Below are 119,235 nucleotides of genomic sequence, written 5' to 3' on the forward strand. Positions count from 1 at the left end.
TGTTCCGAGTTCCACCCTAATGCCTTTCTGACCCTCCGTCCCTCTTTCCTGCCTTCCTTTCAGGGTCTATCTCCCCACCCACCCACTCATTTCTCTTGAGATAGTGTCTTTTGTAGCTCAGACTGGCCTTTTCTTCTCATGGTGTGGTTGAGGCTGACCTTGTATGACCTCTACCACCTCAGTGCTAGGATTACAGGCATGAGCCATCATGCCCACTCTATACAGTGCTGGGCTGGAACCCAAGGCTTTCCGTATAACAGGCAGGCAAACACTCTGAATCACGTTCCCAGCCTCTATCCTGTTTCTTAAAACGGAATTTGAAGAACAGGACAGTGAACCAAGGGTTTTTCATTGCGATGTTCGTGTCAATTGCTCTCTAGGATCTCCAGTCCTGCAGGTCCCTGCCCCAGCGAGCTCCAGGCTTCCTTCTCTGGGTCCATGTCAGCTCTCAGGGCCATGTCTTACAAGTGAAAGCATGTCACCGTGTTGCTCTGAGATCCTGTAATGGCTAGATGCACATTCCCAGGTGCTCATTTGCTCCTGACTAACATCATGAGTCCCCAGGGAGGGCCTGTGTGCAGCCCCTTGCAGATCTGGTATCCAGATTTTTTAGGTGTCTTACCCAGAGATACCTAAACCCAGTCTTATCTGTGCCCAACATGCTTTTGAAATAGCAGAATTTGTTTACATTTCTAAAGCCAAATACAGCCATGGATTCTGCCTTTGGCATCTGCTGAGAAAAAAAATCCCTCTGCATCAAAGTCCTGTGTGTGTTTTGTCCCATTGTCCTCCCACATGGAATTAGGCTACCTCACCCCCTGAGACCAGGTGATGAAACCTCTTCCGAGTAGTTGGAATTTTATCTTACCCCAGGCCAAAGTCAGAATCTCACTTGTACAGACTGGACAAGCCTGGCTTACCTGCCTCCCCTTTGATCTTGCCTTAGGATGTATGTGTGAGGCCTCTAGGTAATTCTCACCTGAACGAACAGAGGAGCCTCCTGCTGATCAACAACGCGGCCTGAGCCAGAGGCACAGAGGACTCAGTATCCCAGGCCAGCATGAGGCTGGGGTTGTATAATTCTCCACAGTCATGGCAGCAAGTACTGACCTCCCCAGAAAGAGGCTTTTTCCTCATGAGCTCAGGTTGTGCCAGGTGCTACAGGCAGGTCACACCTCAGGTCTCAGACAAGGAACTGGGAGTCTAAAGAGCACACAGAGAAGCAGGGACCCAGTCCAGAGTGCAGAGGGTGACATGCTCCTTCTGCTTCCGGGACAGAACTGTCCCCTGGGGTCAGTGACACCTAGCTGCAGCTGTCAGGTTGAAGGAGTCCTATGGAACCTTGCAAGGCGATGGGGAAGACTGTTGAGGTTGGGGACAGGAATCAGCACTCCAGAGGTGAGGACAGCCCAAAGGGAGGGGTACTTGAGTTGATGCCCCACTGCTCACCTGGGGATTGGGGTGATGGTGCAGGAGACAGGTGTTTGATAGAGCCACATGTAAGGCCCTACCCCAAAGTCTGTAGAGAGGACAGCCTAGCCAGCCAGCACAGCTCTCTAAAGCCCTCACTTATGCTTAGCCCTGTCTGTCAGGATGGGCATGGTTGTGATATAGACAGGCAGACAGGACAGGACAGAACGTGACAGGTGTTTCCGAGAATGGACTTTGTATAGAGATCTAAAGGATTCAAGTGCCTAGCCAGGCAGAGGGTCCAGCAAGAAGAGTCCTGGCTAGGAGCCTAGGGCGCGCAAAGGTCCCTAGGCAAGGTTGGCTCAAAGGCCGAAGCCTGTGCCAGTGTGGGTGGAGCCTGAGGAGGGCACTAGAGGACCCTGCCAGTGTTCCAGCTGCCAGGATGGTGACACATGAGCTGGCTTCCAGAGCAGGAGTCTTATGAGGCTCAGAGTCACTCAGTCAATCATGAGAGGGTACACAAGAAAAGCCCATCTTCTCTGCTTCTACTGCCAAAGCTACCACAGGGGCCATTCCCTAGAGATGCTGGCCTGAATGGTGTGTCCATTAAAAAAATTTACTGTTGCCAGGTGTGTGGGGGGGGGGGGGGCGGCTGGCCTTTAATCTCAGCACTGGGACAGAGGCAGGCAGATCTCTGAGTTTAAGACCAGCCTGGTCTACAGAGCGAATTCCAGGTCAGCCAAGGCTATGCAGAGAAAACCACAAACAAATGCACTGTTATTGTTAAGGAGGAGGGTGCACATGCATGCCATGGTGTACACGTGGAGCTATCTCTGCTTCTACCTTCACATGGATTCCCGGACTCAAACACGTATTTCCAGACCTGCACAAGCTGACCAATCTCCCCAGACCCCAAGCGTGTCCATTTTAAGACCCAGTGATTGTGACATGTCTTGCTTGTCCCCATTAGCGAGACTATCCTGCATGGGTATTCAGGCAATTCCTGGGTGGCTGTGTTGTGGGAGGACCCACACTTGCCTCACTAGCGCCTCCTGCTGGTGTTGCCTTCGCTGCTGCAAACAGGCAGTGAGTGCCCCATCAGAGACCACGCACATCAAGCTTCTGACGCATCTGACAGGAGAGGAAGAGAGAGAAGACCAGTTCAGAGGGTTTATATCTGTAATTCTAGAACTCAGGAGGCTGCAGCAACAGAGTCTCTCTGAATTGGAGGCCAGCCTTGTCTACAATATGGAACCCTGTCTCAAAAAAAAAAAAAAAATTAAAAAAAAAAAAAGCCCCATTGATTCACAAGTCTTGATGTGAGGGTCCCTGAGACAGAAGTGGGTTAAATGGCTCCTGCCTTTTCCGCTTGAGTAGTACCAGAATGCACCGGGGCCCTGGCCAACTCCCATTCCTCTTACAGCCCTGGCAATCACTAGCAGTCCTGGCAAAATGCAGCGCTGCCCCCGCCGCAACTCTTGGAGGCGCATCTAACTGCAAGCCTCCTTGGCCACCCTCAGCCATTCTCTCTAGACCCCAGATGTCTGCACCCACCTGGAAATGGCCCCTCACCTGGTCTTCTCCTGACTGGGGCTCTCTCCTATGCCTCTGGCTGATTCAAGGTGTTTTTTTTACACAGCCTTGGGCATCTGGTTGGAAACATCTGGAGTCTTGAGCACCGAGAGCTCTAAAGAAAGTGAAGTCTGTGACCTTCAATGTCTGTGCCGGGGCATGTGTCTGCAGGGAAGCATCTAGAGTGCAGATCCCAACTCACCCGCTGTCTGTCATATGCGGTCCTGTTTCAGGTCCAGCCCCAAGGAGGGCAGTTGAGTGGTACTCAGCCCTACCCCAGAGACTGTTAAAGGACAGGACATCTGCATCCCTAGGTGGTAGATAGCACATGACATTGCCAGTTCAGTCTCTGCCATGCCACAGGCTGTGGGGGCATCAGCCCTACCAGAGAATGTAGCAGGCAAGCATATCTAGCCTTGAGAGAGTTACAGAGAAGGTAAGAAGCAGGTCTACTTCTGTGCATCCCAGACAGCCAGGGATGTGATGTCAGACAGGATGGAAGCAACAAGACAAGAGACAGAATGATGGTGCTGGGGAACCAGAAGATTGTTTAGCCAGAAGGTGGCAGAAGTCTTGAAGGGGAGGTTAGGAAGGAGGCTATAGTCAGAGCAACGGTACTGGGGGAGTGAGTCTGGTGTGATTAAGAAGCAGAGGGGGGGCTAGTGTGACCTTGGGCAGCCAAAGGACAGTCAGAAAAGAGCAAACATTGGACTTTGTGGGCTCCAGGGAGGATGTGACTCTAGGTGAGCCGAGACTTCTGGGTAATGACGTAGTCCAGCCCAGGTCTCCTGAAAATCTCTCAAGCTGACTCACCAGGAGAAGAACGTGGAGGAGGTGGGTAGATCCAAGAGGCCGGAGGCGGGGGTGTCTGTCATGTGCTAAGGACATTTGGGGGACGGCGGCCTCAAGGTGGCTCCTCACCAGGGTCCTTAGCAGATCATTGCTCTGCTCTGAGTGCGTGAGGAACATCAAGTCACATAGCCCGGTAAAGGACTGTTTTAATCTATTACAGAAATCACACAGAATGGTTAATGAACTCATCCTAAGCCACACAGATAGAAGACCATAGAGTCAAGATTTGAACCCATGTTGTTGGAAACCAGAACCAGGGCTCTTAAAAGGAAGATCACAATGCCTCCCCTCTAAGAAACTATTTATAACGGCAATAAAACCCTGGGCCTCTATCAGGAAGGTGAGCCTCTGGAAGGCGGATGGAGGTTAGTCTGACTGTGAGCTGCCCCATCGATCCGCCAGGGAAGAATTAGTTCGAGTTGGCCTGGAAAGTCTTCCCCCCATCTCCATTTTATCTTCTGGGAATGTGGGGAAGGGAGGATTAGCCACCCAACGAAACAGTGGCTTGGGGAACCTGGAAGAATGAGCAAGGCAGCTCTGAAAATGGAGCGGTCACAGGCAGGACAGGTCAGTGGAGGGGACCTTGGAGAAGGGACATGGAGCTGTGTTACAGGTTCCTAAGGCACTGGGCATTTCGGGTGCAGGGCAATTTAGGAACGTGCCTCCATTCACGCTGACTGGTCCTATAAGAAGGGACCCTGATCAAGGTCATGGTGCTGAGACCTGACAAGCTCAGCTAGGACGAAAATCTACCATGGTGGGTAACAGGTCCATCACTTGGACCACTGAAACCATGTCAAGAGCCCCACAGTGACTGACCAGAGAGAGCCACGCTCCTTTGCTTGCTCTGTGAAAACCCACCGGTCTCTCTCCATCCCTTCGTCCAGGTCAGAGATGTCCCTGCTGACTGGAGGCCCCTGCTCTTGCAGGACCCTGTCTCCCAGGCTTGCCTGACCATTCATTCAAAACAACCCCCAGCCCATCCCTCCCCCATAGGCGGCAGCTTCTCTGCAGGCCCCAGTCTGGCCTGGCCTGCTGCCACTAGCCCACACTGGCCCTGGGCCTCCCTCCGTGAGAAAGTCCCTCCGGGAGGATTTGCCATCTTTTGTTCTCGGCTGCACTTGCTGTCGTGAGCTGAGTGCTGAAGCAGTCTTTTCCAGTGCAGACCGAGGCAAAGCCAGCCTGCTCAGTCTGGGGACCCATGGGGTCAGGAGACGGCGGGCTGCAGCGCTGCCCTTGGGGACTGAGGTGTCCCTAACCCCCTCGAGGACCCCCTCACACAGCTGACAATAGTGGCTGCACAACTGCTTTGCTGAGGTCACCAGGATGCCTGTGTTCTGGAGTCTGGAGTCCCCTATCTAATTCTGAGCCCTGACCATGAGGTCCCGGGACTGTTGCTCCACAGTGAGTTCCCCCAAACATTTGAGAAGCCCTTGCTTTGCTCCTGGCCCAGATGGAAGTGTTTCCTTGCTGGTAACCTCTGGGGTGGACCAATTCCACATGGGCATGACTCAGGTACGAGCAGGCCATAGCACAAAGGTGCTTCAGGCCAGTGCTATTATGTCCCTGTCACTCTGTCACTGTGTCCTCCTTGTCCAGCCAAGTTTCCAGAGGTGTAAACCCATCAGAGTGTCCACCTTTCAGGCAACCAAATGGCCAGTGAAGATGAGTTCGGTGTCCAGCTAAGTGTCCAGATGTCAGGACACTTGGAGAGGTGAGGCTTACTCATTCTTTGCTATATTACATCAACTGCTTGTGGACCACTGGACTGCACTCCCAGCCTGAGATTATACAAGTATTGAAGTACATAAGAACACGCTGGCCTCTTCCAGTGCAGGGAAGACCCAGCCATTGGTGTTTCCCCTGGGTCTACAGTAGCTGGTGTGCAGATGGCCATCCTAGCCACGTTCACTGCTTAGCAAACATTCCAGAGCCCAGCAGCTGTAACAGTGGCAACATCGGCTGTGTTCCCAGATCTCCTGCCAGCTAGGGTTTGTTTGAGGGGGAGCTACTCATGACACATAGCATCATCGGGGATGATGGGAAGGATGGAGGCTGGAGCTAGCTGAGAGATTGCTTTCACCTCCTTCTCTGTGCATCAGTGCTGATTCCCAGTGAGCTGAGCTCTTAGCTGCGACACCCACACATGGGCCCTCTATGCAGCAGCGACACCTCCCACTTTCTGGAGGCTGTTTCCTAAGCAGCCCAGGAGAGCACTGGGAAGAGGCGGTGTCAGCTTTTATGATCCAGTCTTGACAATCAGGCCTCATCCTATTGATCCAGACAGCGTGGAGACCCACCCATGATCAAGGGACCAGAAACAAGCAGTCCCTGTGTCCTGACACAGAGCAGCAAGATCCCAGGAAAGCATATGAGTGGATATACTGCTTTGGCTAGTTTATTCTTTTACGTGCACACGCACGCATATAGGCCAGACACTGACACTAAGTGTCTTCCTCAATAATTCTCCAAATAACAATAATAATTGCTATTATTGTTTTGTCATTATTGGTTCTTTTTGTTTTGTTTTGTTTTGAGATGGAGTTTCTCTGTGTAACAGCTCTGGATACTAGGAACTCACTCTGCCTCACCAGTGCTGGGATTAAAGGCGTGCAACACTACTGCCCAGCTCAACTTTTTTTTTTTTTTGAGACAGAATTTCTCACTGAACCTGGTTCAGTGGATCAGCTATGCTGGCCAGCCAGCAGACTGCAAGAACCCAGCTGTCTTCGCTGTCTTCACCTCCCCATTGCCTGGCTTATGTGGGTGCTGAAGAGCCAGACCCAGCACTTTACACTGGCACAGCAAACACTGCAGCAACTGAGCCATCTCTGTCCCATGTTGAAGGAGCTGTGGGCTGCATTCCTGCCACCCAGCTCCCGGCCGCCTGGCTAGCTCATGCCCCAAAATAACAACACACAAACTATATTCTTTTAAATACTGCCTGGCCCATTATATCTAGCCTCTTCTAGGCTAATTCTTAAGTATTAATTTTGCCCATTTCTAATAATCTGCGTAGCACCACTAGGTGCGCCTACTGGGAAAGATTCAGCATGTCTGACCTGGCGGCTGGCTGCATAGCGTCTGGCTCTGAGAGGAGCTGCCCTGCATCTGAGCTCACTTCCTCTTCCTCCCAGCATTCTGTTCTGTTTACTCCACCCACCTATGTTCTAACCTATGAGGCCAAGCAGTTTCTTTATTAATTAACCAATGACCTTCCTCCATCAGTCCCAGAAGGCAGACTTTTAAATAGATGATTGTGTGTCAATTGAGTATCTAGATAGAGAGGACAGAAAATTAAATTCCCACCCTGATGTGTGCAAAGCTGCTTTCCGGGTGGGGTAGGACAAACGCATGAAGGATGCATCTGCAAAGGTTCAGGGTAATGAAGGCGCCTGACAAAGAACAGATATCCACAAGGCATGGACTGCAGATGACAGGAGCAGACAGAGGAAGGCATGCATGTGACATGTCTCAGAAGAAAGCTGAGAGCCACCCAGCACTTGAGGAGATATCAGTCCCTCACTGTCCATGGTGGTAAGCAAGTTAAAGCCACATTAAAGCCGTGGTGTCCAGGGTGACACACAGCAGCGTCAGAGGCACAAGGGAGGCAGAGGCAGGAGGAGCAGGGTCTCAAGACCACCCTCAGCTATGTAATAAATTCCAGGCTAGCCTGGGCTAAACGAGACACTGTCTCAAAGAACTCATACCAAAGTATGATTCTACTTAAGTCTAGCTCTGTGAACCAACGGGTTTATTTGGTTTATTTACAAGAGCATGGGTGAGGGGTTTATACCAGGAGTATTGGTGACTACCCCAAACAGCTGCATCATGGGAAAGTCCCATTTCAGCGTGGGTGAGGACTTCCCAACCACTGTCTACATGGAGTCCCCGCATCAGTTAACCTTCCGCCTCCATGCACTCAGTCTACCCAGCGGCCCAGATACCGTGAGCATCAGGTGACGTGCGACAACCTCCCCACTATCTCTTTTTATAGGGAAAGTCAACAGGCCCAATACTGAGGGCCTCTTGCCCGCAGCCACAGCTGCTCCGAAGATGGTAACTGCTATCGTGCTTGGAGGACTGTGTTCCAGAGCAGCAAGGAAAGGCCTCGAAGGAAACTTAATTCACCCGCTGGGGAGTGGAGTCGGCACAATGGCTTGGGAAAGCAGTGTGACATGATCTAGTGACATAAACTCATGTCCATGCCATGAGCAGCCACTGCCGCAGTGAGCATGCGCGAGCAGCAGCTTTCCATGCATCGAGACGTGTGCTGCTTGTGAGAGGGAAAGTGACACAGAATAAACGTTCTCAGTAAAATGGACAAATACCCCATGCTGGCTCTCTACAGGGGAGGCTCCCAGCAGCAATGGAGCCACCCAAGCCACATGCTCCCGACGTGGCTGTGGTTCACAATGTAGTTCATGCCAGAAAACAAAGTGGCCCCAGAATGGTAAAGGATCCAGGGGTTAAGCTGAGCCTTGGGTGAAACTAAACAAGGTACTGGTGAGGAATAGTCAGTACCCCTGTGGCTGTCATGTGGGATACAGGGCTCTTATTTTTCTGTAGTGCTCAGAGGGAACCCAAGAGAGTGCTCCGCCACTGAGGCACACTCTAGCCGAAGCTAAGACATGAAAATCATTTTGAGTCTTAACCAACGTACTTGTTCTTTAAAATAATAATAGTAATAATTGCTGGTCCAGTGGGTGGGAGTACTAGCCATGAGTGTGAGGACCTTAATTATGTCCAGTACCCGTGGTAAAAGCTGGTGTGTGGCTGCCTGCTTTTGTAAGCCCTGCATTCTCAGGGTTGGAGACAGGAGTGTCATTGGGGCTCATTAGCCATCAGCCCAGCTCCAGGTTCAGTAGAAGACCCCGTGTCAAGGCAAAGAGTGAGAGAAAAGCACACCCACTGAGCCTCTGTCCTTGAGTGCACAGGCATACACGTGCACATATACCACACACAAATAAGTTCCTATCCTTCGAAATGCATTCTATAAATTTGGATATTTCATAGTAAAAAACGGGGGAGAACCTTGAAAAAAAGTGGCAAGGGAATGTTTAATTTCAAGAAAAGCAAAAGGAACTTTTCCAAGGACATTCCAGAAAGCACCATGGCTGCTGAGGCGGTCAAGGCTGCACTCCACGTCCTGTGTGGGCAGGGCTGACCAGAAGAGCTTTGCCCTTGCCTCCAGAGGCAGGAGCTAAACCAGCTAACCTCAGGAACCAAGTCTAAGTACCCTCCTTTGCAAAATGAGGAAATACTCCAACCAAAAGAAAGAGCTTTGTGGCTCACACCCGGTATCACAGCTAACAGGAAGCTGAAACAGGAGGATGGCTGTGAGTTTGAGGCCAGCCTGAGCTCCAGGATGTGGAGAGGACAGTGTTCTAGAAGCCACAAGAGACTAAGCTCAGAGACAGAACAGTCACCTCACAGAAAAATGGCAGTGAGAAAGCCACCTGCGGGATTGTGTCTACCCTCTGCTCAGGAGTGGGTTCTCAGAGGCTCGGGGAGCAGAAGTGGCAGCTGGTGAGGCGGGTTGGCCACTGTACCACAATCACTTCTGCGTCACTGATACTTTTTACACCGTTACACAAAACCCAGCCCTCCCCTCATAGGAAGTAGTTTATTCTGGAGCCAAACATGAGTGATGTGGCCATGGCCCAGGAATCCAGACTCAGGCTCCCCAAGCATCACACTCCAGTGCAGCAAGAGTCTCATGGAGTTTATAGTAACAGAACAGAGAAAGGCGTAAGTCAAGGCACTTTTCAGATGCTTTGGTGGTAGAAACACTAGGTAGATAAGTTAAAGCCAAGGACTGCTCTGGGACCCAGAGGCTGAATGATGATGTTCTTAGCTTTTGGGTCATAGGAAGCTAGCAAGGTTTGTTAATATATCCAAAAATATTTGACATGTTAGTCACGAAGATGTTAGGTTAGGAAGTGGGCAAGGAATGATTGATTATTAAGGAGCATAAAGACAGCCCTAGATAATTTGGCTCTGGACTTGCAATGTTCTAACCTTCCATATCTATGCAATTCTAGACAGCCAGTTGGCCTCGTAGGATCGTCACCTAGAGATGTCTGAGTGTAAGTGTGAGCCTGGATGGGATTAGAATAAGCTGGGTTCTGCTGCTGCCACGAGTGTTTGGGCTGGAGTGGTGCTGGCTTCTGAGTTTAGAATTCCCTGAAAGTTTCGAATCAGGCAGGGTTGAAGAGGGTAGTGGGGGGGCGGGGGGGGGATGGGAGGGGGGTAGCTCTGAGGCTCCCAACCTTGCCACATCTCTGCAGATTTTCACAGCTAACCAAAGAAGGTTCAGTCTGGACACTGGCCTGGGAACTTTGCTACTGGCCCCACCTGAACTTCCCCCAGGGACTTGAGCATGAGCAGAGCAAGGTCAATGCACGCTGTTTGCATGGTCTCCCCTGACGTGGGTCTCCAGTTTCAGTCTCTGCAACTTGTTTACAAGTCTGCGTCACTGGGAAACCTTTCACCTGGTGGGTACAAAAGGTTCCTTTTTTTTGTAACTCCTTTTGGGGCAGGGATTTACACATGCCAGGGCCCAGGACTCTAGTTATCACAGGGCGACACCTAGTGGTGGGTGTAGACATTGCTCCATCTGTAGGTGTATTCTGAACCGTCATTCTGCACACCAACATGTATGCCACACCTCCCCACACAAAATGCCACAGCTCTATCCACACAAGATAGATCCACCCACAGAGCCACCTACCCATCTTTCCATATTTGGTTGATCCCTCCACCTACCTACTAGTATGTAACTCTTCATGCCCACTCATCCCTCTGCCTCTCATGTTGAAAGACCTGGATAACCCCGGGTATCCCCAAAGAAAGCCCTGAATAAATCCAGGTCCCCCCTCCCCCAGCAGGAAGAAAATAGCCAAAAATCCAAGCAGAAAAAGTCTAGGATTTAGCTAAAGATAAAGTTAGATTGTGATCTTGAGAAACGGAGTTTCCCCCTTGTGATTGTCATTGTGTTTTAGGAACTAGCTGATTATGACCTTGGGAGTGGTCCTGAGAGGCAGGGAGTTGCCCCCTGTGATCTTCACCGGTATTTTCAGAATTTTCTGTGACACACTCCCTGCCAATTCCGGATCACTGGGCTGTGGTTTCTTCCCTTAAAAATCGGTTCTCCCGGTCACTCGGGGTCGAACTCTTCCCCTGCGTGGGTTGTGAGTCTCGGCCCCAGGGCACTGGTTCCCGTCTCATCTCATCTCATCATTAAAGCCTCGTGTGATTGCAGCAAGGACGGTCTCTCATGAGTTACTGGGGGGGGAGGGGTCGTGTTATCCCGAGACTTGAGTGAGAGTCTCTCCAGCACTGGGGGTCTTTCATTTGGGGGCTTGGAGATGAGACATTGTCTGTATGTCTTTGTCTATGTGCCGGCAGGTCCATTATGTTTTTGTGCCAGATTGTGCCAGTTGAATTCAGGTTCAGGTTTGTACATTCGAGTTTACAGTCGTGCCTTTGTGTTTCCGTGCGGTTGAATCCAGGTTCAGGTTCATGTTCTGTACATTCGGGTTTACAGTCATGACTTATTTTGTGTTTCCGTGCCGGTTGAATTCAGGTTCAGGTTCTGTACTTTGAGGTTACAGCCGTGTCTGTGTCTTTGTGTTTCTGTGCGAGCTGAGTTCAGGTTCTGTATTTTCGGTTTTGCAGTCGCTCGTGTCTCGGGAGGAGACAAAGAAGTGATCAGCAGATATGCTAGATCACTGACTGCTTCCCTGGGAGACGTCCTGGGAGGTAAGAAGGGACCCAGGGACGCCTGGGAGATTCCCGTCTGGGTGCTGGTGAGGGTACAGAAGTTCTCCTGGCTTGGAAGAACTATGTCCTCTCAGCCGTCTGTATTTCTGTATTTCTGGAATGGTTTTGTCTGTCTCGGTGGAGACAGACATTTGTTTGCGTGTCTTGCGTGTCTTGAGTCTTTAGTTTTCTTGCTTGTGAGGTTGACCCTGGATCAGTGGTTTTGTATTTTTAAGTTTTGTTAGCCTTTGTCTGTATGTCTTTGGTCTCTGTTTTATCTTACACGCAGGTAGCGTGTTCAGTTCTCTAGTGAGATACGCTGGTGGCGTTTCTCAGTTCTGTGGTATGACACATGAGTGGCATGGTCAGTTCTCAGTAGAGACATGTATGGATAACAGTCTCATTTGGAAAGCGGGGCTGGTCAAACCCGTGAAGCAGCTTGAAGCTGTGTCTTTGGTTTGTTTGGCGCCTTTGTCCTGTATGTCTGTATAATGTGTGTTGTGCTTTTGTCTTGACTTAGACTGACGCTGATGTGCTCAAATCATGACTTCTTTGCCTACAAGACTTTAGAGATAGGGCCATAAGCATAGGGGTATATTTCATTAAAAAAGTCAGCCTTGGGCTGCGGGGCAGTATGCTTGTATGGATGGCTGGGCTATTCAGCCTTCCTGTTACAAGGTATGGAGGCTGCCAGGTATCGAGGCTGCCAGACACAGTTGTAGAAGGTGGATGTACCCCAATAGGATTTCAAACACTAAACAAAAAATCTGAGAGTAATCGCTATGGCCTAAAGAGGTTAACAATCTTTTTTCCCCAGTGCTGTGTACCACCCTGCCCCCCCCCCCCCATGCTGATGGACAAGTTCCCTCTGCCTGCCCTGGGAGCTGCACACCTCAAACCTTTGGTAAAAGCTGACCAAGGCTTGGCTCCGCAGGTGAAGAACTCTTACAGATTCTATGGATTATAAGTATCTGTCATCATTTATAGGGGCCAGTCAAATGTTTCACACTGGTACAGGATTTTATATGCTGTTCTTGTTTTATAAATTATTGTTGGTTAATGTTAAAAAAAAAACCTATTCCTGGTCTCAAATGTTTCATATTGTCCTCATGAGAATCACCACAGAGGCCCTCGTGGAGGGTAACCGCTGCTTTGGGCTTACACCAAGAAAGTATCAGCCTGGAATAAGGGGTCAGAGATGGCCAGACTGATCACTGATGTCTTAGGCTCGGAAGGAGCAAGGACGGAGGGCTTGGTGGGCTTGGACAAATCCTCACACTGAGTAGGTTCAAAGCCAGAGTGTGATTGGGCTGAGGGTAGACAACCCAAACCCTTGAGACTTCCTCAGTCACTACTTGGGACTTAGGCATCCCTGGGCAATAGGTCACTGAGGAACTGTTGCTACTTCCTTATTTTATGACAGAATGTATTTCTACAGCTTCACTGTAAGAAAAAATTGGGGAAATAATGGCTATGATCCCACCATGCGAGAATACTGTTTTGGGGTATGTACATGGGCAGGATGATTCTTCCCACTCGCCCAAGGCAGAGACTGTGCTATGCTACTCTGGGCCACTGTTGGGGTGAGCCTCGAACAAGAACCCTGGCCCTGGGCTTACATATCTGTCTCTTTATTCAACCAATAAAAGCAACACACAAATAGAAGAACCTCCTACACCAAGAGAAGTCACAAGATAAGGAGTGAAGGGACCGGGCTGGCTCTTCTTCCCCTACCCACTTGACCTAGCAGGTCACCAGCAGGCAGGGAGGCTGAGGAAATGTCTGGTAGATGGAGGCAGATAAGAATGGGCCAGAGCAAGGTATGGGCCTCTATCACCTGCTAGGAGGGTCAGTTCAAGTGTGAGCCAAGGGAAACTCCCAAGTGGCTCCTGAGAAACAGGTAGGAACTTGCCACCAGAATAAAGGAGATTCCCCAACCACACCTCATCATCCCGTAGGAAGTTGCCAAGTCATGCAAAATCAGAAATGTCTGCTGTGACAAAACCAGAACCATAGAGATGATGTAAAAATCTGCCCCCCTTGGAGGTGTCTGCCATCTTGGTAGATCTGTGACACCTTTCCCATGTGGAGATGTCCTGCGTCCCCTCCTTCCTCAAGACAAACCTCCTATCATGGAAGCCAGAGACTTTGGGGGAAGGGACAAGGTGCTGGCATACATAAAACACTGAGCCACCTGTAGGTCAGTGGTGGCCCTGACAGAATACATTTGGGCTCTCTCCTGATTCCCTCATTCAATGCCTAGTGCCCTGGCCCTCTTGGGGCAAGGTCTGGGAGTTCCCCATGCCTTGTGACTGTTTCTCGGCCATTCCTCTTGCTTGTCTGTCTTCAAGACCCTGGATTGGTCTGCTTTTCAAGGAGGGAAATAGGTCAGTTCCTCTTTAGGAAGACTGCTAGCTTTTCTGAAAACGTTTTACTGTGAGCCATTTTCAAGCCTTAGACAGACATAGTTTTGAAAAGAACTTTGTAGGGGCGTCCAGACCCCCACACTGAGGGCTCTGTGAGGACAGCTGAAGAGGGATGGCCGCAGAGGCCGCCTCGCACACCTGCCCAGCCCTCCATCACTCCCTTGGCCCATCTAATTTTTGAAATAAGCCTTTTGTCAGCCAATGATGTTAGGCTAAGATTAAACATTCCAAATCAGGTATGGAGAGCTATCTCAGCAGGCAGAGACACTTGTCACGAAGACTGCTGACCTGAGTTTGAGCCCAGGAACCCATGGGGTAGAAGGACAAACCGGGTTCCCATAAGTTGTTCTCTGTCCTCTACATGTGTGCCTAACTAAAAACAAAAATTTGTTTTAAATTTTCATATCAGGCTACATCTTCTAGGTGATTTTCTTTCTAGCCTAAATAGCCAAGAGCCACAGCAGAGAACTTCTTACCAAGCTTGCTCTCGGGCTTCCAGGAGCTCAAGTACACATAGTTGTTTTAAATAACGCATAAGATCACAAGAGGAGCTGGTGGGAGTTAGGGTGTGTCTTGTTAACTGCTCTCACCGGTGTTGATAGGAAACCGGCTTGGTCTCACAGGGAGAAAGAATTTACTAGGTAGCCAAATGAGTACCCACCCCCACCTCCACCCTGCCCCGGAACACAGACTCAGGTTACAGCCAAGGGGGCGGGGCTCTGCTGTAGGCCTCAGATCCTCTCAGAAGGAATTTAGGGATCAGAACATTCCAAAGAGAGTTACTTAACAATCACAGGAATGTTCCATCAATCACAAATGTGATCAATAAATGGCTGTTTCCCAGGCTGATGGGGGTGCATGCCTTTAATCCCCGCAGAGGCAGGCTGATCTCTGTGAGTTCCGGGCTAGCCAGGTCTACAAAGCGAGTTCCAAGACAGACAGCCGGAACTGTTACACAGAGAAACCCTGTTTTGAAAAACAAACAAAAGACAAAACAAAAGTCTGTTTCAAGGGCTAGTATTGCCTACGATAATTTGTTTCTAGCCCTGCAGCAATCCAGCTCTGGCTTGTAGAATGTTTAACACAGGCGTGGCTTCTAGGGATTTAGATTCACACCGGTTCGGTGTGGGTTCCCGGGAGGCTCAGGACAAGCCTGCCGACACCAGGACTGGTAGCACCCTCGTTTGTTTCCTTCTCTTTGGATGGCTTATTTTTCTAGATTCCTAAAAGTCCTTTGGTATAAAAGACAAACCATTCCTGAAATATTTGTTTGAATGACTGAATTAATAAGCACATCTCAATTTGCTGACCCTCAAATCTGGTGCAGTGTTTTTTTTTTTTTTTTTTTTTTGGTTTGTCCAGCTATTCAGAGTGAAAGAAAGCTGAGGCCAGATTGTTGGAGATTCTAGAGCACAGTGCAAGGGCCTCCAGGTCCAGGGTGCTGGGAGCAATTGTTTCTAAGGGGTATTTAACACCAGCTGCACACACACACACACACACACACACACACACACACACACACCAAAAAAAAAAAAAACACGTAGGGGGCAAACCACATGCAGGGCCCACAATACTTTCTGCTTGGTCCTCCCTTGGCTAGACTACCCTGCAGAATACTACTGTCCCATCTGGTGTTTCAAGGATCCCCCACCTACCCAACTCCAGAGCAGCCTCCACAATCCCACCCCTGGCCTTCCTGCCTAGTATCTATCTTTCTACCCAACGGGTGGCATCAGTGACCTTCAGTAGAGCCAGAAGCTAAGAGGGATTATCTTTAACACATTCCTGGCCTGTAGACTGTTCTGGAGAACGACTCTAGACTCCCGCCCCAACTCCGAAGACCCCTAAACATTCCCTGAGGAGCCAGGCTGCTGGGTGTACCCCAGCTGCAGCAAACTCCTGAAGGGTGGGCAGGAGAATCGCAGGGAGGGTGGGCGGACACTGCCGCGTCGGTTGTTGCCCGGGCTGCAACAACCCAAACTTGGCTTCACTCCTGGTGGCTGTCTCTTCCCTGTCTCGGTTTTTAGCTCTTTAGCGGCTACATTCCTGCACAGGACTCTGCACCCGCCTGCCTTGGGTGCCCGGGGCCGCCTCCGGGGCTTTGTGACATCACAGCTCTTGTGAGAGTGGTTGCCTTGGCATTTTAAACGCAGTTCAGGATTAGAAGACTTGAGAACTCACTCTGCAGACTGAGACTTCGGAGCGAGCCGGGTGTGCGCGCGGCTGGTGGGTGTGCGCAGGGCCTGACTGGGGACTCCAGGCGGGGTGGTCATGGGGTGCCGGCCCGAAATCCAGCACCCTTTGCAAGACTCTGGGCCCCTTTTTGCTCTTTTCCACGTCCTTTCTGGAAGGCCTAATTTAAGCACCCTTCCCTTGCTGCATTCTTGTCCCAGGGCATGGCGTGGCAGAAGGAGCTCAGGGTGTTAGGAGGCTGGATTCCGGCCGCTAATTCCTCTTCTAAAGGGACTGAGGCAGGGAGGGAATAGCTCAAACTGCAAGTAACCCTGGGCTCCATCCCCAGCCCTTCCTGGGGATGGTTAGGAACTCTGGCTGAGCCTCTGCAGACAGGAAAACTTGTTTCTATTTGAAGAATGCCCAGGACACGGTCAGGGACTCGGACTGGTGGGATACAGGCCTCGTTTTCATGCGGCTTGCATTCTGGGAGAAATGGGCAATAAAAGCCTTTAAGTGGTAACCACTTGAACCCATAAAGAAGAAAATGTAAGGTCATTACATGCACTGGTGCAGGAAAGTCTCCCAGAGTGACGTCTGAGCCTGAATTTAAAGAGCGAAGCCTCCACCCCACCCCCACCCCACCCCTAACCTCAGGTGAGAGGCTGCACAGAGCTGCACAGAGCTGACCAAAGCTCGTGGGTTCTAAGAACAGGAAGATCCTGGCAGCTGAGCTGTGCCTAGGCCGGGGACAGTGGATCCTACCAAACCTCGATACAGGGTTGTGTTAGGATAGGCAGTGGTAGGCCACATAGCAGAAATGCCAACTGCTGTCAGCCACTCAGGGTCAAGGTGGACTGTGGGTTTGGAGACCACCCACTCACATACAGTGTCTCTCCCCAGGCGAGAATCTCCTTCAGCTAAGGCCAAGTTTTGCTCACGGGTTGGTCCTGAGCCATGGCATCCGAAGCACATTCCTCTGTGCTCCCTCTGAAAGTGGTCAATGACAGTAAGTACTGAGCTGGGTGGGGGCTCCCAGAGGTCGAAAGGAACCCTGGAGCTCAGGACAGTGAGGTGTGAACTCACTCAAGGGCTCTAAATCAACACCATGCATGAGTTTCTTAAGGCTGCTGTGATGCAGACCCTCCAGGGACTGCATGGTTTAAACAGTAAAAGCCTGTTGCCCAGCTTCTGTGGCCGTGAGTGACAGGAAGATGGGCAGGGCTGGTGCCTTCTGATGTTTGGGAAAGACTCTGATCCAGGCCTCTCTGCCCTTGGCTTTAAGGGTACCACCCATTCCTGCCTCCACACTCCCATAGTGTTCCTCCTGTGTGGTCTGTGCCCCAGTGTCCCTTTTATTAGCACAGAGGACTTGGGCTTATGTCAGAATGTCCTCGACTTTGCAAACACATCTGCAATGACTTTATTTACAAGCAAGGTCACATCCTAAGGTGCTGTGGAGATACAGACTTGAGCTTGAGGATTTGAAGGAAGACATTGCAGACAGTTGTGGGTCAGGAGAGAAAACCAGAACAGAAGCAGTCTCTCCACTTTATTCTGCTGTGGTTGAGCCTGGAGGAGGTCCCAGTATGGGTGAAATGTCCTTTCTCAGGCCAAATGACATGCACACTATAGGTGCTCACTCGGGGTGGCACCTAGGGAGGCTGTCAGAGGTGGACAGTGCCATCGTCCCTGTGTTCTCTGCTTCCTTCAGCTTTTAAATCCCAACTTAATGTGTTTTTTGGGCAAGTCCTCCATGGTTCAAGTTTCAAAAGTGTATTTTCGCTCCCCCACACAGCTATTTGAAAGCCTACCTCCAACATCTCCCCAGGACGCTGTGGTGATGCTCAGACACCCCTCCAAGCAAGCTCTGTGCACATCCAAGCAGAAACTTGTGCCCACAGTGTGTCCTTTCAAGCGCACAGTAAAAATGCCTTTCTGCACTCTGCTTTTCCCATGAGCCCACACACTGAGCATTCTCAGGAGGGGTGGTGCATATCTCTAATTCCAGCACTGGGGCAAATCAGGCAAGAGGATCAGGAGTTTGAGGCCAGCCTGGGCTACATACTGAGACCCTGATAAAAAAAGCTATCAAAACAAAAAACCAAAAAAACTGGAGACATTTCATACTTTCCAGCAGATTCAAAATCCCACAGCGTGAGCAGAATGTGCTTCATCACCAGCTGCTGACAATGGACACTTTGTGTATTTTCATTATGCATATTTGCTCCCACAAGGATACTTAGAGTCTCCCACCCCCATATTCACTATCTCTCTCTCCTCCTCTCTCTTGTCTGAAAGTATTTAAAAATAAAGGCTGAAATAGATGTCACCTCTCAACACAAAACAGTACAGGAAAACTCCACGACCACAAGAAGATGCCACCCTCCCGTAGAGGGACCTGGGGCGGGGTTGTTAAGTTGGAGGCAATCCTGTAGTGCTGAGGCTTGAAAGACTTGAGGGTTGGGGCGTGTGTAGAAAACCAGGCCACCCAGGATTGGCTTGCCTAAGTCAGCTGGGAGGTCAGAGGGAGTCCAGAGCTGACCACACCTTCCTGTAGAGGCTGGAACTGAAGGACCAGCCTACTGCCTGAGCAGCTAGCTAGTACAGGCCCCATTCCGGGATACGTGGTTGAGAATATCTAGCTCAGAACCTGACCCTCAAGATAGAGGGTTTTGACTAAATGGCCAGAGTCGTTTTCCTGGAAGCCAGGTTGTGGTGCAGGCCCCTATCTCTGTAAAGAGCCTCACTCATGGCCACCAGGTAGGGTCAGATGGGCAGACCTCCTCTGGTGGGCAGGGCTGGGAGCAGCAGCTTCATGAGGCAGTTCAGAGGAACCTGGCTTTCAGAGAGAACATTGCATCTTGGGAGTTGCAACCTGGCTGTCTCAGAAGGTTTACTGCTGTGATAAGCGCCATGACCAAAAGCAAGCTGGGGAAGCAAGGGTTTGTTCCTCTTACACTTCCAGGTACAGTCCATCGCGGAGGAATGTGAAGGCAGGAACTTGGAGGCAGGAATTGATGCAGAGGCGTGGAGAAGTACTACTTACTGGCTTGCCCTTTGTGACTTTCTCAGCCTGCTTTCTTAGAGCACCCAGAACCACCCGCAATGGGCTGGGCCCTCTCACATCAATAACTAATTCAGAAAATGCCATCCGGGTTGTAAGCTAGATCTTATGGAAGCAATTTCTCAATTAAGGTTCCCTCTTCTCAGATGACGCCAGCTTGTGTCAAGTTGACATAAACCTAGTCAAGTCAGCTCACTAACCATCCAAAGTCAGCCTGTCACCACCGATGGACAAAGCTGGTCATCCAATTGTGGCTCACTCCTGTCCACATATCCTGTGCGTCGGGGGTAACTGTGAGACCACAGCTGTTCCACACATCTGTCTGTACCAGGCCCCTGCGGGTGTCAGCCACTGTGCTGGTGAACGAGGGGAGACGAGACATAGGAGGTGCTTCTGAGTTTTGGGGAGGCAGCATCAGCAGCTCTCCCTCTTTGGGGGTACTATTCCTCTACTCTGCTCCTTAAATAGGACAAGAAACCATTCTCCCAGTGTCTGGGCACTGATGGCTCTTGGCTAGTGTTTTTAAAAATAAAATATAAAGTCAGGTGGTGGTGGCACATGCCTTTGATTGCAGTTCTTGGAAGGCAACGGCAGGTGGATCTCTGAGTTTGAGGCCAACCTGGTCTACAGGGCAAGTTCTAGGACATCCAGGGCAACACAGAGAAACCCTGTGTGTGTATGTGTGTGTGTGTGTGTGTCATACATACATACACACGCACACACACACACACACATATATATTTTCCTTTCCTTCCTCCAGTCCTTCCCATGTGCCCCCCCCATTTCCTTTAATAACAGTGGCCTCTTTTTCTTTTACTATTGCTACACACACACACCTTGCTGGGTCTATCGCGTGTTGCTGACCACATGATATAGACTAACCAGTTGGGAGCTCATTCCTGTGGAAGACTAGTTCTCTAGCTCTCAGCATTCCTTAGTTGCTGTGGTTCTTTGTCTAGGCTTGAGGGCCCGTGATATTCCCAGCCCTGCCTCCTCCATGTCAGCACATCCCGTGGTGGTGCCACTGTGCAGGTCTTGTTTAGGCAACCATGTTATCGCGGTATCACAAGCGAAACTGCCCTGTCATTTCTAGGCTATGCAATCTCCCCGTGCCTTTCTCGATGCTCTAGCGCCTACACTCCTGCCCCCTTCCTCCACGTTCCTGAAGTCTTGTAAGTGCAGCACTGTGTAAACAGTGTGTTTGGAGCTGGACACTCCACAGTCACCCGTTCTCTGCGTTTTGACTGGTTGTGGTTTTCTGTTGCAAAGAGGAATGGTGATGAGGGTGAAGCCTCTATTTAGAGTGTATCTATATACTTAGGGACGTTACTGCTTTAGTAAAGTGTCGTGGGCTCTCCTCTAAGATCCATGACTTCACTAGCTGTTCAGCACCACTATTGCTGCAATGGAACACCATGACCAAAGCACCTTGGGAGGAAGGAGTTTATTTCCCTCGCAGTTCCATCCACAGTTCATCATCCGAAGTTCAGAGGGTAGGAGTTTATGAAGGGCAGGAACCTGGAGGCAGGAGCTGATGCCGAGGCCATGGGGGAGCGCTGCTTACTGGCTTGTTCTCCATGGCTTGTTCATCCCATTTTCATATAGAACCCAGGACCACCAGGTCCTTGACTATTCTTATTTTGTTTGATTCCAGGGGTGCGAGGACATGCATGCGGGGGCATGAATGTACATGCATAGGATATGCTGTGGTACCCTAAGGAACAGCAAAATCTGGGCTCTGCCTCAGCTCTTGGTACCCAGATTTGACGTGTCATCTGAACATGTCTGCAGTCAGCTCATAGTGGAGAGGTGTGCAGACAGAACAGGTCTTCCACACCCCGTCTACACTGAGACACTGAAGCCTATGGGGTGAGGGTGGGGTCACACAATGGGACCCTGGCCTCACTGCCTTTGTCTCTACTCCATGCCCTATTTCATTGCCTCATCTTCCTTGTGATGCAGAATCTAGGACTAGAATGGCTTTGAGATGTGCATTTGGTTCTGAGCTCTTCAGAAGAGCTGCCGGACTGCTTTCTTGGTAGCTATGTCTCCACCGCTCCTGGTCCTCGTCCTTGGCAACACCAATTGTCACTGCATTAGTCATTTGTTGACAAGTGGCCCTAATGCAAGCGATGTGGCGTCTCATCAGGGGTTTGACTGTAACTTCTCTATTGTCAAGGTCTTAGTGGCTGTCATTTGCTCACTTGGGGATGGGTTCTTTATGGTTTGTGGTTAAGCTGTAGGGGTTCTTTCTAAATTCTGTCTTTTGATACTCTATCAAAGATTTCAAAATGTCAGATCAATGTCTAACTGTCCCAGGGAGGGACACAGAGCAAGAGTCAGTGGGGCTGAGGGAGTGGCCTGACCCTCGGCCACCTGATGCTCCATCAGCAATTAACCTGGCCCAGGTTTCTAGAAGATAAGGTCACTTTGGTCTCCCTGGCACATGACGCTCCATCAGAAACTTTAGTCGCCCTCCTAGGGCTGTCGTGCTTCCAGCCTTCCTGGAATCGATCTCTCTTCTCTCTCTCTCTCTCTCTCTCTCTCTCTCTCTCTCTCTCTCTCTCTCTCTCTGTATGTGTTTTGAGACAGGAGTGAGAGCCAAAGTTACATTTCAAGGTTTAATTATTATGCCTTAGAGACCCATGAAACAAAAATGCCTCTGATCTGCAAGTCCCTTGCCAAAGGACAGATAGTTCCTGAAGTATTTTAGTATCTTGTGACTAAAATCCCTTCCCAGAGAGAGATACCAACAGTGTCTACTCCCTTCTACCAAGGTCACCAACATCAAACTGAGGTATGCTTCCACTAAAGTTCGTCTGGAACCAGTGGGTTTATGGGTTTTCCTTATAAAGCAGTGGTTAGCAATCTGTGGCTGTTGACCCCCTTGGGGGGTTGAACAGGGGTTGCCTAAGACCACCAGAATACACAGATATTTACATTGCAGTTCATAACAGTAGCAAAACTGCAGTTATGAAGTATCAATAAACTTAACTTTATGGTTGGGGTCATCTCAACATGAGGAACTGTATTAAAGGGTCACAGCATTAGGGAGATTGAGAACCACTAATGTAGAGCCTGGGTGAGGGGTTACTTCCAGGAGGGTGGGTGGTTTCCCTGAAGGCGAGATGATGGTTTTCCTATAGTCACATAGATGGAGCCCCCCTCTCCCAAGACCCAAGACTACATGTCTATAGAAGCTGGTTAGGAGGGGTGGCTGGATACTCTGATGAGGGCTCCATCACCTTTCCCCTCCCCTTTTTAATATGATCCAACAGCCCAGCTATGATAGTCTCTTGCTGGCAGGCCCAGCAAAACTTCCCCAAATGGTCTTTTGACTTAGAGGAAAGTTCGGTAGTCATGTCAAGAGAAGCCCCCAGGAAATAAGGGTTTGGGGGTACAGCACGTGAGCAGAGTATAAGCCACACCGGCTCCATGAAGATCTGGTAACAGCCTTCCCTCTCTTGGGAACCTCTCGGGCCCTCTGAATGGCAAACTGGTTCTGGGCACATAAGTCTCTTGGCCATGCTGGGGAGAGGGCACCCCGAGAAAAAGCAGTCACACTCTTGTTTGGTGAAAGGTCAATGGGGTCAGGCAAGGGTTCCCCCACTGATTGAAGTAGGGACGTCCTAATTGTTTGCTCTTCGTGAGCCCAACTCCTGGAGGAGAAGTAGGCAAGGCACATCCCAGGAGGCTGCACGAAGATGAGAGGGGAGGCTTCAGTACTGCAACTCCTGCCTTCAGTCTTCAGTGTTTGGTGTTTTCTAGGAACTCCTCTTGTTGCCTGGCTGCAGTTTCTCTTCCCTGGGTTTCAACCTTTCCCCTGTTTCTATTGTCTTTCGGGGTCTCTGTCTACTCTGCCCACATTGGAGCCCCCCTCACCTCTCTCGGCCCCACCTCCGCTGCAGCCTTCTGCTACTGTTGCACCAAGTCTAGAACAGGGTGCGTCCTTGTATCTAAATCCAGAAAGGGAATGTGGCATTTTCACCAACTGTCCTTTCCTTTGGCAGTCCCTCATTTGCATGAAGGACTGCCTTGGTTGCGCCAATAACAGCTTCCTCTTGACCACCAGGGGGCGCTCTGAGCGCTCAGGAGATTGAGTGGACCCAGAGTGGCTGTGGAGGCCTGTCTGCTGGTGGGTCCTCAGAGGCAGGAGTGTGCAGAGCACAGCCTGGGGCTGTGCAGTGGTGGCAGTGCAAGGGACCTGGGCCAATAGTGCTAACCTTGGTGATCCACAGAACCCATCGCAAAGCTGGGAAATGGTAAAAGACTGAAAATACTCCCAGGGGCTGTGTGCGAGTCATGTGAATGAGCCATGGACATAGACTTTAAGTTGCATTAAAAGACACATAAAATAGACAATCTGAACCAATAAATGCAAAGACAACTGCACAGCTGACTTTGTCATCCAGCTCTACCCTCACTGTCCAAAACAAAAATGTCTCCGCAGTTCCAAGAACCAACATGAAATACCTGTTTGTGGAAGAAGCCATGTTTAGATGGACTTTTCTCTCCCACCAGCCAGTTCCCAAATAACCACACTGAGACTTATTACTTATAGCTCAGGTTTATTACTAGCTAGTAACTCTTAAATTTTAAATTAACCCATATTTCTTATCTACACTCTGCCATGTTGCTTGTCACCTTTCCCTAGTACAGCAAGTTCATCTCCTACTTCCTCTGCATCTCCTCATGACTTCTGAGACTCCTCCTCCTCTTCATGGTCTCTTTATGTCTGCCAGCCCCACCTAACCTCTACCTGTTCAACTATTGGCAAGTCAGCTTTTTTATTAAGCCAATCATAGTGATGTATATTTACACAGTATAAAGAAATATTCCACATTCCCCCCCCTTTGTTTAATTAAAAAGTAAGGTTTTTTACTTTAACATACTAAAACTATATATTAAGAAACAGGTAATATTACACCCTTCCGGGGTCTCTGGTGGAGTGAAAAACTAAATAGACTTAAAGTTTTCCTTAGTTATAAGTTAAGGTAAATTAGGTATAAAACTTTAGACTTACAAAGATAAGATAGATAAAAGAGTATTTTCTCTGTTTTTTGCCAAAACTCGATAACTGCTTTTGTTTACTATTTTAAAGTTAAAACCTTTTTTTTAATTAGACAAAAAAGGGGAAATGCTGTGGAATAATTCTTTTGTACTCTGAAAATGTGCTTCTCTCATTGTTAATAAAGAGCTGACTGGTCAACAACTAGGCAGGAAGAGATTAGGTGGGAGAGAAAAACTGAGGATGCTGGGAGGAGGGTGGAGTCACAAGGAGAGAGAGCAGAATGGGAAGTAGGTACTTGAGATGAACGAGCCTCAGGGCAGCACACAGATTAACAGAAATGGGTTATAAGAGTTATAAGAGCTGGCTGAAAAGGGAGCACTTACGTTAATAATAAGTCTGTGTTATTTGGGAACAGGCTGGCGGATCACCAGAATCTGTAACTCTGGTCTCAGAAAACAGATTCCGGTGACCTGGAGTGACCCATTGCCCTGGCTAGACGATACAGCTAGTGTCATCTGAAGGGAGAGAGCTTCAGTTGAGAAAATGCCTCCATAAGATCCCGCTGTAAGGCATTTTCTTAACTAGTGATTGATAAGTGAGGGCCCAGCCCATTGTGGATGGTGCTACTCCTGGACTGGCTGGTGTGGGAGGCCCTTGTATATGTTGCTTTAATTGATTAATGAATAAAGCCACCAACAACTGGTAGTCCTGGGTCCTATAAGAAAGCAGGATGCGCAAGTCAGTAAACAGCATCCTCCTTGTGCCTCTGCATCCAGGTTCCTGCCCTGTTTACGTTCCTGTCCTGATTTTCTTCCTTAATGTGGGACTGTGATGAAATAAACCGTTTCCTCCCAAGTTATTTTGGTCATGGTATTTCATCATAGCAATAGAAACCCTAAGACACCCATTCTGCCATGAAAGTAGCTATATGGACATTTTGTTTGAGATAGGGTCTTAACTGCCTTGTTATTCTCTTTGTAGACCAGTCTGCCTCCCAAGCACTGGGATCAAAAGTGTGTGCCTCTATGGTCAGCTCACATGAACTTTCTATAGTAAAGTGAGTCAGAAATCAGTGCGAGGGACAATAACTCGGGAGAGTGTGTAAAGGTTGTGGGCAGGTGAGCTGTCTGCTGTCGGCTTCAGTTGTCTTACAGGGCCCATCACCTTAAGCTGGTGGGTGCTAGAATGTTCCTTAAAAACAAAGCTTCAACGCAGGAGCTGCTCATCCTGGGCACTGATGACAGTCCCAAAGCAATGCTGGCGCCTGACCTGCATTTATGTATAAGTGTGTTTGTCATATGCATGTAGGTGTCTGGGAGGCAGTAGAGGGCTTCCCTTGGAGCTCGAGTCACAGGTGGCAAAGAGCAGGGATCACTCTTAACTCTCAAGATATTTCTACAGCCCTTAAAATGTTTTAATTTTGAGAATTTATGAGAATGTATTTTGATCATATTCATCCCAGATTCACCCCTTTCCTCTTCCTCAAATTAATGTACTTTTGAGAAAATTTAAAAAGATTTGTTTGGATGTTTTGCTTGCTTATATGTACATGTGTTTGCCTGGTGCCCTCAGAAGCTAGAAGAGGGTATTGGATTCTTTGGGACTTGAATAACAGATGGTTGTTAGCCACCATTTGGGTGCTGAGAACCGAATGTGGGTTCTCTGCAAGAGTAGTTGATGCTCTTAACTGCTAAACCAACTTGCCAGCCCTCAAGTCTTCAGTCTTCTTTTAAACCAGAGACACAGGAGATGTATCTATAGAGACTAGAGACACAGGAGATATACCTAGATAAACCAGAGATATAGAAGATATATCCAGATAAGCTAGAGTTACCTAGATAAACTAGGAGATATATCTATATAAACTAAATATACGGAGATATATCTAGATAAACTAGAGATATAGAGGATATATCCAGATAAGCTAGAGTTACCTAGATAAACTAGATATACAGGAGATATATGTAGATAAATTAGAGATACATATATCTAGATAAACTAGAGATACAGCACCCTTGTGGGGCTGATGCCAGCTTAGGACACACAGGGAAGACTCTCTCACAGGGGAAAATACCTCTGTTGAGCAGAAAGAATGGGTGAGGATGCTCCCATAAAATTGGAAAGTTTTGACAATATATTTGGCTTTTTTTTTCAATTAAGAATGAAGATTTGAAGTACAGTTTTGACTTTGGTTCGCTTTGTTGTGTTTGTGTTTAGCATTTAGCTTTTAGTATCTTCTAATTTTTATGATGGGATAATCAAATGTTACTACAGGAAAACTTCCCATAGACTCTAGGAAGTAGTCAGGAGGGAGCTCTGGGGAACACAGGATAGCTCACCCCTCATCTGCCCCATCCTTCGCTACGGTGAGACTGTACTTAGTCCTGTAGCATCCCAGGCTTCAGATTGAGTGTTCCTGTGCTCAGACACATTGCTGGGTCTCCAGGGCTCTGCTCATCCTTACTCTTCCACCTGGGACCATTCAGGCCTGACTTCCTCCATCCCAGGGCACTGGGGACCACAGTCATTCCTGACTTACCCTCACAGCTCAGTTCTACTCTCTTCTGGTTCCCCTGGCAGGGTTTGGTGTAGTAGGGGCTGCGGGCCTCTTCCCACAGCCCAGCTCATGGCTGCCTGGCTAGCTTATGCCCCAAAATAATGACACACAAACGGTATTTGTTGTAATAAGAGCGGCGGAGCTGCGTCCCCGGCACCCAGCCGCCCACATGGCTATCTTATGCCCCGAAATAATTACATGGAAACTGTATTTTTTTAATCACTGCCTGGCCCATTAGTTCCAGCCTCTTATTGACTAGCTCTTACATATTGATCTAACCCATTTCTAATATTCTGTGTAGCACAACGAGTTGGCTTACCAGGGAAGATCTTAACCTGCGTCTGTCTGGAATGGGAGAATCATGGCGACTCACTGACTCGGCTTCTTTCTCCCAGCATCCTGTTCTGTCTACTCCAACTACCTAATTTTCTGTCCTATTAAAGGGCTAAGGCAGTTTCTTTATTTAACCAATGAAATTAACTCCTCCATCATTTCCCCTTTTTCTGTTTAAACAAAAAGAAAGGCTTTTATTTTAACATAGTAAGATTACATATAGCAAAACAGTTATCAAGCAAGAATTACAGTTACAATATTTATATCAATTTTATCTTTTATCATAACTAAGGAAAACTATAACTATAACTAACCATTTTTTAACTCCATCAAAGACTCCAGAAGGATATAATATTACCTAAGTAAACAAGAAATAAGAAACTTCAAACTCTAGAAATGACAGAGACATCTCATTGCCTGGACAGTCACCCAAAGTTCCTCTGTACTGTTGGGGCATCCATCTTCAGCCTACAGGCCCATAGTATCCAGCAGACATTTTTATCAAGCAGTAAATTCCAAAGACAGTTCAGGCACTTTTTGTTGTGTCCTGCAGAATGTCTCGCAGACTCTTTTATGAGTCAGGAACCCCGAAAGACCATCTCACCTTTAGGCAAGTTTAGCAGTCCTCTCTGTGGGTTCTTTGTGTCCAGTTTATGTATCAGTCCAGGCAAGAGCAGTTTCTTGCCCAAATGGCTATAAAACTCCTTAAGGAGCCTCTTCGGTGCCCATCTTCCTCTTGAAGTAGATTGGTGCTGCCAGGAGCAGACGTGTCTCATTGTCATGAAAAGCCCTAAGTTATTAAAACATTAAATGCCATATTCTGCAGTCTTTGAAAGATATGAAAAATGCCTATCTAGCTGAAATATATCTATGCACATCTAGAAAATCTAACTAACATGACTAAAAGCTTGACAATTATCAATGATTATCCATTAACAACCTATATACATTACATTTTTAAATGAACTATACAATCACAATACCTTAATCAAGATCAGAAATACATATACATATAACAAAATTGACTTTAAAATCCACACCAATGCAAGTTATTCATATCTATATCAGGTATTCTTTTAAACACTGCCTGGCCCATTTCTATTCATGTGTGTAGCACCCCAAGGAGCGCTTACCAGGAAGATTCTAGCCTACGTCCATCCTGGGTCGGAGCTTCATCGCGTCTGCTCTGGAGAGGAGAGCATGGTGTCTGTCTTTCAGAGGAGCTGCCCTGCATCTGCCGGGGAGAGGGGAGCATGGCGTCTGCTCCAGAGAGCAGAGCTGTCGAGTCTGAGCTCACTTCCTCTTCTTCCCAGCATTCTATTCTGTTTACTCCACCCACCTATGTTTTAACCTATGAGGGCCAAGCAGTTTCTTTATTTTTAACCAATGACCTTCCTCCATCATTTCCCCTTTTTCTGTTTAAACAAAAAAAAAAAAGGAAGGCTTTAACTTTAACATAGCAACATCACATATAACAAAACAGTTATCAAGTAAAAATTACAGTTACAATATTTATATTTATTTTATCTTTTATCATAACAATGGAAAACTATAACTATCTATTCTTCAACTACATCAAAGACTCCAGAAGAATACAATATTACCTAAGCAAACAAAAAGTAAGCAATTTTCAAAACTCTAGAAATGACAGAGACATCTCGCTGCCTGTACAGTCACCCAAAGTTCCTCTGCACTGTTGGGGCATCAATCTTCAGCCTTCAGGCCCATAGTATCCAGAGATGTTTCCATGAAGCAGGAAATTTCAAAGGCAGTTCAGTCACTATCTGCTGTGTCCTGCAGAATGTCTCGCAGACTCTTTCATAAATCAGGAACCCCGAAAGATCATCTCACCTTTAGGCAAGTTCAGCAGTCCTCTCCCTGCGGGTTCTTTGTGTCCAGTTTAAGCAACAGTCCAGGCAAGAGCAGTTTCTTGCCCAAATGGCTATCAAACTCCATAAGGAGCCTCTTCGATGCCCATCTTCTGCTTGAAGTAGATTGGTGCTGCCAGGAGCAGAGTGTCTCATTGTCATGAAAAACCCTAAGTTATTAAAACTTATATTCCATATTCTATAGCCTTTGAAAGATATGATGAATGCCTATCTGAAATATATCCAGGCACATCTAGAAAATCTAACTAACATGACTACAAACTTGACTATTATTAATAATTATCCATTAGCAACCTATATACATTACATTTTTAAGTGAACTACACAATCACAATACCTTAATCAATATCAGAAATACATATACATATAACAAAATTGACCTTAAATCTAAATCACTAAAGCAAAATCCATATCAATGCAAATTATTCATACCTATATCATAACCCCCTTTAAATGTAAAAGAACATTTATAAACAATATTTGGGAATATGGGCGCAGTTATTTCTCTCCAAACTGCTTCCTGCTGAATGGGGGCGCTGTTAATCAGGTCTTTCATGGTATAACCTGTGTGCTAGGTTCCTCTCAGTCGGCAGTTGAGCAAAGTAATTTTTTGAAGGTGTTCACAGCAACCCTTCAGGAGGGCGTGGTCTATCATACCATATTGGAATAGAAGCAATCCAAAGAGTCTCATCCTCTGTGAAAACAAAAGAAGAAACTCTTTTCCGAAGTATCATATCCTTAGATCCAAATTCTGAAGTCAAGGTATTTTGAAAATATCTATCTTGGATTAGTTCAGCAGCATTTATAAACAAATATCTTTTAGCATCTGTTGCTCCTTCCTCAGCATTAAAACAATTCAAAGAGAGCATAATAGCATGCAGTATCAAGATTCTCTGTGTATTTTCCATCTTTGTGCAGCTTTATTTTAACTCTATTTTGTTTACTTTTACTTTTATTTTATATTTTCTGTATATCTTAGTCCTGGAATAACTCTTTAGACCAGGCTGTCCTTGAACTCTCAGAGATCTGTCTGTCTCTGCCTCCCAGGCAGTGGGATTAAAGGCGTGTGCTACCACACCTTGAAGTCTCAGAGGTCAATCTCCCTCTGCCTCCCAAGTGTTGGGATTAAAGGTGCGTACTACCACACCCAACTACTTTCTTTCTTCCTTATTTTTTTTTCTTTTAAGAACTTTATATTTTTAAACACACTGTAAATCATTTTAAAGTTTTCTTTGTCTTTGAATCTCTCTTTACTGTATATCTCTCTTTTTCTGACCACATGAGTCTTTAATTTACTGAGCAATATCAATAGGATGAAAGCCGTGGCTTTGACGGCTGGATCCAGCCATTCCTTAGCTTTCCAGCCTCATGGCTGAGGTACCGGCTGTAGCCCTGTTTATCACCACAACTCTGTGGCTTTTCAAGGTCCTTGCCAGCAAACAAGCTACAACACTCAAATGCTCTGTCTGTGGCTGACCTCCTGCCTCAGAGTCAGAGTTTGCCCTGGCAGGACGGACCAGAATGCCAGAGTTTTAGAACAGCACAACTTTTTTCCTGCTACGTCTGAAAACAAACAAGCATGCAGTCAGCTTTTATCAATACCTTTTAAGTGTTTCGTGGCAGGACCTCTTAATGAGCTGCAGGGTGAAAGACCCCCGCAAAGGATGTCTTTCTTCTGGAGAGACCCCCTACCCAAGGATCAGTCGAGACCACTCGTGCGGATGCAAACAGCAAGAGGATTTTTTATTCTGTCATGACAGGGTCCCTCAGGTTCGGGATATGAAGGACATCAATAGCTGTTACAGCCCATCTTTTAAAGCAAAAAACCACAGAGACAAGGGGGCGGAACCTGTAACTTATTGGATTGGCTTATTCAAAAAGGCTATTACCAATAATTAGCTGGAGAGTGATTGCCAGATCAGATGAGGTAAAGGGAAACTTCTGAAGGTCACTTTGCCCCTTCCCAGGGACTAAGTCAAAACATCAGTAACTGAGTCATAACCTAAGGGTTATCATGCCCCCATTCAGGGAGATGGAAAGTTTCCAACATCTCAGTACGTGCATGCATAGCTGTTATGTCCTTGGTTCCCAGGGGAGGTGGGGAAGTACTGAGAGTCATCAGAAATGGCTTTAGATTTTTCTTAAAGTTTTACATTTTCTTAGGGTTGAGGGGGCTTACAAATGCATTTAGAGTCTTTCAGGGTTCTGCAGCTGAAGCTGAGTCAGGAAGCCTCTCTTAGATGAGAGCGCTTGCTTGCCTCTAGCAAGCAGAGCAGACCCGAGAAATTGCTGCTACCAAGAAAACATGCTTTATTCTTTCCCAAGCTTTCTCAGGCTTTCTGTAGATTCAGTGCCCCATGTCTGAGCGCCATCTGTAGTAGGGGCTGCGGGCCTCTTCCCACAGCCCAGCTCATGGCTGCCTGGCTAGCTTATGCCCCAAAATAATGACACACAAACGGTATTCTTTTAAACACTGCCTGGCCCATTTCTATTCATGTGTGTAGCACCCCAAGGAGCGCTTACCAGGAAGATTCTAGCCTACGTCCATCCTGGGTCGGAGCTTCATCGCGTCTGCTCTGGAGAGGAGAGCATGGTGTCTGTCTTTCAGAGGAGCTGCCCTGCATCTGCCGGGGAGAGGGGAGCATGGCGTCTGCTCCAGAGAGCAGAGCTGTCGAGTCTGAGCTCACTTTCTCTTCCTCCCAGCATTCTATTCTGTTTACTCCACCCACCTATGTTTTAACCTATGAGGGCCAAGCAGTTTCTTTATTTTTAACCAATGACCTTCCTCCATCAGTTTGGGGCTCCAGGATACTGGAGTCCTAGTTGTCTTGGGAGGGGCCTGCAAGGCCCTTCGCTGTGGGTGTCAGGTGACAAGGTCAGTAAAGTAGTTGGACCTCAATGCCTGAAGTCACCTGAAGAAAGATATGAACCAGCCTCAGGGAACTAACTTCACCTTAGGTTTCTTGTAACAGGGCCAGGTTAGCAAAACCCTTTCCAGGTGGGAGGGGCGGGGCTTCCCAAGGAATGTGATATTGACATTTCCATTCCGCCATGGGAGGGGAGGAGTCAGTGGCACGTTGCTTACAGGGAGATATCAAGGGGGCTGAGGGAAGGGAAGATGTGAAGCAGCTGCCTCCTGCCGGTTTTCAGGGAAGGGATGCTCATGGCTTCATACAGTCTTTCTTCTCAGCAAAGCCAGCATCTGCATCTCACTTGTAGACCTGGAGGCTCAGAGAGGTGGCTAAGCTGGCACCCTGAGCATCTGGAACCCAGCACCACTCTTGCTGTGTGTTCACAGCTCTCAGGGCCAGGGCGCCGTCGCTGTGGCTCTCACGTTGCTTTTGTGTCTCACCAGAAAGCACCCTGGAGTTCATGAACAACAGCTCCTCTTCCTTCGTTGAAGATAAAAAGAAACCTCGAAAGAAAAGCAAAGGTAGTTTCCCCAGCAGGGTAGGTGAGGCGAAGCCTGGTCCCTTTTCTAGGGTGCGACAGGCTGACCTCCAGGGTGCAGGGTGGAGTTGGGTGCGTGGCCCCTTTCCTAGGGTGCATCAGGTTGGTTTCCAAGGTGCAGAGCAGAGGGGGGTGTTAATCTTCCTGCTAGGCAAAACACAACAGAAACGTGAGGGTTGGTAGTGAAGTAATCAGTGGGAAATGAGTCAGATCTGAGCTTCAAAACCCTGAGAAGGCATCTGGGTGACCAGGCCCTAAGTCCTTCTGTCTCACCAGAATTTTCAAATACAAGATTGTCTCATGGTCATGGAAGGGCTGATATGCACAACCGTGTCTGACTCAAGGCAGGAAGAAAGGAACCCAAAAAGAGAAAACTCCCAGCCCTTGTTTTCTATTGCTGACAAAATGCGCCCCTTCCCTCAAAGCAACTAGGGAGAAAGGGCTTACCTTAGCTCCCAGCTCCAGGTCACAGTCCCTCATAGTAGGGGAGCCAAGGCAGCGGGAACTGAAAACTGCCAGCCAAGAGCAGTGAGGAATCAATGCAGGCTTGCAGGCCTGGAGTGCATCTTCTCCACTCTTGTTCAGTCCAGGTCCCAAACCCAAGGAATGGTGCTGCCCATGACGGGCTGAGTCTTCCCACATCAAACTACAAACACGACGCTCTCATTACCTCAGCCTCAGATGGATAGGGCCATCCCAGTGGTCCCATTGAACAGTTGTGGCTCACATTCCATTGACCAAAACTCGTGGCCGTAAGTGTGGCTGCAGAGGTCTTTGAAAGCAGACACACCCTTCCGCTCTCCCAGAGCTCTCTAACAGTCTGTTCTACACCAGTACTCCACTTGCCTTCCACAGTTGTCCTGGACTTTCACACAGATGGGACCCGGGGGACTCTGTGTGCCATTCACCCTCTGACTCCCTGGACCCCTGGAACTCACACTGGGATCTGAATCAGTGTGGAAGAGAGAGGCATGACCAGCATGAGCCCCGGCTTGGGGCCCGCTTCTGGTTCCCTGGATGGATTTCTGCCCATCTCTCCGGGGCCTCCAGGAGTTGGCCTGGCCTGCACCCCACTTGCCCCTACCCATAGGAAACCTGTTCAGTTCCATCACTTTTGGCCAGAGGCTCTGGCTTCCTTTCTCTGGGAATGGAGCCTTGCTGGGATTTTCACACCAGGCTGGAGGCAGATGGGTGAGACAGATGCCAGGCAGGAGACCAGCTCCCCTAAGATAAACCACAGAGGCAAGTTTACGGGGCTTAAGGACCCAGGAGAAGATTCTGGTGTGGCTGGATTGAAGAACACTCAGTGGTGCTGTATCCCATGAGGAGTAGAAAGTCACGAGGACCCTGAGACATGAGCTATTTTTTCCTTCTCCAGGGCATGTGACTATAGCTGATCCCTCAAGTAACCCTTTCCACATGTCAGGGGATGTGGATTTCTTCTTGTTCAGAGAGCAGGAGCGGAATAAAGCCATTGCAGTAAGTATCTGGGCCCGGGTCAGTCTCTTCTGAGAAGCTTCCCTGCGCTCTGTTCTTCCTGTCTCAGGTAAATGCTTCCCTCCTCAACCCACTCAGTCCAGAGCACTTGCTTTCCCTAGGAAGTCAAGTGCAGACCCTGCTTGGCTCTCCCTCAATCGTCTCTGACTGGGCCTCAATCAGGTGGCTTCCCGGCTGCTCTCTACCTCTCCCGCTTTCCCTGTGTCCAATGACATTCTCGCCCAGCATTCTTCAAGTCCTTCAAGGCCTGTCTCACATCTCACAGGTCCCCTCCTCTGGACTTTTCCCCCCGCTTGGAATCCCACAGGGAGTGCCCCAACCCCCGTCTTACCTGCATCCCAGCTTGTTGCCTCTTGTTTTAGTCATGTGACCTGGATCCAGGGCAGTCCTGGATCCCACAGGCCCAAAACAGAATAGCAGACAAGCCCAGACAATGCAGTCCACCTACTATACCCCTCCTTCACCTACTGCACCCGCCCTCCACCTGCTGCACCCCTCCCCCACCTGCTGCACCCCTCTTCCACCTGCCACACCCCTTCTGTTGCACCCCTTCTCTAACTGTTGTACCCTCCCCCACATGTTGCACCCCTCCTCACCTGCTACACCCCTCCTCACCTGCTGCACCCTCCTCACCTGCTGCACCCTCCTCACCTGCTGCACCCCTCCTCACCTGCTGCACCCCTCCTCACCTGCTGCACCCTCCTCACCTGCTGCACCCTCCTCACCTGCTGCACCTCTCCCCCACCTGCTGCACCCCTCCTCACCTGCTGCACCCTTCTCCCACCTGCTGCACCCCTCCTCACCTGCTGCACCCTCCTCACCTGCTGCACCCTTCTCCCACCTGCTGCACCTCTCCTCACCTGCTGCACCCCTCCCCCACCTGCTGCACCCCTCCTCACCTGCTGCACCCCTCCTCCACCTACTCCCCTCCTCACTGAGTACCACACCCTTGTACCCAGCTGAGATTCTTCAGGATTATCAGATAATGGATCGTGGCAACTGGTGAGTCCCAGCAGAAAACAGACTGATGCTGAGAATCTTTCTCAATGGGGAGACTTCATTGCAAAGCCAACAATGCTAGACAACACTTAGGCTTGAGAGCTGCTATAGACAGGGAGTGTCTATAGATAGATCATGAGAGCTCCCTGTGGGTAGCACACAGGAGCAGGGCAGTGGAGCCAGTCAGTAAGCTTCCAGCCAGCTGACAGGACATTCTGCAGAGGGAATTACTAGTCATTTGGAAACAGGTTTAAGTTCCCTAAACCTTTTGTCAGTTTTAGCAATTCTTAGCCTCAGTTAAAGGGGACTTTGGGTGAAGGGACAGGTGATCATCTCTTAGCCATGCCATGCTAGTACTATTTGTTATTTGGCTGCACATTGAACTGGCATCTGTGTTTGGTATAGCTGCCACTTCCCAGTCCCATCCTCAGGTGGTCATTGTCCTGTTCAACCCTAGAGGGTGTGTGCAAGAGCCCACAGCCTCTCTAAGAGCACCACCAACAGAGTGCTCAGCACAGGTGTACGTGTGAGTGTGTGCGTGTCTCCCTATGTGTGGACCCCTTCAGCCTCTGGCATTAGATAAGAGACGCTGGAGACATGCACCTGACAAGACCCTGGATCCATTGATTGCCTGTCACCCCCACAGGAACGTGAACAAAAGAAGATGCTGAGGGTGCACCAGAAGATGACGTTCGCATCTAAGGTGTCCGCCAAGCACACTAGCCTGCGCCGGGAGCTGCAGCTAGAAGAGGAGATAGAGGACCAGGAGCTGATGGCTGAGGCCCGGCAGCTGCACTCTTTCCGCAACAACACTGCCTGGAAGCTGGCCATGACCCAAGGTATAGCACCCCTACCTTGTGCAGGAGCAGGAATAAGGGATGATTAAGAAAGGCCCTCTCTCTGTGTGTCTGACACCACATACCTTGGAGAGCTCTGTCTTGATGGGCCACAGTTCTAGGACATGCTGATCACATAGAGACGGCATGGTCTGTACCAGTAGAGCAAGCTCCGCTTGTAGAGGCTTAGGCCCACCCAACAACCAGCCAATCACAGGCAACAGGCAGTTCAACTACAGTGAGGAGGTCATAACTGAAATTTGCCTTCCAGGTCTTGGTCATCTTGGTCACACTGCAGCATTTGATAGGTCATGGCCACCACTGGACTCCTCTCTCTATGCCAACCTCATGAGTTGTGGGGGTGCTATCATAAGAGAGGCCCAAGGCAGATAGTCACCAACCATGTGGAGCTTAGCAATCACCTCTCAGCATTCCAGGGGACAACTTCCTGGAGCCCCCTTGGTATCAGAACCCACAGTGATGTTCAAGTTATATTTATGCCCACCTGTATTCTCTAAATCATCCATATATCTATACATTGTGGACTCGATATGCATTCTATGTGGACAGTTGTCTGTAGTGACAAAGGAATTCTGTTTAACTGTAGTGCAAATATGATTCTCTTCCATATACTTATCCATTGGTTGAATCCAAGGAAGCATCACACAGATGTGGGAGGTTGGCTATATGCTGAGGGAGCCTTTTCTCCCTTTTCTCAGCCCCATCATTACTGTAACACCCTGGGTAGGCAGCAGGACCCCAGCTTCCTCTGCGGACTGTCTTAGGTACCTAATTCCAGCCTGGGCTCCAGCCTCTCTCCCCTACTCACCTTCTGGGTCTTGTTGCAGATAAGAATGTGGAGCCTGAAACACTGAACAACTATATGCAACAGAAGCGAAACATGTTCCTCCTCCAGGTGGGAATGGCTATATCCAGCTGAGGGTCTGTAGCTTGGCTCTGGCTCAGCCAGGTACCTTCATGCTCTGATGGTTCACAGTATGCCGTGGCAATGAAGCGAAACGAAATCCAGCGGCTAGAAATGCTGGCAACCCGGGAGGAGAGGAGGCTGGAGAGAGCTGAGAAGTTCCTGGAGAAGGATGCAAACTTGTTTGACGAGTTCCTTAGGGAGAATGACCGCAGCTCAGTGCAGGCCATGAGACTGTGAGCCTTCAGGCCCTTGTGACCTTGCCAGTGAAAACCCACACCTGAACCAGGTCTACTCCAATCTTACCTGGACCTGAACCTTGAGCCCTAGCCAGGCCCTGATTTCAACCTATGGTCATTACCCCTAGCTACACCCCTATCTCCCCACCTGACTTGTGCCCGAGGCCAAGGCAATGGCTTCATCCATTTCTGATTGATCTTTAATGATCCATTAAATTGGCCTCCTGGTTCCCCAGGGCTGAGAAAGAGACCAAGATCAAGGTGGAGAAGATCATTGAGATCCGGGAACTCACGGGCCAGATCATGGCCATCAAAAGGTAGAATACAGGGGGCACCTTTCTCTGTCACTTCACTGGACTCAAGGGTTACCTAGGACCACAAAGGCCTCTCAAGCACTTAAACTCTGTGGGAAACTGTGGCCTGTTTTATGGGTGTTGATGATGCTGAGACTCAGTGGCTCTCCTGAGGCCACACCATCAGGACACAGGACCATTGTGGTCCAGGCTGAGAGTAGCAGCATTTATCCCCATGGATGAAGACCCTGTAGGTCACAGAGGGTCACAACTTAGGAAATCCTGACTGTTCTGACTCCTGCAGGGCAGGGTCCCTTCCCAGCTGCGTCTAGCTAGGACTTGGTGGCGGACACTGCCTAACTTTCTGCATTTCTCTCTGAGCCTAGTGAAATCTCCAAATTCGAAGATACTTTGCAGCATTACAAGATCTACAAGGATTTCCTGTACAAGCTGTCACCCAAGGAGTGGTTAGAAGAGCAGGAGATGAAGCGCCAAGCTCTTAAAAAGGCCAAGGAGCCTGGGGAGTTCACCAAGGAGAGCAGTATGGCCACCTTATTAGGGGAAAAAGGTAGGGCAAAGAGAAGGGTGCCCCCCCACCCAAGGGTGGATCCTGGTAGTGGTTTAGAGACCTGTACCCAGCTTGAAGGAACCTTGTATACATGGGACCCCATCTGGTCCTTTCTTTCATGACTGGCTCCACACATAGGATTACCTACTTTGAACACCCAAGGAGCTCACAGTTCAAGCCTTCCCACAGGAACATGGGCTTTCCAGTCAAACCAAGGGCTCTCTTCCCAAGCATTTCTCTGCTTCTTCTCCTGGGCTGGGAGCCTGAATTACCATGGAAAGTCTGGGTCCAGCAATGGTCTGATGGGGTTTTCATTTGCTTCCTGTAGGGTCTGGCAAGAGCAAGACAGCCTTGCTGTGGAAAGGTATGACTGCCCCAGTCCAGAAGGGACATACACCTCATGCCAAGGGCACATACAAACCTTTCTCCTCCTTTCTCCCAGAAGTTCAGAGCTTGAAGAAATCCCCAAAGCTTACACGGTCTGGGCATGCCCCATCCAGCAGTCAGAGCCTCCCGCAGGTTGGCCACCTCAGCCACCCCAGCCTGTACAGTGAGCTGGACTCCAGACTGTGAGTGGTCTCCAGGGGCTGGGGGGAAGCGAAGGCCATTAAAGTAGACAGCCAGGATGACTGGGTCACAGGGGAGGGGCAAGAAATTTCATGTGACTATTGGGGAGGGTGAGGAGAGGGAAACCAGCTGAAGGTCACCCCATAAGGCTGCCCCAGGTGTCTGGTTCTTGCCCTGGGGTGACTGAGATAGTCAGTAGCCCTAATGACAGCACAATAAAGGAGAGTGGAGGGGCTGTTCCTCAATGAAAGACATGTACCAGGGGCAGGGTAGCTTTTCCTGTCTGCTGGCTATCCCAGAAGGCTCAGCAAGGCCCCATATTTCAGAGTCCCAGAATATTGGATGCACAGTAAAAGCCTTGCAGTTTGCAATGTAGTCTTGAGCCTGAGCCTAGGATCTGAGCCGAGGTGGTTCCAGGCAACATTATTGGTGGTGTATGGTGTAACAGCATGCACAGTGAAAAGTGCATGTGTGTACTCAGAACCAAGTCTGCAATGAATGCACAATGCAACATGGGTGAGTGCTGTCCAAAACACCCCAGATTAATTATACTTCCTATGTTTGACTTTTAATTATTTCTGGTTATTGCATGTTAGGAGATCTTTCACTGTTGCCCAGTTTTTCCCCTCACATTTAACTACATAACCCCCATGAGATTGGGACCCACAGTTTGAGAAGCTGGGAACCAGGCGGGGTGGTGGTGGTGTCTGCCTTTAATCCCAGCACTCAGGAGGCAAAGTCAGGTGGGTTCTGAGTTTGAGGCCATCCTGGTCTATAGTATGTGTTCCAGGACATCCAGGGCTACACAGAAAACCCTGTCTCGAAAAAGAAAACAAAACAAAAAGCGGGGAGCTAGGTGAACACAACTGGATGGATTGTGAACTGCACAAGGTCACAATTGAGAGGACCATATCCCTTTGGCGGTGGATTCAAAGCAGCGGGGCACAGCAGTCTCCTGAAGTTCCTTGAGTCAGTGACTGAGCTGACCTATACACCTGTATATCTCCATTTCCACCTCACATCCCTGGGCACCTGTCCCCCAGATAACATACCTGTAGCTCCTGGGCACAGTCCAGTTGGAGTGGGTGGGGATCACTGGGAAGGGCTGGAAAGCACATAGACGTGGCGTCCATGCAGTGTGGTGGCAAAGCAGCCTCTGCATCCCTGTGAGCTGTCTCAGGACAGTCCCTGCCCTGTGTGGTGCTGCTTGCAGTCAGCTGGGAAGAGCTTGGTATGCCTAATGGCTATGAGTGAGGCAGGTAACCAGACCCAATCCAGGTGGCCTCAGAGGGGCACTCAAAACAAATGGTAAGTAGGAAGGTACGTACGATGTAAGTGAGGGTACAGAAGGTGTAGATCAGGGTAGAGTAAGCTAGTGGACCAAGAGAAGGTAGTCTTCTAACTGGGGACTCATGACTGAACTTTGAGTGTTTCTTGACTGTGGGACCTCGATGGGGGCTGGTGCAATATGGGGGAAGGGAGAGGTAGGGAACACGTTCCATCCATATCTTTAGTCCTTTGGCCCCCCTCCCCCCTTGCCACTTGTGGCCTAGACTGGTCCAGGAGCTCTGATCCCACTGTCTGTCCTCAGGTCAAGCCCTACTGTGCCATCACAAGACGACACTGACAGCGATGGGGAGGTCTGTGGCAGGGCTCTCTCCCCTCTTGCACCCCCAATCAAGTACTCTACACTGCTCCACCAGGCCCCGTCCTATACAGCACCCTCTCTGCCTACCCCTCACAGGAGCTGGCACTGTACTTCACTGAGCCCCAGCAGCTCTTGGATGTCTTCACACAGTTAGAGGAACAGAACCTGTCCCTGATTCAGAACACACAGGAGATGGAGGAGGCCCTGGATGATCTGAACGTCACTCTGAAAAACACCCAGATCCGCATGTAGGTCACCGTGCTGCCCCCTTGCCACTCCTGCCCCCATTGCACTATCAGCTGCCCCTTCCTTGTATAGGGTCTGGGTAGATACCACGACCTTGGAGCCACCTTCAGTCAGAAGGCAGCATTGTGGACCTCCCATTCAGCCCTTCTGCCATTAACCCAGGCCCTGGGAAGCCAGCCTTGCCATGTGGAAGGTCACCATACCCTAGGGCCCTCAGGCAGGCATGGTTTGGAAGGGACCAGAAGCTGGCCTTCAAGACACTTCAGCTGTGGGGATGTATCAGAGGTTCTCACACCACACACCTGGCCCCAAGATGTGAGGAAAGAAAGACGTGCCTTGCTAGGGACCTGCAGCATTTGGGTGGGCACCAAGCAGCAGAGGTACAGCTGTTGGGAAGGCACAGGGCCACCTGACTGGCTGGAGTCAGTCTGGGATGGGTGGGGCCTGAGAAGACAGGTCTGTCAAAGTCTGTCTAGCACAGCAAGGGACCAGGGCAATGGAAAGACCCTAGAGAAACCCAAGGTCCTAGATGTAGTCAACAAGGCAGCAGGGGAGGCAGGAGCTGGTCTCACTCCCACCCGGAGCTCACTGGATGCTCAGACTCATAATCCCTGCTACAGGGTGTGACCACCAGCCACCCCATCCCAGTTTCCTCCTCTGCTCATTCCAGAGCCCAAGGGGACTGACTAGGGAAGGTTGGGCTGGGGTACTGGGTGATGGTGTTGTTCAGGCTCATCCACCAAAGCAAATTTTCTGGGTGGGCCCAAGACCTGCAAGGGTGCAAAGGGTGGGTAACTACGCCTATGGCCTCAGGACAGAAGTCTGCCTACTAGCTCATGCCTAGTGGGAGCCAGGTGCTGAGGAAACTGTCTGACCCTGCAGGGACAGGGAGGTCAACCTGCTGAAGCAGTGGATCACCACCATGATGATATCAATCTCCAAGGAGGAGGAGTCAGCAGCAGAGCTGCAGCTCAAAGCCCGCGTTTTCCACTTCGGGGAGTATAAGGGTGACCAGCAGGTAGGGACAGGAGTATCAGAGCAGGGCCCAGGCCATCACCTCAGGCCCTGCTCACTCCCTATGCTCTGTGTGCTTGGTGTGGCATGTGCCCCAGGGGTCTGCTCACCTACTCCCTCAGCTGCCTGCACTGCTTCCCAGACTCTGAATAGCAGGGACAAGGGCGGGCCAGGAGCTCAGCACACTAGCACAGAAATATCATTTACTCACTCAGGTGTTAGCTCTTTCCAGGACTGCCCAGTGCCTTGTGTGGCAGACGCCAACTCAGGGGCCTGACTCCTGCCTGGTCGAGAGCTACTGGGCACTGGCTATGGCCAGGCCTGACTAAGCCTTTTTGTCTGCTGCTGCTCAACAATACCCACTCAATACCCACATAGCAGTTGCTACCTGCTTTCTCAATGTCAGACAGGCTCAAGAGGAGTGAGTTCATCTACCCTGGGCCTCACAGAATGTGGTCCTGTGGGGCTCCCTGGAACAGGGACTGGGCCTCAATGGGCTTGCTAAAGAAGCTGGAGGAAGGGCTGGGATATGAGATGAGTCATAGCGTGCCACAGGAGCACTAGAGCTATTCTGGCTAAGAAAAGCAGGTACCATTGCTCCACCCCACTCTCTGAGCCCACACTGTGGCTGTTCCATCCTGGCTGGCAAGCAATGACTGCTGGTGTAGGCAGGCTATCATGTGAGGGTGAACGGGGCCTGCAGCCATGCCACACCGCTGGCTGACTGTCCTCAGGACAAGCTGCTGGAGAGCCTGAACCACAAGGTGCTGGATGTGTATCGGAAGTGTGTGGGCATGCAGCAGGAGGCCAACCTGGGCACAGTGCAGATGCTGACTGTGGTGGAGCACCAGCTGGATGAGCTGCTAGAGAATCTGGAGAGAGTGCCCCAGGCTAAGATTGAGCAGGCTGAGAAGGCCAAGGAGAGGGAGCGGCGCATGAGGTGAGCCACTGTACCCAAACTTCTATGACTGCAGCTCTGGCTTGGGTGCAGGACGCTCGTCAGCATCCACCCTTGTGTGTTTCTTGACCAGAGAGAACAGGTTCAGGTCTCTGTGATGTGAGGCCAGGCCTCTGTGGGTTCCAGAGGGCAGGGGTCATGGGACACAACTATCTGCAAAGTCTGTCTCTCCCAAGCATGGGGCCATCTCCTCTGGGGTCCCAGCACCTTAAGACTAATGTCCTAGCTAGGTGCCACAGGGACTGAAGACAAAGATGTGGATCTAGGGAAAGGTGCTTTTGGGGGGTTGTGGTCTAAACCTTAGGTCACTCTCAAGTATGGCATTTACACCCCCTATCTGCCTTCGCCTGCAAGCTTTGGCTGATTTGTCTACGAATGACAGGAAGGGCAGAGGGGGCATTTTCTACATATGGGAAGGCATGGACTGACCTGGAGTCTTAGTGGGAAAAGGGGTTCCTCCTAGGCCCGGGTCCCTGTAAGCCACCTCTTGTCTCCAGGCTTCGTGAAGAGAAGGTCAGGATGCAGAAGGAGCTGCAGGAGGAGCGGTTGCAGCGGGCTCGAGCCAGGGCCCAAGCTGAAATAAAAAAGAAGGTGAGAGGTGGCTCTAGGGCCACTCTAGAGTGTACCTCCTAGGCTCTCCAGCCTGAGCTCCCAGGCTTCCCTGAAGGCAAATTACTTCCCTGAAGAAACACAGGTGCTTGCAGTGCCAAGCTGGAGTAGAACAGTCTCCAAAGCCAGGCGCTTCTAGTGCCCTGTGCTAGAGCTGTCCTCACCAGGACCGATCTCCCACATGTGCTATTCACACAGCCCCTGCCAGGTGCAGATGCTCAGCCACAGAACTCCCATGAACACCCAGTCTCCGGTGTTCAAACAGAGCCCAGGTCAAAGAACTGCTTGTTGTTAGGCCTGTGTCTTTGGGGTCTGAAGCCCTTGCCCCACAGAAAAAGAACTATGGCATCCTTGTGCCTTTTCGATGTGACAGCAGAAAGTCTGGCCCTGAAAGTAGGCCTGGAGCCAAGCATGGTCCCTGAGAGACAGGGGAGCTGGGTGGGCCTCTATGAAACATGGCTGTCCATTTTATTGCTTGGAAAGATGAACACCATTAATAATAAGATAGTACAAAACATCCCAGTGTTTAGTTCGGAAAGAAAGCTGAACACATAATTCCCTTCAGAAGATGCAGCTCATTAGGAGAAAGGGCAACCAGGCCGTGATCAGGATTCAGATGGCAAGGAGAGCATTAGACGAAAACAGGACAATATATGGAGGTCTAAACCTAACAGGGCCTTAGCAGGAAGGGGAGGCTTTTCCTTCCTGGAGAGGAGCTTTATTAAGAGAAGGGTTTGGGGGCAGAGGGGAAGAGAAAGAGAACACATACTGCCACGAGAGGGATGACAGGGCAGAGGAGCCCCTTCAGAAAGCAGCTTTCAGAGAACCTCCCCAAGCAAATCCAAGAACAAAGGAGATAGCTAAGTTTTGGGAGGCTGGCAGACAGCTTCATATTACATGATTCAGTTCAACATGTATGTGACAAAGAGCATGGAGGAGTTACGTATTGGTTAGGACCATCGGTCAGGGGCTATTGTTGGACATAGAACAGACAGCTTAACTCAGAGCTGAAGGTTATGGAATTGGGCCTTTTAAGAGGGATCACTGTCTTTTACAGGCCGACCTCTAATGTGTTCTGTCACATTGCAGGGTCTCCTGTGGAAGCCCTGAGCTAGGAAATACTTTAACTCTTGCCCTTCAGAAAGTGTGCTCCGTGGAGCTGGCATGGCGACTGCTAGGCTGACCCACACTCTAGGTCCCTTTAGCCACTGCCACCCTTGAGTGGCTGGTCTGCATGACCAGGCTTTGCTGGCCCCTTCCTGAACCCTATGGCAGGGCGCGTGGACAGCACATCTACATAGGCAGCATAGGCTCACCATATTTATTGCCCCTGCAGAGAGGCAGGAGATTGGTAAGCCGCTCCCGTCCACCAGTCATCAGAATAAAGGAGGAGTCTGAGCACGTAATAATGGACAAGGACAAGGAGGAGATGCTCTTCTTCTTCACTTAGCAGCAGAGCTGGCCGAAGGCTCAGGAAGAGGTCAGTAGTTACTGAAGGCAGGGACTGCGAGCCGGAGGGACTAACTCCATCTCATGCTCTCCTGTCAGCCTCCTTACTCAAAGGAAATAAAACCATGTCTCTCAGGAGTCTGAGTGACCTGTTGAAGGAAGCCTCTTGGAACCCCTCTTTTGTTATTTCACCCAAAACGTGTTCGAGGGACAGAACACCATCCTGGTTCTCATCAGAGGTAGCTGCTTGGAGAGAGGCTCAAAACCTGTCCCCCAGGAGGGCAGGATGTTGTTTGCTCTTGGAGACAAAAGAACTGGTGGCCAGCTGGGCAGAAGGGGCAAGAATCTCAACACCATGCACATACCTTTAATGAAACCAGAGCAAAACCTTTGGTACATGACACACAAACACTTTTATTCATTTGTACTAAGAGTTGGGTGTGTGGCAGCAGGAAGCTCCAGTGCTCAGAACATGACAGCCCATTCTGTCACTTGGCAGACACACCCTGGAGGCTGTGGGAGAAGGAAGCTTCTCTGTGAGGTGGGCTCTGGAAGCAGGTGACAGTGGTACCAGGCTGCCCATGGAGTGGGGAGGGCCCTGATGACAGGTGGGCAAGTCCAGTCCCTACACTTGGGCCTGTGATGCAGGAGAGACCTGTGGAAAGAAGCCTTCCCAAGTTGGATTCACAATCCTACTTGAGTAGGGAGCAGCACCTAGGCAGATGGCACCACAGAGCCATCCAGAGAAGACTCATGCCCAAACTCAGGGCCCTCCCCAAATCCAAGAAACAAAGCAACTCAGATGGGGCAGAACCAAAGCAGTATCTGAGTAAGTACACACTCCAAAGGCCCAAGAAAAATGCATTTCTGTGTGACCCTGTATCCAGTCTTCACTAACAAATAAATATGTGCAAGACAACCATCTCCCCTGGGAAGACAGAATCACTGTGAAAACACAGAAGGCTAAGGTCACATAATATCCTTATCTTCAACCTCAACCATAAAACACACTTATCATTCCAGCCCTACACATTAACATACAACATTCAGAACCTCACTATAGAGACTGAAGACAAGTTACTATTTACCAAGAATTCCAAATACAGAGTTTAGAAAAATGACTTTAAAGTCTGAGTCTAGAAAGAGGGTCTATTAGCAGGCCACTGGTGGGCACCAGGCCACCCCAATCGCCTTTCAGACTAGTTGCCTGTGCAACCTGCCTCAGCCTGAATTTGGCTTCACCATGGCATACAATGTAGGGAGACCAACACACCCACCAAGACCATCCTAGCAGGTGAGAAGCAGTCTGTCACACAAGATCTCAGAAAAGAACCAAATTTCTAGATGTCTCGGGCAAAATGTTAACACACTACAATAGAAGGCCCTGTCTAGACTTAGTGCAGAGATGTACCTGAGCAGGGAGCCATGCTCCACCCACTTACTGCAGGAATCTTTTAATATAACAAGTGCTACCCAGCTCAGGCCCATGGGGACCTGGGAAAGGCTGGAATGCAAACACATGGCATGGACATGGTGTCTATCTCACCGTGGGCAACCTGTGGAGGCAGTTTCAAAGAGTATAGCCCATATTGGCTCTTGCTGGAGCAGAATGAAAGCACTTTCCATGCATGTACCCCAAAGTCTCAAATTATCAGGCTGAACTGCTGAGCAGAAGTCACATGAAATCTCCCGGTCCACACCACAGTCATCTGAGGTCCGGAAACACATCCTGGAACGAGTTCTTGTTTGCTCAGGCCGCTGTCACTGAAGGTCCTGCAGGTTGATAGTGCTTCCTGGTGATGGAAGCACCTCCTGCAAAACCAAGCAGAAAAGTGAAGAGAAGGGGAAGGCACAGCAAAGACTTACCCCATACTTTGCCCCTTCAAAGAACATTCTTTTGACCCCAGCACAAGGCAGAGACAAGCAGATCTCTGTGAGTTCCAGGCCAGCTAGTCAGGGCTACATAGTGAGACCCTGCCTCAAAAACAAAATAAAACAAAACCAAACCCAAAATACTCAAAAAAACAACAACAAGATGTGAACTCAGAACCATTATGCTTTCCCAGATTTTCTTCTAGGCTTACTGATGGGTCTATATATATTCAAGCACCCATGTACATTCCTGTAAAACAAAACAAAAACCAAAAAATTGAGATAATATCTGCTGATAGCCCGCAGGCAGTAGGAGGCCCGTGCAGAGAGATGGCCATGGTTGGTACCCATCACTCTCCTGCTAGAATCCAGCACTCCTACTTTGGTCTTGTAGGCTCCAAGCTGTAGTGGGCAGGTCTCAGGTCACCAGTAGTTTGTACTTCCCTCCTTTATTGCCTCTTGCTCTCTTCCCCACCACCCCATATCTTCTTCCTTCCTTTTCCGTGCTTTTTAGAGACAAATTCTTGCTATGTGGCTCAAGTGGCTTCAAATGTGCAGTTCTCCAACCCTTGTCTCCTGGTTAATGGGTATCACCTATGTCTATCACGTCTGGCTCAGATTTCCCTTCTTTAGGAATAGTGTTCTGAGGGGCTTAGAACAGTACAAATGACATTTCTGAGGAAGGTCGGCAGCCTGAAAAGTGACTTTCATTCAGACCTAGAGCTGCACTGTGGCTGCCCACTCTCAGCTTAACCACCCACCTACTTAGCACAGCTACTGAACTTATCTGGGTACATCTCACTCATGGGAATTTAGAACTGGAGTGTGCAGTGGTCACAGGCACACTACGTTTCACCTGTTCTACAAACAGAGACTGCAGTGTCAACCAAGCCTTATTTGAAGCTGTGACCCCATCTTTTCAAAAAAGTTCAAGGTGGCTGGACCTGACCAGAACCCAATGCATCTCCAGGGCAAGTCTATGGCAGCTGCTAACCCTTGCTATAGCCTCCTGACATGGGAAACCTGTCCATCCTGGGATGGATGCGTTCTACTGATAAGAGCAAGAACTGTAGGCACCCTGACCTGGAGGACGTAGACAGGCAGATCCACGGTGAAGTAGGGATGGAAGGCAGAGCACTGCGGGCTGAGGGCCAGTGGCAAGCCTCCTTCACCTGAGGGGTCATCCTGGGGAGGCAACATCAAGAACTATCACACACTGGTAATCAGGAAGCAGAAGCACTGGCCTCTCCATAGCTCTCACTTTGAATCCAGTCCAAAGTTAGTTCAGTTTAGTCTGGAATCTTCTGCTGCCTGACTCCCTATGTTTATTATTTATTTCAACACTCAAAAACTGTTCCCTGTCCCAACAGTACTGCTCCTCCTATAGTGTATTAAATAAATTCTGTGTGGACGCCCTGGTACTTTCTCAAGTCCATGGGAAGGCCTTCTCTCTGTTCCCATCTTACCTATGGGCCAGAGGCCTGAAAGCAGACATCCCAAGATGAGGCTGCCAGGTCCCCAGAAGCAAGTCAAGAAAGAATGGTTTTGCCTTCTCATTAATTAATTACAGCACATTTAATTACAGCTGCCTACCACCTCCAAACTGAGCACTCTGTTCTTAAGCACTCCATCCTCCCACTTCCCCAAGGACCTTCTAAGTGCTATTTCCATCTCTGACAATAAAACTGAAGCTGAGGGCCAATTAGCTGTCAAAAGACAGGTGAAAGAGTTATACCCAGGTGCACACACTTTCCAGTGGGCTCGTTTTCTGCCTGTGGTGGCACTTTTCTTACAACCTCTTCACCCTATACCCTGAGCCCTGGGAGTGCCTTCTGCAAGCTGACCTGCACACTGTGGCTATACTACTTTGGGACAAGCCTCCCACTCTTTTCGCTGTCCCTATCTCTAGGAATCCTTGATCTCTCCCACAGTTCCAAACTGTTCTACCATTGGGTCAAACTAGAAGGGAGGAGCATGATTTTCAGCTCATTTCTCTACACAAGCCCAAGTCTCTGCCCACTAAACCCTCACATGCTTCTTTTTTGGTCTAGAACCCTTTCATTGCCTCTTTCCCCAGGCCACTCTTTGCCACCCATCCCCCATTTATCTGAGCCCTGTAGGCTCTTTACAGCCTCCTACCCCTGATCCCACCTCTTTCCTTCATGGTTCTCTCCCAGATGGACCTTGCCTGTCTCTAAGCTCTCCGAAGTAACAGGAACAGCTCCACCCTCAGTCTCTGACAACTAGATTTGCACTGGCCTACTGGAGTTTCATCTGCAACTCTAAGTGGTGTGCACCATGCAGGTGTGTGCGACTGAGTCAAATATAGCCAGATCTCTCAGCTTCCAAACCTCTTCCTTCCCCATTCCACCTCCTCAGAGGTCATCCTGGTAGTGCAGGCATGTATGGGGCTGCTGAGTGACTTGGCAGTGAGCTCCCATAGATGGCTGTCAAATAAAGGTCTGTTGAGCCCCCAAAGAGGTGACTGAGCCCTATCTTCAGTGAGCAACGAGAAAGCAGAAAAATCAAAAAGGTCCTACCACTTTCACATGAAAGCCTGTACCAGCTGCTGTGCAGGCAGTGGTGCCTAGAAGCATGGCCAGAGCAGTCTAAAGAGAGTTTATAGGAGAGTCTGGGTAGAGGTGGGCAACATGAATACCAGCAGCTGTGAGGCTTACATATGGCCAGCTTGGGCAGTCTCAGATGCCTCCTGTCTGCATAAAATGGTCCCAAGCAGACCTTGGCAAGACAGAGGCACAAGCCATTACACCTCCAAGAGATGTGGGAAAGATGGACCAGGTTGAGGGAACTAGACACAGGGTAACACAGTGCCACAAACCTGATACGTCAGTCCTAACAAAGGCAAGGGCTTGCACAGATGCAGTGAGACAGGCTGGGAAGAAGAGAGAGGCTGGGATTATTAAGATGGCTGGGACAGGACACAGGACTTGGAGCAGTTTACTGAAAGGGCAGCGGCCACCCCTCCACCATCCTGCCCCTGCAGACCTCAGCATTCACGTGGGTGGTTCCTACCTGCAGAACAGGGATCTGGACACACTGCAGACCAGCTGCAGGGGCTGGTGCTGGCAGACTTCCACTGGGTACCATGAGGTTTCCACAGAAACAACTGTGCTGGCCTGAGTGGACATGAGGATGGTTGGCCACGCCGCCTTTCATTTTCCCATGAGCAGTCTCAGATGTTCCTAAAACCAAGCAGATAAAAACAGCACATCTAACAATGCTTCCCTGGCTGGGCTCTGGCCCTGACTGAGGATTTTTGAGGAAGAGGCTTCATGGTTCCCATCATCCCATACAGCTTCACTGACTTGAACATTGTTCCAAAGAAATTTTCATGAGGCAAGAGGTAAACAGACAAACCCACCAGATTTTAATGGAAAACTTACCAAACCTATTATAATCATTTTGCCTGACAGAACCTGAATCTAGGTGTTCCTTCTCTGAAGGCCATGTCCCTAAACTCCCATAGCTCCTGGCAGGTAGAAAACTCAAAAGCTTTAGCACTCTGCACACAAAGGTGTGCCATGGAAGCTGGCTTTGCCACCCAGCAGGCCTTCTAGTTGGAGCAAGATTTGTTTCTTTTTCTTTTTTAAACATGGAGGTTGGGCGGTGGTAGCAAGCCTTTAATCTTAGCACTTGGGAGACAGAGGCAGGCAGACCTCTGTAAGTTTGAGGCCAGCCTGGTAAACAAAGTGAGTTCCAGGACAGCTAGAGTTGTTACACAGAGAAACCCTAGCTTGAAAAACCAAACCAAACCAAACTAAAAAAATTCATAGCCCTCGGCAAGGCACACAACTCCCACGGACCTGCTTACCTCACTCCTGAAGGTCACCAGCACCTTGTGGTGTCCTGAGTGTGTTGTACTCATGTTTGTGGCTGGTATGATACCTGGGACTTCCCTTTGCTTTTCTCACAGCCTGCTTTCTTGGGCGAGGTGAGGGCGCTAAGGAACAATTTCTTAAAGTGCAAATATTAACTAGGTTGATGGACCAGGTGAGGAGAGCCCATGTTATAAGCAGAGACTAAGCTCTCCTCATTGCAGGAAGAGTGGTTCCACTATAGTTTCAACTCATCTGCCAGAGTCTCTGCCAAAATCCCTGGTTTATGCAGTTTTCCTGCCTAAGTGCTCCCTCTGTTCATAGCAGATCAGGGTTGGAATTGGGTCTGTCAAAGCAAGAAGCTTCCAGTCACTGCTTCTTGAACATCTATACTATCTTACTCAGCTCTAGAACTATACACACGTGAACTTTTATGATTTAAATTTCGTATTAACCCAGCATGCTTCTCTGGCATAAAAATAAGGACATAGCTAGTGTGTGCCGTTTGTGTGCATGTGTGTATTCTACACTGCATGTCCTAAGGTTTGCCTGGGTGTTTTTCAGTGTAGCTGTTGCAAGGATAAGAGTGTAAGGAATTCATGTTTCCAGAATATTCAATCCCAGTCATGCTGGACACCCACCTTGTTAAGCCAGGTGCTCACAGTGGCTTATCCTTTCCTTTGCCACCTATATGACTTCCTATTTATCCTTCCCAGTGAACTTAAAACTGACAGGTGAATTTTTAACTATTTGGTTGTTGGAATTTGAGATTTTTTTTTTAAAAAAGAAACTGAGCAAAATAAGCCAATAATATGACTTGCAAGTTTTCTGCCAAAAATTTGGCAGACCTTACCCTGCCTGTCCTTGTCCCTTGTTGCCCTGGAATGTCTTATTTTTGTTTTGTCATTACCATCTACTTTTCTCCACTATCTTCTTTCCTGTTCAACAAAAAAGCAATGAGCTGAGTGGCCCATCATAGTGCCACTCTTTCCCACAGGTCTCTTGAGAGTATTCATAATTTGTGCTGAGGCCTTTCCAAGTTCAATGATAGCATCATGATAAGCTATCACCATGTTCCTCTTCACCAACCTCTGTAAACCTCCCATCAGAGAGTCAAATACTGCCACGAAGTTGTTTTGATGTCTTTCCTAGATTCTCAGGGAATTGTCTTTGGCTGCTCTCTAATAAAAATGGTGATGGCTTCCCAGCACTAGGGAGTCAGAGGCAGGTGGAGCTCTGTGAGTTCGAGGCCAGCCTGGTCTACAAGAGCTAGTTCCAGGACAGACTACAAAAGCTACAGAGAAACCGTTTCAAACACAAACAAACAAACAAACAAACAAACAGGCAATGGCCACTATTATTAGGGGGACTTCTTGGGTTCTCAGTTAATTAAGGCCTGAAAGACTGTGACAGTTACTGATTGATTGTAGAGACACCATGGTTTTCCGGTCTTTGACATGGCCAATCATGCTGGCAGGCTGCCTAACTAACCAGGAGCCCCTTGAAGCTCTAGGCAAGCCTTACCCACTCCTTACAGTCCACTTCAACCGAGGGAGGGCAGACATAGCACATGGCCTATGGGTTCGGGTAATCCTGGGACCAGTCTGCCTTAGATTCTAGTCCTGGGATTGATCCTCATTAGCTATTACTGCTTCATGTTCCAAGATCCTCATCCAGAAATGGAAATAACAGGACATATACCTTTCAGAGTTTTAGAGAGGACTAGGGTTGGCTAATAGACACAATACAATGACTCAGAACCAGGTCAGGTGCACAAAAAACCTTAGATACAACAACTCTGTCAGGTTTTAATATGAAGGGTATTTTATACATACACTAAATATAACTATTTTAAATGTGCTCCATGGCTAGTGATCTGTGTATGTCTTATTACTCATTTAGCAAGTATTATCTACATCTTCATCATGTGATACTTCCCCCAGAGCTCCCAATGGAAGGCTTGTAAACCTATCATCAAAATGCAGTGGTAGCTGATGGTGCTTCATACCACTAGACCCAGCATTTAAGATAGGATAGTTTGGGACCAGCCTGGGCTACATAATGAGACCCTTTACAGTATACCCTGCTCCCACCACCCCAGCAGTATGGAGACAACAATGGGGACAAGGACAGAAGACTTTCAGCCTTCATGTCCTTAGAGACTACTTACTACCCGGGCTCCCCCAGTAGCACCTGGAACCTGATCCTGAGATCAGAGAGATGAGGCTCAGGTGGGAGGGAACCAGACAGGCTGCTGTTGTGTGGCAGGAAATATCTCCCTTGTCTCTTTGTACTGTTCCTCTTCTAGACTCTGGTGACAACATTTTTCTTGGTCCCTTCTTTGGTAGGGGGTAGTCCCTTACTGCTATGGTCACCCTGCATGTTTGCTTCTCAATGACTAGCGCCACTGTGCTCAAGTGGCTGCCTGCAATGATGCCTTTAGTTGTGGTCAGGAGAATGAAAGAGCTCAGGCTCAGAACAGAAATGACAAGAGCCCACCCAAGATCATTTACAGACACAGTCTGTAGAGAGCAGCTATTTAACAGTCCTCAAAGGCCAGTGCCTGAAAGAGCTTTACCAAACTTAACACACAGAGAAGAGAGGCTAGGCATAGCTGGAGCAGAGGCACCTGGCTAATGGACAAACCATGTGGTGACAGTATAAAGTCTATACTCCACTTTGGTTCCCCAAAGCCACCTCAACTATAGGCCTGCATGTTCTAGGTGTGTGTGTGTGTGTGTGTGTGTCCCATAAGGTGGGCCAGAGCTCCTGTAGCTAAATGACATCTCCATGAAATCCAAACCCAACTAGTGCTTTGCACTTAAACTTCCATGGAATTTTATAGATGTCACTAAATTCGCTCATAGAAAGAAGTGACAGCAATGTGACTCCTGGGCTGACAGCAAACCTCTTCCTTCAAGGAGTCCCTTCTTCATTCATGATGGCAGCCAAAGGAAACCTGTGACACACATGGCCAAAGATATTTGTTTTAAAGTGAAAAGATTACAATGAGGGCAAGATCACTGACTCAAGCCTCAACTCAGCCACCAACTCACTCGGGCATTTCAGCCACATGCACATGGCACAGTCACATAGCTCTCTGGCTATAGACTAGGCTTTGCTGGGACGAGTAGGTCACCCCAGGGCTACCAAAGCAATTGAGTGGAAAGCACATGCCTACCCTGGCTTCTTTCTCCTGCTTCTCTGGAAAGGGAATCACACATCTCTGTGTACTAATGACACCAGAGAGCTTGGGAAAGCTTCACAAGCCACTCACAAGAAATGCCTACTCTATTGCTTGCTATTTTAATGTGACAGTTTTAATTTCAGTTTTTAAAATTATAAAATTTATGTATTCTCAAATACAAAAAGTAGAAATGACCACAGTAAAATATTCACAATCTTCACACCCAGTGTTGGGTGAGACTATCCATGAATGGGCATGTCTTACTTAACTTCTGTTTCTATGTAAGTATATACACAGATGTCCATCCATACACCCATCGTTCTTATAGACTGACTCACTAAAACATTCACAAAGTGTACGGTTTTGTTGTCATACATCTGAGTTGTAAATATTCTCTTATCAAAAATTTTGGTAGAATAGCAGCTTGCAGATGGGTCCTTTACACGGACTCCTGGTATCTTCATAAGCCAGACAGTAAGGTGCAGCTGCACATGTAATCATTACCCAGCTTTGTTATTTTCCTCTTGGAATCATCACCTAATGACCCTGTAGACACCCAGGTCATCTTCAGGAGGGCCTTCTTGGATGCCTATGCAGCCACGCTGGCAGTCTTCTGCAAACACTTGTTCATGGTAGTGCTCATCTGCCTCGCCACCTTGAGTTCTCATCAGATGTGGCTCTGGTCAAATGTGCTGACAAGATGTGTTTACCATGCCTCTGGTGCCTTGGGTCTCGTGCCAGCACATGTGTAACATGTGAAGACTTGCCTAACCTGTCAAGGTGACTGTGAGACCAAATGGGTCCTTCTGTTACAGCAGGTAGAGCAGAGTGCAGTTAAGTGCTGGCTGTTGTTACAGAGTTTTCAAAAGCCCCAAACCCTTTGAAATCCACAAAGGATAGCATTCGATTGTTAGAAGTACACAGGGTCACCTCTGCCACATGCAAAGATGCACCAGGCCCTGTTTCTGTGTCCTGGGCTCTGGTTTGCGACTCTACCCATGATACACCATCATTCTTTCTCTGCTGGGCTATTGTGGTAGACATGTGACAGACTTGAGCATTTAGTGTAGTCTCTAGACATTCCCTTGCTTTCTTACCTCATTCTGTCCTCAAGCCTCCTTGGACTTCCAAGTGAGAGTGTCATCACCCTGTGGGATAAGTGTCAGGCCTGTAACACTCCTTTTCCTCACACCCAGTTTTAGGGGCCCCTACTTCTAGACAGGCCCCAACTCCCTCTCACTGTTTGGCCACCACTGACCTCTAGACATGTTGGCTTCAGCTGGAGACCACAGAAATCCCTAGACATTCTTGTTTCCTTCCATGCATGACATCTGTCTGTTTATTGTCCAAAGAGCAGGCGGAATGGTCTTTTAAGACATCATGTCCCTTTTCTACTGACCCTTGCAGTAAAGACCAGAGATGTGATTATGGCTTATAAGGGGTACAGCTTGGGTCACTTTAGTGCCTCCACTCTAGCTCTGCCTTGCTAGTCTCTAGTGAGGTCAGCCTTACTTCTCTTTGGACAGGCCAACCACACTGCAGTTTCAGGCCCTCCCTAGATTGTTTGCCACTGTTTCCATCCCTGTGGTACCTTCTCATCTCCAGGTTTTATCTTTTCTGATGCCCGTCTCCCCTGCTGAGAACTGAAGTTCTTCTCACCCCTTCCTGGTTCTATCTTCATTAGTTTCATCATTTGATTTCATCAGGTACTTCCATTCCACTCGATGGATTGGGTATCCACTGCTCACGTTTCTCTGGTGTACTGGAGGGAAGAAATTACACCACCAGGGAACAACCCATCTCTGCCTTTCAGCTAACTTCTCTTGTCTTCTTCATGTAGGAGAATGCCTGCCTGCTTGTGAAATTTCCTCCTGCAGGGCTGCTGTGACCCTGCAACTACATTTCTTCACTGCTAACTGCTGCCCTTTAGAGAACTCCAGATGGCAGACATTCTTTAACTGGACATTAAATTATCTCCTTTTGCTAATTTTTTAGCCGAATCTCTTAGGCTTTTCAACAATGAAGTCATCTATAAATTACCAATCTCCTCCAAAGAATCCACCTTACTCCTATTTTTGGTTTATTTTCAAGGCAAAACCCTTCAGAAGAATATAAACATCTATGGCAAGAATAGGAATAAAAGCTAGGCAGTGGTGGTGTGCGCCTTTAATCCCAGCACTTGGGAGGCAGAGGCAGGTGAATCTCTGTGAATTTGAGACCAGTCTGGGCTACAGAGCTAGTTCTAGAACAGGCTCCAAAGTTAGAGAAACCCTGTCTTGAAAAACAAAAACAAAAGAGTAAGAATAGGAGTGACTCCCCAATGACCTGGGTACACCTGTGCCCTTGAAGCACAGCACTGAGTGGGTGCTGGCTGCTAGTCTCAAACTCACCAGGTAGCTGAGGACAACTTTGAACCTGTCCCCACTTGAGTACTGGTTATGACAGATGTGTGACACCAGTCAGCAGAAATCATCATGAAATTTCTATTTTCACCAGTGATGCCTATTAATTTTTTAGGGAACACAACTTAAGATCTGTTGAGGGCTGGAGAGATGGCTCAGTGGCTAGGAGCACTTACTATATATCACTCAGGTCCAAGTTTGCATCCCCAGAGCCAACATCAACAAGCTGGGCATGGCTGAACGTGCCTGTAACCCTAGAAGTGACAGGAGGGGAAGGCATAGAGACAGAATTGCTGGGCCTAGCTAGAAGACAAGAGGGATAGCTCCAGGTTGTGAGAGGCTCATCTCAAGGAAATAAGGGAGTGAAAAGTGTGGGATTGCTGATGTTCCCTCCTCTAGTCGTGCACAAACATACCTGTTGAGAAAACAGTAGGGCTCTTCACTGGTCTCTGTGTTTAGTCAGAATATAGTAAATACAAGATGTTCTGGATGCTGTTTAGAACACTTTACCTATTATTTTTAAGGAAGCACCTATGGCTAGTCTGTGTGGTTGACAGCCTTTGCTGTTCCTATCCTAGGTAGAGTACGGTATGTAGCCAATTGCACAATATACTGATGCATGTACCTTTTCCATATTATAGTGTTCACATTTGCCTTTCAGAATGCTGTGCTGTTGCAAGTACTATAATGTACTATCACAGTGTGTCTGATATGTTTATTTCTGTTTCCACTGACAGTGCAACTTTTCTTTTGTTGTTTTTCCTTGATTCAAAGTCAGCAGAAATGGAAACCAATGGCCTGGATAGCTGAGTGCATTTAAGAACATGCTTTGTTCCACCCAAGTCAAAAGTTCCAACCTGAACAGATGGTTACACAGCACTGGTTGTTACGCACTTGTTTTCCACCTTGTACTTCCTTTTCTTAAGAGGCTGCCTGTGCACACATTTGTACCTATCTTCCAGCCACATCCCTGGAAGAGTCATCAGTAGCTTATACTCCAAGTGTCCTACAGCTACAGTCTCATTTAATCTCCACAAGAGATCCAAACAAGTGTTGCTACCGTTCAAGGGATCAAACTAGATAACTCCATGGCTATCACTTTCTGTTGTTATTAGGCATTTTTTTTTTTTTATTCTACTACCCAAAGGCTTAGCAGGCTTTATTTTGGATTCCAAATAATTTTACTTTGTAATTTATACAAATGGTTAGAAAACAAAGCCCTGCCAAGATTTTTCCCTATGAAGATGTTAGTTGTAATTTTCTTCATTCCTCCTTTCATGTACTATGTCTACAAACATTGGGTGCAGATTATATATAGTCTATCTAGTAAATCAACTTCATTAGCCGCATGAATAAACATCCTTCACAGCCTCACTGTTTCTGCTGTCTGCATACAAGTTATAAGAGTCATTTTCAATACTGCTAGGCCTTTACTCATTCTCTCCCTAGGTTTCTACCATATTTCATTTTGCACTTGAGATCTAAGCTTTCAGAATAAATGTTCTTTAACTCTGCTGTGTTAAAGACAACGACCTCTCCCTGGTAACGTTACCTCTGCTTTGGAGTTTGTTCTGAGTCACTGCTTGCCTTCCCATACATTTCCCTAAGGTTGTGCTTTGCTTAGATGTATTCAATCTTTGTCTCTTGGCAATGCACTTAAGACTTGTTTATACTTTCAGAGTGACACAGAGGCCTTCGGGTTTTGGTCACACCATGCCTCCTTTCCTTTTCCTGCTCTTAAGCCACTGCTCACTGCTTACTATGTGCAAGGACCTAAATTCAATCTATAGTAATGGCCTTCCGTCTCCAAAGGTATTTTCACACTGAGATTTCTTACACTGGCGATTCTGTTAGGAGCAGCTAAATGTCTGAGCTGAAGGTGCCAGCAGTGCTCTTGTATTACTCTCAGCAGCAGCACACTCGGAGTAGCCTTGGATTTCAGACCACATATTTTCTGAGAATGCACATGCAGTGTGGGGCTAACATTTACAGTAATGATGTCTTTCTGTTTGTTAAAGCCACATACGGTGTAGTCATACTGGACTTCTGTGCTCAGACTTAAATACAATTCATAATCTCTCATCACAATGTCAAAATGCAAATACCCCAGAAACCTAAATTTTCCCCTCAAACTTGTTGCCAAAATATCAGCACAACCCTACCTGACGAGAAGCCACTTAGTCTGAGCTGATCTCACATGTTTCACTATAAATACCAATATAGTTACAAAGAATGTGAAATACTGTGTACATACCTTCAAAAAATCATAACATTCTGCATAGAGATCAATAAAAATGATATTTACAAATATTTCCTAGCATGGCCACTGAGAACTTAGGGCACACAGTTCATTAGCAGCCAGCACAGTCTTGGACCCACAATCTGGTTGTAAATACCAGTTTCCAGTAAATGAACCAGGGCTCTCTGGAGAATTGGTTGACTGCAGGCTGGGACAAGTACACGATATGAAATTCAGGATAGGTTACATTGGAAGGGCATAAGAATACACTTTCAGGAAGTCCCAACGGGCAGAGCCAGACACTCAAAAGCCACAAAACCAATGCTAGCCATACTATAACCTGAGTCTATGCCGAGAGTGATAGAGTGCATCAGTGAGTGGGGAGGGAGAGCATGTATCTGTAGAAGAACCCTAATACAAATCACCTGCAGAACATCAGGGTCATACTGTCACAGCCAAGACTCACTGTCTAGTGTTATCTGTGGAAAACATGAGAAACAGGATTATCTTCTGCACATAGTAAACAATTAGCCTTGCTGAGCTCCTGGAAGATGACCTAGGGGCCCCAGAATGTCCCGCCTATAAGAATGTTTTTGCTTCCTGGATAGAAAGATAGCTCTGTAGTTAAAAGCATAGGCCGCTCTTGCAGAGGACTAAGTTTTGATTCCCAGTACCCATTTGCTAGCTCATAATCACCTGCAACTCTAGTTCCAGGGGAATATAATGCCATCTTTTGACCTATAAGGGTACCAGGCACAGACGTGGTACATGAACATACATACAAGTAAGAACCAGCCTCACCCTCCCCCCCCAAATTCAAAACAAACAAACAAAGAATGCTATGTTTCCCTGGGGTACTTAAGCCATTTCAGAGAGCCAATGACAACATTGTGATGTATAGTATAGTCCTGGGTCACAAACTGTCAACCCTATCTCTGGAGGGGCTGGGCCTTACATAATTGAGTCCCAATAAGCGCTGTAGATAGCATGCTTCAGGTGAGTTCTTCTGGTCACCAGCGCTGGAAAAAGTTCACACTGTCCTCACATAGATCCTGCTCTTGGTCTGATCCTGTCATTTCACCGCATAACACTGACTGAGCACAAGGGCGTTCAGTGGGCTGTGAGCTCCAGAGAATGACCGAAGCTAAGAATACAGTTGGAGGCACATAACTGCAAAATATCTATGTCATGTCAATACACTTATACCCAGCACAATGCACAAAGGCACATCACCTCCAGCTCTAAAAGACCTGAACCTCAGTCTAAACAAAGAAGTCTGCAGGCCAAGAAACTGTATTCTTCAAAAGCATCATGATAGGTAAGAAGGGTCGAGGCCCTGACATGCCTGGAGACCAGGAAGACCTGACAACAGAGCCCAGGAGTCTGCTTTGTCCCAGGCAGAGACAGGACATGGGGAATACCAGCTGAGAGTGAACGTCCCATGATTGTGACAGCAAATGCTGTCAGTAACAGATTCACCGGGGCTACAGAGAAGATGCAAGGAGTGGCTGGGTGACATGTTACAGCTATGGATGTGATGGTGTGTAGTGATGAGGCGAGCAGGCCTGCTTTTCGTCGTGCCTGGCTCCCGCACGGCTAGCCTAGCCCTGGAAATAATAACACAGAAACTGTATTCATTTAAACACTGCCTGGCCCATTAGTTCTAGCCTCTTACTGGCTAATTCTCACATCTTGATTAACCCATTTCTATTCATCTGTGTTTACCACAACGTCATGGCTTACCGGGAGGATTCTAACCTACGTCCATACTGGGTTAGAGAGCCATGCATCTGCCACACTGCCTTCTTCCTCCCTGTAGAAGGAGCAGCGGGCGGCGTCCTGCCACCCGGCTAGCTTATGTCCCGAAATAATTACACGGAAACTGTATTCTTTTAAACACTGCTTGGCCCATTAGTTTTAACCTCTTATTGGCTAGCTCTTACATATTGATCTAACCCATTTCTAATATTCTGTGTAGCACCACGAGCTGGCTTACCAGGAAAGATCTTAACCTGCGTCTGTCTGGTGTGGGAGAATCATGGCGACTGCCTGACTCGGCTTCTTTCTCCCAGAATTCTGTTCTGTCTACTCTGCCTACCTAATTTTCTGTCCTATCAGAGGCCAAGCAGTTTCTTTATTAACCAATGAAACAACAGATAGAAAGATGACCCTCCTCTATCACCTCCCAACCTTCTGTTCTGTCTACTCCACCCACCTAAGGGCTGGCCTATCAAAAGGCCAAGGCAGCTTCTTTATTTAACCAATGAAAGTAACACACAGACAGAAGACCCTCCTACATTATTGGTGACACTACTATTGTGCACGGTCACCTGAGGCAGAAAGGGTCTGTAAGTGTGAACTTACAGTACATATTAGGAGAGGCACAGGTGGCTTCAAGGACTATTTAAACGTGGGACTCTACATGGACTCCCACCTGGCTGGTCACAGGATTTCAAGAGTGCTTTCTGAGAAAGACAGGTAGGTGGCAGAGATAATCCTTCACCCTGGCAGGGACATTTTGCTTCTTTTCACCCACAAAAGCTAGACACCTTGCAGATGCCATAGTTCTATTTCCCTTCAAAGTCTATAAAAATTTTAAAATTAAAATACATGAAATGCTGTGATTGTCACAGAAGGTGGCCAGAAAATACTCACAAAGACCTGACGCAGACTTAAGCACCTCAACTTTCTCCTATCAATTATACCTCAAGGTGAAGAACAAGAAGCCACTCTTTAGACAAATGCCCTAGCTAATAAGAAGAAGGCAGAACTATTATCACCTTCTCTGCAGACCCCAGGAATCTAATGGTGCTAGGTACTATGAAACAGCTCAAGTGACTCCACAAAGAGCCCAGCATCACTTCAGTTTTACTAACTCTCCTCTCCCTAAAGGAATCAATCAGATCAAGCCCCAAGATGTAATAGCTAATTGAGGGAAACACATAACGAGAGGAAGTGCTCAATTACACCAGTGAGGCAAACTGCAAAAGCCACCTGAGCAGGCAGGACAGACCAACCCACACAGCACTCCACCAAACATGGGAGAGTAGGAGAGAGAGAGCCGTTATGGCTCTAAACCAGAAGAGTAGCTGCCAAGTACAGCCTTGGACTCCTCTGTGGATTCTAATGGCAACAGGTGTCAGCAGTGGGTATGGAATTTTAGACAACTGAAACCCGCAACATTTGCCAAATACCAAAATTAAGGACTTTAAAAGTGTCTTTGATTTTTAAAATGTCATACTGCAGTTGATAACCAAGTAATTAATCTCTGAAGATACTGCCCCAGCGTAGTGAGAGCAATAAATTTTGCACCTCAAGTCTAAAGCACTCCCTTTCCTCCAATTCCACAATTAATTACGACTGGGCTCAATAAAGTCATCTGACTTCTTAATGAATTTGGCTTGCATGTGATAATTTTTTTTTCTACAGACCTCCATGTCTCCCTTTATTTTCCCTGCAAGTTTTACACTACAAGTTTTGGATTCTTGCGCCACAGACCTGTTCTTTCTAAGTCACAAGTGACACTGACAGGAACACTGGGAAACAGCTGCCTGAAGAAAACTATTATTTTAAATCAGAGCTATGGCATAAGAACAGAAAGACATAAAATTGCATCAAGTAAGTCTAAGCAAATGTAAAGATGAATGATGCCTGAGAACACCAAAGAGCTCTGCTGACATTAAACAGGATTCACCAGTCTCCGTTCAGCACTGTACCTTCAACCCATGTGCAGAAGGGGCAGCACTCAAGACCACAGACTTATGTGATACTCATGTGATACTGTTTTGTTTCGTTTTCTCATTCAGGTGAGCTGCTGCTCTTAAAGGTTCAGGCTGATTCAACCAGAGACTTCTGTGCACAGGCTGCCGTCACACAGCTACCTTAGAGAGACAATGGTTGTCCTATCCCATGGTTTCTACCACAGGACCAGGCCCCACTTAGCATCTAGCCACTCTCCTGCTTTCCTGACACCTGGCTGGCTTGACTCATTTATTCAGTAGCCTCCCAGAACTGACAATGTTTGAACCCTTCACTTTCCCAGAGCCTCTTTAGACCTGTCAAGCATGTTCAGACATGCTGAGGATTTGGTTATTACCTGTTTTCTAAGTTTATATAAAGCTAAGAAATTGATAAAAGGGCATTTTGAACATAGAAGACAAAGAACACAGAAACAACTGTTCTGTGTGCTTCCTCTGCCTGTGACTGTGACACAAGAAACCTTAGTCCCTTGCCCACCAGCACTGCAGCACACTCAGCCTCACCTTCATCGCTCCCAGTTCCTTTCTGCTTTTTTTTCTTGACTAGTTGAATGGCTCGGTAATCAGTTCTTGCTGAGCCCCCACTTTCCTGGGACCAAAGAAAAGTGTGTCAGTTGCTTGATCTAAACAGCAGAGGGAGGGTAGCAAGGGGACTAGAGAACCGTCCTAAGTCTGCCTTGGGAATGTATCAGAGCTCCAGGAATCAGTCACCAGCAAAGGCACGCGGGAAACCACACGTTCGTTTGTTAGCACAGGAAAATGCACACAGCTTCATCACCTGGAAAAGTGAAGGTCATTCCTCCAAGGTCTAAACGCACTAAAATATTTTAGAGAGAGGCTGCTAAGCGCTGTACACTGCCCTGCTCCCTAAAACACAAGTCTTCTGACGCCAGGGTTATGTCACGGCAGTCCTGGGCAGTGTTGGCAGCAAGTGCCACATTGACATATGCCAATATAGAAAGTGTCACTGAATTCAGCAAACTTATTGAAGTGCCAGAGAAACAGTATTCAAATAAGATATTTAAAATTTGTAAATACTTAATAAGAAAAAGTTTCATTCTTAAACCTACAAGGGACAAAGGAAACCAGCCCTCCACAGCTCATGGTACACAGAAACCCATTCATAACTTCATTCCCACTCAGAGAAGCAAGGAAGCCTAATGCCACACAGCTAGCAAGAGAACAAACAAGGGCAAGCCCAAGCTCTGCTGGTTCCTCCACCTCCACCCATTGCTGGCTCTGAGATACAGGAAGACACAGAGTGCCAGGGACAGGCTTCCCACGCACTGTGACCTGTGGTTACCTCCAGTCCCTGTCAAGTCACCTGTTGTTCTTAGCTATGGTAGCCTAAACAGATGTTGGCAAGTGTAGCTCTGCCACCAGCAAGCCAGACACCAGAAATGGAGAGACAGGCCGTGCTGCTCTCACATTGAGAGAAATCCAAGTCGGCTCCAGTAGGTTGGTTACTAAGTACCCTCATGCTTGTAGTAAGATACATGAATCTTAACATGATAAATGTCAAAACAAAGTTCAACCAGCATTACAAAGAAACCTGTATGATCATTTCCATCATAGACTGAGGAAAGTCAGACTCTTTCTAGTAATCTTTAAGTTATTTTAAATTAGATTATATTAAAGGTATAATTGATATAAATATAGAATACAATAACTGTCCAGCATCAAAATTGGAGTATTGTTATAATCCTTCAAGAATGAAGGTTCAGGAACCACTGTTTAATTGTAATAAAAATATCCTGATGTAGCTTTTAAGTTCTCACTGAACTGTTACGATGACTGATGCCAACACTGCTCTTCTAGGACTCGTCACTGTGTGAAAAGCATGAATGTGAACATTTCATTAGTAGGAAATGCCTCAAGTTTTCTTAAGAAAACTATAAAATCACAGAACTCAAAAGAACCATAAAAACAATGTAGCCCAAACCCCTTATTTTAGAAATAATTGAGGATTTAAGGCTCAGATAGGTTAAGTGATATGCACAAAGCTGTAAGAATGTCAATTTCAGAATCAAGGTCAGTCAGGTTTCCAGACTACTGCCCAGGCTCCATCTGTCCTTCTGCACACCAGAAAGAACCGTCTGCATAGACAGGATTTATCCCAAAAATGATCCAAGGTGCATTAGAGGAGTGAGCTAGTGGTGGTGATGGAATATAGTGCTTCATACCAAGTAGAGGCTGCGGGTGCCAGCACTGAGCTCTGAGTCCTTTTGAGCCCCTGGCCTCTCTGCAGAGCTGGACAGCATAGACTGGGATGGCTCATGGCTTTCTTCTGGCCCCTGGACCACATCTGGGACAGGAGGCAAGTCTTGTTCCACCTTTATTGGAACCAGCAGATCTGGGACTCTGGTAGTTTCTTGGGCAGTGCCTGAAGAGGTTGGTGCAGTGTTAGGGACTGTCAAGTTATTGCTGGGAGTCAAAACTGGTGTTTCTTGATCCAAGTTCCTCACAGGCAGAGCCACCAGACAGCCTACTGCTCCTGTGTTCATGGCCTGAGAATCATCTGTACTGAAACTGCCTGGCTGGAGAACTGTGGCTGATGTCCCAAGAACAAGAGGACTGTCTAAACTCGGAGGCATATCACTGTGGGTCACCAGAACCAAGGGGTCCATGGACCCTAAGGAGTTATTATTAGAAGGGAGATTCCCTCCCAGAGAGGAGCTCACAGAAGAGACATCAATGGTGAGGATCCCAGAGTTCAGGGCTTCATCTGACCCAGCTGTCGAACTGCCACTGTTAGCAGGTGTGTCAGAGAAAAGTGCTGCTAGATCTATGTTGGTGAGCTCGCTTTGGCCTGGGCTACTCAGTTCATTGCTGGGTGTGAGAGAACTTGGAGCTTCCAGCTGAGGTACAAGATCTGTGAAAGCAATGGATATTCTAGTTACTATTTGCCAGACTGAGAAATCTTCTTCCTGCTTGATACTAGCAGGCACCCCTTGAAGCAACACTGACTACCCTTTTGCTAGACCTTGCCACCTAGGTAAAGCAAGACCTAATGCTGGCATACAGTGAATAGCAGACACCAAAGGAAGGGCTGGCTTGACAACAGGTACTTCATCTAATACTTCATGTCCTCAATCTGTGTTTATGTTCCAAAGCCTGCCCTTCCTTCTATGCTGCACTAGCTAACCAAGGTTTCAATCCATCCCACAGCATGAAACTTCTATAAGTCAGCTCTGATCCAAGTCTGGCTCTGGAGTTATTTGTGAAATTAGCTTTAGTCATCTCTGTAAAACTCCGTGCCCTGCTTCACATCTACTGTCATCCACAAGATGGTCTGAGACCTCTGGGGTTAATCAAGGAATAAAACTGGCTGTCTGGGCTGGGTTGAAAACTCCAGGTTTAGGCAGATGCATGGAACTCAGAAAAGGGGACCTCTCGTCTGCCTCATTGCAGCCTCTGAACTGCCCCAGTGCCTGAAGCAGAGGAAGGCGATCTCAGCTGTTTCTTCCACATCAACTATAAGTTAACCACAAATGCATACTTTCTAAGGATGAAGGCCGGCTCAGAGTGCATAATGCACTTTTGTTGTTGTTGTTGTTTTTTGAGATTTGCCTGTTTCTGCCTCCCAAGTGCTAGGATTAAAGGCGAGTACCACCATGCATTTTTAACTCAAGCCTACAAAAGACGTCTAGTCTAGACATAAGAACAGAAACCAAAGTCAGAATCTCTCTTTAGTTTTTATATCAGAAAGTTTCTTTACCAGTATCTTCATACTAATACAACATTCTGAGAGGAAATGGGAGTGATTTCTTCTAGAAAGTGAAATAGATGACCCATTTCTTTCTCAAAATTAAAAACAAATCAACAAACATACATCTTGACGATTATCTTCTTTGTAGAGAGTGATTTTGATAGAAGATGCCCACTTACTCAAAAATCAACCTAACATTTTATTAATTCCATAAATGTCAACCATAAATGGACATACTAGAGAAAAATCACTGTAGTGCTAATGGTTAGGACTGTGCCTTTGGGTAGCAAATAGATCCCAGTAAAGAGCTGGCTTAAGCACTCCCTCTTACTGTGACCTTGGCAAGTATTTCTGCAGCAGCAGGACAGTTGTGAAGTGAACTGAAACACAAGGTGGCGGTCATCACACTGCTCTGAGTTCCTGGTCCTCTACTGACAATGGGCAAGAGGAATGCTAGATGAGTCAGTTGATGTATACAATAAACATAGGTCTGCTAACAGGGCTTCTCACCCATCCAGAGTTTAGGGAAAACTTGTGAAAGTAACCTGAATTAGCTAGCTTTAGGGAAAGGGAGATACAGTTTAAGAAGTAATGTCATGCTGAGGCCTGTGGGGTCATACAGCACCAGTTCAGAGCTGGAGAGAAGGACAGTAGTTGAGACCCTCTGGGAGGAAAGGTGACACCAACTGGGAATAGGCTAAATGGTATTGTCTGCTTCTCAGATCACAGTGAGGGGGAAGTGGTTAGAAACATGTATGGCCTCCACCAATTACCATACCAACAGTAGAACCTACCTCATCCCAGAGAGAACTGTCTCTGTGAATGCACTAGAGAGATACAGACATTGTTGCCTCTCCTACATTCTTGATGTCCTGCATACGATTGTAGATAAGACCTAGAGGGGCAAGTTTCTAAGCACTGTACCACAGATGCTGAAGGTCAGGTCCTGCATGCTCAGCATCCTCCCTGCCACATGCCCTTGACCACTATCATGAGGTCTCTCATACCTCAGTCCATTCCTAAGACACAACTTTGCTCTGGGCTTGGAGGGTTTCCTGCCCATCTTTAGAACAGTTTTCTGTGTAGGATCCGCTATCTCCTAAGACCAGGAGGAAGAGACAGGACTCAGTGCTCAGGAACAGTGGACATGGTGAGACAGACTCAGAGGATGCAGTTACAGGGAAAAGTGTCCAGTTGCAGACAGGCTGATGGGAAGGACTTCACAGGCAAGGGCAAACCAAATACAAAGGGGCTGTGGTAAGATGCAAGTAGCAGGAGAGGAGAGAGTGCAAAAGTTCCATGGCTGTGTGGTAACCCACAGCTCTAAATTCATGGTTTACACATGACTGAGTGGTGAGAGGGAGAGGCATCATCCCTGTTCTCTCATGCTCAGGCGTGTACATTTTTGCAGCTCTCAGGGGCCACAGTCACAAACCTTGGCGCCGGCTGTGCTGCCGCACCATGTGTGCCTTCATGCTGTGCTTAGAGGTGAAGAGTCGGTTGCAGCTGGACACTGGGCAGCGGCTTTTTGGAGCACCCACATCCTGCAGGTGTTTCTTAGAATGAATGTACAGACTGCTTCGAGCTGAGAACCTGGCACAGCACCCTGGAACAGAGAGGAAAACAAGAGTTACATCTGAGGATGATCAAGGATACTTCCTAACTACATTAAAATGATATGAACTGGTAAGATAGCTCAAAAGGGAGGTGTTTGCAGCCAAGTCTGATGACTTGAGTTTGATTTCCAGAACTCACATGAAGATGAAAGGAAGAAACCAACTCGACAAAGTTATCCTCTGAGCTCCACATATACACTGTGATCCACTGTGCCACACGTACCTCCCACACCCACAATTGCAATTAAGAATCATGTGTCAACTAGTTTTATGTCAACCTGATACAAACTAGAATAATCTGAGAGGAGGGAACCACATGATAAAATACCTCCATAAAATCAGGCTATAGGTAAGCCTGTCAAGCATTTTTTTTTTCTTTAAATTAGTGATTGATATGGGAGGGCCCAGATCATTGTGGGTGGTATCACTCTGGGTTGGTAGTCCTAGACGCTATATGAAAGCAGGATGAACAAGCTATGAGTAGCAAGCCAATAAGCAGCACTCCTCTGCGGCCTCTTCATCAGCTCCGACCTCCAGATTCCTGTACAACTTGAGTTCTTTCCTTGGCTTCCTCTAATAGACTGTGACTCAGTATATGTAAACCAAATAAACCCTTTTACCCTCAAGCTGCTTTTGGTTATGGTGTTTCATCACAGCAATAGTAAACCCTTAACTAAGACAGAAATTAAGCCAATAGGGAATTACAACTCAATCCATGCAGGATGACAAAGGGCTCAGATCTTTCAAGAATAAAGGTATGGGTCACTTAAGGATAAAAAAATAAAACATTAAAACAACGACGAAAACAAGACTTGATGAGGTGCTTGTTGGGGTGACAGAAATACAGAATGAGTAGCAGAAGAAGGTTGCAATAACTACCAATGCCACGTGACCAGTTGCAAAACTGAGGATGATAATTGACATATGTTTCTGTCACATTTTGTTAAGAATGTATTGTAAAGATATTTGTGCTTTCTTCCCTAGATTTCTTTATCATGTTATATAACACAATTGAGGTGTCAGTGGTTATCATATGAAAGTTACAAGATACTAAAGAATGTCCCTTAAGGGACATTACCAGCTAGTCTAAGATAGATAACGTGTTAGCAGTTTTAGGAGTAATTATGGCCTGGTTATTGATTTTATTTGGAAATGAAACCTCTTAATGACTTAAGGAGATATGATTGTGTACCAAGTTGACAAGGAGTGATTTTGTGAAAGCTAACCTTGGTTGTCAACTTCACTATATGTGGAATTAACTAAACACTTGTGAGGGATTTTTCTTGATTTGAGGTCAGAAGACCCACCATAAATCTGGGCCACATTTTCTGGTGACAGTCTATATAAAAGGATATAGAATATGAAAGTTTTTGTCTTTTGCCTGCTTACCCTCACCATCCCTGGCAAGTTTATCTGACACCAAGGCATTCCTTCACTGGCATTAGAGACTTCTTTGGGATTCCAGTGTATACTGATGACTAGCTGAGACATCCAGCCTTGTGGACTGAACGATTCTTGAACTTTACTTCAGGAGACAGTCACTGTTGGAACTAGCAGAACTACAGCCTGTAAACCACTCTAATAAACCCTTTTAAAATCAATCAATCAATCAATATATCTGTATGTCTATCGATGTATAGAGAGAGAGAAAGAGAAAGAGAGGGAGCCACTTCAGCAATTCTGTTCTAGAGAACCCCAACTAATATAAAGCATGACACTACGCTCCCAAGCACTGACCTGTGACAAATGACATATACCAAATACCCTAGGAGGAGCCACGGGATAAAGGAAAAATTATAAAGGAATAAGCAGACCACGTCAGTATAAGATATGTGACCAGATCAAACTCACTCCACTTCCATCCACTGCTCAGAGTTAAGTCAAAACAACTCCTCCAAAGTTTAGTTGCAAAAATGTATAATCACCTCTATTAAGCAATTACCAAAAAAAAAGTAATGCTACAGTTCTAGGAATTGGAACTATCTCAACACGTGACCAAAAGGCAACCCAACCTATTTCACTTCTGTGTAGCTCAGAAACTGATCAAATGTCTCTAGGTCACAGGTACAAGTGGAGCTCAACTCACTTACACAGCAGATCTGGATTCAAATGCTGGAAGGCATACACATTTACGATTGATTACCTTACCTTCATCTCTTACTGCCTGTCATGTTGGTGCTCTGCACTTCATAGACCCAGAAAGGGGAGGCAGAGTTGAGGCTTGTGAGTTGGCTGAGCATGTAGATATTAAGTTAGAATAAAAGGCAGAACAAGATCAGTGCTAAAATAATGACTTCTGTAGAAACAGCTTCTGAGAAGACTGAGACACAGGTGCCTGGGCAAGGTGGGTGACTCCGCCCCTGGTGAGTGATGGGACGAGGCCTGGACTAGAAAGGTGTAAAAGTCCAGGGAGCTGCCCAGCTAAGGCTGTCTGCACGCAACCTTCATTTACTCCACGGCTATGGACAAATTTCTTTTTTAAAAAATATTTTATTTATTTATTTATTATGTATACAATATTCTGTCTGTGTATATGCCTGCAGGCCAGAAGTGGGCACCAGACCTCATTACAGATGGTTGTGAGCCACCATATGGTTGCTGGGAATTGAACTCAGGACCTTTGGAAGAGCAGGCAATGCCCTTAACCTCTGAGCCATCTCTCCAGCCCTATGGACAAATTTCTGACCCTTTGCAGAGCAGCTTTTCCTTGTCTGTAAAATGAGATGCATGGGGTCAAGATAAGGAACAGACTTAGAGCTTGTTTAGAAACAGGTTTGAAGGTTCATGTGAGAATGAAGTTAAGTCCCAAACTGCACAGAGATAGCCAGGGTCCTTCCTCTTATGGCTCGATTTTTCCTTAAATAGCCCACTTGGAGGTCCTGGGCACTGGCACTGCCCACCACCTTGAGGATGGGCCTGATGTCACTCTCAACACAGGCCCTAGCTTCACTTAGTCCAGTAAGAAGAGGTTCTGGAGTCTCTGCACCAGGCTCGATGGCCTTGTGCAGAGGCCTTGACCAAACTCTGCTACTTTTCTCTCTGCTGAGGCTGGTTATCTTAATGCCTCAAAGCTCCTTGAGAACTTCAAAAACAAATGCTCTCTCTTTAACAGTGAACTTCTGCCCTTTCTTCTCCCACCAATCACCTCCAGAAAAGCTGTAAAAATAAGCAGTCCCCTGCCCATTGATCAGCAGCCCTGCCTGAGTTACCCTACTAAAACTTGCCCACCAACAACCAAATGGCACTAGTGGGCCTCAGCATTCTGAGCTGGCCCTCCACAGTTATCCTTCTGGTTTAGCACCCTGCCTAGAGCTCCCACCAGGACAGCCTTTCCACTGTTCTACCACTGCATGTGGCTCTCCTCCGAGGCTTAAAATATAGGAAACAAAACTCCACCTAATAGCAATCACTACAATCATCAGAACTGAACAGTATCAATGCTTTTATAAGCTTTAAAAGTTTTAATTAGTTGAATCTCTGCAAGAACCTTATAAGGTTTTATTTACTTTATGGATAGGAAAAGAGGCACAGAGCTTAAGCTGCTAATCCCAAGACTTCTCTGAGCCAGACAAATGGCAGACTTAGGACTAGAATCCAGAATTCACGCTTTCTTTTCTTTTCTTTTTCCTTTTTTTTTTTTTTTTGAGACAGGGTTTCTCTACAGCTTTGGAGCTTGTCCTGGAACTAGCTCTTATAAACCAGGCTGGTCTCCAACTCAGAGATCCACCTGCCTCTGCCTTCTGAGTGCTGAGATTTAAGGCGTGCACCACCACCACCTGGCAAATTTACACTTTCAATTGCTTGAGAATTTCATCCACTTGCAGGGTTTATGCAAGGACCTGTATCCCACCTGCCTCACTTGTAGTCCAGCCTGTTCTAAGCCAGCAGCAGACACACAGTCTGCTGAGTAACTTAAGTCAAGCTGATGGTATAGTTTATCATTTTATATACCATATGACCAAACCCTTCTCCCCTCCCAATTTTAGTTGAGACACTGATCTCAACTACTGTCCCTCCCTCATCCAGGTCCAAATCATTACAGCATGCTCTGACTTCTGTCTTTGCTGTTGATGGGATTCTCTTCTTTTGAGCTGCTAGCCCCCAGCCCAGGGTGACTGCAGTGCCTCTCCACAGACCAGACTAGGCTTTGTCTCCAAGCTAACGGCTGTGAATTCTCCGTTTCCAACAGCCATCCTTTAATGTCTGGTTAGCTCTTCCTCCTTAAGCTGACCAGGACATTCACACTCTCTCAAGAGCAGTATGGATGAAGTGTAGACATCTCAGGAGCTTGTATGTTAGTATACTGATAAGGAGAACTTGATCATACCATTTGTATTATGTTCAGTATTCTGTAAGAACTGGTGCTGGCTTTAAGTGGTCTTTATTATCCTTCTCCAGCTAAGATAACTAAAGTCCACAGATTTAGCTGAGGCCATCAATTTAGGGCCCATCTGATTCACCCTGGACTGCTCCTTCCTTAGTGAACAGCAGGGTTGGCATGAACAGGTCATACAAATTTTTGGCAAATAAATTACATTTTAGCATTTTAAAGAAAAAAAGCCTGTGCTAGCTAGTTTTATACAACTTAGAGTCTTTTTGAAAAGGGAACTTCAATTGAGAAGAATATCTCCGCATGATTGGTTTGTGGTTATATCTATGAGGGTTTTTTTTTTTGATTTATGATTGACGTGGCAGGGTCAAATTCACTGTGTGTGGTAATATTCCTTGGCCTGTGGTCCTGGGTGCTATAAGAAAACCTGCTGAGCAAGCCATGGAAGCAAGCCAGTAACCAGAACTACCCCATGGCCTCTACTTTAGCTTCGGCCGCCAGGTCCCTTTTTTGAGTTCCTGCCCTGATTTTCTTTGATGATGAACTGTAACATAGAAGTATAAGCTGAAACACACTCCATGTTACTTTTGGTGATGGTGTTTTATCACAGCAATAGAAACCCTAACTAAGACAAAGCCTCAGCAATACTCTTATAAAAAAAAAAAAAAATCAGGCCAGGCGGTGGTGGTGCATGCCTTTAATCCCAGCATTTGGGAGGCAGAGGCAGGTAGATCTCTGTGAGTTTGAGGCCAACCTGTTCTGCAAGAGCTAGTTCCAGGACAGCTAGAACTGTTACACAAAGAAACCCTACCTTGAAAAAAAAGAAACCAGATAGACTTTATTTCTGTCCAGGTGCAATAAGACTAGCTGCTTGTCATTTAGTGAGCCCAAGCTATGTGCCAGACTACATGTAAAGAAGCGTTCTTCTCCTCACTTCACCCGTTCCTCATAATCACCAAGTTAAACAGGTAGTGGAACTAGAGCCTCAGACTGAGTATCAGGGCAGAAGGCAAACCTGTACCTCTTCCAATACACTCCTAAGACGGTGTGCAAGCACTTTCAACCAACCAAATAAACACAGTGCTGTGTGGGAGCCCACGTGTGACTCAGTTTCCATCTGGAGTCAATTCTGACTTATAGAAGTTGTTTGAGTTCAAGCTTGCCTGTTCTGCTTTTTCCAATAACCTTGAGGGCTGTGAGAGACTTTTGATTTAGCCCATGGCAAAGAGCACTTTGCCTATGAGAAAAGAACACTCTATCTAGTAGAAAGAAGGCTGCTGATGCTAAACCTCAGGAACATCATATAAGGCTGCTTCTGAGCAGCAAGTACAAGTCAGATAGGAGGCTGCTCACTCAAGGACAGGAATGGTCTTATGGTTAGATACTGACTGACTGTGCTGTGTTTTGCTCTGCTTTTGTATATAAGCAGGCTCTGAAATAAACTTGAAACTGGCCAGAGTAAGCTGGCAGTCCCCTGAATCTATGCTGTGTTTTCTGTCTTAATAATTTCTCTCAGTCTAACATTTCTTTAGCCTCAGTGACCCCTCCTAGGCACACCCTGCTGATTTCTGTCAGAGTGGGTTCTATCAATGCTGTGACTGGCAATTATCTTACTGCTTCTGCAACTCAAATTTATAGCTCAACATGAGTGTCGGTGTGGCACTTTGTCTACAGCTAAATCGACATTTTAAATGCTACCTTCCACAGGGCACTCGAATGGCTTTGTTCCCAGGTGGGTGATACTGTGGCCCTTCAGATGTTCTGCTCTAGTGAATGACTTGCCACAGCCTTCTACAGGGCAGGTGAACCTCCGGTCATCGTCATGTTTCCTGAAACAAAAATGAAGGAACAATTACTACTCACAGAGACACAGAAACAGCATGTTCTCTCCATTCAGAACTATCAGTGCATTTCAGAATGTGCACACAGAGTTTGTTTGGCTGCAGCATAATCAGAAACTCAACTTTGATAATTAAGGTGGCCCCATAGCCAGACACAGAACAATTAATGCTACAACAATTTAGGACTAGGTGAGTCCCAAAGGAGTGAATGCAGCAATCTAAATTGTTTAGAAGTATCTATGGTCTATGTGCTTTCCAAGCCACAAATGGCTAGAAGACAGACAGACTGACAGACACAGAGATGGGGGGGAGCAAGAGTGCGCCTGGCAACAGTGGGAAAGAATCCTCTTATGTCAACTTAGAAAGATCGTCCTTTTCTAAGTAATGTTTTCGCTCTGAGCACCTCAGATTCCAGGTATGCAAAGCAGCATGGGCCATCCATTCCCTAAGTCTGAATAATACTAATCTTGGAGCTGTGACCAAGATGGAATGAGACAACATACTGCACATCAGGGGTACACAGACCCCAGATGTCAATATCACTACCGAAAGTCTGTAAGAACATGAAAAAAAGTATTTCTAAAACATCTAAGAGGAAAAAATGTAATTGTATGACAGTAAACCAATCCAAACCTAACAGGAAACAACTGCTATCAAGTAAGATTCTTAGTGCTTTCCTTACAGTTTTCTGATTTTCTACAACACTGACACTGAGCTCCATTTTAAACAGTCTGAAATCTGTAAGTGATTCACTCAAAGTGTTCTATGACACATACTTCATGTGCTTTCAGAACCTAAATAACAAAATGTAAGCTTTACCTTTTGTGCCTTAGAAGTTTGGACATACTAGTGAAGGTCCAGCCACAACTGTCTGAGTCACAGATAAATGGTCTTTCACCTTGTAAAAGAAAAAAGTGACACAGTGTAACTATGAGCACAATAGCCAGTGCAAAGCATGGGTCCACACTGCGGTGCACCCTCTAGCTCATACCTGTATGACTTCGCAGGTGAATTTTCAGTCGACAGGCTTTGTCATACTGTTTATTGCATCCAGGAAAGGAGCAGGAAAAGAGCTCTTGTTCCCTGAAGTGGGCTCGGTTATGGGAAAACAGGGCACTCACTGTGATGAATGTCTTCTCACAGCCTGAATAAAGAAAACACAATTCAGCTCATAGGATGACAAAAGCACACAGGGCAGCTTACACTGTCCACAGCCTGGGGCACATTCACAATGAGCAGACAAAGACATGATTTGGAAACCATCTCTGCAAAGCCCTGCCCACCAATATTTAACTTTCTAGAAGTTAGTAGGGGTAGCACACACAGGCCACTTGCTGCAGAGTTATGTGGAGATGGCACAAGTGATTAAGTGTCCTCCAAACACAGCCTTGGCCAGGCAGTTCTGTAGCCAATCTGCATAAGCTATGTGTGTCTTCCACAAACTCAGTTGGCAATGCTGTCTGAGTGAAACCCAAGAAATCAGCAGGACAAAATGCACTAATGATCAAGAGTTAGTCTTGGACAGCTCTGCAGGGCTGCAACCATCCCACTAGCTAAGATTTTCTATCCCACTGGGGGATACTGCATCCTCCAGCCTCTGCAATGGGCAGCCCCACATCTTACCATGTTTTCTCTTTTTCTCTCAAGCATTTCCTCAGGTTCTTGTCATATTCACCTCCATCCGCATAGACCCACCAACCCCACCCCATTAACCCAAGCAACCTACACCTCAGCAATTCCTACATCAATACTTCTTTGACAGAAATATTTGGTGTTTAAACAGGGTGGAAAACAAAAAGCTGAAAGATGTTTAGGAGCTATCTTTGTTGAAGCTCTTCCTCAAAGTCCCTAAAATGTTATCACTATGGCTGTGAAGCACTGCACAACCCTGAATAAAAGTAGCAGCCCAGGGAATCTCTGCCCCATCCAAAAGTCCTCTTCCATACTTAGCTTCAATCTGTTCCCTTTGCTACATAGGATGCAACTGATTAGGCTAATCTGAACATTAGCATTCTCTGCCTTAGCAACAGCCCTCATCACCCCCAATCAATCGCCATGCTCTTTTATCCTGCCTCTGTGATCTTTTACCTGAAGCCTCCCCACCACTCCCACAACCACTTCCTGGCTCGTGTTGTTAAAAGAATCCTTCCTTGACTGGACACGTAATGGTGCTCCCCAGCCCCTCTCCCAGCTTCTATGGAAACCCAACTGATCAGCCAACACAAAACCCTCAGCGGCACCTCATGCTTTTATGTGAATCCCTGTCCTTCACACAGTACAGCACACAGATTTTCAATCATACTGTATCAGATAGTCTGTGGGCACGTAAGAATACAATACCAGACTTTGTTGCAAACCCTACATATGAGCATACTCTATAATGCGTTATTATTAAAACTGTGTATACATGTCCCAGAAACTAAGAAGTCTGACAAAAATAAAGCATAAGAAGACACAAAAACATTTGTGCCACACACCTGATGGTGGCTGCAGAGGTTCACCCTGGTGAAGGAGCATCACTCTCTATAATACTGGGACGGACAAGGTATCCCTGGGGGCTCTGTGCCGGCTAATTCGTGGGCCTTTCTTTCAAAGAGGCTGGAGAGGGTCCAGAGAAACACTAACGTGTACGGCCATCCTCAGTAATTTAAGGAGACATACTTGGCCTTATGAGTCCTGGATCTACTAGCATATTCTAATAAACTTGAGTAGATTGAGAAAAAGTCCCAACTCAATCAACTCTGAGAAGCAGTCATTTTCAGAGGAAGCATCTTAACAAAGGGTTTGTGGCCTCTGCCAGGGACAGCTGTGACTATGCTTGCCACTTCGCTGTAGGAACCCAAGGCTTCACATCTAACTACCTGGAAGGAACGTGAACACAAACACGGGAGTGTTTCTTTGCACGCTCCCCACTTAGATTAGGGCATCCCCAGGTAAACCCTGCGCAGACAGCGACACCGGCTGGTTCCGCCCGCCCCCGCAGGTCCGCGGCTCGCGCTCACCGGGGAAATCACACTTGTAGGGGCGCTCGGGCTCGAAGTGGCTGCGCTGGTGGGAGCTGAGCTTGGCGTGTGTGGGGAAGCGCTCGGCGCACACCTCGCACTTGAACAGGCTCTCCTGTTCGTGGCCCTTCATGTGCGCTTTGAGGTTGTACACCGTGGTGAACTTCTTGCCGCAGCCCCCCACCGGGCAGCCAAAGGGCCGCAGCTTGTCGTGCGACTGCAGGTGTCGCTTGAGCTTGTAGGAGGTGGTGAAGGCCCAGCCACAGCCATCCAGCGGGCACTTGAAGGGCCGGCGGCCCTGGAGGCTGCCGTGCGTCAGCAGGTGCACCTTCAACTGGTGCTTCTTGGCGAAGCTCAGCGCGCACTGCGGCTCCGGGCAGCGGTAGGCTGGAGAGCCAGCGCCGGCGGCTACCGCTCCGCGGCGAACCACGGAAGCGCTCGAGGGTTCTGGGCCCGGGATGGTCGCGGGATGCAGGCTCGGGGCGACCGGCGCGGGCGCGGCGGCCAGCGTGAAGACGCCGCGGTCGAAGCGCACCAGGAGGTCCTGGTTGTGGATGGTGACGGTGCCCGCCAGAGCCGCGCCGGGGGCGGCGGCCGAGACCTGCTCCGGGGGACTCGCGCCGGGACCCGGCTCGGCCTCCCCCTGCCCGTGGGCGTCAGTCGCGCGCGGCACTTCCAGCAGTACCACGAAGGAGTCGCCGCCGTCCTCGGAGGGCGGCGGGCTGGGCCCCGGCCCCGGGGCCTCCTCCTGACGCGGCCCGGGCCCGCCATCTTCCGGGCCCCTCAGTAGCAGCAGGCGGCGGCGCCCGGGGCCCGCACCGAAGGACGGCCCCGCGCCGCGGCGAAGTCGGCTTGGCCCACCGCCATGTTGGTCTTCCCGCGCGACCGGGGCTGCGAGCATGGCCGGGAGGTCCATCTTAGGCCCAGCTGAGGCCTCAGAGCCACAGCCTCCGGAGAAGAGCCGCCCGGCCCTGCCAGGCATGCGCGCGACGCCAAGGGTCCGCCCCGCCACCCCTCAGGGAGTCTCTGTCAAAGCTCCGCGTAGAGTAAGGCCCTGAGTCGCATCTCGAGCTGCGCGTGCGCAAGAGCCGTGGGCGTGGCGCGCGAGGGCTGTCGGGACTGTAGTCACGAGGGCGCCAGGGGGTGGGGCCGGGGGCGGGGCTTCCAACTTCTGTGTACTTTGGTGTGAGTTCCAGTTTGAGAAAAAAGGTTCTTCAGCCTTTGGCTCTTCCTTTTGCTATTGGGTAATGCAAAGGAATGAAAACTAATCCCAGCTCGTAAGAGTTTCTCGTGTCTTCCGTGATTTGAAAATATGAGCTAATTCAATCCGTGATTGCCAGGTGTGAGGAAACAGATGACAGGTTTATCTGCAGCCACATGGCCCGGAACTTGCAGGCAGGCTTTGAACCTCTCCACTTTGCTTGACATCTTCTCCATGACCTCGCCGAAGTGCACACCTACTTGGTACTACCGGACTACAGCCCTTGCTTGCCCTGTAGCAGGTCCTGATGGGATCCCTGCCTATGCCACCAAGGGCATTCTCTTGTTGCCTTGACACAGTTAGCCTACTGACTTTCTAGTTGTTCCCTGGACTCTGCTGCCTTACTTCTCCCATATGGATTTGTCTGGAGTCCCTTCATTTCTGTCATCACCACCCAAATTCAAACCTATTTCATTTCTCGGTCTCAAATAACTAAGGGGCTAGTCTTCAGCCTCCCTTCACTCAACTGCCTCCCACTCGGTCTGTTTTCTGCAGGGAAGGCTTTAGTCTTATGAAGGTGAAAATACTATAAAAACCTTACCAACTTGCCCTTTGCACCCACACTGATTTATCCCCATTTCCCACCAACCTGTCCCTTACTATGCAAGGCTATGCTGCTCCCCCTGTATCTACTCCAAGAGGGATGGAAATATGTCCATGCATAAACTACATGAATATTCATAGTAGCCTTAGTTACAAGTCCCCAGGGGAAATAACCCAATTTTTCATCATCAGATGAATATGTGTTTATACAGTGGAATATTTTTGAACCATAACATAAAATATTGCAAGTTATATCATGCCCCAACCAAGAAAAACATTTCAGTTTTGAAAGGAGATGTATTATAATAATGACATGTATAGGAAATGTTCAGAAGAGCTAAGTCCATCAGACAGTAGATTAGTGGCACTGGTGACTACGGGGGAGATGGGGAATTAGGATTAACTTCTCATAGTGACAGGTTCTCTGTGGGGCAAAAGGTTTCTGCATTAGAGGTGCTCACTGAACAGCACATCGGATATACAAAACTACTAACGACAAACTTGTCAGCAATGACTCTTTTGTATGCTTCAATTAAAAAAAGAATGTTTAAAAGTCAACACTGAAATTGGAATATTCCATTTGTTTGTATGAGAGAGCATTGCAATATCTGTGCATGTACTCTGAAAAAATTTTCTAGAATGATCCTTGATGCCACTTCTGTGGTGGGGTGGAGAACGAGTCTTTTAGTACACCCTAGATTCTCTTTGGCATTGAGTTTATTATTTAGTTGTGGTGTGTGTGTGTGTGTGTGTGTGTGTCTGGTGTGTGTGTGTCTGATGTGTGTGTGTGTGTGTGCCATAGTAGGTGGGGATCAGAGGACAGCTCACAGCTGTCAGTTTATCCTTCCATCATGCAGGTTCTGGGGGTTGAACTCAGGTCCTCAGGTCGGGTAGCAGGTGCCTTTAAGCACTGATCCATCTCACTGGCCTTAGTTGATTTGTTTTAGATCACAAGTAGTTTAGAAAATCAATTCTAGATTTAGAAATTATTTTATCGGGAAAATGTTTTGATAGTTCCTTAAAAAAACATGAAATTATCATACGATCTTATAGTTAGAGTTTTAGGTGCAGACTCAAAAGAGCTGAAAGCAGGGGCTTGGGTGGATGTGGTGATATTTTGTTTGTGCTTTAACAAATAAAGCTTTCCTGAAGATCAGAATGCAGAGCTAGCCACACTTGTTAGCCATAGAGGCCAGGAAGTGGTGACACACGCCTTTAATCCCAGCACTTAGGAGACAGAGGCAGACCAATCTCTGTGAGTTCAAGGACACCCTGGGCTAAGTGAGGTTGAATCAGTCTAAAAGAGAAACAGAGCCAAGAGGTGGTGGTTCACACCTTTAATCCCAGCACAAGGGTGGTGGAGACAGGAAGTGGTATGGCTGGGCAGAGAGGAGAATACAAAGCAGGAGGATACAGAAGCTCAGGATTCAGTCTGAGGTTTCTTAGAGACAGCGTTTGGTCTGAGGACTTGTAGAGACAGAATACCTCATTTGGTCTGAGGATTTCATAGAGGTAAGAACTAGTGGCTGGCCACTCTGCTTCTCTGATCTTTCAGCTTTCACCCCTAATATCTGACTCTGGGTTTTTGTTATTAAGACCAATTAGAACTCATGCTACAGGTAGACAGATGCACACCTGTGCTCACACACAGTGAGCCATAGTAGGTGGGGATCAGAGGACAGTGGCCGAATAGCTAAGCAAATGTGGTCCTCTATGCAATGCAGTCTTGCTCAGTCTAGCACGGATGGGCATTCTGCTATATGCTGTCATGTGGTTGGACCCAAGGACTTGACACTGGCTGAGTGAGCTGGCAAGTACTATGTGACACTGTATTTGTGAGGCCTCTGGAGCACAGAATACATAGGAAGATGTTGTACGGAGCTGCGGGCTGCATTCCTGCCACCCAGCTCCTAGCCGCCTGGCTAGCTTATGCCCCGAAATAACAACACACAAACTGTATTCATATAAACACTGCTTGGCCCATTAGCTCTAGCCCTTACTGGCTAATTCTCATATCCTGATCAACCCATCTCTAATAATCTGTGTAGCACCAGTCTTACTAGGAAAGATTCAGCATGTCTGACCTGGCAGCTTGCTTCATCGCTTCTGGCTCTGAGAGGAGCTGCCCTGCATCTGAGCTTACTTCCTCTTCCTCCCAGCATTCTGTTCTGTTTACTCCACCCACCTATGTTGTAACCTATGAGGCCAAGCAGTTTCTTTATTAATTAACCAATGACCTTCCTCCATCAGGAAAGCAGTAGGGAGGGGACAGTATCAGCTTGGGGGCGATGACAAGCTCCTAGACCTGGGTAGTGGCGACTGCTACATTGCTTTGGATCACTGCACTGCACCCTGGAATGTGTTTGGAGTGGTAACTTTGTTATGCATGTTTTACTACAATAATAGATGAAAGAAAATGTGCTGGAAAGCAGAGGCTAGCATAAAGATGTTATTCTATGTTCCCTGCTGTTTCAAGAATGTCTCTGTAACTTTTAGGATGTCTGTTATGGGGTGCATTCAGCCTCCTGAGTTTGCAAGGAGCCATCTTACTGATCCTGCACTGCTCACTCTCCTCTGGTTCTCTAGGCCTCCTGAGCCAGGTCTCCGAAGAATACTGTTTTTCTGCTGCCATCCCTTCCAGGTTGTGCTGCCTTTCAGGTCCTGCCTCCAGCAAGGATCAGGGAAGCCACTCTGGTTTTCAGGTGGACGTAGGACATGCTGTTGTTGCATTTGTAAGGATCTTCCCTGGAGTCCAATTAGGCTGAGGATGAAGGCGAGGGACTACATAGAGACCACTAAGCAAAACTGGCCTCACAAGCAGCAGAGGACGCCAGTCAGCGCAGTGCAGCATCAGGGGGTGCTTGTTGGGGTTCCTGTCCTGCCCAGTTTCCACAGCCGGCAAGTCCCAAAGAAAATCACACAGAGGTCTCCATAAGTTATAAACTCATTGGCCCATTAGCTCAGGCTTCATATTAGCTCTTATAACTCATACTAACCCATTATTCTTATCTATGTTAGCCACATGGCTTGGTACCTTTTTCAGCGGAGCAGGTCACATCTTGCTTCTTCTGTGATCTGGGAAGGACTGGGGAAAGAGCTTCCTTCTTCCCAGAATACTCCTGTTCTCATTGCCCCACCTCTACTTCCTGTCTGGCTACCAGCCAATCAGCATTTATTTAAAATATAATTGATAGAATATAGAACTGTCCCACACCAGCACAGGGCCCATTCCACACTGCTGTGTTGGTGGACAGTTTTCAGAAGCTCTCCACAAGATTGTGACTTGTTGTTTTTGAATGCTACCATATGTATTTACTTATTTTAGACTTGTGTGTGTGGTGTATATTAAGTGTGTATGTGTACTAAAAATGTGTTCTGCCACTGAGCCTCCCCCAGCCTTTTATAAGGACTGCATTTTTATAAGCAAACATGTTCCTGGCTTTTAGGAGAAAAATAGAATTGGCCCAGCCTAAAGCAGGTATATATGTAATTATAATCTCATTATATTTCAGTTATACTTCTATGAGCTAGAACTAAATTTACTTTAAATGAATTAAACCGTCAAAATTTACAATTCAATTTCCTGTCACACATGCCACATCCGAATAATGAATATGCTACATGAGAGGTATCCACTCTACCGAAGACGAGGGCTAGCAGCTGGTGCTGATTGGTGCCTACCGTACCCTTCACACTGCAGGGAAGGGCTGGGGCTCCGTATGACAACAGTGCACACACACATTAGGTCTGGGGGTAGAGGGGGCTGCTCCAGTGCCATCCTCTGCCTGATCCTCTGCTGTGATACCACATAGAGGATAAAGAAAAAACCAAGATTATATCTCAACAGAGATCTAGGTATCTTGGCTTTGCTGGGCATATTTGGAAACGGGGGCTCAGAGACCCTAATCTCTCAATGAAGGATGTCTGGCTTCACATCTATTTTTCAATGTAGGAAAATTCTTGTTTTATGTAAGAAATACAGACCAAGATACCAGAAAGCAAGTTTTGACCTCTGCTATGGCTCAGCTTATTCAAAAGGGTGTTAGGAAGTGGTGGAACCTTAGGAGGCAGAGCTGGTGGTAGGTCTTTGGGTTATTCGGGACATGCCCTTGGGGGGGTTCTAGGACTTGGGTCCAAACTTCCCTTCTTTGCTTCCTGGCTCATAGTGTAAGCATTCTGTTCTGTCATGTGCTCCCTGCCATTGCCATTTGATGCTGCTGCCAGAGCAATATCACTTCTTGATCTTGGGTGGGAACCTCCAGAAGTGTCAACCACAACACCCTTTTCTCTTTGTATGTTAATTGCCTTGCATATTTGATTACAGTAACATCATTAATAAAGCATCTTTTTGTGTTTGTATCAGACTGAATTACGTTTTCCCAAGACTCGGTGTCTCCTTAAGTCTAAACAACTGCACAGCAAAGCCATTGGTTACTCTTGACAGTGAAGTAGAACTACCAAACCCAATTCTCTCAGTTCTGCTCCCACAGTGGGCATCATGGTCTATCCTGGACGGGGGTTGCTGGAGGACCCTGATGCCCTCCGTATGGCACTCTGGGGAAGACAAAGGGTTCCTTCTGTCTGGTCTTATACCAGTATGAACCAAACCTGACAGACAGACTCAGCGGCACAACTTTTTTGGAGCCAGGCCAGTCTTTCTCTTCCTTTTCTCTCATCCACCTTTGGGTTTTCCTCTTAGCCCTGGTTCAGCTTAGGAGACAACAAGCCTATGGTACCCACAGCAGGAGATCTGGCTTGGTGAAGGTTGAAGAGAGGGCACAGGGCAACAGGGTAGTGGGAGGGGCCCTGAAAGCTGAGGTTTGGGGTAGGTAGGAGGCACTATAAAGTAGTAGTAACTTCTAGAGGAAGGCCCAAGGAAGCACAGCTATCCAATTCTCTTTGCCAGGGCCCGAGGCAAGCCCGGTGTAGATCTGGTTGGTCATTCTGAGAAGGGTGTAAGATTCCAGCTTTAAGTCAATGCAACTCCTGCAGGATCCCAGATCCCAAACAGACACCCAGGAACCTCAAGAAGTGGTTGGTTCTGTTTTTCAGATTCACACAGCTGGCCTGGAAAGTGTCATCTCTCCACATGTCCCAGTACCTGGCCATCTTGCTCAGACATTGGCGCTACCCACTCCCCTTGCCCAGTTTAAAACACACACTTGCCTCTACTTTATTTTTTATTTCCTGCCTGTCCCCCCTTACTCAGCATCAAGGACCTAGTGTGGGTGGGATGGGTGGATGGCTAGGAGAGCGCTGTAGGACCAGTGTTGGACAGGAAGACAGAACAGCACTCTGAGAATGTCACAGAGAGTCCCGGGAGACTGCTGCCAGTTTAGTCAGCATTCGATGTTTCTTCCCATCCAAGCTGGAATCCACTCTACCTCACATAAGGTTTAAGGACCTTCACATAAACGAGACACGCTCTCCGTCGCAGGGCTCTCAAGCCGCTGGTCAAAGACGAGTGCTTCCACCTTGTAGGCTTCTGCGGCTCCTGTGTGGGACACTAGGAGCACTAGGCTGGGATGCAGTGTTGGGAGGGCAGTGATCTGAGAGGGGAGGGCAAAGGGGAGGGGACATCAAGAGGATCTCAGCTCTTCTCAGGGCCGCAGGGCCTGCCGTAGCACTTGTTCATCTGCCCCCTCGTGGGGGAGTGTCACCACTAGTCCTTTGTTCTCCTGCATTGTCTGGCAGATGATCTCATAGGCCTTGGGGTTCCCAGACCAGCAACGCCTTGCCACCTGCAGAAGCCGAGGACAAAGCATTGCTATCAACATCACTGGGCTCTCCACATGGTATCCTGGCTCCCAAACTTTGTGCCCTCTGCCTGGGGATTTCAGAACCTCCTTTGTAGCTGCCAGGCTCAGAATCCCTGCTCTCTTACCTGGAACAGCTAACTAATTTGCCCTCTTTTCAATCTGAAACCAGTTATTATCCTGGCCAGCTCTCTTCCCACCTCTAAGAGCGACCTGGCCTTTATAGAGGACACCCCCTGGGTAGAACAGGTTACCCATCCTTTCCCCTTTCAGAACCCTCGCCATCAGCTACACGATCCCTCCCTAGCCCACTTCCTCTCTTATACCTGGGCTGTCCTAAGTGGTGACTATGGCACCTCCCCATCTATCTGCCACCCACCGTCTCTAAGCCTCCTCTGGCCTATATCTACACCACTGATAGTGAGGTCTCATGGAGGAAGCCCCATCAAGACTCATTCCGACTCCTAGTGCCAGGATGTAGACCCCCTCCTGTTGAAGTGCTGAAGCTTAGTGGTTCCTGGTGAGTGGCCCTACCAGAGGCCCTTTCCCCTGCCTCTGGGTACAACCTCAGTCATTTAGAGCTACTGTCTTCACTCTGGTGCTTTGCTCTAGAATCCCTCTGTGGTTTGCTCATACCCTATATACCTTTCCTCATTGTCACCTGACCTCTGACCTCAGGTCAGCCCTTCTGGGCTGCCTGTGACGTGGTTTGGGAGAGGAATCTGACCCTTCTCCCCAGATGCTGTTACTGCAAAGATGGGTCATAGTAGCAGGATGAAAGGCCCATTGAGCTTCGGAAGTGTGTTCGTTGGCTGCCTTCGAAGGTGACAGTGAGGGCTGGCATAGCTGGGGTACAGCACCTGCCTGACATGGGCAACGGCCACCCAGGCAGCAAAAAGGAACAGCAATACAAAGCAGGGAAAGATGGGCTGATATGGGAGGTGGTGTATGCTGTGAATATGTTTTATTGCCATTGGTTAATAAAGAAGCTAGCTACTTTCGGTCAATGGCTTAACAGAATATAGCCAGGCTGGAAGATGTGTGTGTGTGTGTGTGTGTGTGTACATATATGTGTATGTATGTATTATGTTATGGGAGTCAGTGAGAAGCCATGTAGCCATCTGCCAAAGATAGACATGCTGGAACCTTGCCAGTAAACCACGAGCCTTGTGGTAAAGTATAAAATAATAGAAATGGGTTAATTTAAGATATGATCTAGCTAAAAAGACACTTAAGCTATTGGCCAAACAGTATTGCAAATGATATAGTTTCTGTGTGTTTATTATGGGACTGGGCCAGATGGAAACCTCTTTCAACAATGGGTCTTAAGAGGGAGATCATGAGGCCAGGGCACAGCAAAATGACAGAGCTCAACATGCCTGAGGCCCTGAGTTCCATCCCAGTCCCCAAAGAGTGAAGCCTCAACAACAATATGGGGGTGCTTCGGTGGAAGGGCTGAGCCTGCCAGGGTCCAGCCGCATTTATAGAAGCTAGGCTTCAGGGTGAGACTAGAGACAAGGAGACACAAAGGACAGTGTGGAAACAGTTGGGAACGGGTGGTGCAAAGGGAACCCTGCGGTCTGGAGAGATGGCTCAGCAGTTAAGAGCCCTAGCTGCTCTTCTGCAGGACCTAGGTTCAATTCCCAGCACCCACATGGTGGCTCACAACCATCAGTATCTCTCCTTCTATAGGACCTGATGCCCCTTTCTGACCTCTGAGGGCACCAGGCACACATATGGTGTACAAATATGCAGACACACTCATACACATAAAATAAAATAAAAATAAATAAATTCTTAAGGAAGAGGGAGCCCTGGAAGGTCTGGAAAGGGAGTAAAGGCTCTTACTGGGGAAGGGCCAGAATTGCAGCCCAGACTTTCAACCTGGAGGCGGAGCCACGGATAAGAAGGGGGAGCGAGAAGCTGAGGAGTTCTGGGGTACTTACACCATTGGAGACATCCCAGCTGAGCATCATCCTGGCTTTCTGCTCAGCCTGTGAGGTCCCATCTAGCACGAGGCCAAATCCCCCATTGATCACCTCGCCCCTGCAAGAGACAAAGGGGTTCCCGGCTCACTCCCTGTGTAGAATTGCTTAGTGCAAACATCATGCAAGGTTACAGGCATTGACCTGAGAAGATATCAGCTTTGGGGGAGCCTTGCCCCATTGGCCTCTACATCACAGAGCCATGTGGTCATCAGAACAGAGTGGCAACATCCTGGCTTCTTGGCCAGTCATGCTATACTTCCAAGTATACTTCCAAGACCTTCTCTGTATCACGGTCTGCTCAATGCCTGTTTGTCCACCGGGATGGGAAGCAATCATTCTCATTGTACCCAGGCTATAAGTGCTTCAGTACTGAGCTACACCCTGGTCTGGGACAGTGCTCTGAGAAGGGAGGGAGGTTGCTTCTTACAGCCCTCTGAAGTGGCCATAAAGAGTGTATGGGCACACAGGAAGGCTGTTTGGCACACAAGATGCCATGCCACAGGTGGGCTGCTAGTTACCCAGACTCACTGACTGCCCCAAGACTGCCTGTGTTAACTTACCTGATCTCTGAAATGATCCTGTGACATGAAGTCTACCCCCTTGCAATCCTTTCCTATAGAAAGAGCCCAGAGAAGCCTTTGCGAAGATACAATCTCTCCCACTCAGTGACTTGGCCAAATGACCCTGTCCTCAGTGACCTGGCCAAATGACACATCCGGGCGCACAGGGAGCTGCAGCCAACTCTTGTTCTCACTAAGCATGACCAACGGACACACGGCACAAAGGCAGTGGCTAAACAGATACTCCAAAAGAGCGACCATGAGGAGGCTGAGGTCACGGAGTGCCCTACAATTGACACAGCTATGGGAGGTGACCCTGCACAGAGAAGAACCTGTCCACAGGAGACCGCCCAGGAAGGGGAGAAGCAAGTCAAGAAGCCTGAGGACAAACAGCTCACACACACAGATTCCTGCCAAATGAGGAAGAAACCAAAGCCACAGAACTGGGTGTGACTTGTCCTTGGAGAAGCAACAACTGAGAGCCGAGTTCCTCAACCCTTTATGCAATAGTGCTAAAACCCAGGACTTCCCTCATCCTCCCTAGTAAATCCCTAGCACGCCTGCTGCTTTTGCCTTGTGAGGCTTTGGACAAACTTCAGCCTCTGTCACGTCACAGTTGTCCCCTCCCATGCACCCCACAACCAGGGAGCTCTTGTCTGCGCTGTTCTCCAGCTAGGATGTGCACTAGGGTCACATTTTCCATCAATTAAAGCCACCTGACAGGGCTGCAGCTTGGCATTCCAGCCTTGGTGGGCATGAGGCCAAGCGGGTCAGCTGAATACTCTGGAGAGCTGGTTAATGGGAGGAATTGGCTCTTCAGGACAAAGGCTGGCCTGGATCCAGCTCATACTGGCTCAGGTCTTCTCCCTCTCTGAGACCATAGCAGCCAGGGGATCCCAGACAGGAAACTTCCCAAGCAGAGGCAAGTCGTCTGTGCCCCAGTCTCCTCATCTGTAAAAGCCTGTGTCCTTTCTTTGATGCTGTGAGAGGGAAGATCGAAAGGGGTCAGCAAATGATGCTGCATTGTCCGTGTCTGATAAACCTGAGTTAATACTCTCGGCAGCAAAGGAACGGCCAATGCCAATCAGAATGAAACCCCACAGTCTGGATTTTCAATGTTCCTTTGAGGGCGGTGGTGGGGCTTCATGGGAGGTCTTCAGATCACTGAGGAAGGGCCCTTGCAGGACCACATGGGATCTCAGTTTCTTCTTCTTTTCCCTGTCATGGATGAATGGCTCTATCCCTACCCCTAGGGGCTCCTGCCATGCTGTGCTGCCTAAAACAGTGTGGCCGACTGACCACGGACTGTGAAGCCGTGAATCAGATAAACCTTTCCCCTGCACAAGTTAGAGACCACTTTTGTTACAGGCAAGAACAATGACTAACACAGAGGCCACCACAGAGTCCTTAATGACCCTGCCCTAGTGCTGGCTGGAAAGGGACCCGAGTGAACATAACTGTGCGCTGGGGAGAGTGGGGAGCCTAGAACCTGCTGTCCTGGCAGCCATGGGCTCCCACTCTTTCAAGTCAAATAGTTATGGTGGGAATTGGAATGTAGAAACGAACACGGCTGTTGCTGATGCTAGCCTTTGTGTCCTATATGATAGGTTTGTGCCAAACTACTGGAGTTGCGTTATAGAAGTCTCTCTCTCTGTTCCTCCATCCTCCACACCCCGACATACTGACCCTCTGGTTCCCAGTTCACATGAGGACTGCATTTGCATAAAACCTTCAATAGAACAAGTGGCCAGAGATCTAAGTCCAAAAACCTCAGGCCCGTGGACCTGTCTCTGTCCCAAGAGGTCCCCACAGTCTCCACCAATCCACAGCCTGCTCTCTGACGCCTTCTTACCAGCCCACACCCCCTCCATTGTGAAGAGCAACCCAGGTGGCACCACGACAGGCATCTCCCACGAAGTTCTGCACAGCCATGTCTGTAGAAACAGGGCAAACATGATCCATCATTCCTTGCACTAGGTGGTCTGGGTGCCAGATAGACCCATGCTGTTTCTTGGGACTGCAGAACAGTGTGACAGTGGACAAGTGGGGAACAGAGACAGGGGAGTCTGGAAACAGGAAGCAAGAGAAACGGACGGCCTATCATACCTATCATTCATCCCTACTGCCGTACTCTCTTGCACTAAATGCCCATTCATGCCTTGGGCAGGCATTGCAAATGAAGGATGCTTCTTGACTCTATCAGAGAAGTGAGGTGCCCATATTGGCTGCTGGGCAGGTATTTGAGATGCGATCACCTTTGCACAGTGGGTGTGCTGCCCCTTTAAGTACTTTAAGTGCCCCTTTAAGTTAGTCATCCTCTAAGTAGTACTTTTGCTTCAGATAAGGCTCTCCAGAGAAACCCAGAAGTTTTCGATGACTTCAGACAGCTCAGTTTTTTAGATGACTTAGAGAGAAATTTGTTTATTATCACATTATTCTACCCAGGAAGTATTCCTATCCATTTTTCTTTTGGAATGGGCCACGTATAAAGCTGCAAGAGCTCCATTTGAGCAAGCTTAGTTGTGAGGTGTCTTTCTATATGAACCTGTATGAGTTTTCCCAATGAAGAACCTCTGGCTTCCTTTGTTGCTTTGGCCGTGGTGCCAGTGCTTCCCCATGGGCTACAGGTAATTAGTTAGCACCTCTTATTTCCTCAGCTGCTTTGCTGCACCAGGGACAAGCCCAGCATTACACGGCAGCCATGTACCCAGCAAACTATGGAGCCAGGCACCCAGGGGAAGCAAAGCCCCAGCTGGTTGCCTTCTAAGCATCTAGCATTTTTAGGACAGGTTCAAGGAGGTCAGTGACTGTTGCCACTTTTTGCCACCCTGGAGACACAGGCATAAGACTGCAGCTTCCTCTTGTAGCTCTTTATCCACCTTCCCCTCCCTCCACCCCAGTTCTCACAGAGATCAGGGAACCTAGACTCTCCCTGGTGCTGGGTGAGGAAGAGGAGGAGGAGGAAGGAAAAGAGCATACAGCCTGTTATCTAGAAGACAGGAAATCTAATTCCTCCCTTTGAGATGAAATCTATGTTACCCAGCTTGCTTCTAATTTTATTATTATTATTATTATTGTTGCTTTTTAGAGACAGATTTCTCTGTGTGGCTTTGGAACCTGTCCTGGAACTCACTCCGTAGACCAAGGTGGCCTCAGATTCACAGAGATCCGCCTGCCTCTGCTTCCCAAGTGCTGGGATTAAAGGCGTGCACCAGCACAACCCAGCTACTAATCAGAAGCTACTGCTTCTAATCCTTAAGCTCAAGCTCCCTGTGCCGCTCAGCTGCCAGAGGTGCTGGGACTAAGGATGCGCATCTCCTCGGCTGGCTAATGCTAGGGGACAACGATGCTTTCATTTTCCTCACCTGCACAGAAGGCAGAACCGTCATAAATATTGGAAGTCTCCCTGAAGGGGCTGTCAGTCCCACTCACGTCATGGTGGTCACGGCTCAGGACCACTGGGGCCTGTAGGGGACAGGGAAGGGCATATCGTCAATAGTGTCTCCCAGGCTTGTTGGCATGAGGTGGAGGATGAGAGTGGGGCCACTCCAGACACCATTTGGATTCTTTCCCCTTGAAAATAGACCCAGTCTTAGAAATGATAGGATTAAAGGGTAGATTATTGCATCTACTTTTAAACTAAAAAGCAACTACTAATATTTTACCTTGGTATGGATTTTTATATATTGATATAAATTTAAGGTTATTTTTGTTATAACATACTGTATATATGTTTTTACTTTTGTATAATATCTTGTACCTATGCAGCTCATTTTAAAATGTAAAGTTCTAGTTCTTGAAAATTATTACAAACTATTTAGGATAGTTAAGAAATGTGGGTTAGTAGTTAGTTATCTATAACAACCAAACTTGTATCCTTACCAAAAAAAAAAAACCAATCAAACTTGTAGTCATGTTAAGTATGTTTTCAAAGTCAAACAGATATATTTTAGATAGATAGGTGACCTTCAAAGATTTCAGAGACATACAGAACATGTCATTTAAGATGGTTGTAATAATATAAGGCTTTTTATGACAGTGAGATATGTCTGCTCCTGATAGCACTGATCTACTTCAGAGATGCAGCTAGCCTTCCCAACCATTGACAGTGGTTCTTGGAAATTTAGAGGCTCACCAAATATGATGCAACATGCTGGGAGGCTCGAGGACACCATGAAACTCAGAAACCCCCAGCTACTCTTGCCTTCCGTGAGCAGGCCATGCTGTGCCTATGACTTCGTCTCTGACATGGAATTGTTTCCTGGCACCTCTGGTCATTCAGCGTTCAGCTGAATGCTAGAACTTCAGGAAGGCCTGTCCTGACCAACCATAGATCTTCATCTTACCACCTGGGTCATGTTTTCCCTTGCCTCATGGCACCTGTAAACATCCCCTAGTTCATACCTGCAGTTAGTAAGCATCTCCTAGCTCATACCTGCAGTTAGGTATCATCTCTCTTTATTACAGCAGCTCCAAGCTGGAACTTTGACCATCAAACCCTCTGCTGTGTCCCCAAAAAGGCACCAGCACAATAGAACTATCAAACCTGTCCAGTGGACGAAAGTGGGAGAGTGCTAGCTGGGGTGTGAGCAGGGGCTTCTGAGCAGCACCCCTCCAGTGGGCTTCTGGGAAGCACCCCAAAGAGCTCGGGATGTTGTTCTTGCTGTGGTGCCACCCTGGCTCTGACCCTGAGCCGTCTGCAGGGACGGCCTTCCACACCTCAACCTTTCTTTAGTTCACCTGAGTAACACTCCCAGTACTTCTGGCAGAGCAATGCCACCAGGAACAGGGCACAATCCCCAAAACAAGAAGGAAAGGAGCAAACGACTTCTTCAAGCACATGAGCTCAGGGCTCTGGGTCCCCAGAGGAGAGAGGAAAGTAAGCAAACCTGGGGACATTTGTCATGGTTTGAACAAGATCATTCAAAAAAGATGTGCGGAATTATTTTGTGGACTGTGACTCATTTGATCCTCACACTTACGTGGGGGCTATCAGCACGCTATTCTTCTACAGAACAGAGAAACTCTGGGTCAGAGTAGCCTGACTTGCCTAGGTCACAGCAAAAGAAACACTGTCGGACTTGTGTTTGAACAAGGCTGCTCACTCTTTTTCTCTAGTTCCCTTGTCACAATGACATATGATCAGGGTTGGGGTTCTGGGGGGATGTTAGGCCCTCCAAGCTCTCCTTGCCTCTCAAGCAGGAACTGGTTCTCAGGGCAGCTCTTATCTAGGCCCCTCTGCTTATCTGCTTCACCAAGTCCAAGGCCTTCAGGGAACTCAGCCAGGGGAGGGCAAAAGCTCCCTGCTACTAGGTCAGGGTGCTGGTGGAAGCAGCTTTCTCAGAAGGTTGAAGAGGTGGGGAGGGCAGATTTGAGGGTGAGCAGGAGATCCGAGTTGGTAAGCCCCCAAGCAGAGCCTGGGTGAAAAGGTGTCTGTGAAGCCTCTTGAAGCACCACAGGCTATCTCCCTCACCTTGATCTTCCCATTGGCGATGGCCTGGTTGATGGCCACAGCAATGGCCACACGTCCTTTCTGGTCTGAGTACAGGATCCTTGCCTGGGAGCCCACCACCTGTAGAGGAGATAATGAGAAAGGCCCCAGCCAAAAGCAAGCATTCCAGCTAGTGGTATGGGAAGATGTGAGTGATACTATAGCCCTGTTACCTGACCAACTTCAGCCTGCTGGCCCTTCTAGGGAGAGCTCAGAGGACCCTGAAATGCATGGAAACGCTAAAGTATGGGACTCTTGCGCACCTCTCATAAAGCCCATTATATACCACATTGGTGGGCAATGCATGCCCACACATTGACTTTTCTTGAGGTCGGGGCCACCTCATTCTCTTCTATGTCCTTTTCCTTATGGTCCATTCCCAAAGGCGCCCAGAGACTGACTCCATGCATACCATGCAGGATTCCTATTGTGGACCCTGCCCCTTTGAGCCTCTTTCACATCAGTATTCGATAGGCTGAGATGGAATCCCTGGAGCAGCCTAGCTAGCTAGACAGAAAGTTCTAGGTTCAGCAAGAGTCCCTGCCTCAGTAAATAAGTGGAGAGTAGTCAAGGACGACACTCAGTGTCAACCTCTGGCTTCAAACACAGACATACACGCACATGAATCAGCACACACATGTTCCCATACATGCAAACACACATATACACACATGCATGCCACACATAAACATACGAAAGAGAAAAGGATATTCAGGAAAAAACATCCCACTGATATTGAATGTGCATGAGCTTTTTTCTTGTGGATATTTCCTAAGTGACTCAATATTTAATGTTTGCATTGCTTCTACCTTGTCTTAGATCGAACAATTCATCCAGAAGTAAGGCATGTGGAGGGCCTGGGTAGGTTCTGGGCCAACACAAGGTCGTGTGTACTAAGGATCTGAGTGGGCTGTGGTATCCATCAGTATCTGGAAACCAACCCCCCCCCCACTTCAGATATCGAGGGAAAACTGTAACATTGTAGTCTTGGGAAGACAGAGGATTCTCACTCAAACTGCATAGAAAGCCCTTGAAACATGCCAGCTGGAACCTGCCTATCGGGATAGACAAGTACTGCCCTGTCTGCTCTTAAGGGGGCCTCCTAGGGCTGGGGAGAGAGGTTAGTGTTTACTAGAAACAGAGTTTCAGGTGAAAGATGAGAAAGTTCTGGAAATGGATGGCAAGGGCAGCAGGACATTCCTAAATGGGCTGTACCCTGAAAAAAAGTTTGAGGATCATAAGATTTATGCATATTTATATATGTCTTGCTGCAATTTAAAAAAATGCCTCCTCCCCAAATGTTGGTAGTGTCTGGCTGTAAATCCACAGTGTCTCTAAAGAAAGTGCTGCATGTTTTCCCCTCCTACCTGGGGATCTGGCCAAAACTGCAAAAGGTGGCAAGGATAGGCAACGTGGACACTAAAGTCTTAACTGAGTTCAGAGTTGCCCCAGCAGTGGGGTCCGTAACTTCTCGGGGTCTAGCAAATGTAAATGGCTTTAGTTACTACAGATGCCTTCAGGGTTTTTGTTTGTTTGTTTTGTTTTAACCTGCAAGTGTGAATCCGTGCTGTGAGGTGTTCAGATTTCTTGGGGGAAATAAGGAAGAACTGGTATAAAATGGCTTGTGGTGGTTAATCTTCATTGTGAATCTGACTGAATTTATAATGACCGTGGAAACACATCGGTAGCACGCTAGGAGGAGTTTAGGAAAGGCTAACTGAGGAAGGAAGACTTCTAAGGTGAGCAGCACCATCTTCTTGACTACAAAAAGCAGGAAGCAAACTGAGCGATCTTCCTCTGCCTTCTGGCAGTGGATACAGTGTGGCCAGCTGCCTCGAATTCCTGTCTCTATAGCTTCCCGGCTGTGAAACAATGAACCATAATAAATGTTGTCCCTCCAGTGGCTTCTGGTCAGGTATTTGGTCACAGCACTGAGGACAGTGAACACAACTGCCAAGTTTATCAAGAACATCATAGATAAAAAGAATTGCCAGCTTTCAAGAGAAAGATCACTTCCATCAAAGGTGGACATTGCGTTCTGCTTGCTGGCCTGTGACATGTGCAGCTGACTTTGAATCTACCCCTCGTAGCAGCCCCAGACAGCAGCATCCCTGCTGCCAGCTCTGCCTCTCCTCCTCCCACCTCTCTGGATGGCTTGTGTATTCTGTCTGCAGCACTCCCTCTACTCTGTCCCCAGCCCCAGGCTCCCTGGCTTGGACCTGGGTCATAGAGATCAAGGGTGGCACTTGGGGGTTTCATGGAGACACACATGCAAAATATAGCCCTAGCATGGGATGGACAGTTTCCTTCTGGCCCTGAGACCTCTGGCCAGAAACCTGCTGGTGAGCAAAGTCATGTGTGGACCAAATGTTTCTTCTTCATTTAATTTCCACAGTCCTCCCATCATCTCTAACCTGGGCCTGCTGGCTGTTTTCTGTCATTAGACACCATTTTGATCAACCATCCGTTCTCCTACAGGTGATGTCCTTCACTTTTGTGCTCAGTTCTGGACCTGACAGAGCTGTGTGTGTGTGTGGTGCGAGGATCACAGAGGCCCACCGCAAGCCAGCACCACTGCCTCCATGTCATAGATGGAGGTTGAGCCACTCACCCAGGGCATTTATTTGGGAGTGCCACAGAACCAGCTCAGGTGCCTGAGCTCTCACTTCCCGCAAGAACTCCAGAGACTGTTTGTGAAGTGACTGGATGAAGGATGACCTTGTTAACTGCTTTAGAGCCCCAAGTCACCCTTCTGATCCTCTCCATTAAAAAAAAAAATCAGTAAAATACACTGTCCTGGCTAGTTTTGTTTCAACTTGACACAAGCTAGAACTATCTGAAAAGGGCGAGGTTCAACTGAGAAAATGCCTTCATAAGATCCAGAAGTAGGGCATTTTCTTAGTGATTGATGGGGAAGGGCCCAGCCCATTGTGGGTGGTGCTATCTCTGGGCTGGTGGGTCCTGAGCTCTATGAGAAAGCAGGCTAAACAAGCAATGATGAGTAAGCCAATAAGCAGTACCCCTCCATGGCCTCTACATCAACTCTTGCCTCCAGGCTGTGTTTCATGACAACAATAGGAACCCTAGCTAAGATATGCATATAACATAAATTTGACTGCCTTAATAATGTTTAGCAAGCTGCTTGGTGGCATGAACCACCTCACAGTGCTGTGCTGCTGGCCCCACCATCCAGCTCCAAGCCAAAACTCTGTCCTCATGAAACAGTGACTCCGCACAACTCTCCCCAGCCCTGGGACATACCCTGCCACTTCCCTGCCTGTGGCTTTTCTACTCTAGGGGCTGCATGTGGGTGGCATCTTGCAAGGGTTTGTCCTTCTGTGACAGGTTTATTTCTCTTAACATCATATCCTTAAGTTTTACTCAGGTGTCAGTGACTGGCAGAATGTCTTTACAGGTTGCTTTGTGCGGAGAGACATTTTGTTGATCCATTTGTCTGCCAAGAGTCCTTTGGATTGCCTTGGCATTTTAGTTTCAGTATCTATAGCACCCTGAAATCCATTCCAATCCTGTCAGTGTCTACAACCAGCATGGAATAACTAGATTACATTGCTTTATACTCCTACCAACATTGTCTAAGGTTTCCAGTTTCTCCATGTTGCTATCCAGACAGCCTTTTACAGGCTCTTTCCTGGATAAGGTGGCTGCCACTGCTGCTGTCAGCAGTAACATTGATGCAGGGCCTGCACCTTCTCAGGGCATTCAAGATGGGTGTTGCGACTGTGCTGAGACCTCTGTGACTATATCCTGCTTCAGGTCAGTTTCTTGACAGCTCAGCCTCCTTCATGACTCTGCAGTACCCATCTTACCCCCAAGCCAAGCTCTTACCAGCTGGTGCTTGGCAGCCTCCCGGATCCAGCGGATGTTATCCATATACTGTAGCTTAACGGATGCCTTCACTGCAGGGAGAAAGGGGAGGGATATCTTAAGCCCTGGAAGCCGCTGCTCAGGGTTCCCAGCTCTCTTTTCTGCTGGATGTGTGCCACAGGCACCTGGAGACCTTGGGTGATCCCCCCCTACACTAACCGTTCTGCATCTGGGAACCAGTGCAGTGATAACATGAACTAACCTACGGGCCTGTGCAGCCCATTGCTCATGCATTCATTCTCAAAGAACAGCTATTGAGGACCAATTGTGTACCAGCCACTGAGCCAGGCACAGGGACAAGAATGCCAGTTGGCTGTGAAGAAGAGTGTAAGGAGCTGGTTATTGGGGCGATGCTTTAGGGGGATGCTGGTTATTGGGGTGATTCATTAGGGGGACACTGGTTACTGGGGTGATTGATGCATTAGGGGATAAAGGTTCCTTAAGAAAGAGAAGGTCAGAGTCCTCAATGCTGAGAAGCTCTGTGGAACAGAATTCCAGAGGGAACATCCAGCACAAAGCCCCGGAAGTGGGAATCCTTGGCCTACTCCAGGAGGAGGCGACAACAGGTCTGAGCAGCTCATGAGAACAGACTGGTGATGTGAGAGGTGAGCACAGAGAACATCGGTATCTTACTAAAATAAACTCCCACTTTGAAAACTATGTCCGGGGTGAAGGCGCACTTGAACTCATCCCTGCTTGTTACTCTATGGTCCTGTGCTGTGCTCTGTGCCTTGGAGGACCTTAGCATCTGTCTGCTCTGCCTGGCAGAAGCTCCTGGAGTGTTTCTGCTTGGCAAGGGCAGGTCACATTGTAGCTGGATGCTGGCTGTGCTGGGGATTCTTAGCCATCACATTTGGAAGTGTGATAGCACCCAGCTTCTCTGTAGAGCACTGGGTGGTAGACACCCAGCTGACACCTAATTGTGTCTGCTTAGGCCCAGGCGGCTGTTTTGAGCTAGAGAAGCTGGGAAGGCAATGGGCCAGATTTCCCAATATAAAACCCTAGCTACTTCCTTTGGCTTGGTCTGGCCTCCTCTTTGCACTTGACCGACAATGTCAAGTACCTTAGAAAGGACAATGTGCTTCAAGGAAGCAGCAGAAACATGCAGACACAGGAAGACCACAGCCACCTAGCCAGGAGGCAGAACAAGATGAGCTCAGGGGTCCAGTGCTCAGAGAAGTTGAGCTTTAGGTGGATGACAACAGGCCCTGGCATGGGGGTGACATGCTCACAAAAGGCAGCTGAAGTGAATGAGAAGTGCTCCTGAAATGCATCAAACAAGGCCAGTGCTCAAATGCTTCCCTCCCCCATGCATGGAGCACGGGGCCTTCAGGAGAGCAGCTGGGTCAGAGAGGCCAACAAGTTATCAATATCCGGCAAACCCCAGGGATTGTGGGTCCAGTTGCCAGCCTGTGGCACCATTGGAGGATGATGGGACCTTAAAGAAAAGGGAAGAAGTGAGATCATTGGGGGTGTAGCCTTAGAGAAGAAGTTGGCGTTATTTTTCCCTTTGGCTCCCGGGGTGTTCCACTCCAAAATAATGGTACCATCTGACCACCATTGAAGTCTTTGAAGCCAAGAACCAAAAGAAAACCTCCCAAATTTAAGGAGGTTGTCTCACTCAGGTGTTTGTCACAGTGACAGACAGCTGACTGACTTAAAGTTCCTTGTGCCTTGCAACCAGCAGAGGCAGAGGCAGAGGTGAGCACAGGGCTGGGGGGAGGGGCAGAGCCCGATACATGGATGGGCTTCATGCTCTGAACATCTTTGAGAGAAGAAAGTCTGAAAGTGCTTGAGGTCCCCTTGTGCAGTAACCTGTGGTCCTGAGATTTATGTAGAACATGAAACTAGCCACCAGTTGTCCTACAGAAGCAGGGAATTTGGGAGACCACCCACTCTTGAGTACCATCCACCCAGAAGTATCACCTCCGTCGGCAATGGCTTTCTCCAGCACAGATGTGGCCAGATGATCAGTGACAGCCAGGTCCTGGGGGTCCCCTGATGTGCATACCCAGCGGAAGGGCCCAAAGCCCTGGGAGAATATGTCCCTGCAATGACAAATGTCTCCTTAGCCACAACCTCTTGGGCTGCCTGCACCTTCTTGCTGAGCTAGGGAGCGGTGTGTAGGCATGCCTAGGGGAGATGGGCAGCAACCAGAATGAACTCAAAACAATTGGCTTCTAAGGAATAAGTCTTAGCAATGAGGACATCCTTGCTCCTCTGCCTCCTCCTTGGACTCTGCTTCCATCTCTTAACTTGTACCACTTCACTTCTCCAGCAACTGGAGCCGGGAAATGGAACAGAGACAAACAGACGTTTTCTCGAACTGCTCTTAGAAAGACTACACGAAGACCAATCATCTAAAGTAAGTAGTTGAGAAAAGTGGGTGAATGTGTTGACCCGGCCTGGCCTTCCGTGGTGACTCAGCTTCTGTGGCAGTTGAAGTGGGGAAGAGGGATGCTATAACCTCGGGCCATACTAACTCCATACTTGTCAGGCACGGCTGAGTACATCCCTGCTATCTCTTTCCTGCTTCTCTTCTCTGAGGAAAACCCAGCACTCTGGACCCCAGTGTCCTAGCCCACCCTTGGTTCTGCTTCCACCAACAGTAGTATAGCTCAGAAGACAACTTCTGCCTCTCTGGACTCCATCCTGAGAAGTCTTACATTCTTCTCTGGCTCTCTCTGTGCACACAGGACCTGTGAGTCTAAAAGTCCACCCTCCTTGATTGGTCTACCTTGGCCCTGCTTCCTGCTGGGTCCCTTACTTCCCTATTTCTCTTGGGCTGCTGGCCCTTCTCAGACCTGCCTTGAACAACCAGATGGCGCAAGACCTTCAAGCCACTGGGGGTCTTGGTCTTCAGGACTGAATCATCGTCCTGGCTTCCTGGCCACATAACTTAGGAAAATGAGTGGATACATGGCAGGGTGGTGTGAACAGGGAGTGACCGTGGCTGTCAGGCCCTTCGGTTCCCTGTCCTCTCACTGAGGCTCTGCCGAAACCCACTCTGCACTTGTGTGTCATGTGGAAATACTGTGATCACTGTTTGGTTACTTCCCAGTTGGGTGAGGTCTCAGCACAGCCCTGTGGTGATCAGTGTTGGAGGCCCGTCTAGCTGGAAAGGCCAAGTCCTAAGTCCGGAGAGGAGCAGAAAAGGTACTAGACACCCCAAAACAGAACCTCCATCACTCACCCCATAATGTGCTGGACATAGGAGGGGTAGCGGAACTCTGTCTTGTTGGCTCCTTTCTTCTGGACATCTGCTCCTGTAGAGTCACCCATCTGTGTGAGCACCCATGACCACACAGACAGTGACTAAAATAAGGGGACCTGGGAGAGTCTGGGAACAGAGTCTCAAGATTTTTCCTTAGGCAAAGTAAGAAGCGACAAGCAGAGTGCAGCCCTGGATGGTATACTGACATCCGTGTGGTCTAGGTGTAGGGTATGGATGTATTGGCCCACAGACTCAGTGTCGGCCCCAGAGCTACCACCCAGAAGAGCCTGTCCCACTAGGTCTACAAGTGGCCCTGCAAATGGCTATGAGAAAAGGCTTGGAAGGAGAGAATTTCTTGTGGACTCTGGGTTTTTTATATTTTTAAAATGTAAGGAGGAGTTGAAGCCCAGAGAAGCCTGGCTGTCTGGCAGGACCAGCTTCAAGAAGGATGATCATGTGGCTGAGCTATGGGTATGAAACAGGGAGAAAAAAGTTTACCCAGGTATGCTCATCCAGGTATGCTCACCCAGGTATGCTCACCCAGGCATGATCACACAGGTATGCTCACTCAGGTATGCTCATACAGGTATGCTCACACAGGGGTGCTCACACAGGTTTGCTCACACAGGTATGCTAACACAGGTATGTATGCTCACACAGGTTTTCTCACACAGGTATGCACACACAGGTATGCTCACACAGGTTTGCTCACACAGGTATGCTCACACAGGTATGTATGCTCACACAGGTACGCACACACAGGTATGCTCACCCAGGTATGGCGCACACAGGTATGCGCACACAGGTACGCACACACAGGTACGCTCACCCAGGTATGCTCACATAGGTATGCGCACACAGGTATGCTCACATAGGCCCCAGACACCACTTGTCCAGCTTCCCCTCTGCCTACCTGCTCTCTGAGCCTCCAAGAGAAAGGCGTTACCATAGTCCCAAAAGAAGAACTTCTCCTGGGCCAACCTGTTGATGGCCGAGACATGCCTCCTCAGGCTGTAACAAACAGGTGATTAGCCCCCAGCTGTCCTTCAGTTCCGCAGCCCCACCCCATCAAGCTTCCCAAGGCCTTCTAAGCCCAGTGCCAGAAGGTCTCCGTGCGAACCAGCCTCCCCTAGTTCACTGTGACTGCTCCCAGTGCCACTGATTCCCGTGTCTAGTCAAAACCCCAAACCCCTCAACACCCCCTGTTTTGTAGTGTCCCCCCAAACCAGCATTCTTCATTGGAACCCTGGGTCCAATGTGCCAGACAAAGGTACTGTGGGTATCCCAGTGTGTACCCAGTGTAAGCTGCCCTAGGAATCTGACAAATATCAATTCAGTTTGTCCCATCATCCCCAAAAGTAACGTGCCCACGATCCCCCCTGAAAGAAGGAAGCCAAGGCTCAGAGGTTAGGATCCTTTAGGCTCTGCTGTCCCACCCTGAGCACTCCTTCCTGTCACCCACCTTTCCTGCACCAGGTGCTTGAAGGCAGCTGGGTTGGAGGACATGAGGCTCTGGGCCTCTGAGAAGCTGAGCTGCACAGGGTAGTAGCCGCCATTGAATGGGTTGTGACAGGACGTCTGGTCTGACCCCAGATCCACCAAGAGCTCCCCTGTGGTGTCCAGTTCATGGACCAGGCGCTCCCTGGGGAAGCGGTGGGGTGGTCAGAGCAGGGCCTGCAAGCATGGGTTGGAGGAGGGCCAGCCAGCAGAAACTGCAGCCCACATCTCCACCCACACACCCTGCAGAGAGTGTCTTCTTTCTCCTTTGCAAAGTGCACAGGCGGAAAGCCTATGAGGGTCTGGATAAGGATGATGGCCTTCCCAGGAAGGACAGAGCTGAGGTTCAGAGCTTGTGGCTTGGAAACACTTAGTAGCATCCCCAAGGTACCGCTTACCAAAGATCCACCACGTTGCCGTGGTATCCAAGGCTGAGCACCTCCTTCTTTTTCCTTGCTTCCCTAGAAGGACAAAAGAGCAGAACAGACAACCCAAACCTGTGCTCAGCTGCCCTGGATGGAGCTGCTCTGCCTCCATACAGGAAGTTCAATGCCGGCCAAATGTGGCAGACATAGGAGGCCACCTAGGGCCTGCGTGTGAACGTGGCCTTGTGTGAGAGAGTGGGACTGTGAGTGTGTGTGAGTGTGTGGAGCTGTGTGTGACTGGAGACCTGTGCATGAGTGTGAGCCTCTGTGATTACGGGCCCATGTTGACTATGCACATGTGTGTGAGTGTGAGCCTGCATTTAAGTGTGGGCCTGTGTGTAATTGTGGGCCTATGTATGAGTATGAGTCTGTGTACATGTGGGTCTGTATGGGCCTATGTGAGCTTGGACCTAAATGAGTGTGGACCTGGAGGCATGTGCTAGGGTGAGGTATGTCCTCTCATATCCCATGATACAAGAAAAGGAAAAGCACAGGCTGGAATGTCCCAGTTGGTTGCGCTGAGCTGCAGTGGTTACTAGGAAACAGGTATCTCAACCCTAACCGGCTCTTCATAGAACTCACTTATGGGGTGGGGCATGGAAGTGGTAGGATTTACTAATGATGATTACAAAATTATTTGGAGAAATAGAAATAGAAAAGAGGATGAATATAATTAAGTCAGGCATGGTAACACACATCTGCAATTCCAGTACTAGGGAGGGAAGTGTGAGAGAGTCTCAAGTTCAGAGCCCCATGGCTGCCCACAAGCCAGCTGCAATAATCCCTGGGAAAGGGTCTCTCCAGAGACCTCTCCCATGATGCTTCACAGTGGAACCTCTAGATGGCACCTGTGGCCAGACACCAGGCCAGAACGGCCCTAGCCATACTTTCTTCCCCACTTCCAATGCCCAGGTTCAAGTGCTCTGAGTCCCACACAGCCAACTGTACCTGAGTCTCACAATGCAATGGTCCAAGCTGTCAGTCACCTCCATCAGCCAGCCTTGCTGGTGGCGTTTTACAAGAGCAGCTTTGTCAACCTGAGGTCACAATATACATATAGGCCACCCATTACATCTCCCCTGAACAACCTCAAGAGCACCCCATGCACCCCATCCCACTTTCATGATGCAGACTCAGAGCTGTCACTACAGCCAATGGGAAAAGGAGAAGGGGCTTCCGTGAGACACGACTTTCCTGCTAAGATAGACAGCTACAGTGGACATAGCTCTTCTCATTTCTCTCTGTTTTGAATGTGGATGGTCAGACTGGCTAGTGCGGAGATTTTTATCTCCACGAGAGAAGCGCAGGAGAATCTAGAGGAGCTAGCACTGATATCATTGAGCTGCTGAACCAATACCAACATTGTCAGTAACATGAGAAAAGTAACTGTCACTCTGTAAGCTGCTACAGTTGCCCTGTTACCCGCAGCCCAACACAGTCCTAGCAAAGCTCAGACCAGCACAACACAGGTAGTGTCAACTAAGCCGAAATGGTGTGTCCCTAAGACTTAGCTCAAAGTTCCTCCCTTCTGCTGCTCCCTGCTTCCCTCCTTGACCTTGGCATCTTCCAAACAGATGTGAGAGCCACAAGCCCCCTGTGCACACCTCTGTGAAGGAGCAGCTTGTCTGCCTCCTCCATCCAGTGCTAGCTGCTAAAGCTGGGGGAGGGGCGCTTTATACTAATTTAATTCACAATATTTATTCTGTCATCTAGGTTCTTCATCTAGAAGGGACACCGGAAACAATGGTTGGACACACACCGTTAAAGCTTCATGGGTTGGAAGTTAGTGGGCATAGAAAATGGAGGGTTGTGGGCATTGTGCAAGCAGAAGCCATCTGTTGCCATAGGGACCTGACCAGGGAGGTAGCATAAGGCTTTGTGGAGGAGGTGATGGGGTTTGGTGAGAGAAATCAAGAAGGGAGTGGAGTGTGGGAAGAGAGGAAAGGTGTGGATGGCAGAGAAGGAAGAGATAGAGGGAAAGGGAGAGGGAGGATGAATGAACGAGTCAGGAGTTCTGAGGGACAGGCAGAAGCTCCCCAGCTTACCTCTGCTATCACCCCAATGCATCCAACGATGGCTGCAGCCTTGGCTTGAGCCCCACTCATCCCACCGAGCCCGGAGGTGACGAAGACCTTCCCAGCCAAGTCCTCGAGGCCCAGGTACCGCCGACCAGCATTCAGCACAGTGAGCTGTAGGCAGGGGAGGCAGGGTGCTTATTGTCCCCGCCTGGCAGATCCTACTGCAGGGACCCGCCACTCATGTGTGCCCATCTCTCACCACAGTGCCATGGACGATTCCCTGGGGACCAATGTAGCAGTAGCTGCCCGCTGTCATCTGGCCGTACCTGAGCAGGGAAGAAAAGGGCAGCGCTTAGGAACTTTAGACTCAACCTCAAAGGTTCTCCTGTGTTATAATAAGTGGAAGAACTAGAGATCATTATGTTAACCAGAATAAGCCAGAGTCAGTCAGGAAGACAAACATCCCATATTCTCTCTTATATGTAGTGTGTGTGTGTGTGTGTGTGAGTGTGTGTGTGTGTGTGTGTTGAAAAGTAGAAAGAAGACTATGAGGGGAAGGAGATCTGAAAGGGAAGAAACAAGAATGCCTGTGTCACGAAAGCAGGTTGGGGACTGAGTAGGGAATAAAGGGGACCAATAAGAGCGAGAGACATCCGGGAATAGTCAGGAAGACGAGTAAGAACTATCTAAAATAGGAGAGAAAGCTCAGTGGTTAGGAACACTGGTTGTTCTTGCAGAGGACCCGGGTTTGGTTCCCAGCACCCACATAGCAGCTCACAGTGTACAAAGTTCCAGTTCCAGGGGACTGAACACCCTCTTCTTGCCTCCATGGGCATTGCATTCACATGGCGCACAGACATACACACAGACAAACGTTCACACATGTAAAATAAAAACAAAACTTAAGAAAATCACTAAAATGGCATACATGTATAAAAATGTCACAGTGAAACCCATTTCTCTGTGTTCTAACCAAAATATTTAAAAAGTTAAAGTAAAAATGAAAAGGTAGGGATATAATAAGCTAGAGTCCCCTGTACCCTCCTACCTACCGGTATTTTCCAGCCATGTTTTATTCCTCTAAAATCTGTCATACAATTAACTTTAAAAAACCAGCAAGGGGATGATTGGGCTAGGCAGAGCAAGACTGAGCATGGCCCAGCAGGCCCGTACTACACGCTAGTACTTACTCACTCACAAAGACATTCACAGCAAATTTATCAGCAGTGGCCAGTATCTGACACCACTGAAATGCCCACACGTGGAGGGGGGAGACAATGAACTGTGATGTAAGAACTGGATGAGAAAGGAGGATATGATGTGTCCCTGGGACACGTGACCCAGTGAAGGTGTTGGACATGGGAAAGCATGTTCTGCAAGATTCCATTCGGGTGATATCCAGTAGGCTTAACTGTGAGGCATCTTCAAATGGGAGCTTAATCTTAGCACTGGACACATGGCAAGGTCATAGCAGTGAACACATGCCCGTGAGAATCCTTACGCTTACACACCAGATCCACAGCTGGCATGCTGAGAGAGGTCTGCTGTTGGGTTCTTGTTTGAGTGAGTCTGGGCGCCATTCCGAAAGGGTTGCTTTAGCACCTTGTCCTCCCCAGCCTGCCCTTGGGTTCTTTCCACGTCAGCACAGGCATTACTGGTCATGGCTTCACAGCAGATGGCATTCAGAGACATGGTTCTCTCCGCCCTTCTGCGAAGCCTGTCAGCTCTGATTTTTTACGTCAATGCATGAATAGTTATAGTGGTATGACCTCCTGTGACCTCCCTTCACCCGTGGGCTGTGTCCACAGGGCAGCAAGCAGGCCAGAAGGCTGTGAGGTCATCAGACACAGATATTTCTAATATTAATATATGCCATTGAATTTCCAGTGATATCACCAGTACTGCCTGAGTGTGGCCATTATCATTGCTGGATAATTAGCGCATGTTGTTTTGGGCAGTGTAAGGGAACAGTAGCATTTGCTGCTAGCTTAGTTGCACTCTTTGCTGAAGACTAGGTCTCAAGGTCTCTCTGTTGCTTCTTTTTCAATGCCAAGTTCATTAGGACCTGGACCTATTAGATTCCTGCCTGTCAGTGGCTTTCTCCAGTCCCTTCTCTCCTGTGATTGGAGGCTGCATTGTCACAAGTCTATGAATGAATATCTGGTCGACCACACAACCACACAATACATCTGACCATCCAGAACCTTTGCTTTTTCTTCTAAAAACGGAGGTATGGAAGCATGGTACACACCTGTAGTCTCAGCACTCAGAAGTCTGAGGCAGAAAGATCATGAATTCTTGCTTCTAGCAAGACACTGTCTCAAAAAGATAAGCAAACAAAAAGGACGTCTTGTCCCTTCTCTCAAAAGACTGCATAAGTTTCACAAACACAAGAAGAACATGTTGGAAAAAAAAGACGTCATCTAAAGATGGTGAAACTCGCTATGAGCCCCCTGGGGTCAGCTCTCTAAGGAGCTTTGGCATTATGTGAATATCCCAACCTGCAGATCGTTCCTGTCATTTGATAGTCTTACACAGTCCACTGTGACAGGACCTATGAATGTCCCCTCTGCCAACACTTCAACCAACAGCCTGAGCCTGCTCCCCCATCCTTCCCCATGGGAAGCACATGGATCTGCCTGCATGCCTACCTGTGCCACTCTCATGGCAGGAAGCTTTTGGCCTCCAGGTCTCAGTCTCCTTACACAGTAACCTGTCCCATTTCTGCTGCACTTCCCACCTTTGCTCTGTACTGAGAATTGAACCCAGGGCCTCAGGCATGCTAGGCAAGAGCTCTACCCCTGAGCTATACCCCAGCTTTTCTTTGAAAAACATACTTTTTTCATCAGTGAGAAAAAAAAAAAAAAAAACAACTAGCCCAGGCTATCTTTGAACACTGTATCCCAGCTAGGCCTTAGGATCCCCCTGCGTCAGTCTCCCAAGGGCATGGTGTGATAGGCATGCGCCACCCCGCCTGATTTCCATTCTCTTGCAGTCAGTGTCCGCACATCTCTCTGTAGCAATCCCTCAGCGCCACCGGCAGACAAGCTCTGACATTTGTAGCTCCGCCATTTTGGACTTTAGTCCCCACCTATGAAATAGAACGGTGGGGCCAATTCCAAGGACATGGTGAGGGAATGGTGGGCCAGGACGTGCTCCCTCAGCCCTCTGAACGGAGGCTGCTTCCTCTGGAGCAGAAAATGTTTCCAGGCCAATAACATGAGCAAGACTCAGAGGCGGGTTATAGCCAGCTGCAGAGTGATTTGTTTTCTGAGGCCCTGTTTTTCCTCTTCTAAAGGGGTCTGTTTCGGGAGATTGGTAAATCCAGGGTACACTGGTGGTGGTGATGGTGGTGGTGGGCTGTGCTGTGCTGTGGTTACACTATGGATTGTCACCTGGAGGCTAAGTCATTGGCTCCCCATTCTGAATTCTGCAGATTTCATTTTATGTGGTGTTTCCCTGAGTGATGATCCCAGAGGTCTACAAATATGTGGATATCAGAGCACCCTCTGTGCTGTGCTAAAGTCTGAAAGCCTTGCATTAAGGGTCACGGTGCCTCTGACTACCACAGAAGAGAGTGAATTGCCAAGTCTGTGCTCCACAAACAGACTCCATGCTGTATTGTCAACGGGAAAAGGCAAAGTACAGAGACTACTGCGATGGTCTTGACCCCTAGCCCAGAGTCTATGGGCATGAAGGATGTTTGGAGATACAGGAAACACGGTCCCCTGGGGCCCATGTGGGACAGGCTTTCCTTACTCAGAGCAATTCCTCCTGTGACATTTGATGGAACCTTTAGATGCAGAGCCTGGGTTAGCTTTACAACACACCAAAAGCTTTCGTCCCCTGTCAGGGTCCAGGAAACTCTTCAGGTTGGTGACAGGGTCCTGTACCTGGTGAGTCACATCGCTGCATAGTTTGTCAGAGCACATTCCACAGGGCACAGGGATGAGTGTGTCTTGTGGGAGAATCGTCCGTCAGAATCCTTTTGAGGGGCAGGCTCCAAGACACCCCCCAGCAGACTCCTAAGTCCTCTGACACTTAAATCCTGTGTGTCAAACAACCCACATCTATCTGCACAGAACCTGTATAGCTCACGTCATACAAGTGTTGGTAACCACACTTGTTATTCAGGGGACAACAGCAAGAAATGCCTGCGTCCGGTTAATGTGGAATTTGATTACAAGCGTTTCCAATTAGCAGCCGGTTGACTGTACATGTAGATATAACTTTAAAAAGAAAAAGAAAGAGACCCAAAACAAAGATCAAATCCCAGTCAGCCATATCTGCAATGGACTTTTGAGTTCATCCAAAGCCAAGCTGAATGGATGGATGGGTGGATCAAGGGGCAGATAGACAGACATGCTATCTATAGCAAGAAGTTGTACTTTTTTGGATTGCTTTTTTTAGACATAGCATCTCTCTATTATGTAGCTCTGGCTGTCCTGGAACTTGTTATTGTAGATGAGGCTGGCCTTGAACTCACAGAGATCCATCTGCCTTTTGCCTTTGTGAAGGCTGGGATTGAAGGCATGTGCCACTATGCCTGGCCTCAGAAGCTGTACTTTTACCACAGGATTTTGGCAGCATGCCCTGAAAATTGCTTCACTTTTTCTTTCTCATTAGTAAAATCACCTTATTCTAACCATACAGAAATTCTCTGAGCTGCTTAGAGTACAGAACTGGGCAAATGTTTGTGTGTCTTCCTTGAACCAGCTGTACGATGTTTTTATTTGTGGGCCAATTTCCTGTATGTCTGGGATTACTCATAATAAAATCTTTGAAACAATGGAATCCAAAATTGCATATTTCTTTGGTTATGTGTCTATAGAAAACAGTAAGCATTTACACAAAGCTACCAGCGTGCAGAGGTGTGAGAATGAAATGATTTTTCCTGGCGTAGTAAGCATTCCCTGAAATCAACTTAACACAGTCATGCTGTCTTCTCAGAAACGCAGCTAAAGCAGACCGCATAGCTGTAAGCTGACACTGTGACTTACATGGTCACCCCCAGGGCAAACAGCTTCTCATACTCTGTCCTGGAGGAGTAGTTGGGAATGACCTAGAAGAAAGGAAGGGACCACGTGTGAGTGGTGCAGGGCCGCCTGGATCTCCTCCTCAGCCACAGCATCCCTTTTCCCAAGCCCGGCTCTGGGTAGGCACCGTGCCTGCTGCCTCAGACTCACCATCCCGTTGGTGATGACCAATCGTGGGGCACCAGGGCTGCTGGGGAAGAGGCCCAGTGGGTGTCCACTGTACATGACCAGAGTCTGTTCCTCAGTCATCTTTGACAAGTAGGACATGGTCAGCCAGAACTGGATGGACAGTGCACATGAAGGACTCTGTAAGTGAACTGTCACCCGCATGGACCCCATATCCCACACTCAGACCCAGGGATTCCTACAGGTCTTAGCTGATCCATCCTAGTGGCCTTGTTGGCCTAGATCCTCCTGGTACCTCCCATAACACCATTCTACCCCTTCTTAAAGTGAAGCATCTCCAGGTGATTGCCAGCGCTGAAGCATCAGACATCAAGTAGCGCCATGGACCACTCAGTGCCTTCCAGGCCACCGTACCTGAGCCCAGTTGCTGAACACCTGCCCATTTCCTCCATAGGTCACCAGCTCCTGTGGAAACTGGAGAAGATGTGGCATCATCTGAGATACGGCTGTGGACAGAGAGGAGCAGGACCCCTACCTGCAGCTGTACTCAAAGGAACAATGACGTAGCAGCAAGGCAAGAAGCCTGAAGAGGCCCATAGCATCTACCAGCCATGTGGGCTAGTGAGTATGGCTGACCAAGTGACATACATCCTCCACGTCAAGATTCCGTGTAAAAGGGAGAACATGAGGGATCTCATTAACAATGTTAAGCTATACTATCATAAACTATTATTAAATCTTTTTGTTTTCAGGTGGCCATTAGAAAGGTAAAATTATAGGTGCATTTATATAAATACATTGTTATTTTATATTTGTTTTCTGCTTTTGATTTTGCCCTACGGTTACAGAGAAAGGTCCAGGGACTGCCTTGTGCCAGCTTTGTAAGTGCATTAAAGGCATATTAGCATTCCTCAGGATCTCAGGGCACGTTTCTCTGGACTATGCTGGCCTTCGGTTCCCCTGTCATTACCTGGGCCACAGCGGGGTCCAGATTGTTCATGATCATGTGCATGATGGCTGCCGCTGCTCGTGTCCGGCATGGGTACTGATCGATTGGGTAGGCCCTGCAAGGGGAAGTCCCACATCAGGAAACAAGGGACCCCCCAGGCCTTCCATCCCACTAAGATGCTGCCCTGGCCGAGCTGACAAGGTGAGAGAGAAGTCAGGTGATACACAGGGCAAGGGGAGCAGCAGGGTCACCAGGCGCTAGGGGACTTGAGTTCCTGCATGCCCAGAGCAGGAAGTCCAGTCCCCTCCAGTCACTGTCCCTCTCTACTTCCAGCCTGGGAGGAATCTGACTACAAAAAAGCTTATGGCTGCTTTCCAGAGCCCTCAACCTGTGGGCATTCAGTCATTTGTTCTTTTGTTCGCTCATCAGACACCCCTGGGCAGCAAGTCCATGGCAGGCGGCAGAGGGTGCAGAGGTGGAGAAGGGCACTGGCTCCTGTCTCATGGGGGACACGAGACTCCCTGGGCCATTTAGAGCAAGCCTGGGTTCTGGCACATTCAGAACGATGGTTCTCTATGACAGCAGCTGCAGCATTCAAGATGCAGATTCTCAGCTCTGCTTCAGGGCTGCTGAGTTTTCGGTCCAGTGAGGCCCAGCATTCTGTCCCTTCACAAGACTTCCCATGATGCTGTGCATGCCACAGTGCAAGAACATCAGCAGAGAGCATGACAGACTTGAAGTCATTGACAGCCACTCCTCTCTCCATCCCACTTTCACCAGCTCTTCCCTGAAGAGCAAAAGACACAGTATCCCAGAGAGACTTCGTGCTCCAGAGCCAACAGGACTGAATGCAGGACGGGGTGCAGGCCAGAGACCTATCTGACAAGGACCCCATCCTCTGGAAAAGACACCTCACTACCTACTTTCTCTGCACAGGGGTGTTAACTAACTGTGCCACCTCCGTAGGTATCCCAGCTCAGACAGACTGACCTCCTCTTTAGTCATGGATTCCCTGAGGCTTCTGACTTCTGCACAGGCTTATTTGAAGCCAAGCCCACAAGTGCTCACCTCATCTCAATGTTGGGGCAGAACCGGTACATATAGATGTGTCCAAACTGTCGTAGCTCCTGAGCAAACTCCTGGGCCAATAGTTTCTGAACATCAGGTGGGAAGTAGCGCAGGGCATTCCTCAGAGCCAGCTGGGGAGGAAGGGGGTGAGAGGTGGTGGGTTAAGGGCCCTGAGGCATCTGGATTGCCTCTGCTCCACTCAGAGGAGTGGAGAGTTGAGCCACTCTGAGAACATCTTCTTTACTTCCTTGTTAGCCGCTGGCCCCTTTAATGAAGGAAGGCAGACCTTCACCTTTCCTTTCTTGGTCCCATCTTCCTCTGGGGCTGCAGACTCAGGATTCTTGTAAGAGGACAAGGGCCATCTAGTATCAGAAGAGATGTGAGCACCAAGCTGAGGGTCAGTGAGGTGTGATGCAGATTTGAGGATGCAGTGTTGTTAGAGATATTGCTGTATGCATGGATCATTTTCCCAGAAGCACCTATGTGCCCTGCTTCCTCCTTTACTGTCTTTGTAAAGTGTAGTGATGTTAAGGCCACCTCCTAAGTACTAATGAACTGGCATACTTAGTATGATGTTGGGGCTCACCTATGGAACCTGTGAGCACCAGATCACAGAACTGTCGGCTGTCACACTCATAGACCTCCACCCTGCCCTGTGCTGCCTGTGGTCTCTTAAAAACTGCTTATTCTATCTTGTCATGGGAGGAGTCTTGTTAAGCACCAAGCCATGCCCCTACTCAAAAACCTTCACAGGTTTCACTGCCTATCTGGTGACACCAAGTGACCTTGGCATTCTGGGTCTTCTCCAGCCATGCTGCACCCAACTCTCCAAGCTCTGCTCTCAGCTCTGCTTGCATGAGGTCTTCTCCAACTTCCACATTTGGGAAGGCCCATCTCCGCCTTTCCACGCATTGTTTCCCTTGTCTCCAAATAGACCTCCTTTCCATTCTAGAAACCTTGTCCGAGCTTCCATAATAACTTCTGCCAAAAAAGTCCCCCCTGGGTCCCTTGTAAGATATGGGGTTGGCTTCTTAATAAATATTCTTGCCCATGGATTCAATGGGCACATCCTGGTGTTGCTGGATCCTAGAGATCATCCCAAGGGAGTCCCTCACTCAAGCTCAGATGGTGTGTTGGCAAAGACAGGTATGCAGATCCACCATGGGAAAGGGCCCTCAGGAGAGTGTGTTAATAGATAGGCATATCTATTAACCATAGTGAAGGCTTGGCTGTTGCATTTAACAGCCAGCACAGTGCAGTGGATGAGGCAGGATTTGGGGCAAAAGATTGATATGGGATGCCCTTCTGTATGCTGTGACTATGTCTGGCTTTTTTTGGTTGATGAATAAAGCTTCTTTGGCCTGTGGCAGGACAGAATATAGCTAGGTGGGAAATCTAAACACAGATAAAAGGGAAAAAGCAGGCAGAGTCAGGGAGACACCAGCAGCTGCCAGGGAAGCAAGATGTGGGGTAACAAGCCATGAGATTCATGGTAAATTATAGAATAACAGAAATGGGTTAATTGAAGTCATAAGAGCTAGCTAATAATAAGCCTGAGCTAATAGTTCAAACAGTTTGTAATTAATATTAAGCCTCAGAGTGGTTATTCTGGAACTGGAGGGTGGGAGAAAAACCTCCAGTTACAAAAGGTCACTGAAAGAAACTGCACAGAGGAGGCGGTATACAAGAAGGTCCTTCTACCAGAACTGCTCATGCTGTGAGATGCACTGTGAAGGTTGTGCAAGCCTGTGCTGAGCGTACACTGGCTAAAGTTACTAGGCAGCACTCCTTACTTAGATATACAGCTGCCAAAGAAAAGCAGGGAGCGAAGCCCCCAGTCTACCCAAACAATGACAGAATGGAATAGCATATAAAAGTGGAAACAAGAAAGAACTTGAACTATGAACACCTGAGCATACTTGTGCACATAAAAGAACACACATATCCACACATGCAAGCACACACACACACACACACACACACACACACACACACACACACCATTGAAAGCAAGTAGATAAAAGAGAAGTGGTTACTGGTTTGGGGACTCCATCCCAGAGGGATGACTTAGCCTTTCCGTATTCTAACTCCCTGGATCTGTAAGTCACCTTTCCTTTAAGGATGCTGCATCCTCTGAACACATGGGTATAGTACAGTGTACTATGGTCCTGTAGCGCCTGTACCATGTGTACTACGGTACTACATCTGTAGCATACCACCTGCACTACAGGACAGTTCGGATAGGGGCTGGAGATTGAAACTCACAGAGACAGAGACGTGGGCCATCCTTGATTTCCCCAAGAATGCCAACTTTACTGTGTTCCAGAGCAGCTAATATAGTGCCTTCCCTGACCAATGGCCATGCCCTAGCTCTAGGGATTCTTCAGCTGCAAGCCACCAGAAACCATTCCCCTGTCTCATGCTCAGAGCAGCTGCAAACAGAAAAACAAGTTGTTTTGCTCGGAGCAGCTGCAAACATAGAAAACAAGTTGTTTACAGGGAATTCAGGGTCTGGGGGTCCACAGTCCCCAACACATGGGGACATACAAGAATGAAACTGAAGGGGCCAGTCTCTCTGCTCCTGTCTGCCACCACAAATCAAGGTGGAGGCTGGTCACTGTCATCCAGCCACAAGCATCTCAACAGAGCCCCACAGGTGGCAGAACCTTTCCAGTTTTTGTGGCTGAGCATCAGTGCAGGGAGGTGCCCAAGGGGGAGGAACATTAACCACAACAGAGAAGTGAACTCAGCAGAATTAGACAGGGTGAGTAAAAAGGCAGCCCCCCACTCTTGTCTTTCCTTTCTCCAGCACTAGCCCCAGCTTGGCTGGCACCACCCCATTTTCTAGGACCCTCAGTTTGCAGCTCTCACTCCTAGCTCCTGTCCATCAGTGTCCTACCCCAGCAGCTCTTACACGTACTCCTTGCTTGTGGGCAGCTTGGAGAAAGCTTAGGGGTAGTCTCCCCTAGGACAGCAGTCTCTGAGTGAGGGCGAGGGTGGGCTCCTCGCTCAGCCTTCATACTTCTGTGTCTTTCAGAAAAGTACCCCCTCCCCCTGCCCGCCATGGTTCAGGGACTTGTTTTAGTCTGACAGCTTGGACAGTTCTTGGGCCTCAATCCTTTGGGCAAAGAGAGCCACCAGGTGAGGCCCTCCCTGAACTGTCAGCCCTCCCAGAGGACTGCTATGTCCTTGATGGAGAACCACAGGCCCTGGGAGGTTTGGGCAAGGGACAAAGAAAAAACGGTGCAAAGGACATAAGTCACCCAGTCACTCAGTTTCACATGAGCCGGGCAAGGTTCATGTGAAGTTGTTGACCTAGGGCCACTTCACACCCTGCCTCTTCCTCTTCCTCACTAGAGGTGGCAACTGCACCACCACAGACTGTTTGGGTGACCTTGAACCCCTGTGTTTTCATTGGGAAGTGGGGAGCCCATTTCCAAGCCTAAAGTAACTCCAGGGTGCCTTCACCTGAGGAATATCAGGTGACAGTCCTTGACACATCCCCTCACTCTTCTCTGGGAAATGGCGGGGACGGGGTGGGCAACTAAGGTGTAGACAGAAGGGGTACCCAGACACCCTGACCATCTAAAAGACAGCAAGGGGCCCCAAGCTCAGGGGGACTGGGTAGCAATCTCACCTGCTCTTCTGCAAGGCTGAGGTTAGGTGTCCTGACTGGAGCGTGTGGCACACCAGCCCAGCGACCCCGGTTCTCAGGGAGGGGTCGTAGGGGCAAGCCAGAACACAGTTCCTGGAGGCTGGACATGGCTGCAGAGACTGAGCTGGAGGTCGGCACGAAGTGACTGGGCTGTCAGGAGCAAGCAAGGTGGGGACAGACAACCCCAGGGCCACCTCCTCTGGTCCCTCATTGGGTGCAGAGAAAGCACAAAGGGCAGGCAGGTCATTTGGATCACTGGCTGGTAGGCAGGCTGCCTGAATGTTACTGGGAGGAGAAGCTCCTTGGAGGGTAGGAGAAGCTCCTATCAAATTAGACAGAGTTTCGGGTGCTTGGTGGGCTCTGAGGTTGAGGTTTTCTCAGTCTTAGAGGATGCCACACAGGTGGCAATGTTGGAATATGTGTCCTGATAATGAGGGAGTCATGTGACATCGAATCTAGCTCTACAGAAGCCAGTCCCTTGTACCCCCTCCCTGACATTTGAGCACAATGGGACCAGATGATTGGTGTGGTGACAGCTCTCCACACCCCCAGCATCCCCTAATCATTAACAACTCGACCAGAAAGCCATTCTCATCATGCTGGCATTGAACCAGAGGCCAATGCTGGGTGTCGCTCCCCTCCCTCTAGCCAGGAAGGGCCCACCATTGAGTCTCAGTGGTCCTGGTAAGTGACCACTCCTCGTCAGCCTGTGGCCTTTACCCTGTCCCTGTGTACACAGGTGGGTGGTGACCAACTCCTCCCTCTGCAGAAAGAGGTCATGACACCCAGCCTTAGTGATCCACTGGCTAGTTTGAGCAGCACACAACGTGACTGACCCTTACAGTAGTCCTCAGAGCTCAAGTCTAACTAAACTGACAAGGAAAATGAAGTCAGAGAGGCAAGGCGACTGTAGCTGGTCATGAGTGAAGTGCAGATTGGATCCTGGGACCCCACATTTGGACGCAGACATCATTGAAGTGACTCTTGCCCTTAAGTGTCCAGTGTACAGAACGGGGTGGCGTGGGTGTTAACAAGGTGTGGTACAGCAGTGTGAGAAAAGTAGATTGCTTCTGAAGCCCTTGAGGCTGGGACACTAGGGGACTCTTGCTACCAATGCTCTCTGACTTCCAGTTTACAAATCTTGTGGAATTCCAGGGTGACGAGGCTATTTTTGATCTCAGTACTCTAGAGAGTCGGCTTTGGGGCTCCTGGACAGCCCCAGAAGTCACTTGTTTACCAGGAAACTTTCTACTCCGGGAGCCAGGGAGAGCAGGTGGAAGGTGTGTAAGGAATCCCAGGTAGTCCCTAAGGAAGGGCCCCTATCAAGCCACTAGAGATTCTCAGAGTCCAAAGAAGTGTGTGTGTGTGTGTGTGTGTGTATGTGTGTGTCTGCACCTCTCACACCTCGCCCACAGCACCTTCTGCCCAGTTGACATATGAATCTGTAGTGGTAGTTGGAGAATAATGTAACGTGCTACCCTGATTGTAGCAGGTTCGGACTGAATTGTAGCAGGTTCCTTTCTTGGGGGCTGAGCAGTCCATCTACCCTTGAGTTTCAATCTTAGGCCATAGGAACCCCAGTTCATAGCCAGTCAACCAAAGCACAGGTCATTGCCTTGCTCATGACTAGCATCTAAAATGGGGCAGTTTTGGAGACTGAGACCCCAGTTGTGGGGTGGGGCATGTGCTCCAGGTAGGTGGGGTCGGGATTGCCTGTTGACATCTGCTTGGGAACTGATGGTAGGGAAGCAAACTTCACATTCGTTCCCTTGTGCATGGTGTTAGGCAGAGTTGGAGATGGGTCCTTAGTGCCTCTTGCTGGAGTCTCAGTGCCTCCCACAGGGAGGTCTCCTAGCTTCAATCGAGGACCCTGATCTTATAGGCTCAGGTGGCCAAGCACCACCACCTCGTAACAGGTACTGTTGCAGGCTGGGATCAGACGGAATGAGGCTCCCTTGGCAGTACCAGCCTCGGTTCTCCCTTCTGTGAACCTGAGCACTGTGGGCCCCAATTCCAGAGGCTGCACACACTTCTCTCTGCCCACTGGTTCTGGTGCCTAAAGCCTCTTCTTCTCACATCAGGCAGAAGAGGGCTGCAGGTTTGGTTAGGGAGGTGGGGGGGGGGCAGAAATAGCCCCACGAGCAGCAACCCACCATCTGTCAGTCCTAGAAGGCCTTCTCCTAGGCAGCATTGCTTTGTACCTGACTGACTGACCTCTGTTCTCTGTTCCAATTCCCCTCCCCCTAACAGAGACTGTCAATAATCTGTCTGCCCTGATCTCAAGAGAAAGTCAGAAACTCTGTTTGTGAAATCTGATTTTTAAATGTTTGTAATCAATTCATGCATTTTTAATATTCTTCCTGAGAAGAGGGGTGGACAGCCTCATAGCCAGCATCCTGACTGGGCTGTTCAGGATGTCATCACTGGGGAGACAGATGGGCACATGGGGTACCTGTGCCGGCTCACAACCGCATGTGAATCTCCTCCTAGCATAAGTTAGAAAATAAACATTGTAAACATTTGAAAGGAATGAGGGGCTTGCATAGGTTTAACACAGCAGTGTGCTAGGCTTGAGCCCCAACTACCCTGCCCACTATCTGTGTGTCCTTGGGCAAGTTTCTTGGTCTCTCTGGGACTCCATAAGTGAAAGGATGGTTGGCCCTTCGGATCCACATCTGAATATTTCTAAAGTTGGCCCTGCATGGACCTGTACCTATGTTTATCCTGTCTAAAGTCTAGTTGTACAACGATGGCATTGCATTAGCTATAAGGCAACCAGGGATGACTGGAGGCCAATGGGAGGACTTCACAGGTCACATGCTGCTCTATAACATGTAAGGTAAGGACTGTAGTATTTGCAGGTTCCAGCGCCATGGACACCAAGGGATGACACTAACAACACTAATATCACATAGATGTGGCTGGGAATGGAATGACCTCATACCCGAAGGGCCCTGAAGGTTCTGCACGTGTCATCAGCACCATAATGAGGTGTAGGCACCTTTCTCTTGAAATCTAAAGGACTTCATCCCCAGAGACAGCTTTGGCCTCTTGCTAGTCCCTACCTCCCTGACCAACACAGACGCTGAGAAGCACAAACAGCACCCAGAAACCTCACCTGTCAGGTTTGCAGTTTAGAATCACATACCAGAGGATCTGAGGAGCTGTCCTGCCTCTCACTTCACTCTTTCACCAGCACCCACCCTAAAGCCTCCTTACTAATCATTTAATATCAGAGACAGAATTAAATCAGATCCTCAAATTCTCAGGCGTGTCTCTGTGTGAGGTGGGAATCCAGTCCTGTCATTGGAACCTCAGTGGTTCCGGAGAGTTAAAATAAATCAGGCTAGGTCAGAGGCAGGCCACACAGTCAGGGAGTCACGTTCTGTGGTCCTAGGGCTCTGGACCTCTGGGTAAGAACAGCCATGTGTATCATGTAAGACCATGAGCCATCAAATGTGCTGCTTGGCAGACCTCCAGCTGATAGCCCTTTGTTGCTATCTGACTGCAGTAGCATGGGACCCCTGGAGGAAGCAGACAGCCGGGACCCTTTCCCAGGTCTTGAGCCACAACACTTAAGCGGTTTTTGGAAGCTGCTAAATTTCGAGACAATCTGTTACTTGGCTATTGACCAGGATCTTCACAGAAGGCAGAAGGAAGCTTTTCCACGGAGCTACCAGGGACCTGGGCCTGGAGGCAGGCATCTGCACACAGGTTCCAGGACTTCAAATCTTCCTAGTGGTCTCTAGGGACTCCCAATTCTAGGAACAGCGGGCTGAGTTGTTCTCAATTTTGGTCACTAGGTGGCGCCTAGAAGGCCAAACCACTGAAGACTGGAAGGCTATACCAAGTCCTGGGAACGGATGTCTGAGGACTCCTGTGAATTTGGGTGAGATTTGGGGTAGATAGGTACTGTGGGTGATCCAGAATCCTTAGGGTGCAGCTCCTCGCCTAACACACTCAAGGCTAAATGCTGGCTCAGCCATTATCCCTCCTGGACACACAGGGCCAGCTGCTTGCTTGGGTTCCCTAACAGGCTGGCTTCAGGGCAGCAAGACTGTCAGGCCAGGTGCAATCCCCAGCCCACAGGCCTGGTTGGATGTCTTTCTCTTCTATTTCTTTTCATTTTGCGGCATCAGGATCTAGCCCGGGGCTTCACAGTTTAGGAAATCCCTCCATCACTAAGTCACACTCCCAGCCTTTTATCTGTCAAAGGTTGGACTTCACTCTGGTGTCTCTCTATGGCTCAACCCTTTGTGCCTGCAGCAGCTGTGGATGAGACAGGACAGGGCTAGTGCTCAGGAAGACATGCCTGACACCCCTTATTTCTCCTCAATGCTGGACAAGTCCTGCATAAACTGGGAGCTGAGCAGACCTGAAGACACATAAAAAGTGAGGCTCCAAGGTGGGCCTGGAGGAAGGGAAAACCATTCCTAACTGATCCTGGCATGGGGTGGGGATGATCACGGATGGGTACCACATTCTTGAGCTTGTGGTTCAGCCCAGCCCTCTGACCTCTGCCATTAAGAAGCTAGCCAGGAGATGCTACCTGGGAGGGGGCTGCCTTCTCCATTTCACTATTTGACAAGCTTCTGGGCCTTGAGAGGATGATGGCACCCCAGAGCAAGCTGTAACAGGTGGAGCCCGGTCAGAGATAGGCTCCCTCACATATTTCCTACCCTGCACACCTTTGACTACGTCCTGCATTGTGGTACTGCCCACCTCTCGTCCCGCCTGAAAAGTCAATGTGGGCCCCTGGGGCACTGGCCAGGAGCCAGACACTTTAGTTAAGGCAGCTGTAAGGAGGTCTCTATTGTAAATCACCCTTTAATGCTTACTCCTTTCTTCCTTTAAAGAAGTTAAGATCCTGGGCCCTGGAAGATTTGTGACACCAATTGTTATTTGCTCTTTCCCTGGTAGCAAGGCCTTTTAGTCTTATAACCATGAGGATGGTTCCTGGCTACCTTGAACTCTTTTTGGGCACCTGGGAAAGCTGAGCTCAGACTTCAGCTGCTGAATCCCAACGCACTTCCTGGTTCCTGATCCATAGTCTCCGTCACTGTTGTTTCAAACAGCTTCTGCAGGATACAGGACTTTGGGCCCACCATCGGTGTTTGGAAAATCAACATGACTTTTGGGTAGAGGGGGAGTCTTTCCCCTGGTACCTATGCTATGATTGGTGCAAACCCAGTCCTTAATTTGCAGGAAGGGCTGTGCCCTGATTGGTGCAGACACTGCTTGCCACACTTCCATTCTGAATCAGCTCATGATCACTTGCGTTGTCAGGTCGCGGACTTTTTCCAAAGTGGTCTTCCTCAGAGAGGGAATCGAGAGGCTGCTGTGGAGAACAGAGTCTTCATAGGCAAGACCAGAGAAAGTTGAGAGGAGACAACTGAGAGGAGAAGATACTGAGCCTCAGCTGCAGAGGGTTCCAGCACCCCGAGTCTGAAAACTGTGACATTTGTCAATACTGAGGGTTAAGAGTCCCAAAGCCTGGGGACAGATCTGTCACACCCAGGGTTACAATAGCTGCTCAGTACTAGGGGTTAAAGTCCAGGGCTGAACATCCAGTCTGAGCACCTGGAGCCTGGGTTTCTGACCAACAGGGCTTTGGCTCACA

General features: G+C 48.4%; 3 protein-coding genes across 11 annotated transcripts; 1 reads left to right on the plus strand and 2 right to left on the minus strand.

Annotated features, from left to right (window-relative positions):
- Nucleotides 1-16,176: 16,176 nt before the first annotated feature.
- On the plus strand, nucleotides 16,177-66,810 carry Cfap100 (cilia and flagella associated protein 100). 4 transcript variants are annotated; one of them, XM_057761300.1, is made up of 17 exons: nucleotides 16,177-16,250; nucleotides 17,100-17,205; nucleotides 32,409-32,486; nucleotides 33,882-33,982; nucleotides 35,646-35,838; nucleotides 36,684-36,751; nucleotides 36,833-36,996; nucleotides 37,236-37,316; nucleotides 37,679-37,860; nucleotides 38,189-38,429; nucleotides 40,019-40,067; nucleotides 40,172-40,323; nucleotides 41,204-41,339; nucleotides 42,070-42,275; nucleotides 42,791-42,884; nucleotides 44,239-44,382; nucleotides 66,773-66,810. In XM_057761300.1, exons 2-16 carry the CDS (start codon nucleotides 17,154-17,156, stop codon nucleotides 44,350-44,352), a joined length of 1,911 nt encoding a protein of 636 aa, XP_057617283.1. In that variant the 5' UTR covers nucleotides 16,177-16,250; nucleotides 17,100-17,153; the 3' UTR covers nucleotides 44,353-44,382; nucleotides 66,773-66,810. The 4 variants fall into 4 exon arrangements, with proteins under 4 accessions (XP_057617283.1, XP_057617286.1, XP_057617292.1 ...); XM_057761303.1 differs by lacking the exon at nucleotides 66,773-66,810 and having other exon boundaries at nucleotides 38,189-38,224; nucleotides 38,303-38,429; nucleotides 44,239-44,471; XM_057761309.1 differs by lacking the exon at nucleotides 66,773-66,810 and having other exon boundaries at nucleotides 38,189-38,224; nucleotides 38,306-38,429; nucleotides 44,239-44,471.
- Nucleotides 36,901-77,206, minus strand: Zxdc (ZXD family zinc finger C). Of its 6 annotated transcripts, XR_009056658.1 has the most exons (13): nucleotides 76,144-77,206; nucleotides 74,133-74,285; nucleotides 73,961-74,039; nucleotides 72,999-73,129; nucleotides 66,790-66,960; nucleotides 63,829-64,517; nucleotides 62,150-62,234; nucleotides 49,257-49,426; nucleotides 49,063-49,116; nucleotides 47,307-47,408; nucleotides 45,898-46,163; nucleotides 42,723-42,867; nucleotides 36,901-36,922 (listed from the first exon to the last, which is right to left on the minus strand). XR_009056658.1 is itself a non-coding variant. In XM_057761264.1 (11 exons), the coding sequence occupies exons 1-11, from the start codon at nucleotides 77,123-77,125 to the stop codon at nucleotides 46,113-46,115; spliced, it is 2,667 nt and encodes an 888-aa protein (XP_057617247.1). In that variant the 5' UTR covers nucleotides 77,126-77,206; the 3' UTR covers nucleotides 44,785-46,112. The 6 variants fall into 6 exon arrangements, 5 of the variants coding, with proteins under 5 accessions (XP_057617247.1, XP_057617254.1, XP_057617260.1 ...); XM_057761264.1 differs by lacking the exons at nucleotides 36,901-36,922; nucleotides 42,723-42,867 and having other exon boundaries at nucleotides 44,785-46,163; XM_057761271.1 differs by lacking the exons at nucleotides 36,901-36,922; nucleotides 42,723-42,867; nucleotides 49,063-49,116 and having other exon boundaries at nucleotides 44,785-46,163.
- Nucleotides 77,207-83,447: 6,241 nt separating this feature from the next.
- Uroc1 (urocanate hydratase 1) lies at nucleotides 83,448-113,723 on the minus strand. The gene is made up of 20 exons (XM_057761316.1): nucleotides 113,598-113,723; nucleotides 109,961-110,091; nucleotides 108,914-109,007; nucleotides 108,358-108,417; nucleotides 107,968-108,096; nucleotides 107,782-107,843; nucleotides 103,041-103,107; nucleotides 102,809-102,952; nucleotides 101,712-101,800; nucleotides 100,737-100,799; nucleotides 100,304-100,483; nucleotides 99,755-99,852; nucleotides 98,821-98,893; nucleotides 97,554-97,675; nucleotides 95,589-95,659; nucleotides 91,725-91,823; nucleotides 89,617-89,716; nucleotides 88,104-88,185; nucleotides 85,650-85,749; nucleotides 83,448-83,688 (listed from the first exon to the last, which is right to left on the minus strand). Exons 1-20 carry the CDS (start codon nucleotides 113,721-113,723, stop codon nucleotides 83,548-83,550), a joined length of 2,031 nt encoding a protein of 676 aa, XP_057617299.1. The 3' UTR covers nucleotides 83,448-83,547.
- Nucleotides 113,724-119,235: the final 5,512 nt, after the last annotated feature.

This window comes from Chionomys nivalis, chromosome 1, assembly GCF_950005125.1.
Source record: "Chionomys nivalis chromosome 1, mChiNiv1.1, whole genome shotgun sequence".
NCBI lineage: Eukaryota > Metazoa > Chordata > Mammalia > Rodentia > Cricetidae > Chionomys > Chionomys nivalis.

What these genes read in the sequence shown, in the direction of transcription:
- Cfap100 (XM_057761300.1), top strand. Translation starts at nt 17,154, where the DNA reads ATGGCATCCGAAGCACATTCCTCTGTGCTCCCTCTGAAAGTGGTCAAT. An exon ending in ACCTCGAAAGAAAAGCAAAG is followed by an intron (nt 32,487 to 33,881) that starts GTAGTTTCCCCA and finishes TTCCTTCTCCAG; the next exon opens with GGCATGTGACTATAGCTGAT. An exon ending in AGTGAGCTGGACTCCAGACT is followed by an intron (nt 38,430 to 40,018) that starts GTGAGTGGTCTC and finishes GTCTGTCCTCAG; the next exon opens with GTCAAGCCCTACTGTGCCAT.
- Zxdc (XM_057761264.1), bottom strand. Translation starts at nt 77,125, where the DNA reads ATGCCTGGCAGGGCCGGGCGGCTCTTCTCCGGAGGCTGTGGCTCTGAG. An exon ending in AAACTTCTAAGGCACAAAAG is followed by an intron (nt 73,130 to 73,960) that starts GTAAAGCTTACA and finishes TTTTTGTTTCAG; the next exon opens with GAAACATGACGATGACCGGA. An exon ending in GCAGCACAGCCGGCGCCAAG is followed by an intron (nt 64,518 to 66,789) that starts GTTTGTGACTGT and finishes TTGCTTTCACAG; the next exon opens with ATCTTGTACCTCAGCTGGAA.
- Uroc1 (XM_057761316.1), bottom strand. Translation starts at nt 113,723, where the DNA reads ATGTCCAGCCTCCAGGAACTGTGTTCTGGCTTGCCCCTACGACCCCTC. An exon ending in TGGTCATCACCAACGGGATG is followed by an intron (nt 107,844 to 107,967) that starts GTGAGTCTGAGG and finishes CCTTTCTTCTAG; the next exon opens with GTCATTCCCAACTACTCCTC. An exon ending in AGGCTGCCAAGCACCAGCTG is followed by an intron (nt 91,824 to 95,588) that starts GTAAGAGCTTGG and finishes TCTCCTCTACAG; the next exon opens with GTGGTGGGCTCCCAGGCAAG.